General features: G+C 38.6%; 1 pseudogene; it reads left to right on the forward strand.

Moving 5' to 3' along the window:
- Positions 1-20,314: 20,314 nt before the first annotated feature.
- Positions 20,315-89,662, forward strand: LOC149217366 (uncharacterized; annotated as a pseudogene).
- The last annotated feature ends 54,517 nt before the right edge of the window (positions 89,663-144,179 follow it).

A 144,179-nucleotide genomic window follows, 5' to 3' on the forward strand; every position in this document is an offset into this window, starting at 1 on the left:
ATGAGGATGGACAAGTTATAAGGAACAATGCTAGATTAGTGTGCAAAGCATATGCCTAGGTTGAAGGTGTACACTTTGAATAAAAATTTTCTCCTATTGCATGAATGGAGGCGATAAGAATATTTTTATAATTTTCCTGACACATGAAGTTCAAACTTTATCAAATGGATGTGAAATCAACCTTTATAAATGGAGAACTTGAAGAGGAAGTCTATATAAAATAACTTTAAGGGTTCTAGCTATCAGACAATATAAATGATGTGTGCAGAGTTAAGAAATATTTGTGTGGGCTAAAGAAAGCACCAAGAGCATGGAATTGAAGATTAGACAAACATCTACAACAATAAGGTTTCATAATAGGGACTACTGAAAAATGCAACAAGAAATTCTTAATTTGATTTTTCCCTTAATATAATTGAGGAAATTCTAAATTCCAGATCTGTAGACAACATGGAGGTGTTAACTGAGGTGACATGGATCTTGTCACTCAGTTAAGAACACTCATTTCGAGTTAATGAGTTGAAGTTCAATTTGCATTTGTTGATTCCTATTTTATAGTATTCTAACTCAGTTAATTCGAGTTAAGGGCATGAAGTTTAGTTGTATGTAGTGATTCCTAAATTTTAGGATCCTAGGTTGAGTTAATTTCAGTTGTAATCAATGAAACTAGCTCTAACTATTAATAGAACTAGTTGGTGGTTAGTTAATAAATGGGACATCAGTATAACTTAGATATCATCTAGTTAAATGATCAATCAACTAATAATTATCTCATGCATGCAAAGAATATGAGTTTCCCTATTGTTCTGGAGTTTCCAAGGCAATTAACCAACAGTTGTAAACTAGTTGAGTGTACAAGTGTTGCATGAGGTTGGGTGGACTATCCTTGAGAATTACACAATGAAACAGAGTAATTTCCAAATTCCAATTTAATAAAAGGAAAAATTTGACTAATTCTAGGTCAGCACTTCTCAATGAGTAGAGAGATAGGTTATGCACTTGCAGGTTGTGTTCAGTTGAGAAAATCAATTGTAATACATATTCATTCATTATATTAATGCAAGCAGGCATTGAGGTTTTTAACAGTTTACTTTCCCAGAGAAAAATACTATTTTCATGTGTGTGATTTCTTATTGCATGTCTGATTTTTTTTTTTTCTAAATTGTGAATTAACTTCCACAGAGCGGTAGAAGAGGTTTGTGTCTTATGATTTTGATTAATAATTCATGAGAAATTTCAAATATACACCATAATTTATACATGGTATCAGAGCTGGATTCACATTAGAAACCTGTCATTGAATTCCTCATGTACAGTGATCATTGAAGAACTAAAGAGTTATTAGGAGGCAGAGTTATGGAGTCCTAGTTCATGGAAGATCCAGAAGACCCTATGTGCAAACTTCTTAACAGAGCTAGAAGGTTGCTAGTGGGAAGATCAATGAGCCAATGTTTAGTGGCAAAAGAATGAGTTGTGATCATTGATATTGGTATATTAAGAAGCGAAAATATTTCCCACAGGGAGATCGAAACTCAAAGGGAGTCTAGTTGCAGAGGGAGAAACCTTATGGAAGCTGGTACTTTAAGATCTGGGGAGATCAGACTCTTTATTGCAGAGCAGTAGTAGTGTGGAAGTAACAATAGAGCAATAGCAACAATAGTACAAGTAGATCATATTTCACCATGCATGTAGATATAAATCTAAGAGTGATTTGGGGCAATGTACAGCCCTAGTCCTAAGAGTTGCAGAAATTTCTGAAGGGTCCATTGAGGCATTCTCCTCATCTATCATTACCTTGCTATGGGGGCCCAAAATATTCAGTAGAAGGAGGATCAATGTCAGTCAGATACCAAGAAGTGCAAAGGAGTGTTGACAACATAGCAAGAGGCTTAGTAGCAAAGTTAGCAGCAACACATTTTTCCTAGTAGATAGTTGCAAACATAGTTGATTCATTTTTTCTGGATGCTTCTCAATTGCAGATGTTGCAGTAGCATCAACAATAGTGAGAGCTGTTGTATGCAGTACATTCCACAGGTTCAGGATAGGGTTGGTTGATAATCCCTTTCTTGCTGAGAGGGAGTGTTGAAAAATGCAGCAAGAAATTCTCAATTTCAATTTTACCTTAATCAAATTGAGGAAATTCTAAATTCCACATTAGTAGAAAACTTTGAGGTACAGTGAATTGAGGTGACATGGCTCTTGTCACTCAATTAAGAACACTCAATTTGAGTTAATGAGTTTAAGTTCAGTTTACATTTATGGATTCCTATTTTATAGGATTCTAGCTCAATTAATTTGAGTTAAGGGCATGAATTTCAGTTGTATGTAGTCATTCCTAAATTTTAGGAGCCCAGGTTGAGTTAATTTCAATTGTAATTAGTTAAACTAGTTCTAACTGTTAATAGAAATAGTTGGTGGTCGGTTAAGTAGTGGGACACCAGTCTAACTCAAAGATCATCTAATTCACTAATTAGTTAGCCAATAATTAGCTCATTCATGCAAAGAATACAATTTTCCCAGTTGTGGTGGAGTTTCCATGACAGTTAACCAACAATTGTAAACTAGCTGAGTGTACAGGTGTTGCATGAGGTAAGGTGGACCATCCTTGGGAATTATGCATGAAAATAGGGGCTCAAGCAGAGAAAAATTTTGACTACGTCTAGGTCAGAGCTTCTTAGTGAGAAGAGAGATAGGTTATGCACCTACAAGTTGTGCTCAATTGAGAAAAGCAATTGTAATACATCTCTATTCATCAGATTTATGCAAGCAGGCATTGGGTTTTTTAGCAGTTTTCTTTCCCTAGGAAAAATACTATTTGCATGTTTGTGATTTCTTATTGCATGTCTGATTTTTTTGCTCTAAATTGTGAATTAGATTCCACAGAGTAGTAGAGTAGGTTTGTGTCTTGTGACTTTGATTCAAACTTCATGAGCAGTTGCAAATCTACACCATAATTTCTATAGTGATAACTTATAGTAATTTATATATCATGTTTGAAAATGAGAATATTTTAGTTATTATTGCTATTGTTGATGACTACAGTCTTTGGAAGTGAGGCAGATATACTAAGTCAAAATTTTGTAGCTGAATTTAGGCTGAGTTTGAAATGTCAATGCTAGGAGAACTATCATTTTTCCTTGGTTTGAAGATTACATAATCAATAAGAGGAACTTTTATCTCCTAAAGTAAATCTATCAAGGAGATGTTGGAAATGTTTGGAATGGAAGAATTCTCACCTGTTAGTAATCCTATGGTCATTGGATGCAAGCTAAGGAGAGATAATGAATCACCTAAGGTAAATCAAGCCATGTTTAGATCAGTAGTTGGCATCTTGCCATATCTTACAACATCAAGGATAGACATAATGTAGGTCATGCTTCAATGGAAAGGAATCAATTAGATCCTATATAGAGCAATTTGTTAGCTACAAAAATTATTTTCATATATTTAAGAGCCATCATGGACATTGGTTTATGGTATCCCAAAGGTGAGATCTTTAATTGCATACATAGATGCTGACTAGACTAGCAGTGTAGATGATATGAAGAGCACAAGTGGTGGTGTCTTATTCCTAGGATATTGTTTGGTGGCTTGGTGAAGAAAAAAAAACATCAATCTCATTATCCATAGTTAAGGCAAAGTACATAGCAACTCCTTTGTGTTGCACTCAAAATTTGAGGATGAAATATACTTTGCAAGACATGAAGATAATGTATGATGTATTTATTCCTATTGTTTGTGATAATACAAGTGTTATAAGTATGTCCAAGAATATAATTCTTCATTAAAAAACCAATCATAAACCCATAAAGTACCATTTTCTTAAAGAACAGAGCATTGATCGTATTGTAAGGTTGGAGTATATATCAACAAAAGAACAAGTTATTGATATATTCACCAAACCTCTTGCCCGAGAGCCATTTAAGTATTTATGGCAGAAGTTGGGAGTGATGTCTGCCTCATCTATTTAATAGTTTCCTTCACAAGGAATCGAGGCTACTATCCATTTCATTTTGAGATAGAATTATGCTAAGAGGTCAAATACGCTCAAGGGGAGGTGCAAGATTAAGAGATGTAGCATGTGTTTAGGGGGAGTAATTTTCTCTTTATCTCACTTCAATTGGCTTGTCATATTGAAAAAGGGGGAGAATTTGACTCTTAGAAAAACCATTAGTGTCCATTCTTTTAGTTGTATTGTAGTATCATATCCAATTGGTATTATAGGGCAGAGTGAACAAATAGTGCAGTTTTAGTAGCAAGAACCCCTTGCCACTGATGTCAAAGGGGGAAAGTGAGCACACATTGGAGATGAAATGTGAGCAGAGAAATTGGACATTGAATATGTAGAGTGAGAAAACATGGAGATGGAGAATGAGAAGAATAATAGGGTGAGTCACACCTAAGGCCATCAATGACAAGCAATGTTGGTGGTGTTGTCATCAATGCTAAAAGGGGAAATTGTTGAGCATGTTGGCAGATTGTTGAGAATGTCTTATCATTAATGCCAGTTTTAGGGGGATAATGTTGAGTGTTCATGATTTCATTGATGTGATTATATCAATCATTCTCATCATTCTCATTACTTTCTCTCATGGATGAAGTCAGTTTGGGTAGTTTATATTTGTAAGAATTTTTCCTCTTGTTGCTTTGTTCAAAAGAACATGAAACATGTCCAGTCAAAGAACCCTTTTTGAAACCTTTCGAAAGGTATATGGAATTTTGTCTAACTCCCACATACTTAAGATAAAAATGGGTTTGAAGTGGACATACCAAAATGGGTGATAAAAGAAAAAGTTACACCATCGAATTAGGTTAAGTGGACAGATCGAGTATAGAAGGGGGTCCAACTTCATCCGAAATTTAACAAGGAGGTACCCCCATGGTGGCAACAATCATGGTTTACCAATAAATTAAGTGGCATCATGAGATTGGTTGTGGACCCCCTTGCTTCATACCAAAATAGGAATCCCCCTGTGATACCAGTGGCTTCTTAGATAAATTAAACACGCGGGTCCCTCATTAGATCTACACCAAAAACAAGATTAGGAGGAAGCACTAATGAGGTAAAGCCTTTGATCATCACTATCGATTAGAAAGGGACACAAGATAGTTTTCACAGGCTAAGAGACCATTGGGTCATTAGGTCATCAAGCCATCAACCTTGCTTCAAAAGGAAATGAAACCAATATGATCGCTTGAGATCTGAGATCTGAATCGCACCACAGAAGCACAAAAGATAAAGCTCAGGAGGAAAGCACAAATAAAATCCATGACCCTCAATATTCGAGACTCAGCACGCATGGTAGGATAGGTGCCACAAATGACATGGTACCAGGTGGCAATGTAGGTAATGTGACATCTTGGGGTGATGACACGTGGCATGAAGAATTTGAAATTTTGGGTGGAAAGTCATCCATGTGGAGGCATGATGACATGGTAGATGATGTGGAAAGTAGATGACATGATGACACATGGGGATGACATATGGAAGGTGATTTTGACACTTTTGAATAGCCAAATGGATAGTTTGTGAGTGACATGTTGCTAGCACATGTACACAGGTGGACACATGGAAAGTTCATAGTGGCAACGACAAATGATGTATCAAACACAATGACAAGCGATGTGGCGCTGGACCCCATCTTAGTACTTTGGTCTTATACTTTAGCATTTAAAATTTTTGGAGTATTCCCAACCTTTGGGATCTAAGCTAGACTCATTAAGCCTATGGTTATCAACACAGGTCAAAGAGTGTTGAGGGTTAAGCACCAGGGAAATAGTCCTAAGGAAAATATTTGAAGATGGAAATATATCTTAAAGTTTCAAAACCTTGGAAAATCTCAATATATTATGATATGCAATGTGTAAAATTTTGGAGATATTTTTATAAAAATATTCAAGTTTTTAATAATTTTATATATTCTCTATATAAAATTTTGGTGATTTTTAAGGTCAAATAATTTTATACTATAAAATTTGGATGAAATATTTTTAGAAAAAATGGAAATTAGTGAGTCTTTTTTTTCTTTCAAAAAGACATGGAAAATTATCCCACCTATGAATATTAGCCCCTAGAATTTTCCCTACTCTAGGTGCGTTGGGCCACAACAATCCACAAAGGGAAGTGGGATCATCAATGCTTGAGATTTGATAGACTTGTTAAGGTTTTGGTTCTTGCCATTGGCGACATGGGGCCAAGCGTAAGCACTCAATGAAGTTGTGGGGTGCTAAAAGTTTGGTGTTTCAGGTGCCAAATAAATTAAAGGGGGTCAAAATAGAGCTAGGTATGATTTGGACAAGTGATATGGAACTATGCATCTATAAATAGAAATCCAAAATGATGTGAAGTTAGAGTTCCTTGCAAAAACTGGCGAAAACTTCTATAGATGAGCATAACTGTGGGAGTTAACAATGTATGAAGAAATGGTGCTAGGAAGTTAAAGAAACTAATATAAGAACCAAGATTGAGTTTTTTTCTATAGTTAAAACTAGCATAGGTGTGTAGTGCAATGAGTATAAACGCAACTTGATGAAGTCTAAAGCTACTACGCATGACAGGAAAGATAGGTCTAAAGAAGAGATTGTTGGTTATTAAAGATCTAACACTGTGTATGCATAGGAGTGTTATGTAGAGGTTGAGAGAGTATATTAAATGAGGAATTAAGCTACAACCTTAACACACACTGACATCCCTCAGGGCTACAGGACACTCAAGGGACCAAATGACCACCCCAGGTGACCAAACCCCGAGTTGTTGTTTCTTCTCTAAAAACTTAACCCCCAATTGCATGGATGAAAAGGCTTGGGTGTGGTTAAAGGCCTATAACAACATGCACAACAAATCCTCCATGCGGTTGTGACCCACCTTTCCCAATTCAGAGGGTGTGATCCCGATATCTAAGCCACAATTCCATACTAGCCTCCATACCACTACCCAAAACCGCTTGTAAATTCTCAGAATAATAAATGACACAATGACATAGCTAAACATACAAACTTAAGTTATAAAATTGACCTATACTGACCATAACATATTATACATTTCATCAAACACATCGTAAACATGTAAGCTACAAGTCATTAATGCCTATCTAAGCATGAATCTTTGTACTTTAGTTGAGAATCACAGAGAAGGTCTAATTCCCTCTCAAGTAGCTGCAACAACACTTGTTAGCCCATGCATTCATCAACCATTCATCAAATTATCAAACATAACAAGATCCATAGCTAACATATATTATAGAACCATGCTTATAACCATCATATAATCAGAATATTAACCATGACAAAACAACCATCAAAGCCACATAGTAACAAGCATAAATGCTCAAAGAGTACAATAGATAAATAACTCTTATTAACTTATGCAAAATCCAACAAAATCAGGGCCTTCCATGTACCACCTAACCATAGATTGAGGTGAACCAAATACTTGTTTCATCCAATCACCCACATGCCATATTCCAAGCATGAATGTGGGATCTCATGGAATAAACCAAGGCAAATCTAGAGGTTAAACCACCTCCAACCTCATACTACCATCATCTCACCAAAATGATTCAAGAGATCACAAAACAAAAGCAAGCTTGGATGCCTCAGAATTCCTTCACCATACCTTGAGGAATTTTCTTGTCTCCACAAACTTGTTGAGGGATTCCTAGAGAAAACCATCTCCACCCCCAACCCTTGGGAATTTTCTTGATACCACCTCACTCGGTTCCAAAATCTTTCGGAAATCCAAATCTCAACCAAGAAATGAATCCCATCACACCATGTATATCCAAGAAATGCCAAGAAAAGGCTGAAACAACTGTCAAACCCAAAAAAACCCATGCCAATGGCAACAAATGAACCAAATGATTAATATACCATGCATTAACACCTCAGCTAGGAAATCACACTTGCAACATGTTATTTTCAAAATCTTCTAGCTAAAGTCAATGATCAAACCTTTTCCTTGCTTTCCATGCTTATCATTTTGCTTTTTTATCCAAATCCAATGTATGTGAAAGTGCCCCGAGAATGATTAAGTGTGCAAGAGTATGAGAGAATAAGCGAATAGAAGAGAACTCCAAAACTAAATTTAAAAAATGTTAACCAACAAATGTTATGAACTAATCCTCAGAAGCCTTTTTATCATTAAGGCCTCTATTTTCATCATTTTCCTTCATATTTCCTTCAATTGCCCTCTCATGCAAATCTATGTCTCTTCACCTTCCTTTTATCCTATTTTTCTTTATTTCATAAATAAAATGCCAATTATTTCCTCTTTTCCTTTGTCAATTCCTTTGCTAATCTCCTTAGCCATTAATAAACCAAAATTTATGCCCACTATAGTGCTTTTCCCAAAATTAAGCTTGGAATACGTGTCCCATGACCTTGTCTTATTTTTCCTTTATTAACCTTTATTACATGAAATTTTAACTTGAGGTTGTTACAAACCCATCCGCCTTAGGGGAATGTTATCCTCAATTTTTAATGACACCTATAAATAACAACCATCGAAAATAAAACACACTTCCCATGGGGATTTATAACATAGCTTGATGTAGTATTTACAATAAACAACCACTGCAAACCATGACCAACATAACAAACATGAAAATCATACCTCTTATTGGAGATTTATAACACAACTCATTACTGTATCTACAACCATGCATATATATACATACATATACCAAAAATCATTTTCTTGACCCAGTAAATAATGAAGGATACATGGACCACATCTGATCTGTCATCTCCCATGTGGCTTCATCAGGCCTAAAGTGCTTCCACTGCACTTTAAATTTCTCTATTTCTCGTTTCTAGAGCATGAGTTGTGTCCGCTGCAATACACATTGTAGTTATGGCTAGAATTCTCCCTCGGGTTCCACCTGCAATACATACCAATCAATCATATGATCAACATCATGGACATACTTTTTAAACAATGAAACATGGAAAACATTATGTAATTTCATTGTTAGAGGCAGTGAAAGTCTATAGGCACTAGTCTAATCCTATCAGGGATTTCGAAAGGTTTGCAATATCAAGTTTCCAACTTGGAACAAGTTCCGATCCTCAAGGAGATCCTCTTGGGCTTGATTCTCAAGTACATGTGCTCCCTAACGTGAAACTCCTTAAATACCCTGTTTTGATATGCATAACTCTTTTTCGTTTCCTGTGTTGCCTTTAAATTCCTCTTAATAACCTACATTTCCTATTCCATCTTTGCCAACATATTTGGTCCAATCAATACCATATTCATTGGATCTCTCTAACTAATAGGAGTATTGCAACTTCACCTATGAAGTGCCTTAAATGGACTCATCTTCAAGGACTCCTGATACTTGTTGTTATAAAGAAACTTTACTAGTGGAAGTTACTCTTCCCACTTCCATTGTTGATGGGTGGCATACATCCTCAACATGTCCTCAAGAATCCTATTAACCTCTTTGTATGTCAATCTGTCTATGGATGATAAGTTGTGTTGAAAGCAAACTTGGTCCCCAAAGCTGCAAATATCTCTTTCCAAAACCTGGAAGTGAACTTGTCATCTCTTTCAAACAAAATCTTCTTAGGAACAACATGCAATATTACTATCTACCTAATGAAAATTTGAGCTACCTCACTAGATAAATTCATAGAATTAATTGCAATGAAATGTGTTATGTTACCTAACCTTTCAACAACCATGATGGAATCATGCTTCTTTCATGTCCTCAGAAAGCATATAATGAAGTCCATGGAAATGACCTCCAATTTCCACTCTAGAATCTGGTTCGGCTGTAATAAACTACATGGATGCTCACACTTTTCCTTTACTTATTGATAGTCCAAACATCTCGCAACAAATCCAACCACCTCTTTCTTTAGATTCAGCCAATGATAGAATTTCTTAACTATTGTCATTGTCTTCTGATATCTTGGGTGACCTGAAGACAACTTAGCATGAAATTCCCTCAAGATAATCTTCTTGATCTCACTGTCATATGGTATATAAATCATGTTCTTGTATTTGACCCAGCCATCTACGGTAAGATTATACTCATCCCTATTACCTATACCCTGCTATTGTAACTTGTGCCTCAACTGGTGGTTCCTATCATCATGTTTTCCTACCTGTAATATCTGATCATGTAAATATATCCCATAAGAACTCACTATTATAATAAGATTCACATGCACTCTTCTACTGAGAGCATCTACAACCCTATTCTCCTTTCTCTTAATATACCTGATCTTGAAGTCCAACTCACTATGACTAGCTATCCATGTAGCTTGTTTGACATTTAGATTAGGTTGGTCAAAAAATTACCTTAATCCACTATGATCACTCATTATAATAAACCTCCTACCAAGAAGATATTGTCTCCACATATTCAAGGCATGGATGATAACTTCCAACTCAAGATAGTGCGCCACATAGTTCTTCTCCTGCTCATTCAACTTCCTTGATTCATAGCATACCGCTTGTCCCTCCTACATCGAGTTTCCACCAAGTACTCTCTTGTAATAATTTGTACAAACCACAAACTCTTTGTCAATATTTGCGATCTTCAAAACCAGAGCATTTGTAAGCAAATGCTTCAACTGCTTGAAACTGGCTACACACTCCTCAGTCCATTCAAAGCTCTTCCATTTTCACTGCAAACATGTAATAGGATAAAAAATCTATGAGTAGTTCTTGATGAACTTCCTGTAATAACCTTCCTGGGATCTACCCAATCCATGATAGCGTTCCTTGGAAAAAACATCTCCCAAGTAATGAAATGATATCTGAAAGAAACTACATTTACTAAGCTTCGCATACAATTGGTTCTACCTCAGTAATCTTAACATTGCTGCTAGGTGCTCTGCATGCTCTTCCTCATTCTTAGAATATATCAATATATCATCGATGAAATTATTAAAAACTTGTCCAGATAAAGATGCAACACACTATTCATCAAACACATGAAAGTAGCTGGAGCATTAGTAAGACCAAACAGAACTACTATAACCTCATACCTCCTTGTATATGTCCAATTTTCTGATGTGTGCCTAATGATATCTTGATATCAAGTCAATCTTCGAGAACATTGATTCTCCCTTCCACTGATCAAACAAGTCATAAATCCATGAAAAACAATACCTATTCTTGATAGTCACTTTGTTTAGCTTTCTGTAATCGATACATAACCTGAGAGAACCATCCTTCTTCTTCATGATCAATACTGGTGCACACCAAGGCAACACACTTGGCCTAATGTATCACTTATCAAGCATTTCCTTAAGAAACAACTTCAATTCCACTAACTCCAAAGTGCTCATCCTGTAAGGTGCCTTTGATGTCGGTGCTACTCTTGATACCAACCCAATAGAAAATTCCACTTCCTTATGAGGCGAAAGCTTTCACATGTCTTCCATAAATACATCCTGAAATTGCTACAAAATTGGATACCTCTTCAAGACTTAAGCATCCTCAATATCCTTCCCTTTGTCACTAGAAACATGCACTACAAATGGATCCAGGTGGATATTGGTGGCCACCTTCCTATTCCACTTAGAACCCCCAGTTAGTTTCATCTATTTCCTTGTCCATTTCAGCATTTACTATTTTTAGTAGTTTTTCAGTTCCTGAACTTCCGGAGCAGTTTTGACCCCCTAAACAATGTTTGTTTTGGGTCCATTATAGGCCTGAAGCCATAAGCAAGGGCCTATGGTGAAACCTGTAGTACTCAAAGAGACCTTTCCAACAAGGTATCGTACGTGCCAAACGGAGATAAGATGACCAAGTTATGACCCCAGGAAGTTGGCTGCCCAACTAATCCCAACGCGGCCCACAAACTCTTGGTGTTACATCTCCTAGGGTTAGGGTTCTGGTTGTTTAAGGTTTTATCATGTTTTCCAATAATAAATAGGCCCTTAAGCCTCATTGTAACACAATTCATAGGCATGTAGCCACCACATATCTTCTCAGAGATAAGCTACCATCACCCGAGGTATCTTATTTCCAATCCGTTTGTAAACACAGTTCAATATTTTTCTATTAATGAAATGAAGTGTTTTTCTATTGCATCCCTGTTATTATGATTATATCTGTAAGTTGTTGCGTTCCTATTTAAGTTTGGATTAGTGGTATCGAGCAGTCTGATCTTTCTCTATTTTTCTTTGCATGTCCCCAATGAGGTCAGGGTATAAGGAGTTAGGGCTTCATCTGGTTGAACCATTGCAAAATTAGCCTCGTAAAACCCAATGACCTCCCATGGCGGAAGAAAAGAAAGACAAGGGGGCAAGAGATCCTTTCAAAATGTTGCTCGAGGAATCGCTCAAGTGACAGAGGGACACGATGATGGGTAACTTTTCCCAAATCCTTCGATGGCTACTGTTGGGAGTGGGATCCCCCAAGGACATTTTTGGGCTAAAAGCCCATGTTTTGGTTAAATTTTGTAATAAAATTGTAAAGACTCCACATTTTGTGGTCACGGAGCGTGAAGGTGTCATAAGTCATAAAGGGTTGTCCACCCTTATTTTTGTAAAGTAAAGTCAGCTATAAGATATCTACCCATGGTCCGCAGACCATGGGATTGTATAAAAAAGACATCAATAAGATAAGTATTCTGCAATTTCTGTGTCTTGTTTTGATTAATGCATCTTATCATTTTGTGTATGAATTTCCTTTATAATGCTTATGTGATGCGTGAATGAATATAATTACATTAGATAACTCAACGCAATTAAGAATATATGTTTACGCGGTGCTAACTATGAGTATCTAAGAAGACTAGTAAGATTCTTAACACAACTTGACAATCTATGAAATACGCTGCCTTAGCAATGCCAAAGTGTCTAGATCGAGGGTTAGGGTTGTGCGAAGCTCAATCGTACCCTTTCGCGGAGGTATCGAAGGGAGGAATACGGGGCTAGGTAGACAGAGCCCTAGAACTAAGTGGCAGGCACGAAGGCAAGGATAGAAGGAATAAAATGATATCACAACCATCTTAGGGTGCGGATACTTGGTTCCAGCATCCCCCCATACTGCTTCAGGTGAGACTTCGGTTCAGGCTCTGTGAGTTGATGCCGAAAGGGCCAATAGTGTAGGGATTTGTTTGGCTAATTAACACTAAACCTAGGTTAGGCCTCCTCAAGCCAACAAATGGTTCCATTGCCAGGATCGGAATTTGCATAAGAGATGTGTGATGTCGTATCACTGGAATCCAACTAAGAAAGAGATCGGAGACTAGTTGGATAGGAAGATCCACGAATTCAGGGCACAGGAGAACAGAAACCCTCAACTAAAAAAGGAACACTGGCTGGATAGGTACCTGTATATAGAGATCCACGAGATGCTTTTCTGCTCTTTTCCAGTTGAGCTATATGAGTGGATCATGAAGCTAGCGGACAACCAAGGAAGGTGGAAACTTGACGGTCCTATCGTTTGGACCCCGGAGCTAGTATAGAAATTGGAAGCATATGAGGACAAGATCACCCGCGATGTCGATCATTGGCTCGATCGCATCATAGGAGGATTTGTGACTAAATTCACGGTTCACACCTCAATCAGCTATAGTGAGGCAGAGCAACGTTTTTTCAAAGGACCGTGAGGTAAGTACATTAAATATTTGAATACCATGATTAAAATGTTATTGTTGGAAAAATGGGTTATGTAGCTACCTTGATGTTTAGAACTACACGAAGCGGAAAAACTTATAGGAATGAAGGGAAGAAGGGTCATGAATATAGTCCATTGATTTTGCCTCCACAAGATGACGAAGAGGGAATAGCGTAGGTTTCTTCGTGAAGTGCTACTCAGCTGATAAGACAAGGATTCCCAAAAATACCACCTCCAGTCACACCACCTCCAACTTCACCACCATCACCTACGACTTCACCCGTACCACCTGCACCTCCACCGCGGTTCAGTATGGAAAATTCAATGAAGCTGCATTTGTTTAAAGGCTTGGGAAATGAGGACCTGGACCAATTCTGGTTCATTGTGAAAGATGTATGGGAAGCTCGGGGCGTTACATATGATCACATAAAGAAGGTGACATTGGTTAGTGCTCTACAAGATCATGTGCTAACCTAGTATATCAAGTACTCGAATAATGACCCGAACGCTGGAGTGGAAGACATCCAGACAACACTGAATAGATAATTCAGTAGGCCTAAATCTTAGGCACAGTCAATTGTGGGATTCAAGGAAATCACGATGCAACCAGGCGAGACATTGTGGGAATTAGATTAGAGGTTGAAATGTAAGATCCACGAAGCTAATATGAACTTAACAGACGGGAAGCATCGCGAGTGGTTTGTGGCTTCACTACTGCCACACTTAAGGGTTGCGTTATCACAACAGGAGATAACAACTCAAGCGGAGGCCTTGGATAATGAAATGAGACTACATGAAACCCCGATGCAAGATCCAAATTTGTGGGTTGAAAAGATCCATGCGCAGTTGAAAAATATTTGCCTTGAGAAGCAAAGTTTGAAGCAGGATAGAACTGTTCAACCAGAGGTGCACGAAGAAGTATGGTGCTTGAAGTGCAAGGGTTAGGGGCATGATAACGACCATTCCCCGATATTTTCAAACTTTATTGCAAGAGGAGGTCTAATTCCTCTGAGGCCAGAAGCTCAAGCAAGGCCAAGCGCAGGCCCTGCATGTTTGTATAGACACCGCAACAATTGTTCTGCAAATTTTGTAGGTTGGTAGGACATGATGAGCATAATTGCAAGAGTTATGAATTGATGATAGATAGAACTCCCACTTATAGGTTTCAGGCAGAAACATGGCCCCCTGACCAGAGCATGGGAATGGCCCGGACAGGATTTCAGGGGCGCGGACGAGGCCGAGGCGGACGAGGACCTGGCAAAGGTTAGGGACAATTGATCTACTACAATTATAGAGGGCTAGGACACTATGCCCGTGATTACACTAACCCAACATGTCTGTCATGCAAGTACTATACTTTGTTTGATCATGAAATGGAAGACTGCCCTACGTTGATAGCAAGGATATGTGACAAAGGGGTGCTACCACCTCCACTGACTCAGAACCTACAGATGATAAGGTCTGAGCCACGTGAAGAGGAACCAAACATGAATATAGTGCTTTGTAGTGGAATCACAATAGGAGATGATAAAGGGAAATAGCCTGAAGATAGTACATGGGTTCACAAGGCTCCAATGAAGGAGGTTGAGTTCAATTTAGAGTGCGCACGTGAAACATTCATGGAAGCTAAGAAGAGCTTTGTTGAGGCCTCCAACTCAGGATGCAAGGATAAGCCTGATCAGGAGATGGACCCTTCTATGCTCACAACCTTCTTGGAGAACTGCATGAAGTTACTATGTGATAGTAAGTTTGTGAAGGGGTTACAAGAACTTATACATATATGTGTCGGAAACGCTCCAGGTGAGCCATGCATAGTACGAAAGATTAGAAAGCATGAAACAAGAACGGGATGGGAGATGAGACTAACTGTGCAGATAGGAGAGTATGAAATGGATCAGGTTATTCTGGACCTGGGGTCAGATGCAAACATCCTACCGAAGCAGACTTAGGAATGGATGGGGAGACCCGCACTGCAATGGTCTCTGATTTAGCTAAGAATGGCGAATCAATAGAAGATCATCCCCATGGGGCAGCTGCGCGGGGTGACCGTGGATATTGAAGGTGCGAGCACGCTGGCTGACTTTGAAGTAATAGAAATTGTGGATGACAGCAACCCCTATCTTGTGCTCCTAGGAATTGATTGGGATACTAATATGAATGAGGTAATTAACCTGAAGAAGAGAAAGATGATATTTGAGAAGAAATCGCTACACGTAATAGTACCCCTAGATCTTGTTGAAGGATTGCGCTATACTGAACCAGTCTGCGATTATGAGAGTGATGACGATCTAGACTGTATCTATAAGATAACAATGCGAGACCAAGATTGGGTGAATCCCACCGCGGATGGATGAATTACATGGGATCACGAGAGTTCTTGCACCTCAGATTTCAATGAAGAGTTAGAGCGCTGGCAGAATTGGTTACATGAAGTGACTACGCTGAACTGCAACATGATGACCCGGTCGCTGCACTGTGTGTCCTCAGAGGTAAGAAATCTGCCTACTTATGATGGCCTGAATGATGTAAATATCTTTTTGGATGCATTTGAATGGGAGGTACCAGAAAAGCAGTGCTTCCAGGCATTGGACTGGGCACTACGCGCTACGCCTGCAAGATGGTGGGGTACACATAAGGGAAACTTTGATGATTAGGGAAAATGTAGGAGAATGATGAGAACACACTTTGGGAAGCCGAAGATGCGAATGATAGATAAGTGTAATGGGCAGGATGATCCGCACATGCATTTGGCCAAATGGGTCCAGGTTTATGGAGAGAATCCCCAACCTCAATGGGTGCACTTGTTTTGTCACACCCTGGATGTTGTCCCCACGAACTGGTATGTAGAAACAGAACTTCGCCATGGTACAGGTGAATGGGATATTATGTGTGAAGGATTTATAATGACATTCAGTTTTGAAGACGGGTTTGACTATATCGATGAGGCACTACAAGAGGTGAAAGTAGCAATCTTTAGGATACCGCAAGATCCTTTGGACCTAATTTAGCCTGAGTGGGCTACTCAACTAAGTCATGCACTGGAATGCTATAACATGACTACTGAACAAGAAGATGAGGATCTGCAGAAGATTAAAATTCCAGAAACAGAAGGTCACCATGAGGTTGAAGGACCGCAGATTGAGAATCCTAATATAATCGTGTCGTTGAAAACGAAGCAAGTAAACATTGGTATAGAGGTAGAACCCAAATTCGTGAAGATTGGAGACTACTGGGACGACGCGATGGTGGATAAGGTCATAGAATTGCTCCATGAATACCAGGATTTATTCCCTACCAATTTTACAGATCTGAAGGGGATAATCGAGGACCTAAGTTTTATGAAGATCACATTGAAGCCCGATGCGAAGTTGGTTAAGCAAAGACCTTATTGTCTCAATCTGAAATATAAGGAGAAGGTCCACTTAGAGCTAGACAAGATGCTTGCGGTAGGCATCATTGATCCTGTGGAAGAATCTGACTATGTAAGCCCAATGGTGGTATAGGAGAAGAAGCAAAAGGATGAAATAAGGATATGCGTGGATCTCAGAAAGCTGAATGACGGTTACGTACATGATCCTTTCCCAACTTCATTCACTGATGGTGGATAAGGTCATAGAATTGCTCCATGAATACCAGGATTTATTCCCTACCAATTTTACAGATCTGAAGGGGATAATCGAGGACCTAAGTTTTATGAAGATCACATTGAAGCCCGATGCGAAGTTGGTTAAGCAAAGACCTTATTGTCTCAATCCGAAATATAAGGAGAAGGTCCACTTAGAGCTAGACAAGATGCTTGCGGTAGGCATCATTGATCCTATGGAAGAATCTGACTATGTAAGCCCAATGGTGGTATAGGAGAAGAAGCAGAAGGATGAAATAAGGATATGCGTGGATCTCAGAAAGCTGAATGACGGTTACATACATGATCCTTTCCCAACTTCATTCACTGATGAAGTGTTGGACAATGTAGGTGGCCAGGAAGCATATTCCTTCAGTGATGGGTTCTCGGGGTACTACCAGATCAAAATTGCTTCGGAGGATAGGAGAAAAAAGACCTACTGAGTGGGGTTGTTTTCTGTACACTGTAATGCCGTTTGGATTGAAAAATTCACCTACAATCTTCTCATGCATAGTCGTTGTTGCGTTCAAGGAATTTATTCATAAGTTCCTAGAGGTATATTTTGATGACTGGACTGTGTTTGGGCTGGTAAAACGCCATGTAGCAAGCTTGCGCCTGATGCTGGATACCTGTCAAAGATAGCAAATCGCGCTCAATCTGAAGAAGTGCCTGTTTTGTGTTCCTTTTGGGACCCTGTTGGGTCATGTGGTTTGCAGACAAGGACTGATGGTAGATCCCGCAAATATCGCGGTGATACTGAACTTGGAAGCACCGAGGAGTGTGAAGCAGTTGCACACTACCTTAGGACACACGGGATATTACAGAAAGTTTATCAAAAGCTATAACCAAATCACCGCGCCTATGGAGAAATTGTTGAAAAAGGATGTCTCATTCTACTAGAATGAGGACTATAAGAAGAGCTTGGATATATTGAAAGAAAAAATGGTCACCACGCGGATTCTAGTCTTCCTAGATTGGAAGAAGGAGTTTCATTTAGATGTCAACGCATCATGTATAGCGCTAGGAGAAATGCTGACACAGGCTGGCGGAGGAGACTTGGACCATCCTATCACATTTGCAAGCCGAAGACTATCTAAAGCAGAGAAGAACTATTCCACCATCGAGCATGAAGGGTTAGCCATGGTGTATGCGCTCTAAAAGTTTAGGCACTACTTGTTGGGTAGGCATTTTAAGATGTATACGGATCACTCCATGTTGAAGTACCTGGTCAGTAAGCCTATGTAGGGGGGGAGAATCTGTAGGTGGCTCTTATTTTTCCAAGAGTATGATTTTGATGTTATTGTGAACCCTGGAAAACTGAACGTGGGACCAGACCATCTGTCGTGCATCAAAACAGGGGAAGAACCTACTAATTTGGAGGAAGGATTTCCTGACATGCAGCTATTTTTAGTACACATCACAGATGGTCATTTAGAAGATATAATACACTTCCTAACAGCAGGAACTATCCTGGAAGGATACACTGTCAAGCAGAAGAAGGAATTAGGGTGCACGTGATAGATTTCTCTGTCATTGTTGGGCATTTGTACAAAATGGGGTCTGATGAGATATTGTGATGGTATGTACCCGAGTTTGAAAGAAGTAGCATCATCGTGAATGCTCATGGGGGCATGGAAGGAGGACATTATGCAAGAGGAGTGACCGAACAAAAGATTCTACATGCAGGGTTGTGGTGGCCAACCCTCCATCAGGACTCAAAATCATATTGCAAGGCATGTGATGTGTGTCAAAGGACTGGCAGGCCATTGCGGAGGGATGAGATGCCTTTGAATCCATAGATGACGTTGTAACACTTTGAGAAATGGGCAATAGATTTTGTGGGACCCATTCAACCCCAAAGAAAGACTGGAGCAAGGTACATTATCACCGCGACGGAGTATTTGACTCGTTGGGCGGAGGCACAGCCTGTGAAGGATTGCACAGGCATGACTACTGCAAAGTTCCTCTTTGAGCATGTACTGATGTGATTTGGCTATCCAAAGATCTTGATGAGTGATCGTGGTACGCACTTTCTAAATGAGATGATTAATGTGCTGACGGAGGAAATTCAGGTATATCACCAAAAGAGCACGCCTTATCACCCGCAGGATAATGGGATGGTGGAAGCATTCAATAAAGTACTAGAAAACACATTGACCAAGGTTTGCAATGCTTAGTGAAGTGATTGGGACCTATGCATACCTGCAATACTATGGGCTTATTGAACGACATGCAAGAAGTTGACTGGACAAACCCCCTTTAGACATATCTATGGTGTTGAAGCAGTAATGCCTATGGAATATATTGTGCCTAATCTATGCATAACGGTGCTCACAGGTATGATGGATCATAGAGCCCTGGAGGAGAGGCTCGCACAGCTAGATGAGCTCGAGGAAGAGATATTTCTAGCTAGATTTCACCAACAGGTCCAAAAGCAGCGTGAAAAGGCATGGCATGATTGACATATTAAGCTGCACACCTTTAAGGTAAATGACTTGGTTTTGTTATATGACTGTACGTTTGATAAATTTCTAGGAAAATTCTAGTTAGGGCCCTATGTCATTAAGGAAATTACTGATGGAGGGGCAGTACAGCTAGTTAAACTAAATGGAGAACCCTTCCCTGGAAAGGTGAATGGCAGTCACTTGAAGCCATACACCTGTGGTTCGGCCATGTGACTGGATGAAGGTAGCATAGTCTTAGCACTCCAGGTAGCTAAAAGGAGGCGTGGGACTATAAACTACACTGCTTGGGTTGGGAAGCTGTGCGATTTGAGGACTATGCGAAGCAAGGAAGTGTCACGGGGTCTGCGGCAGCACGGAAGGAGCTGCGCTACCCAGGGAGAAATCGTGCAAGTCGGTCAAAAAGTGACCATTAAAGTCATTGTTCATGATTTGATGGTAGAAATGCAGCCAAATGGAGCGGGAAGGTGGCATTTAAGATGAAATTTATGGCTCAGATCCTTGAAAATATACCACCAATCTGGCATTAATGAACTAAATTTGGGGGGAATGGTCGGATTTGAATTTAAAATGCCCTATAAATTACAAGTGGTCGTCTAGCAAAAAATACTTGGAATTTTTAGAATTGAGTTGTTGAGCTTTCAAGCACTCATGAACCGAGAATTCTTCAGGACTTTGAAAGAAACTCTAGCATTTGCAAACATACTAGAGATCATGCGAGTACTGTTGGAGAGTGTTATGTCATCACCCACAGAAACTATAAATACCGAAGAAATAGTAGAGGAGCCAATGCTAGAAGTTGAGATGCAGGTAGAAGTAGTTGCTCCAGATGTCGCCGAGGTGCTTGCTGAAGTCCCCAAATCACCGAGAAAGCTGAGATCAAAGCCGACCCCAACTAAAGAGACTATGAATGATAAAAAGGGAAAGCGACCTGCTATACCGGTGCGCATGTCACCAAGGAGAAACCGACCAAAGCCCACCACACAGGAGAAGGGAAAAGCTATAAATTTGGAACCAAAGGAGGAAGACATTGAAGACATCCCGATGGACGATTAGGATGTGGGAGTTGAAGTAGAGGAGGTTGAAACCCAGGGTACAGACCCTATTACTCAATTGTCATAGTATGTTCCTCTGCACAAGCCCAAGACCAAGGTGCTGAAGGACGTCGATGAGAGCAACACCCCCTTGCAAACCGCTCGGCTGCCAAATTCGATTGCTATGGGGTAAAATGAACGGGATGAAAACTACCCTCGAAAGTCTTCTCGGGACTTCTGATAGACCGTAAGGTTATCTGTAAAAGGTCCTGTTACACACATGTTCATCTATCTGACATATATATTGACAGGATATGGAGAAAGGATCACCTTTGGTTCTTTCTAGATTCACTTGGGGATCTCCATGCGGTAAGAAGAACTCCTCCTGACCAACTCCAAGACGATTCCTGCACAAAAGAATGAAGCAAACCAATCGCAGCATATACTTCTGATAATTAATGAAAGAATCCATAACAAACATGTATAAATGTGTAACTTATCTACTCAACATAACAAGCATCAGAATGAACAAATGAATGCACAATATCACCGACACTTCGAATAGTGGAACACAACCGCAGTCCTATATTCAGAAGAGTGATTACAACAACCCTGTTGCATCAGCCTTCCTTATCACTTCTTCCTCTCTCTCTCTCCTTCTTTTAGCTAGCTCCTTCAAGAATATGACAATATCACAATAGCACCATGTACTATCCTTCTAAATGCTCTAACCCTTTGTGAAATGGCCCTCTCGTTGCTTAAATAGCAATCGATTTAGGGTTGCCCAACTCCACCTGTAGTTTATTTGGGTAAAAACCATGAACCTACCTCATTTACTAGCTTTTTCTCATTTGCCTCTGTTTCCATAATAGAATTTCTCCAAATATATTGATTTTTTGAGATTCCCTACTTTTCTTGCACAAATTTAGGGAAATAATATCTAGATATTTTATGGTAGATTCGTTGGCATAACCACTTGAGCATCACTAAAGTTCACTAACGCCCCCCCAGTCTAACAACATGAGTTAGCAGGTAGACTAATGCTCCTTTATGCTTGTAAACAAGCTTTATAAAGCAGGTTGTCAGTGTACAGAGAGCGTTAGTGTGGATTTTGGGCCTGCAACTGTGGTCATTCTTTCAGTCATCTTGTCTTTCTCCTCTGAGTTGATTAGGAGGTCAATTTGTCCTATAACAGATGCCCCCTAAAGTATGAGATCAGAGGTAGAGACGATGGCCGAAATACTTTATGAAAATACTGTAGTTTCCCATCAAAATCTTTGTAGAGAGAGAGAGAAGTTTCGGGCGATAAGGAAAACTTGATACAACAAAAGTACATATATATGAACTGCTAAAATCATGTCCTAAGTCAGGCATTCCCATGCTCAGTAGCTATGTCAGAGTAACTTTCTCCTTAGAGATATAACAATGCTGGCTGCCAATATGGCATAGGGCGGATCCAGTGTCATAATAGATTATCCTGAAATGGATGTGTTCAAAGAACAATATCACAGCTTGGGAGAGGAAACAAGGCTGAATGATGTAAGGCTCTACCCAAGGTCTTGATTCCTGCTTCACCGAACAACATAGATCGGCACATGTGAGAAAATGAGTTGACATCGAACATGCATGAAATTATCTGAATACCAGCCAATAATGGAGACTGTTAATAGATGCGAGGAAGGCCACTGATAATGGTGATGGTCTCCAAGATGTACAGTGCAAACTAGCGATTGTGAAATATTTTTTGTTGTCAAACACTCGTAGAATCACTTAACTAGGAGCCAAAGATGAAAACCCATGATCAAGCACAAGGTAACCTGCCACTAATGTCTGCAAGAAAAAATGCACTGAATGTGTTTCTGGGTTATCTTCCTAGACAGAGTGTTGAAGTCAATGGGAAGGAACCTGTCGAAAGGTAGCCAATGATGTGTCCTACATCAGTCGACATGAAACCGGAAAAGGATGATTTTGTTTTCTGAAGAATCTTTTGAGCTTTTGGGTGTAAACGATGGAGGGCATGGTGAAAGGATATGTAGGGTAAATTGATCGAGGAAACAAGTAGGGACCCTTGAACAATAGAAGGCACCCCAACGGTTTTAACCAGACAGCACGAGACTCATGATCACTACAGAGTGTTTAAGATACGGAGATGCAATGGCATCAGGGTATATAGGCTAAAAACTCATAGGTTGGTAGGCTTCATATTGAGAGGCTATCAAAATGATGGTTTATCTAAGGGAGTTCCATGTTCAAGGGAACTTTTGCTGCCAAACCACGCTTCAGGATATGGTTGTATTTCCACTTTTCCCCGTCTGATTTTTAATGAGTCTAGACGGGTAAACTCATCAATCTTTTCATGTTTAGAGAGTCTGAAAAGGAGCGCAAAAAGAACAACTCTTTTCCCTATCTGATTAGTTTAATGAGTCTAGATAGGCAAACTCGCCAATTTTTTCATCTTTTAAGAGTCTGAAAAGCATCGTAAAAATAACGAATCTATATCTTATCTGTGTATTTAAAGAGTCCAGACTAGATAACTCGGTGATATTTTCATCTTTAGAGAGTCTGAGAAGATCATAAAGAGAGACTCCATTGTGGTCCCTTTGTATAGTTTTTAAACGGGTGTGACAAAAGGTTAATAGTATACCCGTATCAATTACTTTTCCATATTTAATATACTGGACCCGGATAAAGAGAAACCTTTTTCCAATAGATGTCGACCTCATTTTGTTATGAGTACAAGGCGGCGGACTAAACTCGTGTTTTGTCATGAAACTTTAATGAGCTCAATAAAAAAAACTCGGGATTTTTATTTTTTAACAAGCTTGAAAAAAGTACCTGAAAGAATGCTCAGGTCATCTTTAGCATGTTTAACAAGCAGCAAGACATAGCTCAAGATTTTTTCAGTTTAAAGAGCGAGAAAAAAGTGCCTAAAAAGCATGCTCCATTGGTCTTTTTCAGTTTATGAGCTGGAACTAGATCAAAAAAGAGGTGCTCAGAGCATCGTTTTCATATATTTAACGAGTGCAAATGATGAAAAACTCGGGGAATTTTATATTTTTTAAAGAGCGATAAAATGTCTCCAAAAGTGCTCTATTTATTGTTGCATAGATGTAACGAGTGCAAGGACAAAATCTCGGGGATATTTATATTTTTTAAAGAGTAATAAAATATCCCTAACAGTGCTCTTCCATAGTTAGAAAGTGTTTAACGAGCTTAACGATGAAAACTTGGGGATGTTTGTATTTTTTAAAGAGCAATAAAATATCCCTAAAAGTGCTCTACCATAGTTAGAAAGTGTTTAACGAGCTTAACGATGAAAACTCGGGATGTTTGTATTTTTTAAAGAGCAATAAAATATCCCTAACATTGCTCTATTATCTTCGTTTGTAGTTTAACGAGCCCAAAGAAGAAGACTCGAGGTTTTTCGGATTAATGAGCAAGAAAAATACCATAAAAAGAATGCTTGATCTTTCTCAATCTCATGCTTGACATTAGAAGGGTCTATGCCCTGCATTTCCTCATAAGACCAAGGAAAAACATCGCGGAATTCCCTAAATGGGTAGGTGAAGCTCACAATTTCTTTAGGATTGTGATTGGATCCACTTTGTATGTTTTCCACGATGCCTATCATGACAAAAATATCGGGGAGCAATGTTTGTGAGATATTGCCCCTGTTTCCTTCCGAGTCCAAAAGTTGGATAGTCGTATACGATGAGGAAATGATTTCATGCATGTCAGGTGACAGGATTTGAAGAGGCATCATGTCCAAATCAGATATTGAAACATGATGGTGTGAATCCTCCCAAGGTCACTCTTCTAACCTCGTGATCTCTCTAACAGCTTCATCCAATGATAGGACTTGATTGAGTGGATCGAAGGAAGGAGCGGTTATGGGAGGGGTAGTGGTACCGTTGGCCAAAACCAAAGTAACCGGAGATTCAGGTGAAAATTGAATGGCTTCGCAAGCCAATTCAGCTGGTGACAGTAGCATTTGTTCTCCATAAGTGTCAATGTCTAAAGGAGCTAGTAGGATCCATGGATTGGTCTGTTCATGAGGAAAAGATGAAAGCATGTTGACCGATTGTGAAACCTTCAGTAGCTGAAGAGGGAAACAACCCATGAGGGAAGAAGCCTTCAGTAGATCAGTACCTAAACTGATGTAACTGTCAGTTCCACCTCCTACTAGGGGTACAGAGCCACTTGGTAATGGTGAATAATCAGGGGTGCAGAAAGACAACTGATCTACTGTAATAACCTTTCCATCCAATGGAAATTGGATGATGCGAAAGACAGTAGATACGATGGCTGTCATGGCATATGTCCAACTGCGACCCAGCAAGAGATTATAGTCGAGTTTTCTGTCTACGACTTCTACGTCCACCATTATGGTTTTCCCAGCCAAAGTGATGGGAAAACTGGCTAGGTATCCTTTTGGGATAAAGGTGTGGCCGTCAAAAGCTTTAAGGGAGTTCGATGGTGGGGATAGGGTTGGGGAACCCAAGGCGAGCCAACATGAAGCCGACATGACACAGGTTGAAGCACCTTCATCGATGACAGTTCAGTGTATACCTTTACCTTTCGAAGTGATATGCACCTGAAATGCAAGCTGGTGGGAAAGGGGAGGTTTACACTTTTCCATGTCGAAAATAGCAACCGTGGAATCTGTAGGGTCAATACCCTCGATAGCCAAAAGCAAAGCTTTCCTTTGGTTGGGGCATGTTTGTAATACTTCGAGCACCAACATGGCCAACGGCGCTTACACCAAATCCTCTATGATGTTGTAGTGTTGGGCGGCACATGCAGATGTGTTTTGCATTGTGCGTCGAAGTGCCCCCTTAGGGGGTCAAATTACAAAGTCCTCAACCAGACTTTCGATTTGCAAATCGTTGGGCGGCGATGGATTTTGACCTATGGATGGTTCTGCTGCCGGAGCGACAGGAGCTCCATAAGATTTTTCTCTTGTGGTGAGATCTACCATTCCAAATGTGTAAACGGCAAAATATCCTTCTCTAGTTGAAGGATGTTGTGAAACGTTGCTGCCCCCCTGACATGGGTTGCGGTTGGTTGGCAATGAGATTTTGCTGCTGTTGAGTAGGAAAAGGTTTTCTAAGGACAGCCAGTGCCTTAGCAGAATCTCTTTTGGCAAGGTAATCCGTGCATTCCTGAAGCCGCAGACAACACCAGGTTTCATGGTCTTCAAGACAAAGTTTGCATGAATAGTTAGTGCCTTTATGTTCTTCCGCATCAGTAGGCGCAATGGCCTTCTATTTAGGGTTGGGCTACTTAGATGACTGCTCCTCAGAAGGAGTAGTCTTTTTCTTATTCTTCTTTTTCTTGCCACCGAATTTCTGTGCAGACTGCATAGAGTTAATCGCAGTGGTAGGAAGAGCAGTCACTTTGGTAGAGGGGTCCACTACCAGCTTGGCAACGGAACCACTGAGTTGTTTTACAGTGACCCCGGAGGTTGCGTCGATGATCCCGTTGGCATGCGCTCCAGGGCGCTAAGTGGTGGGAGGATTGGGGTTACTGAGAGCATAGGGGATAATGTCGTAGAGAGTCCTAGACTGTGAATAAATTAAATCCAAGTGTTGGGCACGACGTATGGATTGGCCCTCCGTGACCACACCACCTAGAGCGACATCTCTAGCAATTTGTGGGAGCAATGACTTACAGAACCAGTCTGTTAAGAGGAAGTCAGGGATGGGAGATTTAACTAACCTCCTCCTATGTCTCCATTCATGGATATGATTGGAGATGTGGGTGGTGGTATCCTGACAAAACGAAGTAAGGAGCTCCATCCCTGTCTCATAATGGATAGGTAACTAAAAGTGCTTTAGGAACTCCATCGCTAAAGCGTCAAAGGTATTCACTGATGCACGTGGTAACTCAATATACCACTTTGTAGCATTGCTAGTGAGGGTGCAGGGAAATAGACGCAACCGGACACTGTCATCCACCATGGAGTTAGAAACACACCATAGATGGTAGGTGGTGACGTGAGTGCCTGGATCCTCCCCTTGTTTTCCGTCGAACTTAGGAATATCCGCCAGTATTTTATGCGGGATCAGCGGCCATTGTAGGTTATGGTAGATGGGGTCATTAGTCAACTTGTATAAGTTGGGGATATCCAATGTTGCCAAAAAAGGCAAATTATTGGGTGCCCCCAACTCGAACCATTGTGAAGACAGATGACCTGAGGAGCTCTACGCTCCTCCCATCGTTTGGTTCTCCATGGTGTACATGGGCTGTGTGGTGTAGCAGTTTCTTTGCGGTACGATGTTGTAAAGTGAATTATCATGAGGATTTTGACACTGGGGTATGAAGTTACCCCCAATATAAGCGGTGCCCCCTTGACTCATCTGAGTTTGTGAGTAGGGTGCCCCCATGGATTGGGTGGAGATCCCTTGTGGATTCCCAACCGACACTGAACTAACCATATGGCTTTGATTGATAGAGGGAAAACTCATATCAATCAGTGACTTTCTGTGCATGCCTGAGAAAGGCAGGGGAACTGTGACATTCCCCGCCACCATGTGCATATTGGGGGCCGCCCCAAATATCTGAATCTAGGGGTTATAACCATACACTGGCAGCTGACCTTGGTTTCGGTAAACTGGAACTGCACCCATAGTTCCACATTGAGTGTTATATGGAGCACTATATGTGGCACTAGTTGAAGATATGCTTTGGCGCACCATAGGAGTGGAACTTGGCATCTACTAGGTTCCACTGATAGAGGGTGTTGTGTGATTTACAGTACCTGGGACAAACGGGATTGCGGGGCTCCACATTGCCGGTGTTGTGATGATCATCAACTAGGGAAGTGGTAGAGGACTCACAGTGTCTCTATAATTCCACAACCCTTAAGGTGCCGACTAAATAGATGGACGAGTTCCTCCCAGTGATGACTGAAGTACTGGTATGACGGGATCAATAACAAGATCCAATAGATTTGTAAACGGAGTGTTAAAATGAGGAAGGAATCCTTCCATGAAGAAATCCTCCAGAAAATCAGAATCATCGGTCATCCAGAACGATCCCGTGTGCGATTTAGGAGACTGATTCCTCAAAGATGAGGAATCTGAGTCAGTGGATCTTGGCAGATCCTCCATAGTGAGTGGAGGAAGTCCTAACAACCGTCTAGATTGACGGTGAGGGCTGGATGTAGCCACAATGACTGGTAAATTTTATCAGATAAATTTTAAGGTGATATTTTTTAAGTCTCAAAAACGATAACACTCAGGTACCTAAAAAGAAAAAATACACTAAAAATGACAATTAGCAAACAAAGTGAAATTACCTTGTCTGATAAACATTGATTACTAGAGATGAAACCCAGTCTCTCAATGAGTAACAGAGAAGGATGGCCAAATGTACGGTTACAATTATTTTTGATTTTCGCCCGAACCTCAGATTAAGGGGCCAAGTACTCTCGTGAAGATGAGCACCCTCCCAAAAAATGAAGACAAAGTAGGTCCGTCCATTTGAGGTACCAGGATAGCCCATCCCAGTCACCTTAGGTAAGTACCTAGAAGTATTGGCCACTAGAGATACCTCAAATCACAGACATTACTGGGGGGGACATAGTCACAGATAGCACGCTATGTGGGCAGGATACCTGAATCCCCGACTCAGTTCCGAAATCCTCGAAGGGACCCCCATTACACAGAATGCCCAAAGGAGTTGTAAAAGAAGGTGGGCTACCTTCGATTACAATCCGATGTTGTCTCGTATTTAGCTCCGTTGTGAGTGGAGTGGTCCTGGTAATATGAGTGTAGAATGATTTTTCACTCTTTAACAACACTAGTTTGATTTTCAACCTTGGGTAGTTGACTCACTCTCTTATCCCAAGGTCCTAATCTATCTAATGTTGGTTTGCTCTAAAAAAGAGTATCTGATTGATTTTAGTGTAAATTTTAGTGTACTTTCTTATTTGTCTTCGGAGGGGGTGTTGACGTATGAATATTATGAGACTCTCGACTCGATAAACCATGCAGAACTATGCTTTAAAAAAAAATTCAATTTCTTATGCAAGCAAGTTTTATTCTACACATGTATTACTTCACATATTCATGTATTCATCAGTGCAGCTACAAATCATTCAACACTTTGCATAACCAAAAGTTCCTTTTCTCAATATTCCCTAACAACTATTGAACCAAAACAAAGCAGCCTACAACTAATTTGACAGAAGGAGATGTACAGTTTATTAGTGATTCTTTCAATAAAAATTTCTTTTATGAGAGAAAAACTAAAGCATTTTCTTAAAAAATAAATTTTAAGACACCAAATTTGTTAGCATGATACTGTTGCAGATCTTGATTCAGCCCTTGGGACAAGTTCCCACCCCCCTTTGGTCCACAAAATCTGTTGAAAAACTAGGAAATGGGAGACTAACTCTCTGTCTATGTGTAAACAGAGCTTTATTTTGGCCACTAACACACCCTGTGCACAGCCAAAGATCTTTATAAAGCTCTGTGTAGACCAGCAACCTGCGTTAGTGAGGGAAAGAGCTCAAAAAGTGGGCTTTTTGAATCAGTTCTTGAAGAGAAAAAAACTTTGCAGGATGCAACAAGTTAGATGGTGGATCAAAGAATGATGTGAAGAAGCAGGAAGCTCATAGAAGAGAGAAGAGATATGAGAGGATTCTGGATAACTGGGAACTAAAGTATAGTCCCCAGTGGAGTCACCAGTTCTGCTATGGGGTAAAATGCATGGGATTAAAACTACCCCCGAAAGTCTTCCAGGGACTTCCAACAGACCATAAGGTTATCTGCAAAAGGTACATGTTACACACATGTTCATCTATCTGACATATATATTGACAGGATATGGAGAAAGGATCACCTTTGGTTCTTTTTGGATTTTCTTGGGGATCTCTGTGTGGTAAGAAGAACTCCTCCTAATCGGATCCAAGACAATTCTTGCACAAAAGAACGAAGAAAACCAATCATAGCATATACTTCTGACAATTAATGAAAGAATTCGTAACAAACATGTATAAATGTGTAACTTATCTACTCAACATAACAAGCATCATAATGAACAAATGAATTCACAATATCACCGACACTTTGAGTAGTGGAACACAATCACAGTCCTATATTCAGAAGAGTAATTACAACAACCCTGTTGCATCGGCCTTCCTTATCCCTTCTTCCTCTCTCTCTCTCCTTCTTTCAGCTAGCTCCTTCAAGAATATGACAATATCACAACAGCACCATGTACTATCCTTCTAAATGCTCTGACCCTTTGTGCAATGGCCCTCTCGTTGCTTAAATAGAAATCGATTTATGGCTGCCTAACTCCACCTGTAGTTTATTTGGGTAAAAACCATGAACCTGCCTTGTTTACTAGCTTTTTCCCATTTGCCTCTGTTTCTAGAATAGAATTTCTCCAAATATCTTGATTTTTGGAGATTCCCTGCTTTTCTTGCACAAATTTAGGGAAATAATATCTAGATAGTTTATGGAAGATTTGTTGGCATAACCACTTGAGCATCACTAAAGTTCACTAACGCCCCCCTTGTCTAACAACATGAGTTAGAAGGTAGACTAACGCTCCTTTATGATTGTAAACAAGATTTATAAAGCAAGTTGTCAGTGTATAGAGAGCGTTAGTGTGGATTCTAGGCCTGCAAATGTGGTCATTCTTTCAGTCATCTTGTCTTTCTCCTCTGAGTTGATTAGGAGGTCAATTTGTCCTATAACAGAGATTGATTTCGATGGACCGCGCTTGCCGTGGATACCACTCCTGAAACTTGAAGACTGGGACTTGGCTGACCACGAGAAGTTCCCACACCTGGAAACCGAGTAGCTGATGTGCCGCATCATTGATACGAATACGGGAATGACCACATTGGAGCCGCGGAGGTGGCTCAAGGGAGTAGAAAAGGCAGGGTTTCTCAACCTGCTTTGGGTGCCACACTACAACCGCACCCCGGTAATAGTTTTGGTCATCAAGCAGCTGTTGTGCTTGGTGCATGATGGGTGTTTGTGGCTGGAGGAGCTGATACCCATCATGGATAGGTTGATTCACTGGATAACACGACTGCCATATACAGGAGAGAATTCGGCCATGATCTTTGGCGAAAAAGGTGGCTAGCAAGCTCTCACAAAATCAGTGAAAGAAAAATTTAAACTGGTGAAGAAGCCGCACGGATATGCTATATCTAGCATCTGTGACCCTGCTGTGAAGGTAGTCACACAATCTTAGCAGGGAAGCTGATGAGTAAATGTCGCGCTGATGAGGTGTCGGTGCCTATCGTCACGCTCACAACACAGTGCGCTGAAGGAGTCAAGTTAAATTGGTTGGACTACCTTTGCGGAGATTTCCTGGCAAACTATAGAGAAGAACAAGAGCTCAGCAAGATGTTCCACAACGCGTGGCTCTTGCTGTTGATTGTACTAGTAGCATGGGAGCTGCCAGAGGATAGTTAGTTCCCTTCGGTCGCACTAGACCTCACAAAAGCAGCGAAGTATGCTTCACTGTGGGCAACCAAGGACACGCATCAAGTCAGGGACAACAAGATCTTTTTGATCTTGATGGAGATTAACATCTGAATGGCCATCAATTGCAAACTGCAATTGTCACCTATAGTGTACGCCAACCTATAGGGCCACACCAAATTCAAAGCTGACTTCCATTGAGTATCCATCAGGGTGCAGAAGGACCCTGCACAGAAATGGTATGACTTGCCTTATCTGGCAACAAATGACGCCATTCATTCGGTGCTTGATCAATGGCTGGTAGAGTGGTGCACTACCATAGACTTGGCAGTGGGCGAGAGCAAGTCCGCCACACAGAAGAAGAAGGAGGAGGCCAAGCTTAAGATGGCACAACTAGCTGAGAAGAGGAAAAATGAGGTTGTTGATAAGGCCCAGGCAGAGCGTGAGGCCGCACAGTAGACAGGGAAGCAGATAGGTGGGACAGAGCGGGGCTCTGACAAAGGCGCGAGGTCACCTTCACTGGAGACAAAGGAGGAGAGATAACAACACAGAGTGAACCCTCAAGAGATGTTCACCTGCATCAAGAGCCCAAGGGAGTTAGAGAAGGGAGGGCCCAACAAGAAGTCAAAGGTGACCAAGACCTCATTGGACCTTATCACATTAATAGAGGGTGACTTGCATGATATCGGTGACACGTTGAGTGATGTCACTGTGGAGGCCCTACAACAATTTGAGTAGTAGCAACAGATCATCTTGGGGGCTATCCAGATAGGGTTTCAAAAGCTATAGGCCCACACATCACAGGCTAGCACAATATCTACCAGCCTCACTATCGGCACTTCAGAGGCTGCCAATACGCTACACACGAAGGCTTCCAATGTGATAGTGTTGCCTGATGGAGCATTGACCACAAAGAATGAGGCTGATAGGCCCACTGTGAGTGCCCTAAAGGGAGTAGGGTTAAACCTAGCACCACTCCCGCGTGAAGCACTCCACCTCTTGCAGGATGAAGTAATTGCATAACTGAGGGCCCGAGAGCACCGCACCATCTAGGTGATTAGTGAACATCAGATCAACAATGAGCAGATGGCCCTACAAAGAAATTTTTTCATCGCCGTTGAGATAGAGGTGACCAATCAGAGCAAGTAAATTATGCAGGTCATTAAGGAGGCATGCCAAATGGTCCCAGAGTTGGAATTTCTAGAGGAGGAGCCAGTCGAGGTACGCATCTGCAAGTTGGCCACAAGGGTGTGCAACATTTAGACTGAGATGGCGCGAGTTCAGTTGGAATTGAACTGCAAATTACAGAGTTACAGTTGAGGGCCCAGCCTTCAACTCCGTTAGAAGTGAAGGAACAACGGGTGACCGCTGTCATAGAAGTAGTAGCGGTGGTGGATAATGTAGTAGCAAACTGCACGCAGTTGTTTGAGAAGCCAATTGAGTTCTTGACAAGCTTGCAAGAGGACCCCAATGTACAGAGGCTAGAGATGAAAGCGCATGAGCTACAACAGTGCTACGATGAGGTTAAGGGCATAGCGTGAACTGTCATGCTGACACATAGATTAGCCAAGCTGCAGGAGGCCAAGCAGTTAAAGGAACAGGTGGATGCAGCACTGCATAAGGAAGTAGTGCTCAAGGCAAGACTAAGGCCTTGGCTGGATGAGGCTTACGCAGTGATAGGAAATATCGAAGGAAAGCTTCCGACTCTGCAGACAACACAATAAAAGCTTCAAGTTGACAGCACAGGAGCAGTGACCGAGTAGACAGTGGAAGACATGAATCAGGCGGCAACTCAATGCATGACTGAGTTTGTGGTCATACGGGTTGAGCTGGATGGGCTTTGTGCAAATATCTCCATGCCTACTGAGTGACTCGAGGTCGAGTCATGACGTTTGTGTTGGGGGCCTATTGGGAGCAGGATCCACCAAGGATAGTTTTGGGGCTAAAAGCCCATGTTTTGGTTAAATTTTGTAATAAACTTATAAAGACTCCGCATTTTGTGGTCATGGAGCGTGAAGGTGTCATAAGTCATAAAGGGTTGTCCTCCCCTAGTTTTGTAAAGTAAAGTCAGCTGTAAGAGATCTACCCATGTTTCGTGGACCATGGGATTGTATAAAAAGAGCTAAGCTCTAAGTAGTTAGAGTCATCAATCATGTAAGAGAGTCATAGCTCTAAAGTAGAAGTCTAAGTTTTGAGTCATAGCGTAGGTAGAGGCTTTGTAGCTGAGTGCGCAGAGGCCTAGGGTGGAAGTCGGTAGCTGACTGCGCGGACCCTTGTAGCTGTGTGAGCAGGGTGGGTAGAGTCTGTAATCACTTGGAAGAGATCAATAAAGAGAAGTATTCTGCAATTTCTGTGTCTTGTTTCGATTAATGCATATTGTCATTTTATGTATGAATTTCCTTTATAATGCTTATGTGATGCACGAATGAATATAATTATGTTGGATAACTAATCACAATTAAGAATATCTATTTACGTGGTGCTAACTGTGAGTATTTAAGAAGACCAGTAAGATTCTTAAGACAACTTGACAATCTAAGAAATACACTGCCTTAGCAGTGCGAAAGTGTCTAGATTGAGGGTTAGGGCTATGCGAAGGTTAGTTGTACCCTTTTACGAAGGTATCAAAGGGAGGAATAAGGGGATAGGTAGACAAAGCCCTAGAACTAAGTGACAGGCACGAAGGCAGGGATAGAAGGAATAAATCAACATCACAACCATCTCAGGGTGCGGAAACTTGGTTCTAGCATCCCCCCATACTGCTTCATGTGAGACTTCGGTCCGTGCTCTATGGGCTGATGCCGAAAGGGCCAGTAGTGTAGGGATTTGTTTGGCTAATTAACATTGAACCTAGGTCAGGCGCCCTCAAGCCAATAACTACCCATATGTGATGCATCTTCATCCAACAGCTACTCTGGAGGTGCCACTCCTTTTAAGGTACAATTCAACTTCGATATTCCCATGTTCGAAGGAATGATAGATGCAGTCTCCGTAGATAAATGGTTAAATCTATTGGAAGGATATTTTTCAGCTCATCACTTTTCCAATCGAGAAAATATTACTTTTTCACTTCTTAATGTTGCCCCACATGTCAAGGATTTGTGGGAAACCTACTGTGAAAAAAAGGACGAGAGTGAACCCTCACTGTTTTCAGCCGCACCCTCTTGGAATTCTTTTTGAGATGTCATCAAGGAACAATATTACCCTATTAGGAGCTATGAAGATAGATACATAAGGTGGACCACGCTACGGTAGGGAAGGGACCAAGATGTGCCAAAGTTCACAAACACTTTCCATACCCTTCGCATGAAGTTGGGTATCAAGGATACTAAGTGACATAAGTTGGGTATCAAGGATACTGAGTGACATTTGGTGCTCAAGTATTGTGACTGTCTACACAAGTAAATCCAGGAAGAGATGGAGTTCCCAGACATTTCCTTGCTCAGCATGGCGTTTCGGTACGCTGTCAAGATTGAGCAGAAGTTTAAACAGAAGAAGCAGGACTTTGGATCTATGAATCCATAGCAAGGAAAAGGTTCCCCCAAACCACATAACAAAGGACCAAGCCAAGGTAGCACTACCGAGGACAGCCCACTAAAGCCACAAGTAAATAACAACACCCTAAAGATGAAGGACACAATAAAATGGTGTGAGTTCCATAAGATCTCCACTCACAATACAAGTGAGTGTCAAGACAAGCAGTCACTAGTGGCCGAGCTGAAGGATTTTGAATCAGATGCAGGTTCTGACTCTGAATCAGAACCCAATAAGGGAATTGACAAAGGGAAGCAAATCATTGATGTGGATCCCAGTACCACTGTGGCCACCACCAACATCCTGAATATTGAGCTTGAAGATCTAGAGGTGGGGGAACACCTCTTCCACTCAAAGATGTGGGTGAATGATTCTCCGCTGTAGTTCATTGTCGACAACGAGAGCAAAAAGAACCTCATTTTAATAGAGGTCATGCAGTGGCTTGGCCTAAAGGCTATAGCACATCCATAGTCATACACCATCGGGTGAATTCACCAACGACGAGATCTTTGTGTCAGCCTGCAGTTCCACCTTCCCTACAACATCAATCCCTTCATGGATGAGGTATTATGTGATGTTGCTCCTCTTGAATTTTGTGATGTATTATTAGGAAAACCATACTTTTGGAAGCGACATGTTGTATATGAGCCTAGACCTCGCACTGTGATTATTAATTTGGCTAATAAGTTGTACATGATACCAGAGGTAGCCTCGCCTACCACCATCTCTTTAATCACTACAAAGAAATGCAGTAAGATCATTTCCCAGACCAAGAAATTTGTTTTCCTTATGATTCGCCCCCAGGGAAAGAATAAGTTTGTGGCCACGGCTTCTAGGCAAGGCTCCTCTGCACAACACCAGCAAATGGACAAGGTTGTGGAGGAGTATAGGGATATTTTTGCCTTACCCACAGGGATACCTATGTACTGTTAGGTCAATCACTCCATTGATCTGACCCCAGGCGCGCCACTTCCCAATGGACTGATCTATCGATGCTCTCTTTTGGAGAATGATGAGATCAAGAGGCAAATTTAGGAACTATTTCATAAAGGGCACATCAGGCCAAGCTCATCACCTTGTGGAGCCTGATTATATTGGTATAGAAGAAGGATGGGACCCGGAGGCTTTGTATTGACTATCGGGTGCTGAACAAGATCACTATCCAAAATAGGTGCCCAATCCCGCGGATTGATAACCTTTTGGACCAGATCAAGGGGGCCAAATATTTTAGCAAGATTGACTTGAAGTCAGGTTATCACCAATTTCCTATCAAAACCTCTAATGTGTGGAATACTTCCTTCAAATCCAAGGAGTGCCTTTTCGAATGGTTGTTCATGTCATTCATATTGACGAAGGCCCATGCAACCATCATGAGACTGATGGATGACATCTTGCAACCCTTCACCAATGCATTCATGGTGGTGTATTTAGATGACATCTTGATCTTCAGCCATATTTGGGAAGATCACCTCCACCATATTCAACAGGTCCTTAAAACCTTGTGCCAACACAAGCTATGTTCCAACTTGGAGAAATGCACCTTTGGATGACCCAGGTTCATTATCTGGGGTACCTCATTGATGAGTAGGGTGTACATGTGGACCCATCCAAGATACAAGTAATTCGGGATTGGCCAGCCCCAACCACTCGAATAGAGCTCTGAAGTTTTTTGGGTCTTGCCAATTTCTACCGTATGTTCGTGTTGGGGTTCTGTCATATCACTTGGAATTTAAGTCAAGTCACCAAGGGTGAAGCGAAAGGAATATTTTTTTGGTCGGAAACCCAACAATAATCATTCTCTAAGTTGAAGAATCACCTTTGTTCTGCACCAGTGCTCATATTACCAGACCTGTAATAACCATTTGAGATTGAGACAAATGCCTCTGACTATGCTATTGGTGGGGTTATTACTCAGCATGGACATCTAATGGCTTACCATAGTGAGACAGTTTCATACATAGTCTAAAAGTACCCCACTTACGACAAAGAAATGTATTCCATTATGCAGGCCTGCCATCAATGGAAGCATTACATTCCTAGGAAGGAAACGGTCATCCACACAAAGCACCGACCTCTACAATTCATACAGACACAAGGGATGTTGTAGAATGATCACCATCATAAATGGTCCACCTATTTGCAACAGTTCCATTTGAACATTAAGTATAAGAAGGGAAACATCAATAATGTTGTTGATTGCCTCAGCCAACCACTGATCATGGTGCCATTCACTGTGCTTGACTCCTATGGGCACGAGACATTAGGGTGGCTACATATTTACAAGAGAAATCCAGAATTCGGCCACATATACTAAACACTCCTAGAAGAGAAGCAAGTTCCAAATTTTCACGTTCAGGATGCACTATTATGCCACCTGGGACACATTTGTGTTCCTTCAAGTGAGCGTGCCAAGATGATTTGGGAGGAAAACTACAATTAGGTTGCTAGACATTTTGGAGTAGAGAAAATAGTGGCGATATTGTAGAAGTATTTTTATTGGCTGAAACTTCGTCAGGATGTTGGGAAGTACATTAGATCCTGCATCGCCTATGCCATTGCCAAACCAACCATCAAGAAGAAAGACATGTATACTCCTCTACCTACTCCTAGTGAGCCTCGAGTTGTCTCCATGGATTACATGTCGAGCCTTCCTTCTACTAAGAACGACAATGATTGTGTTTTCATGGTCATCAACAAATTCTCTAAGATGGCCATCATGGCGGCTTACAAGAAGAGTATCACAAAAGAGGCCACTACTAAGCTCTTCTTTGAGCGAGTGTGGGTGCACTTTGGGATCCCACAATCCATTATCTCAGATCAAGATATCATATTCCTAAGTGAATTTTGGTCAAGTCTCTAGTCGATTTTGGATACAAAACTTATGAAGTCCACGAATTTCCATTCCCAAACTGATGGCCAAAGAGAGGTTGTCAACAGGATTCTCGTACACATTCTGCGCATGTACAACTTGAAGCATCCATGCACGTGGGATGAAATTCTTCCCCATATACAACACAGCTACAAAAAATCTCTGCACAACTCAATAGGCCACAACCCCCTTCAGGTAGGGTTGGGATTTTAGCCATTATGCACCACTGATGTGGCTATACCATTTGCAGCCACTCACGTAAATTCGTCTCACATTTAGTTTGAAGTTGAAACAACTAGTAGCTTCATTGAGTGCATTCAACATAGCCACCAGTAGGTCCATGATATATTGGACAAAGCCAATGCTAAGTACAAGTAGCAACATGATCAGCATTGAGTGCACACAAGTTCCAGGTGGGTGACAAAGTTTGGCTACATTTGCAGAAGAAGCGCCTTGCTGGAACCCACCGCAAGCTTCATCCACTCCAATATGGGTCATACACCATCACCAAGGTTGTTAGTGACAATGCCTTCGAGCTTAGCATCCCACCGTTCCTTGGTCTATAGTTAGTGTTCAATGTAGATCGCCTTCGTCCATACTTTCCACCATTGTTGGACACATCTGACATTGTAGAACAACTCACACCAATAGATCTCAACCTAGACTACATGGAACAAGCCATAACTGAACATATCATGGACACACAAATCAAGAAAACTCACCAATAGAGGATACATATATATCGAGTTGTCAGAAAAGGCCAACTCCTTCACCAAGGTAAGTGGTTCACCAGGGACCAAGTTCAATAAAAATTTCCTCACCTCATGGAGGCTCTGCATGTAATGGGGACCATTGCTTCCTAAGGGGGAAGGAATGATCTAGGTGGATATTGCTGTCCACCTACCTATTCCACCTAGACCCCCCAATTAGTTTTATCTATTTCTTTTTTCATTTCATCATCTACTATTTTTAGCAGTTTTTCAGGTCCTAAACTTCTGGAGTAGTTTTGACCCCCTAAATGACGTTTTTTGGGGACTACAATAGGCCTTTGGTTGTTTATAGGGGCTTTTGGTAAAACCTATAGTACTCAGAGATACCTTTCCAACAAGGTATCGTACATGCCAAACAGAGATAAGATGACCAAGTTACGACCTTGGGAATTTGGCTGCCCAACTACTCCAAACGGGGTCCACAAACTCTTGGTGTTACATCTCTTGGGTTTGGGGTTTGCCATGTTTTCCAATAATAAATAGTCCTTTGGGCCTCATTGTAACACAATTCAGAGGCATGTAGCAGCCACATCTCTTCTTAAAGATAAGCTACCATCGCCCAAGTTATCTTATTTCCATTCTATTTGTAAGAATAGTTCAATATTTTTCTATTATTGAAATGAATTGTTTTTCTACTGCATCTCTGTGTTTATGATTATATCTATAATTTTTTTCATTCCTATTTAAGTTCGGATCACAAAAAATACACACCCTTTCTTGCAATTGTGCTTTGCCTGCATAGTTGTAACCATTCTCACCGATGTAGGCTTCTTCTTACCCTACAAGATTCTCTTCTCTTCATCATCATCCAAGCACTTAATATCCTTCTCGTAACAATATACCTTAGTCCTGTGAAGGTACAATTAATCCATACCTAGAGTCATATTCTACAAGCCCAAAGGAAGCCCATTTAGATGTGCTTATGTATGCATACCATTCAACTCAAATGCATTGGATCTCACCCAATGATGAATTCTTTTCTTAGTACCTATAGCCAACTACACCAACCAAGAATCTACATGCACTTATTTAGTCGAGCCACACTTATCCACCAGGTGAGGATTAACATAACTATAATTAGATCTAGGATCAATCAAAATGGAATGTTGCGTAAATTCGATGAATTCTCTTTGACCAACATCCCCAACTGTATGTGCCTCTTTAACATTGTAGATTTGAGGTCTACCACCTTGGTACAACGTACAATCCTTCTTATGATGATCCTTTACACATATCCAACACTGCAATGGTTCTCTACCACTACCCTTATTCTATTTCTCTCCAAGCTGAGATCCATGTACCTTCTCTGTTACGTTAAACTTCTTGTAAGGAGACACATTTTATTTCTCACCTACCTCATTGAGGTATTTCCCGCTTAGGATCTCATTTTCCTTTGGTTTTATCATTGCCTTCCAATCACTCTTAGGATTATTCTTTCACTTTGATTGCTCATAACTATGCTTCAACTTATCGATGACTTCCTCCAACGATTGAGGCTCATCGTACTCAATCCGATCCTTGAATGCTAATGGCATTCTACTGATGAATCTCTTAACCTTTTTCTTCTCATCCTTAAGATATGTCACATACCTCAACAAATCCAAGAACTTAGTCTTATACTCTTCATCTTTCATAGATACCATCTTCAATTCATAGAACTCCTTAGCCTTACTGTTATAGTATCTATCTTAAAAGTACTTATTCCTAAAGGGCCGCTTGAACTCATGCCAACTCAAATCCTCTGTCATGATGCCTATGACGTGCTTCACATATTCCCACAAAATTTCTACTCATTAGAGAAGTTTTGAGGTCTAAAATGGGCCTCCTAAGGAATATTATAAAATAATAGTGGAAATGATAAAATAAAATTAGGTTACATCATCAAATTTTAGAGGGAAAAAAGAAAAGACTACTTTTTCAACTTATCTCCCTACAGTTTTACTAAAATTTGAGCAGGAGCACTCGTTGGATGAAGAATTTGATTCCTCATCTAAGGAGTACTCATGTTGAATACTTTCGATGGACCCTGCTACATGAAAAATGAGAAATACATGAAAAATCACAATCATGATTTTTTTATGTATTTATCATTTTTCGTGTAGCAACGTCCCTTGAAAGTATGCAACATGGGTACTCCTTGGATTAAGAATTCAATTATTCATCCAATGAATTTTCCCACTCAAAATTTGAGTAAAACCATAGGGAGATAAGTTGAAAAAGTAGTTTTTTTTTTAGTCTTTTTACTTTTTTACTCCAAAAATGGTGAATCATCCCCCATGGTTGACATCATCATCTTGAATCCTATTGGTTCTTATAAAGTTTATTTTGGTTGTAAAATTTTATTTTGAGGCCCATTTTACACCTCAAAATTTATCTAATGCTTTCCTTTGAGACTGAAAATAGTTATCCTAGCTTTCATGTTCTCTGTATAGTCATGTAGCACAAAGCACTTCTTCATTCCAAGAAACCATGATTCTGCATATTCTGGTTTCTTCAACGCTCCATTGAATGTGGAAGGTTTGACTTTCTGGAACACATCTCAAAAGTACCCTCTCTCATTCCTCTTATAAGGATAATAGCAATGATGACCATGATATCTATCTAAACCAAAACTAGAATAGAACCCATAACCACTACCTCTTCTATGAGGTGTATCCATCCATATGCCACCTTTGAACATGTCATCCCTTACCAACATGTGCCCACCATGATACCTACTACAATATGTCCCATTAGTCCTGTCCTCCTTTCCATAACTGATCCTTGGTTTTCTCTGTCGCTGTAAATCTAACGAACTCTGAAGAATGAATGCATTGACCTCAGTTTTATTTTACTAATCCCTGACAAGTCTTTCTTATGACTAAATTATCATTCCATTATCTGCATTGCAACTCTTCATATCTAACTTCAAACTTATCAAAGTATTTGTTATGTCAAGAGAGTACTCATCTCTTTTCTTCTCATATGATCTATAAGGAAAGTTGCGTGAACGGTAATCCACAATTCTTACTTTTATCTCTGACCTTCTTCTTCCCATAAACATACCATGTGAGATAACCAAATATAATCATAATCAAACATACCTTAGTGAAGTTAAGGGGAGGCTATCTCATCTACACAAATCAATCTAGAGTAGAACGATATATATATATATATATATATATATATATATATATATATATATATATATATATATATATATATATATATATCTATATATATATATATATATATATATATATATATATATATCTAATGACACCAACATATCCACCTATCGACATCATCTCAATCATCATGCATGATAACTCAAATTGTAACAATGACTACATGCATGAAAACTATAACCTCTTCAATGCATGAATATGATTGAAATGCATGCATAATATTCACATCTTTCCCATCCAGTCCAAGTGTCTAAACATGGAAGCTCAAATACCAACATGTAATGCCTCCCTCCCACATTTACCCAATTTCATTGGCCTACCAGGGTAAACATGAGACAACGAGTTACTATGACATGACCCAACCTCCAAGCTCCAGTTGTGGAAGTGGGGATGACATATGAACACAAACTAACATCCCTTAGGGCTATAGGACACTCAGGGGACCAAAGGACCACCCTAGGTGACCAAACCCCGAGTAGGGGCTTCTTTTCTCACAACTTGATCCATAATTATCCAAGGGATCAAATTATGCTCAAAAATAAAAGTGCTCAAAATTGGTTCCAAATCATAGATCTCATCTTTTGGATTCCAACGATGCTTGAATCACCTTAATATGACATTGTATGCCAATTTTACCGCATTCTAAAGTTTTTACCCAACAATAAAAAAAGTCAACTTGCAAGGTTGATTGGGTTGCTAACTAGGAAGGTTGTACAACTGATGTTATCAACTAACTGTCCAAGGTAAGATGTCAGATGGGCTAATATTGTGTTGACATGTAGTGGGGTTATACAGGCTAAGTTGGGAGTTTGTGATTAGTTGTTTGTTGTTGAAGTGGCCCAATTACGAGGCGCCACCTGGCCCCTTGTTTTTGGCCAATTTTTTTTATAATGGGCCAAATAGCTTAGGCGGGGTTTGACCCCTCAAATTCCCACATAAAAATTCATCACTCTACCACCACATCACTCCATTGGTCCTTTGTATATAAATATTGTCGGTTCTATTTCAAGTCACCAATGACAAAGTTCGGGGGAGGTGGTTTTATTACACCATATGACTATGATGAAAATGGTGAGAGGTTACAGTGGAGGAGGCCCCCAATCCCATTTTTGACCACATGAACACACGTGGAGGAATAGTGGCGAGGGTACATGGATAGGCACAGGCCCTCATTTACATCACATTCATATGACCCTGGCATGAAGGCTATAGCGGAGGCGTGGGTGGATCAGCTCAACCCCTAGTCCCATTGTATCGCATACAAACCTAGGCGCGACAAAATTAAAATTTTAAATTTGGGCGGGAGGCCAAAGCCCATGCCTGCGATCACGTAGAAAAATCGATGACGTGTATGGCAGAGGAAAGCAAGCATGTGTCGCCTGGCCCCCGAACACATGGCCACCATGCGACCCTATCGGTGGCTAAAATGTCGAAGCTTAAGGGGTTACTGCCACATTTAAAGAGGCGATAATTTGCACCATTTTTGGTGGAATATGTGTTTTTCCTAAGTGAATTTTTCACCTGGCAGTCTTCCAAAAGGTGGAATTCGTTGCTCAGTTAGCTAGTTTTGCCAATTTGTAGGACAAATAGTGGGAAAATGGAGGAGGTCTAACTTGGTCCTTTTTCAGTTTGTTTGAGCCCAAGAAGAGCCTACACAGGGGTGTTTTGGTGTTCTAAACTCAATGGTTGTGTTATTTTTGTTATTTGAGCACTATAAGTTGGACATTTTGTAGATTCATGTCCTTTTGCGTTGAAGGCAGAGATTGTGTTTCTATTTTTGAAGCCAAATGGAGATATTGTTTAGCATGGAAAGATCCTAGACAGAGGTCCTCTAGCCTTTTGGATGCATCTGCAGCAATTGTTTCTTCATTAGAGCAGCTATTTTCAGTCTATTCTCAATATTTTTTTGTGAGAAAAGACCATTTCAACACTTCTTTATGAACTAGTTGAATTTTATTCTTTTCATTGTAGAATGAGTACAAGGACCTATTGCCACATTTCGTATCAGAGTTTTTTTTCTTTTTTTATATCATTTATTTGCTAAATAGAGTCAACTTGTGAGTGAGAGTTCTTTGAAGGAGAACGTTTATTTGTAGGGGAAACAAGTGCCACTCTAGAAGGAGGTTTACTCTATGAGTCAAATATTTGTAATGTACTCTTTTTTGTGCTGAGATCAATAAAGCATCCTAGCCATTAGAGCAGGGCTCAAAGATGTAGCCTAGGAGGGGTGAAATCTGTTATCACATGGTTGTTCACTTTTATCATGTTGGATTGCATATGATTTTGTTTCATCTTTAAGTTCATAAAAAATTTAACTATTCACAGTTGGAAAAGTTGCAAACTAATTTAATGTTTGAAAACCCAAATTTATCTTGCAAAGTGTCAGAGGGAAATTGATTTCCCAATTTCAAATCACTAGTATCATAGCAGGTTTTGAATAGATTACAAGCAAGGGTGAAATTTTGCAAATTGCAAGGCTCCTAGAATTAGAAGAAATCAATTCTTCTCTCCAAGTGGAGAACATGGAATTGAGAAGATTGCTTGAAGTAGAAGAGGATGAAAAGAAGAATTTGTGCCTAATGTTTCCAAATTTCATGGAAGAGAAAAATGGGGAATTTTCAACTACTGAAGCTTCCCCCAAGGCTTAAAAAGTTTGTGGTCATGGGATGACTAATGTTTGTACCCTTTGTCAAATGAAGAACATTTCTTATATGTTAAATCACAATATTGGTTTTCTTGAATATGTATCTACCACTTTGTTTACAAAAGAGAAGGAGGAGGAGATGGTTAAGCTCAAGGAAGAGGACCAAGAGTATCAAGCAGAAAAATGGTAAAATATAATCTTGTTCAATTCATTCTCTTAACAATGATCATGATTATTTTGCAACAATTGAGAAACGTATCAAGCATATTGGTATGAAATTATTGACCAAAATGGGGCACAATGGTAAGGGTCTTGGAATCGATAGTCATGGAATTATTAATCCTATTGAGGTGAGAGAAAATGGTAAGGGTATTGGAATCCATAGTCATGGAATTATTAATCCTTGGCATGAAGAATTAGGATATGTTCAAGAAAAAGTTGGAGAATGCTCCAAAACTACAAAGCAAAGGAATTACTCAAGTGTGAAATTCATGAAGAAAGAACCCTTGCAGGTTAAAGGAGAATCATGTCATGATGATGTTGATGGAAAAATATCTCAAAAGAGAGATGAGCACTTCAAAGGAAGAAATAATTCAATTTATCCTCGTTGTACTCATAATTAAAAGGACCATCATAAAAGGTATAAATGTCATGATTATTCAATGGCTTTCTATGGCTATAAACAACATGATGATTTGAATAAAATTTTGTGGAATGTGTTCCCTCGAAATTTTTTTCATGCACCTAACTATTGTGTATCTAAGTTAAAAAAAAGGAAATCATTAGTCAAGAAAATTAATATTTTGATTCGAAGTGCAATGAGGAAGGAAAATCCTCTTCCAAGTTTAAAGACATTTTTGCCAAGAAATGATCACAAAAACTTTTGCACTCATTGCAACATAAATGGGCATTGGATCGATAAATGTTGGAAGGTGCATACACATCTTCATCCAAAGAAGGACAAACAGGTCATGAAATCACTTGAAAAAGGGAAGGTAGAAGAACGTGCAAGGCACACCATAACCATTCCCGAAGTAGCTCCAGACAAAAGCGAAATGCAGAAAGAAAACTCCCTACCCTGGTTGGGTATGAAATGGTTGGACTATTTGCCTAGTTGAATAATGCATTTCTTTTGTATTTCATATATTGCATATGCTCATAGATGGGAATTTTGTAAAAGTGCTGATGTGAATAGATAACTTATATGAAACAGTGTTTTCTTAGGCATGTTATGCTATTTTGTCTTGTTATTAAGACAATTTGTATGGGAATTTGAGAGTCAAATTCATGACATATTGTAAAGGATGAATTTCCTTCATGGATATTATGATAATCATCCTAGACTTTGCAATGAGCATTTGCATTACATCTAGCATGCTACAATTGTGCCAAGCACTCATCTATGTGAGTATTTCCATTTGAAGCTTGTTTGTGTTATTTTCCAAAGTCCCTTTGTATTTTATCTTTGGTAAAGATTTTGCGGTAGATGGAAATAATGATGTGGATAAATCCAATCATCTTGTTGAAAAAATAAAACCAGTGCATTAAGGAGCACAATAGCATCTTGAGGAATACAAAGCCAAGTACAAAGCAAGGCATGGAAAGCATCGAGTTGATCATTATTTCCAAGTGGAAGATCAAGTTAGGTTGTATATCAACAAGGAAAGACTTCAAGGTGAATATTGTATGAGTCTCCAATGATTGATGAACATAGAGATAATGTTCAAATTCCATTCAAGATTTTGCTCTAGAATATTTAGATGAGTTACAAGAAGACTCAATTCTTGACAAGAGAATTAGGATTTCACGTAGAGGTAATGTAGAGTATTTTTAAGTGGGGCTTAAAGGAACCCATCCAAGTAAAACAAGATGGATTGAGATTGAGAAAGTGAGGAAGTTGTACTCTCACTTACTTGTTGAGTAAAAATAATATTATGGTGGTTCAAAATCTTCACAGTGGGGAGGAATGATCCAGAATGATCCAGGGATCAAAATATGCTCAAAAATTGTGCTCAAAATCACTTGAAATGAGTTCCAAGTCATATATCTCATCATTTTGATTCCAACTATGCTTGAATCACCTCAATATGACACAGTATGCGAAAGTTATTGCGTTTTGAAGTTTTTACCCCACATTAAAAAAAAAAAAAAAAAGTCAACTTGTAGGGTTGACTAGGTTGCTAACTGGGTAGGGCATACATCTGATGTTATTAGCTAACTTTCTAGGGTATGGTGTTAGACAATCCAATCCCATGCTGACACATGGATGGGTTGTACAAGATGGGTTGTCAGTTTGTGATTTTTTGTTGGTTGGTAAAGTGGACTAATTACAAGGCACCGAGTGGTCCAATGAGAGGGCACCATGTGGCCCTCTATTATTGGCCAATTTTTCTTATAGTAGGCCAACTGATCTCAGTAGGGTTTGTCTCCTCAACCCTTACACACAAGATTTCATCCCTCTACCACCACACCACTCTATTGATCCTTGGTATATATATGTTTTTGGTTCTATTTGGTCAACCAACGGTGGAGTTGGGGGGAGGGGTCAAGTAGGCAGGTGTTGGCTTAGCGGGTCTTGACCCAGGTTCAGAGTTAGTTGCGCCAACCAACAAAACCCTACATTACTAGCCCTTTTGGAAACAACCCGCATAGTGCAGGCTATAGTCTCACCCGAAGCAGTATGGGGGGATGCTAGAACCAAGTTTCTGCATCCATAGAGGAGTGTGATGTCTTTTAGTGCCCTAGATCTGCCTTCGTGTAGATCTATAAGCCCCTAGGACTCGGTACTGCAAATCTATTCAAATGACATTTAGATCTTCTCGAAGGTCTACGATAGGTCTTTACAGACCCTTAACAGTCAATTTATCCACTTACGTACACCAGAAAAGAACCCTAAATTAGTTTTCGCACAAATCTACTTAGGTTATTATCAAACATTAGATAATTCGTCAGAGTCTTCACGAAATTACATAACCATGCTTGTGTACATCATCTAACAGTTATTCAATAGAATCGTGCATCATTAGATAAATATTTCATAAACACATTATTCATCCACAACATATATCGTAAACAGAAGTAAACATAGATAAACAAATATACACAATATTTCTTCGTTAATCTTCTTTATTTATCTTCAATTCAACTTGACATACTCAAAACTACCTCGAGAACTCTGCTGCAGGGGTCCATGCACTCAAATTTGGATTCTACCTAGGCCTCTGCACACTCAACTGCAGAGCCTTTCTCCCCTACCTAACCCACTTCTCTTTGTTATCACTTCTAAGACTTCATTCATTATATACACCGATTATGCCTTAGACTCTCTAAGACACACCTATGTATAGCCTTTTACATACAATCCCATCGTTTGCGGACCATGGGTGAATCTCAAAACCAACTCGACGTTTCATAAACAAGTGGCTAAAACCCCTTTGACTCCTAATCCTCTACATGCTCCACATCCACATATTGTGGAGTCTTTACATTAGTTACAAAATATACATCAACACTTGGGTTATTTTAACCCCAAAACTGACCCAGGGGACCCCATCCCAATAGGCCCTCAACACAAAGATCATGACTCACCCTCGAGTCACTCGGCTGGTGCTGCAATCTTACTGTGAAGATCCCCCAGCTCCACTTGAACTGTTGCAATGTTGGTAGCGCTCTATGTGGCTGCCTGCTTGACCTCTTCGACTAATCTCTCTGTCGCTGGGCCTTCTGCAACTAGCTTCATTATCTGTTGTGTCTGTTGCAAACCCATTGCTTCTCCTGAATATTAGTCATGACCTAGTAAGCCTCCTCTAACCAAGGTTGTAGTCTGGCCCTAAGAAAGGCCTCCTTCTTCTATGTCGCCTCTACCTACACGAGAAGTTGCTTCCCCTCCTACAATTTGTCTAGGCTCTACATTGGTGAAATGGAGTGCACTGTCACCCTGACTCCATCATACTGCCTGTGCAACTCCTCGACCTCTATATTCAGTGTCTGCAAGTTTGGATCTTCCTGTAGAGTTGTCACCAACTCCATTTCTTTCTCAAATAATTTTGAACAGTCAGCGACTGTGGCATCTAGGGTGGCCATTCCTTCTCTGATGGTGGCTTCGCACTACTCCCAGACCTCAGGCGGAGTCGTTGGCTGCAACTTTAACTGCAGCTCTATGATTTTTATATCGAGTTCAAACTGAACTCGACCAACCTATGCCTTGGCTTCATGCACACCAACGGCTAATTTTCTGATCTTCGCCTCTGGCTGTGCATCTTCAGGGATGTGAAGCTCAAGCACTATTTTGCATGCCTCGGCGACTGTGGACTCTTGTCAGGAACTTTGTGCCTTCAGCGTCTCCTTTCCCTTTAAGGCCTACATCTTCTCAGCAAACATCTGCTCATTGTTCACTTTGTATTTGTTGATGAGATTGAGAGCACGCTGCTCCTGAGCTCTCAATTCCTCTTTCACCCCTACATGCAGTGCATGAAGAATCTCATTGGGGAGAGCTACTATGTTCAACCAGATGTTCTTGATTGTGCTTAGGATGATGCAATCATCAGATGTCTCCGCATGAAGGGACCCCTCCGGTAATGCAATTTTTCTAAGGTTGAGGGTCCTTACCAACTCATTTGCTTTTCTTGTCCCAGGTGCCAAGCTCACTTGTTCTACACTCGCTTGATTGAAGCCCACCCATATTCTACTGGCCTGGATCTGCATCTCATGTAGATCCTTTTGGACACTCCCTAGTGTCTGCATATATTGCTACTCAAACTGTTGTAGCACTTCAGTCATAGTGTCCCTTATTTTATCCCCGATCTCATCGAGATCACCCTCCGTCAAGACCATGGGATCACCCTATAACTTGTCCAGTCTTTTCTTTTTCCAGGGACCTTCCTGCTACCCCTTTCCGCACTTCTTCAAAATGAAGGAGGTGCTCTACCCCTCATCTTCTCTGCCACCTTTTTCGGACAATTCTTCCTCCTCTATCTTTGGTGAGGGTGATTTTCCACTTATTTTTGACTCGCGCTGCTCTTGTTCTACCTGCTCCTTAGTGACATGCTCTTTCTCCATTCAAGCCTTCTCTGTAGCTTCCTTCTTTTTTTGCACGACCAGGTTTTGTGCCTCCTTTCTCTTTTGCACTACCGAACTTCCCGCGCCCTTACTGGTTCCAGCATCTAAGTCTCAGGGGGTGCACCACTCTGCTGGCCATCGCGTGATCACCTCTTGTACATCTGTCTCTATCACCAAATATGGCAAGTCATGTCATTTCTATTGTGGATCCTTCTGTGCTTGAATGTACTCTCTGTGGAAGTTAGCCTTGAAGGTTTCATAGGTTTACAGTTGTTTATACAAGGTTGGGGACAACATTGGTCGTTGATTGATGGCCATGCAGAGACTCATTTCCATTAGGACCCAAAATATCTTTGTTTCGGTGATCTGCACGGGGTCCTTTGTAGCCCATAGAGATGCAAACTGTGCTGCTTCTGGTAATACTTCTTCAAGTGGAGGAAACTGGTTGTCCTCCAGTAGTTCCCACACAACCAACACAATAGACAACTGAAAACAAGCATAATGAAATGTCTTGGTTTCATCCTAGGCCTCGCAACAATTCTCAAGGAATTCCTAACACAGATACCTAGACCAATTGAACTGTACACTTTTCGCGAACTGAGAAGCCAAGGACACTACGGGCACTAGAACTTCATCTGCACGACACTTTCTCGTTACCTTCCCTGCTAAAATTTGGGTGACAATTTGAACTGCGGGGTTGTTTATAGAGGTGATGGAATATCCTTGTGCCTTCTTCACAAGGTCGAATTCTTTCTTCATTCCTTCTTCTAGATCCGTTTCTCCTATCTTTCCGCCAAACTCCTTGGCTGGATTTAGACCTTCATATGGCAGTTACATAATCATGTGAATGAGCATGTCAATGATGGGGATAGTCCCTCCTAGCCATAAACACCCATCGTGTACCAAAGTGAGCAGCTGATGCACACAAATGGTGTTGATAAGGGTGTGGTGATAATGGGGCACCCAAAATAGATTCAGTAACCCCGAATTCTCCACACCGCGGATCCATTCCACTGTCTCTAACGTGGTAACACCTAACTCCGCGTAGTAGACGTGCTTCATATATTTATCTGTTGCTAAGTGTGGAAACCTAACATGATCTAGGAGGTCCCAATATTCCATCTTCAATAATGGGATCTGCACAATCCATGGACCTTCAAATGGAACCTGCTCAAGCAGTAGGGGCATAGAAATGGAAAATTTGTCTGAATCAGGATCCTTTGTGACCTTCACCTTCCCTTTGTGTGGAGGGATATAGTCAGGTAGATTTGTGATGGGCTCCACTCCCTCAGCATCTATGTCTTCTATACCTTGGCCTTCCTCCGCCTCCAGGTCAACTACCTTCTCAGGTTGTTTGTCTTTATTTTGTTTCTGTGCTACATAATGCTTCCAGGGGGACTCGCACGCTTGTACTAGATGTTTCTACTTATCCTTGTTTTGTTTAGCTATCTGGGTTTCTCTTGCAGGGGTAAGATTCGCCCTAGGTGACCTCGTAGCCATAGGCACAGGAGAAGGAGCTTCCATACTCACCACCTTCGGGGCAGATCCCTTAGAGGCAACATCGACACTAGTACTCACGGTTTTTGTAGGGCTTGGTCCAAGCATTTTCTTGAGAATGAACTTCTTATTCAACTCTGATAGCTTAGCAAATCCAAGGCTCACAACTAAATCCTCCCAATACAATCGGTTCATAGGCGATAGATAGCAAAGTCAACAAAAAATCCTACGGCGCAAAGTGTTCTCTGTTGGACAGACACGCGTAATTTATTAGGGTTTTTGAATTTGAATCCAACCATTCCCCCAAATTTTGACAATTAATGTTGTTTTGGTAGCAGATCTTCAAATATTTTTTCCTTAAATGCCGCCAGCTCGCTCCTCTTAACCGTCTTTTGGCTGTCAATTCATCAACAGGGACTCCAATGATCACTTTTCTATTGTGTTGCGTAGCACCTTCCTCCATAGCGCAGCTTCCTGCACAAAGCTTCATAGATTGTATCTTCATCATCTTCCATGCAGCCTAACTACTACATAATCCTCCAACCCTGTTAGTGTAGTTTATAGTCTTGCACTCCCTTGAAACTGCCTAGAGCACTAAGACTGTCCTACCACCATATAGTCATTGCGCAGGATCCCATGTATACAACTTCAATTGGCTTCCATTCACTCTTCCCGGAAAAGGTTCTCCATTCAGCTTCGCAATCTGAACTACACCTCCATCTGTAATTTCTTTGATAATATATGGCCCTAGCCAATGCATCTAAAATTTCCTTGGAAATTTAGTGAACTTACTATCATATAACAAGACCAAATCATTTACCTTGAATGTGTGAAGCTTGATGTGTCGATCGTGCCATGCTTCTTCATGTTCCTTCTGTACTTGTTGATGGAATCCAGCCAATAATCGGTCCTCTTCAAGCTCCATCAACTACATGAGCCATTCCTCCAAGGTTTCACGATCTGCCATACCTAGCTGCTATGCACAGACTAGGCACAATATACTCCATTAGCATTATAGCTTCTACCCCATAAACCAATCTGAATGGTGTTTGTCCTGTCAGCTTATTGAAAGTAGTCCTATATGCCCATAGCACTGTAGGTATGCACACATCCTAGTCATTTCTTTGTGTGTTGCAGATCTTAGTCAACGCATGCTCCAAAATCATATTGAAGGCCTCAATAGTTCCATTAGCCTATGGGTGATATGGTGTACTCTTCTGGTGGTAGACTTGAAACTCTTCAGTCAATGTGTTGATTGTTTCGTTCAAAAAGTGCATACCTCTATCGCTCATCAACACTTTTAGGCAGCCAAATCTGGTTAAGACATATTCAAAAAAAAAAATTGTTGTTGTTGCCCCTGTACAGTCCTTAACTGGTTGTGCTTCTGCCCATCTGGTGAGATATTTCGTCGTAGTGATGATATAGCGCGCACTAGTTTTCTTCCCTAAGGGCTGCATTGGTCCAACAAAGTCAATCACCCATTTCTCAAATGGCTGCAAGGATACTTTAGGATTTAGTAGAAACTCGTCCCTTCGCGATGGTCTGCCAGTTCTTTGACATGCATCACATGATTTATAATACACTTTGGAATCCTTGTGCAGCATTGGCCACCATAGACCTACGTGCAAAATCTTATGCGCAGTCACCTTTCCTGCATAATGTCCTCCCGTAGCCTGAGCTTCAACGAGAATTCTATCCCTCCCAAAATCCAACACATATCTTCATAATATTTCATCTACACCCATCTTATATAGATGTCCCATAATAACTGAAAAGTCTTTCATGTGCACTACGAGCTCCTTCTTCTACTAACTTGTGTACCCATATAGTGCCATCCCCATAGTCAAAAAGTGAATAATATCTGCAAAATGATTATCTGCTATTCGCACTACGAAGAGTTGCACATCTGGCAACCATTCCTCCAAATTATTGGGCTCTTCTCTTATTTCGATCCACAACAGATGGTCAGGTCCTGCATTCAACCTCCCTGGCTTCATAATTACTTCAAAGTCATACTCCTAGAATAGTAGCAACCACCTGCAGATCTTCACCCCCAACACAGGCTTATTGACCAGGTATTTCAAGTCAGAATGATCTGTGTACATCTTAAAATTCCCTCCTAACAAATAGTGCCTGAATTTCTGCAGCGCGTATACCATGGCCAATCCTTCGCACTCAGTCATTGAATAATTCTTCTCAGCCTTCGATAATTTCCTACTCGTGAAGGCTATAGGATGTTCCATTTCTCCTTCACCAGCTTGTGTTAACACTGCACCCAACGCAATGTAAGAGGCATCCACATGTACGGTAAATTCCTTCTTCCAGTCTGGGAAAACCAATATTGGCTAGGTGACCATATTTTCTTTCAATACATCCAAGCTGCGCTAACATTCTTCATTCCAGCAGAATGTGCATCCTTCTTCAACAATTTCTCCTTGGGTGCGACTATCTGAGCATATGCTTTGATAAATTTTCTGTAATATCCCGTATGTCCTAGCGTCACACGCAACTGCTTAACACTTCTCGAGGGCTGCCAGATTCACTATCACCACAATCTTGGAAGGGTCCACCATTAGCACTTGCCTGCACACCACATGACCCAACAAAATTCCAAAGGGAACACATAATAAGCATTTCTTCAAATTCAATGTGATCTGATATCTACGACACATATCCAACATCAGGTGCAGACTTTCTACATGGCACTTCACTAAACCAAACACTATCTAATCATCAAAGTATACTTCCAAGAACTTATGGATGAACTCCTTAAATGTTGCTATAACTACGTGAGAGAATATTGCAGGCGCATTCTTGAGTCCAAATGACATCACAATATATTGGAAACAACCCCATTCCGTCGTGAAGGTTGTTTTGCTCCTATCCTCTAGCGCAATCTTGATCTGATGATACCCTGAAAACCCATCAGTGAATGAGTAGGCCTCCTTCCCTCCAACATTGTCTAATACTTCATCGGTAAATGACGTCGGGAATGGATCATGGACATAGGCATCATTAAGCTTCCTTAGATCTACGCAAATCCTTATTTCACCCTTCTATTTCTTCTCCTAAACCACCATCGGGCTCACCCAATCAGATTCCTCCACAGGTTCTATGATGCCCGCCTCCAACATCTTATCCAACTCCTGACAAACCTTTTCCTTGTATTTGGGATTAAGACGATACAACCTCTACTTAATAGGCTTCACGTCCAGCTTCAAAGTAATCTTCATGATGCCCAAGTCGCCTATTATGCCCTTCAGGTCCAAAAACTTGGTAGGAAAAAGATCCTGGTACTCGTGGAGTAGCTCAACAACTTTATCCATAGTGGCATCATCCCAATAATCCCCAATCTTTGCAAACTTCGGTTCTGCTTCAGTACCAATGTTTACTTTCTTTGTCTTCAATGACATGGTGATGTCTGAGTTCTCTATTTGTGGGCCCTCAACTTTGCGATGCCCTTCCGCCTCTGGAATATTAATATTTCTTGGATCATCATCCTCCTCTTCAGTGGTCACATTATAACATTCCAGTGCATGGCGCAACTAGGTGCTCCAATCTGGTTGGACCCATTCCAGAGGTTCTTGCAGTGTTCTGAAGATAACTACCTTAATCTCCAGCTGGGCTTCATCGATGCTCACAAAACCATCTTCAAAACTAAAGGTAAATAAGAACCCTTCCCACAATATATCCCACTCTGCGGTGACATGGCGAAGCTCTTTTTTCAGATACTAGTTCATGGGAATTGTATCCAAAGTATGGCAAAATAGGTGCACCCACTCCGACTGAAGTTCCATTCCATAAGCTTTAGCCCATTTCACAAGCTAATTACGTGGATCATCCTTCCCATTATATTTCTCATCAAATCTAGTGTTAGGCTACCCAAATCGTAACCTCATCATTCTTCTATAATCCCGCCATCCATCAAAGCTATCCTTGTGTGTACCCCATGATCATTCGAGCGTAGCACACAGTGCAAAATCTAATGCTTGTAAGTGGTGATCTTCGGGGACTTCATGCTCAAATTCATCCAAAAACGTATCCACATCAGTTAACCCATCATAATAAGGTAAGTTTCTTACCTCCGATGAAACACAGCGCAACGATTTTGTCATCATATTGCATCATAACATGGATACTTCATGCAGTTGATTCTACCAATGTTCCAACTCTTCATCTGAATCAGAGGTGCAGAAACTGTCCCAGTCCCATGCAATCCATCCATTAGCCATCGAATTGCTCTAGTCTTGGTCTTGCACTATTATTTTATAGATCTGGTCCAGTTCATCCTCACTTTCTAATCTGGATTTAAATAGGAATGCAACAAATTACATATATAACCATAAATACAAAGATGCAGTAGAAATAACACTTCATTTCATTAATATCAAATACTAAAATATGCTTACAAACAGAATGTAAATAAGACTAGCTCAGGAAATGGTAGTTTATCTCTGAGAATAGATGTGGTAGCTACATGCCTCTGAACTGTGTTACAATGAGGCTCCAAGGCCTATTTATTATTGAGAAACAATGGAAAACCCTAAACATCTAAAAACATAACCCTAGGAGATGAAGCACCAAACTATGGGCCCTGTTTGGGTAAATTGGTACATCAAATTCTTGGGGTCGTAACTTTGGCATACGATCTCCGTTTGACATGCACAATAACTCATTAGAAATATCTGTCCAAGGAATACAACTTTTGAGGGAGAAACATCAATCTATCACCCATGCTGCTCTTGGTTTCCCAAAAAAACGTCATTCCGGGCCTCAAAACGGCTTTGAAAGTTCAGGACCTGAAAAACTACCAAAAATAGTAAATTGTGCTACAATTAAGGAAACTGAAAAACTGAAAGAAACAATGGTGGTGGTCCAAGTGGAATAGGTGGGTGGCCACCAATATCCACTTGGATCACTTTCTTCATAATCACGGACCAGTATAGTGTAGTGCACCCCTTCTGTTGGGTCCAACGACACTACAACTCGAAGTGATTTCCTTTCAAAAGACATTGTCCTATTCTTCAAGTTGATGACCCCATTCATGTCAATGGCGCAGTCACTTCCCAGGAGTGCATGGTATGGATTACTGTCATCAACGATCTCTATCACTTTAAAATCATCCATCACGCTCACACCTTCTATATCAACTGTTACTCCATATAATCGTCCCATAGGGATGATCTTCTGTTGGTTCACCATTCTGAGCTCAATTGGAGACCACTGTAGCGCATGCCTCCCCATTCTTTCCCATGCTTTTTTTGGCAGAATGTTCACATCAGACCCCATATCCAAGATGATGTAGTCCATCTCATTATCTCCTATTTGTGCAATGAGCCTCATCTTGCGCCCTGTCCTTGCCTTATGTTTGCCAATTTTTCTAACTACACGGTGTCCATCAAGCGCATTCTCTTTGATGGTGCATTTGTGTATTAACTCCTGCAGGCCTTTCACAATTTTGTTGTCACGCAACAGTCTCATGTAGGTCTACAAGAATGTGCTAAGGAAAGAGGGATCAACCTCTGTAGGCGTGCTGGTTTCTTGCACGTTGTTTGGGCTTCCTGAGGTGGGGGCCATAGTGAAGCTCTTCTTGGATTCCATAAAAGTTTCCTTAGTACGCTCCAGATCAAAGCCAACTTCCTCTTCTAGGGCCTTGCAAACCCATCCATCCTCTTCAAGTTGTTTTCCCTTGTCATCGCCAACCGTTATTCCGCTCCTCCGCATTATGTTCATGCTCTGATCCTCTTCGCGGGGCTCAACTCACATCATTTGTAAGTTCTACGTAGGTTGTTAAGGCTATGCTTTCTTTTCCTGCATCTTAGCTATCAACACCATGAATTCTTCTATAGTATGGTTAGACTGGCTGCAGTATTGACAAGATATGCGTGTCTGATTCTGACACTCCCACGCGTAGTGCCCTAGTGTTCTGCATGTCTAGCAGATAACCTATCTGCGAGCTCTACTAGGTCCTCCTGCTCTGCGGCCTCGTCCACTTCCCTAATAACCTTTGCACAATCCTCCGGTGCCTTGATCTAGAGGTCGAGTTTCTACTTGAATTTGGTATGTAGGCATTCTTTCCATCATCATTTCATAGCTATGACAATGGCACTCATCATGGCCCACTGATTTGAAAAATTCATAGAACAATTGTTGGGGTGTCGGAATGAACTTTTGAAGCAAATGACAATTATCTGTGGTGTGTTTTCCAGCAACCTAACAAATAGCAAACCACAGCGCAACCCCCATGCTCAGCCCTGCTAGGGCTTCTGGCTTTAGGGGAATTCATCCCCCTCCTGTAATATAATTCGCGAATATGGGACAATGGTCTTTATGGTGCCCCCGTCTCTTACACTTCAGACACCAGACTTCTGCGCACACCTCTAGTTTAGCCTCCTTGTCTTTCTTCAAGCTTTGAAATTATATGTAGAGGCTCTGTAACTGAGAGTGAATCTGTTGTACCCCCAAGGTTGCATCCTGAATGGCTGTTGCATGCAACCTCATCACGATTTCCAGGGCTTCTACCTAAGTTCCTATCTTCTGTTGTGACAAAAAAATCCTTGGGTGGGGTAGAAGCGAATATATAAACCATTCGTGATGCTGACCATTTGTGAGTTGCATGTTTGCTTCTCGAATCACATATTTCAACCTTTGATCCAATTCCCAAGGTGTCTCATAAACCCTCATCGTGATTTCCTTAAATCCAACCACTAACTGCGAGTTAGACTTAGGCTTACTAAACTCTTTGTTTAAAGTAGCCTTAATATCTGCTAGCGATGCCAGAGGATTATCAAAACAATACTTAATGTACCAAGTCAGCGCACAATCCTGTAGAGTGGTAATCAATTGTGCCTTCTTTATATTGTCATCAGTAATCTGTTGTGATGTCCACACAACATTCACAGCAAACCAGAACTGCTCTGTGTCTTCACTCCATATGCATTTGAAAATTGGTAGCTTCATCATCTTCACAATGGCAGATGGTGGTGGTGGAGGTGGAGGTGTGGGAAAAGGTGTATGCGATGGAGGTGGAGGCAGAGGTGGAGTGGATGGATGATTTATTCGAGGGAACCCTTGATTGATTAGCTGAACAGTGCTTCGCAACGGAGTTTGTTATGCCCCTTCGTTGTCGCTTACAGGAGGTCTAATAAGAGAACTATACTATGGTCATGTTCTTTCTCGATCTCTAAAGAATCGTCCACTTCGCATAGATCTGAACATCAAGGTAATGGAATCGCTCGTTTTTCACACAACAACATTTTAATCCATGTATTCAAAGATCTTAGATACTTACCTCGCGGTCCCTTGAAAAAAAAATTCTACGCTTCACTGTGGCTGACCGAGGTATCAACCGTGAATTCTATTACAAATCCTCCTATAATTCGATCGAGTAAGTGATCAACAGCTCGCATGATCTGATTTTCAGAGGTTTCTAATCGTCGCACTAATTCAGGAGTCCACAGTATAGGATTATCAAGCTTCCACCCTCCTTGGCTGGCTGTCAATTTGGCTAACCACTCGTACAGTTTGATGGGAAAAGTGTAGAAGAAGATCTCATGTATCTTCGTGTACAGGTACCTGTTCAACCACTGCTCCTTTGAGAGGCATGGATTCCTATTTTCCTACGCTGCGAATTTGTGAATTTTTCTATCCAACCACTTTTCAATTTCTTTCTTTGTCGGGTTCCAATGATGTGACATCACATATCTCCTTCAAGTAGATCTCGGTCTTGGTAACATAACCATTTGTTGGCTTAGGGAGTCTTGACCCAGGTTCAGAGCTAGTTGGGCCAACCAAGAAAACCCTGCACTATTGGCCCTTTCGGCAACAACCCACTTAGCGCAGGCTGCAGTCTCACTCGAAGGAGCATGGGGTGGTGCTAGAACCAAGTTTCTGCATCGAAGGAGGAGTGTGGTGTCTTTTAGCACCCTAGATCTATCTTCCAGTAGATCTATAAGCCCCTAGGGCTCGGTACTGCAACTCTGTTCAAACGACCTTTAGATCTTTGCAAAGGTCTACGATAGGTCTTTGCGGACCCTTAACAGTCAGTTTATCCACTTATGCACACCAGAAAACAACCCTAAATTAGTGTTCGTCCAAATATACTTAGGTTACTATTAAAAATTAGATAATTCATTAGAGTCTTCGCAAAATTATATAACCATGCTTGCGTACATCATCCAACAGTTATTCAATAGAATCGCACATCACTAGATCAATATTTCATAAACACATTATTCATCCACAGCATATCATAAACAGAAGTAAACAGAGATAAATAGATATACACAATATTTCTTCTGTAATCTTCTTTATTTATCTTCAATTCAACTTTACAGACTCAAAACTACCCTGCACACTCAGTTGCAAGGGTCCAGGCACTCAGTTGCAGACTCTACCTAAACCTCTACGCACTTAGTTGCGGAGCCTTTCTCCCCTATCTGACCCACTTCTCTGCACTATCACTTCTAAGACTTCATTCATTATCCACACCAATTGTGCCTTAAACTCTCTAAGACACACCTATTTATAGCCTTTTACATACAATCCCATGGTCTGTGGACCATGGGTGAATCTCAAAATCGACTCAAGTTTTCATAAACAAGGGGACGAAACCCCTTTGAATCCTAATCATCTACGCGCTTCGCATCCACATATCATAGAGAATTTACATTAGTTACAAAATATACACTCCTCCAAATCACAAATTGGATTCGAAATTGACGGGTTAATGTGAGCTTATCCATGTGGTTATACATTGTTCGAATTTGAATAGGAATCAATTTAATGAAAGATCCTGGCTTTCGTGCTTTTGTTGGGGTTGTCCAAGATCATTTCGATGACCTATGTTGAGGGAGATATATATCCATATCTATCTGAGATATGATCTGATTGACTGCGTAAGTCCACACGAATAGCAACCGATACCAAGGAGAGTATACGGAAAAGAAAGTGATTTTTGATCTGATATGATGAACTGATGAATGGCATCAATCCTATATCTTGTTTCTATGGACCGGTGGAAAAGTGAGGGCTCAGTGGGAAGAGGATTGTATAAACACTTAGGTTATTTTAACCCCAAAAATGACCTAGGGGACCCCATCCCAACAACGGGCCCTCCTAACTGGCCCTAGCCCCTCATTTTATTACAGCATATGACTATGGCGAAAATAGCGGGAGGTTATAGTGGAGGAGACCCCCGGTCCCATTACCAAACACATGACCACACATAAAGGAATGGTGAAGGGGGTGGATGGATAAGCCTAGGCCCCTCGTTACATCGCATTCATATGACCCAAGCAGGTGGATAAGCCTAACCCCTAGTCCCATTGTATCACATACAACCATAGGTGCGGAAACATTCAAATTTTAAATTTAGGCAGAAGGCCCAAGTCCCTGTCCTCAGTCACATAATAATCATCACAACCAATGATGTATATGGTGGAGGGGGTCTGGCATGTGGCATTCGGCCCCAGGCCACATGGCCACCATGCGACCCTCTCGGGCACTAAAAAGATGAATCTTAAGGGGTTATTGTCGTATTTAAATAGGTGACAATTTGCACCACTTGTAGCGGAATTTTCACCATTCCTAAGCGAAGTGAATTTGTCGTCTAGTGATCTGCCAAAAGGTGGAATTCATTGCTCAATTAACCCGTTTTGCCAATTTACAGGATAAATATATGGGAAATGGAGGAGGCATAACTTGGTCATTTTTCAGTTCTTTTGAGCCCAATAAAAGCCTATATAGGGGTTTTTTGGTTTTTTGAACTCAGTGGCAATGTTATTTTTGTGATTTTAGCACTGTAATTTAGACATTTTGTAGATTCAATTCCTTTTGTGTTGTAGGGAGAGATTGTGTTTGTCTTTTTGAAGCCATATGGAGACCTTTTTGAGAATGGAAAGAGCTTATACAGAGGTTTCTTGGCCTTTCGAACACATATGCAACAACTGTTTCTTCATTAGAGCAACCATTTTCAATTTATTCTCAATTTATTTTGTGAGAAAAGACCATTTAAACACTTCTTAATGAAGCAATTGAATGTTATTCTTTTTTATATCAGAATGATTACAAGGACATGTTGCCACATTTAGTGTGAGAGTCCTTTTTCTTTTGTTGCTATCATTTCTTTACTAAAGGGAGTCAAGTTGTGAGTGAGAGTTCTATAAAGGATAACGTTTCTTTTTAGGGGAAACAAGTGCCACTCTAGAAGGAGGTTTACTCTATGAGTTAGATATTTATAATGTATTGTTTTTGTTGATGAGATCAATAAAATGGCCTAGTCATTGGAGCAGGGCTTGGATATGTAGCCCAGGAGGGGTGAACTTTGTTATCACATGGTTGTTCATTTTTATCATGTTGGATTGCATATGATTTTGTTTCATCTTTAAGTTCATAGAAAACTTAACTATTCACAGTTGGAAATGTTAGAGACTAAGTTAGTGTTTGAAGACCCAAATTTATCTTGCAAAGCATCAGAGGATGATCGATTTTCCATTTTCAGATCACAACTTAACCCCCAATCACATGCATGACAAGGCTTGGGTGTGGTTAAAGGCCTCCAACTGCATGCATAACACTACCTCCATGTGGTTGTATCCAAGTTTCCCATTCTAAAGGGTGCAGTCCCGAGATCGATTCACAATTCCATGACATACTCTAGAACATTACCCAAAAAATTCCTGTAACTTCTCAGAATGATAAATGACACAATGACAAAGATAAACATAAAAAATTGAGTTAGAAACTTGACCTAGATTGACCATAACATACTAGAAATTTCATCAAACACATGGTAAACATGTAAGCTACAGGTCATGAATGCATATCTGAGTGTAAATATTTGTATTTTAGCTAAGAATCACTAAGAAGCTCTAATTCCCTCTCAAGTATTTGCAACAACACTTGTTATCCCATGAATTCATCTACTTATTAAACACAACAAGATCCATAGATAGAAAATATTATAGAACCATGCTTATAACCAATGTATAATCATAATATTAACCATAACAAAATAGCCATCAAAGGCACATAGTAACACACATAAATTCTCAAAGAGTACAATAGATAAATATCTATTATTAACTTACGCAAAATCCAACCGAGTCGCAGACTTCGGTGTACCACCCAACCATAGATTGAGTTAAACCAAATATTTATTTTAGCTAATCACTCCCATTCCATATTCCAAGCATGAATGTGGGATATCATGGGATAAACCAAGACATAAATAACCAAGGAATCCCTAGGTTAAACCACCTCCACTCTCAAATTACCACGATCTTGCCAAAACTAGTCAAGAGATCACAAATCCAAAACAAGCTTGTATGCCTCAGAATTCCTTCCTGATACCTTGAGGAACTTTCTTGTCTCCACCCACCTATTGACAACTTCCTAGAGAAAACCATCTCCACCCCCAACCCTTTGGAATTTTCCTGAGACCACTTCCCTGGTTCCAAAATCTTCCAACAATACAAATCTTAACCAAGAAATGAATTCCATCACACCATGCCTATCAAGGAAATGGAAATGGAAAGTTTAAACCACTATAAAATGCGATAAAACCTATTCCAATGATAAAAAATGAACCAAATGAAAAAATGTGTATACCATGCATTCAAACCTTAGCTAGAAAATCATACATGCAACCTGTTACCTGCAAAATATTCTTTCTAAAGTCATTGATCCAACCTTTTCCTTGATTTCCTTGCTTTTCTTGTTCCTTCTTTCTCTAAATCCAATGTATGCCAAAGTGCTCCAAGAATGCTTTAACTATGTAAGAGTATGAGAGAATGAGAGAATAGAAGAGAGCTTGGAATCTAAATTCAAAAAAGGTTAACCAAAAAAAAAAAATGAATTGATCTTCAGAAGCCTTTTTATCATTGAGGCCTTTGGTTACTTCATTTTCCATCTCATGCAAATTTGTGTCTCTTCACCTTCCTTTTCTCTTATTTTCCTTTATTTCATAAATAAAATATCGATTATTGTCTTTTTTCCATTGCCAATGCCTTTCACAATTTCCTTAGCCATTAATAAACCAAAATTGATGCCCTTTATAGTGCTTTGCCCAACATTCATCTTGGAATACATGTCCCATGACCTTGGTCTTATTTTTCATTTATTAACCTTTATTACATGAAATTTTAACCTGGGGTTGTTACAACCAAGTCAAAGAAATGTTGTAAATCTAAATTGCTAAGAAATTAAAGGAGAAAACATCATAGAAAGGAAGCATATCTAAGAATTAACATCAGTGTCAATGTGATACTTTAATTAAAGAGCCTTATATATAAGTTTGAAAATGAAAGAAAGTGGAATTTCAGTGGTTGAAGCAAGTTGGTGCTTGTAGACCAAAGGAATGGAGTCTCCTTTAGGTTGGTGTTGGCAAATATCAGGGTGTTGGTGCTTCCAGCAGGGTACTTCTTGCAAACAAATGGGAGTTAGTTCTTCCAGCAAGTAGGTGTTTGCAAAGAAGAGGGGGGTTAGCACCTCTTGTATGTCGATGCCTACAAAATTTGATGTAAATTGAAGTTGGTGCATGCATTCACATTATAATTAAAAGAATATTTGTGGTTTTTTCCCATATGGGTTTCCATAAAAATATCATGTGTTCAAGATTTTTGTGACTTGTGCACTGTTCTATTATTGAATGTGTTTTATTGCATAAATAATTGTTAAAATTTATAAAACACTGATTCATCCCCCTATCACCATTTTCATTGTTTCCAACACACTTGACATGTTTGAGCTAATAATGAGTATATCATTGTAATATATTCAAGTCATATTGTGTAAGAGTGATGGAAACATGTATATTCCTTATATGGAGTATAAAGATATTTCTTATAATTTGGTTTGACATTGAGATAAATAAGCTATAGTTTTATAAACCACATGTTCTAAAGGTGACTTAGGAGGTTAGATGTGTTATAGTTATTACTAAATAATAAGTTATGATATTGCTAGGATACAATTTCCATACTATTAGAGACCATTATTGGTTAGATATAGCAAGGATGAAAACTTGGAAGAGATTTTTGTTATTGGCATAATTTTGCATTGAGTTCTTAGTCAACTTTAGATGTTATTTTTTTAAAATGCAAAAGATATGGAGTTAAAATTTTTCAATCATAGCATTATCTAAGCAATGTGTCATATTATTGGAAACTACTAGAGGTTTGATCTAGTGAGCATTGGAGGTTGAGAGGGATTGCAATAACTAACATAACCTTTCTTTTAGCTAGTTACCACTTTATGTTGAGATTGAGATTTAGTTGAGCCTTTACCGCTCACCTCTCTCCTCTCTAGCCTACATTATAATTAAGTCTTCCGAGCCTTTTAAAGGCTCCATCACATGAATTCTACTAAAAAAATACCATGGTTCCAAAACCCCCACTAATGACCTAGTCAACTTCAACTCTTTCCCCGAGTCAAGCTTACCTAACATTCCCCCCCTGAAAACTTGACTTGGGTTTCCTTGACTAAATTAAGCCAAATATGCCAAGTGAGTAAGCCCTGCTCACTCTGGCCCTTACCCCCCTCAAAGTTTATACCAAGGGTATATATTAACTTTGACATGCCCCCTTTCACCTAGGTCTAAAACTAGAATTTACTGGAAATTTTCTAGGGGTATGGATGCCTTACTAGGTATTATATCAGTATTCACATTTACATGTAATGATTTTTGAACTCTATTATAATAATTTATTTTTGTTCATTGTTTTTTTCCTCTTCCATCTTCTGGCATGATGTTCCCCTCTCCAATCGAACCCCCCTACAACTAGTTCTACCTCCTCATTCTCATTTGTATACTATAACATACTTTCACAACCATAGACCTTCCTCACTCCTCTCACTTATAGAAGCTCTGACAACAAGGAATTTGCCACATATTACATAGATCGTGTCTTATATCGACACTGCATGCCCACAAGAAGAACACTTCCTCATACTAGATTCACTTCTACCACAAATTTCTTATGACCTACACATGCTCTCATGGGAACCCCATGAATGATGAAATAAAGATGTCAAGTTATCTATAATTTTTTGTCTCACACTCTTCGACAAACTATAAGGAAAATACCTTCTAGCAGAGGTTTTTATAGAATCCCATATAAAAATAGCCCAAACTCCATTTCTATCAGAGGTCACTAGCAGAGGTGGGCGGGGTGATGTTTTAGTGGATTTTTTTTGGATGGTGCATCTACAATCTACAAACGCACTGGTGTGTTACTATCCATACAAGCATCGGTGCCACATAGAACAAGGTGCACTGTGGAAGACTTATTTTTATAAAATAAAAAAACACAGTGTGCTAAATAACACAACGCAATAGTTCTTGAATAATCAATAGAACTAATGTTCATCATGTAGTAAAACACCCCGACACATACTACTAAGGAGAATTGGTATAGTTTTTAAATTTCATAAAAAATGTGGTGCTATTTTCCAAGGATGCACCGTTGTGGTAAATGTATTAAAACTCACCGAGGTGGCTTCTAAAGAGCATAGCTAGGCAGTTTTTAATTTTTAAAAATAAAGTGGTGTTATAGTCAAACAAAGCACTGGTGTGGTACTTGTTTTAGAACACCACTGGGCGTCTTAAGAAAAGCACGATGATATATTTTTTAATTTAAAAAATATGGTGCTCTTGGATCTATTCCATGCCAGTGCAGTTAGAGTAACGCATTGGAGGAGGGTTAAACAAAAAAAAACCTCTCGGTCGTAAATTTCATTTTTACCATCTACATTGCTGGAGAGATCTAAAGCACCAATGTTACTCTTGCCTCATGCAAGCACCCTGACGTCGGTGCTTCTCTTTCTCACCATCCTTCTGTACCGTGCTCACTTCCTGACTTTCCATTTTTTTCAAACCGTGGTAAAATTTGTTTATCTCCATTATGTGTCAGCAATGCCTCCCTAGTGATGAAATGTCCAGGTAATGTCTATGTTTCTCTCTAATTTAATTTCTTAGAAGATTAGAATTGCAAATTAGCTTTAAGTTTCTATTTTTTTTTTAAATAAAAGATTCCCTGTGCAGTGCACTCGATATGTTTGGCTCGCACCAATAGCAATGCACCCTGTAAATTTATAGGGTGCACCGCATTTTAGTGCGTGAACATAACGTACCATGATTGTTACGGTGTGTTTCATAAATTAAAATGCATTGGGAAAGAAATAAATTATACATCGGTATGTTACGCCTGGTGCACTTATATTTACCAAATGCACCACAAAAATAATATTTAAAAATATAGCTATAGCTCGATGCATTCAATAACTTGAACATTCCATACCGGTGCGAAAAGGTTATACATGTGCACTGGTGCATAAGTATAATGCACTATAATGAAAATTTAAATTTTTGAACCAACAACAGTGCATCATACTTATGTGTGCACCAATATTGGTGTGATTATGTTTGATAGCACATCGAAGCACATTAGTTTCCCTCTTTTATATTATGTTGATTCTTTAATTCAGGCGCCATGTTGTATTAGATGGTCTGCCATTTTTTAAAGGAAATTTTGTATGGCTTTAGATAGATGTCATGCTTTGAGTCATGGGAGGGTGACCTTCCCTTTTTATTTAGATATTTTTTGTTTAGTTTTTGAGAGGTTTCTAGAGATGAGGCCTACGTTTGACCATTGCCCTCCTAGGCCAATCACTGAGGTCTAGATGCACGTGTAGGGGTAGAAGATGCCCAAGAGGGCCCTGTCGGAGTATCCAGCCAGGATATCTAGTGAGGCACTAATGCTACTAGCCAGTGAGGATGACCATGCGTATGTCGCATTAGAGTTTCCATGTGAGAGGATTGATTGGAGATAGTGTCCCAACATACTCTTCACAATGGTTGAGAATCCAAATGATAAAGGTAATATTAGTGTTTTCTTTAAATTAATCCAGTTTCATTTTATTGTTTTAATTAATTAGAATAAAATTTAATCTAACATGTTCTTTAACTTGTTTTATTAAATTTTCTAATTATTGTTGTCTACTATATATTTTGTAGACATTGGCACATTCGATGAGGCATGCCTCCTCCCCCACCAGATGGAGGAGATGAGGAGATAGGTGAGGCCCAAGAGGTTGAGGCACATCCTCTATGGGGCATGGGCATTCAGGGTCGTAGGACTATTCTATGATTTTGGATGGAATAATGTGACAAATTAGCCAGAGTATTGATTGACGAGGGAGTCTACTCCATGAGGGCTTGAGATATTAGCATAGATATTAGGTGTATGGATCTCTACAGGGACTATCCACAAGAGATGGTGTCTCTTATATGTCATATCATCAAATCTAGTAGGGTATTGGCAGCAATGAGGGATGCAGGGTATGCGGTGGCATATACATCAAATGAGGGTGGTGATCATGATCAGGATGATGAGAGTGGTGATCATGATCATGATTATGAGGGTAGTGATCATGATGCTTCTGGTAGTACCACCCCATTGGATCATGGTCGTCAAGGTGTTAATGATCATTTTGGTAGTACACCTCCTCATCAGTTGCTTGATCATGAGATTACAGAGCTAGAGGATGTGCCTTATGTTTCTCCTGACATAGTATACAAACCACCTCCTCCTCCACCTCAGCTGAGTTTCACAGATGTTGAGGCAGTAGTTGACCATCCATCATCTTCTACTATAGACTAGGTTGGCACTACTATGTTTGTTGTATCATATATTTGATTGCAGTTATTTGACTTGATGTAATTATTTGATTTTTTTGTATATATATATATATGGTACATTTTTTTTTCATTTTTATGTACTTAATTTATATGTTAGTGTTGATGTGTATATTGTTAGGTCATATTTGATATGTTCATTTAATGTGCTTGGAGATATATGTGTATGTGATAACGTCTCTTTGACATGAGATTTATATTAATTTGAGGATGTATGTGGTGATGATGTTAGATTAAAATGTTTTTGTTATGTTAGATGTGATCACGATGATGATGCCCTCTTAGATTATTAGATTTGTGTGCTAGCTAATGAAATTTATATGTGTTAGAGGTGTATATAATTAGATGGCGGTAGTGAATTTGTATGTGCTTTAGATGATGTTTATGTTTGTTAGATGGTTATCATCATGATGCTTATTTTTATGAAATAATATTTATTATAGATTATGTATTAGTGAATTTATGTCAATGTTTTATATATGAAATTGCATGCAAAACGACTTACTTTAAAAAAAATTGCAAAGATATTTTTATTAATTAAAAATTTTAGTATGGTTGAAACTATGATTGTAAAACTATGATAAATATTTTTCTATTGCTTAGATAGTTCATTGATATTCAATCTAACTTAATTAGTAAAATATTTCAATACTCACAAGGAAAAAATAATTAAATATAAAATAATTTAGTTAGTTCTTAATAAGATGAAAATGTGTAACTCATTCAATTTTAATATAAAATATTAATAATAATAAATATTTCAAAAATACAATTTAATTAATTCAATATTGGTTTATAAAATTCAATCTATTGTTAATTTTTAAAAACTTAAGTAATATTTTTTTATAATTAATTTTGAATTAATATAAGTTAAAAATTACTATTTTTATGAAATTTAATTTATTACTAAAGTTATGAGATTTTCAAGCAATTCAAATTTAATATTTATAGCAACTCCTACCAGTGTAAATTAGAAATTTTTCTCTCTAAATATGAGGATCAAGAAATGTAAAATAAGGCTTGTGAAGTTACTTATAGTTGGAGATTTGATCTATTGGAAGTTCTCCCATAAAGAGGCAAGTGAAATTTTTTCTAGTAATAAAGATATAACATTTTGGTGTTATTTTGGTTCTTTATTTTCTATTGTAATGGTTTAAATTTGACTCTTTTTAATAACAAATATGAGTTAAATAATACAAAAATGTTATTATATTATATTTAAACTTTTGACAAATAATATATTTGATTATCTCTTAATGAACAACTCAAAAAATATTATTTTTTACACAAACTTATCATGACTGAGTCACTAAAATTCATGTTTTCACATTTCTCCTAGCTAATATTACACCATGTTCACAATGATAAAGAGTCAAGACATGTCTATTTTAAATAATTTACTTATAAATACATAAAAATAGATATTTATTTTACATATTCTAAATAGAAAACAAAAATGCATCTCCAAGCTATTTGAAAGTCAAACAAATGCCTCTTAATCACCATCACAAATTTGTGCACATGATATGTTACGCCCAGTGACTTTATATTTACCAAATGCACCGCAAAAAATAATATTTAAAAATGTAGTTATAGCTCGGTGTGTTCGATAAACTAAATGTTGCATACCATGCAAAAAGGTTATACGTGCACACAGGTGCATAAGTGTGACGCACCGTGATGAAATTTTAAATGTGTGAACCAACAGTGATGCATGATACGTATGTGTGCACCGTTTTCGATACAGTTGTGTTTTAGAGTGCACAAAATCTAGTGCATGACTGTGTTTTAAGCACACTGATGATTTTGTTTCTTTTTTAATTGAATTTATGTTTCCATAATAAATACACTTTTCATTCAATAAAAAAAATTGTATTTTATGATGGATGAGCCTGATGTATTTTATATGTCAATAATGTAGCAAAGACGTCAATAGAGGGAGCAAGAGCATGAGCAAATCGTTGACCCGTACTATATGGTCTGATCATGGGAGGCCAGAGAGAGGGAGAACACCTAATTTTTTTCCTGCAATACACACTCCAAGTTTCTTACCTAGGTCTCAAAGGTCCCTAGTACAAACTTCCATGACACCATGGGTTTCAGAAATGGAACCATGAAAACTTTATAGTTTGTTAAACGTTGTCAGTTCAAATGGTAAAGTAAGAGTGAAATGAGAAGGAAGTAGTATGCAGAAAATATATCAGATTAGGGTTTCATGGGTCTTATTAGTCACACACCAAACATCGTGAAAATTTGTAGGAATGCCTTTCATGCCACTGTTAGATCATACAATTGATGTCCTTCAAACCAATGACGTTATGTGTATGGCTTAGGCTCGTGACTTTCAATGACATGATGTATATGGATTGGGTTCGTGACCTTTAATGATCATTATTGGTAGGATATATTTTAATAATATATCACACACAACACCTTATTATTTAGCCTTATCACTTATTATTAGAGAACTTATAAAGACATGTCTACTTTAAATAATTTACTTATAAATACATTAAAATGGATATTTATTTTACATAATAAAAATAGGAAAGAAAAATGCATCGCCAAGTCTATTTGAAAGTAAAACAAATGCCTCTTAATTACCATCACATTATTTAGCATTTAATTCTTAGCCATAAAATATTTATTAATTCAACTTTTATTTATAATTACCATTGAAAAGAAAATTCAGAATTGTTCTGGAATTATCCATGAATAAAAAATTAAAACCTCTCATGCATCTATGTAAGCCCATTTGTTTATCTTATGGTCCATAAAAAGATGTAATGAAAATTTTATACATGCAGAAGACCTCCTTTTAGTTTACATAATGTTGCAAGAACTGTAATTTGAATATAGTAAACATGATTTACCTCTCATGTCAAGAATTCCATCTTACATATTAATACACAATTTTTTCATTGTTAAAGTCTTCGTAGAGTTGTCACTACATGATGATTTATATTGATTTTGAACTAAATACGAAGAAAAACATGTGAACTGATTAGTAAACCAAAATAAGTATATAAATTAAGACTAAATCTTCTATGTTATTTCTAAATTCACTATTTTATTCTATTTTTCCTATTTGATAAGGGTTGTGACCTTGAACCCTTATTATCATAGATATTGTACACAATTGAAAATAATTAATTTTAAGTGTAAAAATGTTTCCACTCCAAAAAAAGGTCTAAAACCTTTTGTGAATATTACCAATTATATTATAAAATTCCAACAAGATGAATAAAAAAAAATATAATTAGTGAAATAAAGAAAACAAAATCATACAACAATAATATAAATGATGAAATAACACAAGTACATATAACTCTCAATTGACATCACCCTAATTATCTTCCTCACTTGTCATGATAACACTATTGTTCTCAAAAATTTGTTTTGATCTAGGTTCATATCTTAATACGAACCACCAATCCCTATCCAACACATCTGGGTTAAAAATTTCTTGATTGCAGTGTTTTGGGAAAACATAAGGCTCCCTAGCTTCATGCCACATCTTTCTAAAGTTGATAGATATCATTCCACTATCATGATCTTCCTTTACATTATTCCAGTCAAAAGTGTCCCACCACATGCACCTAAAAATAACACATTGGAATGAAGAGAAGTCCACTTGAATGATCTCTTGTATCTTTCCAATGTAACCTAATATCCCATGCATTAGGTTTTGATCATGGTGGTTAGCACGACTAGATTGGTTGAACTCAACTTCCACTCCATAGTCTTTTGTCATGGATCCATCATCGACATCCTCCATATGAAAATGTTGTTTGTATGCCCACGTAGATGGGAACAAATGCACCTATAAAAAAGTGAAAAAATCATAATGTCATGTGTCTAATAACCCTAACATAGTTAAAAATATAAAATATATATAGATGTTACAATTCAAAGGTGTAGTATGAAGTTAAAACTATACAGAAAGAGATTATAATTACTGAGTTTCTACACCCAATCCCTATGTTTAGTTTATCCTCTTCAGTACACGAGTAACGACCAGATGCAGCGTATTTATCTCTGACTTGATCAGCAACCCAACTGTTAGGGTATGTCATTGGCATATTTTATTTTAAATGAATAGGATAAGACATGCTTCTGCCATTCAACCATTTTAATTATTTCCTATCACTGCCCCATTTACTCCTCTTTTGTTCATACAATGCAACCCATGGTTGTGTCGCTTCCATTTTGTAAAGAATGAATTTGTCAATGGCTTCAATTTTTGAATTCATTGATGAAATTAAACCAACATATATATAGTATGTATGAGATCAAAATATGCATTAATATGAATTTCAGTGTGAATAGTTACTGTGTAGTAATTTGACAAATGATAAGCTTGCACTTACTCTTTATCATGCACCTCTTTCCATTTGTTTCGAGAAGCTCTCCTTCTCTTTTGTCTTCATCCCTTTCATCATCCCAAATCACTGCACCTGGTGTGTTTTTTATCTGTGTGATGTACTCACTGACATAATAGAAAGACTCGTATTATATATACCCCTCTGCAATAGACCCCTAAGGTTTTTCCTTTGGTTGAATAAAACATTTCAATTTATTCATGTACCTCTCTAAGAAGAACATCCAATAATAAGAAACCACTCCAACTAATTCAACTTCATCTACTAGGTGAATTAGAAGATGAACCTGCAAGTCCATGAAACTTGTTGGTCGTTCCATATCAAACATACAAACAATCTAGGCTATCTCTTGATGCCATTGTGGAATGCCAGCGATATGAATCTCTTTTGATGTGATCCAACATACAAATGCAGATAATTTAGATATGGAATGTCATAGGTCTCGGGGGAAGTTATGGTTCACATACCCACGCATGAGCGGAGGATAAGGACATTGAACAGTAAATAGTACATTATATAAAAATTAATTACAAAATATCCCATTATATAAAAATAATAATAATAGTAAAATCATTTTTTTCACATATGTACTCTTAGAAGGTTCAAATGGCCATGTGACTTCAACCCCGAGAAATGGTCTTCCACAGTGAAGCAACACCATAGTGAAGTCCCATATAAAGAAGGAACCCTCACACTCATTATAAATTCCTTTTCCAAAGAAGGATCATATTTCTTTAAAATCACGACACATCACCTTCTTTGAAATACTAAGAGGGACCAACCTCTCCTCTAGTTTCTTGTCTTGGCCAATGTTTCTTTTTATTTTTTGAATAAATAAGATCTCTACTTACAACCAATGTGTCACTTTATTTTGATGTTATGTGACTCCATAAAGAAGATGAAACATTTTTATACATATGCATGGGATCTAGTAAGTGGGAAATATTAAGATGCTCCTAATATAAGAGCTCATAAAAGACATATTTCTTTTTCATCCCAATGGGAAATTTCTCAACATAGGTGTTGAATAATTATGGATCATCAAACATAGGCTCTCCATTTGAATCAAACATTTCTACAAACTCCTTCTCCTTCGCCCTCTTTCATCTTCTCTAAGCCATTCAGTCGGTGTCATTATTGTAGGCCTTTGGGTTCTCTATGGTTTACCATTGAAAGCAAATGTTTCTCTTCTGTAAGGGTGTTCTTCTAGGAGGAATACCTTAGAGCAATCATACACTGGATTTCTAAGGGGTTAGACCACCTATCCTTCAGACAAGTTCCACAATATTTACATCCATGATACCCTTTCGTTACAAGACCTACAAAATTATTGTATACAATTCGACATGTTAGCGACCATGAAAATTTGAACAATGGCAATGAATAAAATAAATATGTGAAATAATATTATTATGCATATAAACAAATCAATAAAAATATAATTTACGAGAGAAAACTCCTAAGCCTAGATAATCATTTATGGTGTAAGCACATATGCCATACAACGTAAAAATCCTCTCTATTGTGATGGGTCTTGACACATCGTACACATGTATAACTTCCCATAATTACATCAATTCATCTACCAATGATTGTAAGTAGACTTCCATATTCTTCACTTGTATTCTGCCGGGGACTATAAGAGCCAACAAAAGATGTTAATTCTTCATGGAAAACCATGGGGGGATATTTTTATTGATCACTACTACAGGCCAAACAGAATATTTGGTGTTTCGGAGGGAATATAGGTTGACACCATCCATGGCTATGTTGAGTCATAAACTTCATAATTCATCCTTGAATTCTTCAAGTCGTGCATCCTCTATATGCTTCATCACTATTGAATCTGTTGGGATTCACATGACTCCTGACTCACTTCTGTGTGAGGAATGCCATCCTTGCAACATAGCTAATTCTTTGCAACGAAATATTATTTGAATCCTTGGGATTATAGGCATGTTCCTCAATATCTTATGAGGAGGACCATGTGATTTACCCTTTTTGTTAACTACGGTACCTATCATAACCACATTTCAAACATATCTCTCTGTCTGCATACTCTCCTCTATATATAATACAATCTTTCAGACATGCAGGATATGATAGGTACTCAACACCCAATATTTTCAACAATTGTTGTGTTTGTTCGTACCTACCCAACAAGACATTATCACTCAGAAGAACCTTATCTTTGAATAACATGTGATTGGTGGGGAATATAATTGTATAATGTCAATTTTTAATGTTCATAAAATCAACCATTTTTAATGTTGATTGTGTGACAAGGTTTCTCAAAATAAAAAGGACTTGACTGCTCATGCAGGTGAATTACCTCAATATTTCTGATAAACATGCATTTGACATGCCAAAATTTTCTTTTGAGTTTTACAGCAACATCATTGTCCCCAGTTGAGTAGAATTTGAATGGTTTCCAAGTCCAAAGAGAGGGGTGGTGGAAGTATATTTTAGGCTTTCAAATAAGGTATTATTGATATGAATGTCATCCCCTAGCTCATCATTTCGTAATGCATATAAAAACATTGCCTCCATAGCAGTCGTATCTTGTAAGTAATCAACCTTACCAACCTGATCTATTTGATTTCCTCCATTGCCAACTTATGACGAAGAACTACTATTGTTGTAGTCATTCCTAATTGGTGAATCTTGACATAGTGGGAGTTGAATAGGTGGATGATTCAACCATTCTTTGTATGCTTCCTCTCTGAGTCTTGATCTTAATGCAACCTTCTCTCAAGTTGACATTGTAGTGGGGCGCAGTGTAAGATTGTAGGTGGGTCGCTCATCATCGCTAGAATAATAATTTTAAAAAATATTAATGTCATTAGTACAATATCAAATATATTAGTAAGCACGTCAATTTAATTGGTTTGTTGAAATTACATTATGTCAAACAATTATTACCATCATTGATCCATGATTGCGACTAGAGGATGCCATGTTCCAATTGGCAGGGTGAAGAGGTTGTCCATTTTCATCTATCGATTTCTTGTGATATGCTTCCTCTGATAAGAGCTTCTGACATTTTTGAAATGGAGTAATATTTTTGGCATCTAAACTCGATTCTTAATTAGGATCCTACAAATTTTGTTACATTCTTATTCAAATTGACATGGATTAAAAATAAAATAAAATTAGATAATCAAAATATAAGTAACTGGAGATGGAAAGGGAGAACTCAATGAATTCCTTTGATCAACAATATGGAACGAGTTGGAATTTGAAAAATTGGTCATTTGATATTATTGATATTTTTTCTGTGCATTTGAGAAAAATCAGAAATAAAATTTTCAAACCATCTAAATTTCAATATAGTTTTCGAACCATTTTTCAAGAATAAGGCAACTTTAAGTGAAAAATTTATGTTATGAATTACTATAATTCATGTGGATGCATCCTAAAGGATAATTTGAGATTAATATTCCATTAAATGTGAAAATAAAATTTTAAATAACTTTTAAACTCTATCGGTACGCTTATTAGAACAAAGCGCACTGATGTATTTAAAATATACCAGCACTGGGGTGTTTAAATAATAACCACTAGTTTCCAGCATTCCAAAAAATATGTTATCATATTGGTGCTCATGTACAAAATCACATCAATGCATTTAAAAGAAAAATAGCACCGCTACGCCCCTGTTTCTGGATTTTAAAAAATAAAAACAAATTCAACCAATTCGTTGCTCTTATAACAACTAGAGCACTGGTACTTTCAAATAAATACTACACTATTGCATAAAAAAAATAATCACACCATTTCTAGATTTTGACAAAAAAAAGTTTTATCATGTCAATGCTTTGAAAAAAATTGACGCCTCGACAATGTCAATGCATTTTTCTTATAAATGCACCCATGCACTTGACTATCGAATGCATCGATGTTTGGCTAAATTGAAAATAAAAAATGATTTTTTTTTCCTTTTTTAAAAATTAAAAAACGAACGACAATGATTTTTCGAAATCTAATTTCATAAAGTATTTTAAATAGTAAAAAATTATTCACTATTTCATTATTTTACCCAAAATTTCAAGGAAGTGATTTGCAAGAGAGACATACTAGGGGCACTGTGCAACAACATAATACTTTGGAGCAGTAGAATTATTCAAAATATTAGAAGATGAAAGGTGTGGTGATTCACTCAAAACCCTGCATAGTAGAAATTTTAAATTCTATTGTTTATTTTACTAATATTTTTTTTTTACAATTTCTGTTAGGGTTTAAATAAAAGAGAGATCCTTTTCAAGTTAAACATATTGGGAACAATGTGGAGCAGTAAAATATTTTGGAACCACAAAAGATCAGAATTTGAAAGGTATGGTGATTCACTCAAAACCTAGATAACAAAAAATTTAAATTTTACTATTAATGTTTTTACAATTTTTGTTAGATTTAGTCACAATTCAGAAAAAGAAATTAACAACCCTATATAATAAAAAAAATATTATAGATTTTACTAGTAAAAATTTTGCATGATTTCTATTCCTATTTAAATTTAATTAAAATTCAGAAGCAAAAAAAAAAAATCAATACTTACCTTAAACCCTTGCTTCTTCTTGCAAAATTTCACTTTAGGGTTTAACTTCCTCTACCACTTCACAATTAGGATTTTTTGTTTTAGGCATTTCAGATTTAATGGGTTTGTGTTCTTACTATATATAGGGAATTTGATATGTAAAGTACAGGAATCACTTATTTAATTAGATCCAAACCATGTTAGCCCGGTCTGTTTTTAAAAAAAATGGATATATGTTTCATGGTGCGCCCTGTGTGATATAGCGCACCCTGTGTAATACAACACACCAGTATATTGTAACACTATGAGCTTTGTCCATTTTGTTCATCATTACTCCCAATGTAATATAATGCACCAGCACGCCTCTTCCAAATAACAGCATTAAAACATTGCAATGTGTCTAACAATACAGATCACATTGAAATAATTTAAAATTATTTAAAAAAAAAAAAATCCCTAAAAATGTCAAAGAATTAATTGGCCTACGCGTTTAATGGGTTAAACACACTAGTGCATTTATTCAGAAAAACACACTAGTTACGAGAGTTCTTATATATGAAAATCAATTTATTTATTTATAAAATATATTTAATGCCCTATGTATTGAATGGTACAAGTTTTATAATGATAATAAAAAAATTGAGAAGGTGTCAAGTAGGAAAAGTATTGATCGACATAATGATAACACATCGAAAAAAACAGAGAAGGCAAGTTCTTTGTAAATTCTTTAGAAAATTAATATGTTTGAACTATATGTAAGTTTAACTAATATGTATTGGTTAGTGTGTGTCATGTGGATCCACATATAAAGAAGGTCGATAATATGATTTCCAATTTAAGTGCAGAAGAGCGTAAAATCCTGATAGAAAAATCTTAAAATGATGATTCAGGTGAGTGAAAAAATACTATTCAATGTGATTTTTTTTTTAATTTTCATCAATAATATGCTTTAGAATATTAGATAACATGTTTCAAGCAACATATTAATTCATATATATTTAATGTTGTATAAGAAGCAACAACGAAGAAAAAGATCAATATCATTCTAAGAAAAGAAATATTATAGAACATGTAAATGGCGATGAATTGGTCCTTAGCTAATCTAGAGTGGTGTTGGAGGTTAATGAAAGTATGGGGAGGACTTTTACAAAACTATGAGGGATCTAGTGGAACAAACGTATAAAATTACTTTCCACTTACAATATAAAAATCAATCCAATGATTCTAAAAACAAAATTATATCTAAACTATAGGAAGCATTTCCAGAGAAATGGTCAATGAGACATGTCAGAATTGCAATAGCAAACACATACAACAACAAAAAAGAATTGTTCGAAAGGTAAAATTCCTAATTAAAATTAATTTATAGAATTATGTGTATATATTACTATAAACCATTCATTTATTAATATCAATTTTGTGTTTTTTAGTTTTCATATATCAATATAAAAATACTTTATTACTTTTTTCAATAAAATTATGAAAATACCAAATGATCAACGAGCTGATATGCGAAACATTGTAGTAGGAATATCCAAAAAAATGTGCAAGGATATGGTCAAATAAATGGACATAATTGCATCACAGGAAGAGTCATCTCAACAACAATGTGCTTCAAATGTATGTAATCATGATTTACTTTATAGACATAAAAATTTAATTTAGCATTAAATATTAATTTTCAAGTATTTTGTTGCCGAAAAGAAAACAAAATGGAACTCATACAACACATAAAATAGGATGACAAGGAAGAAAGGGGTTTATTTCAATCTTTATGAGTCATTGGAGTAATTGCTAATATTTCCTTATAACAACTCAAGGTTTCATTTTTGTATATTTTAAGGTATTTTATAGCAACCATAATTGAATGTATTCAAATATATGCTAACATACAAAGAAGAGCCATCAAATGAATTGATGACATTGGATTAAATAAGGGTTGTGAGTATATGTTGGCATATCAAAAATTAATTGTGGAATTTGTAATTATTTATGTTGTTTTACTCCTCTAAGTTTATAATTAATAGAGAAAAAAATCATTTATATTAAACTTATGATTTATAATGGGGTTTAAAACATGTCGGAAACAAAATATGGAACTATGCCAGTAGAAGACTTGTTGCAATAAAGCATGAGACTTAGTTTTGAAGCCATGTGCACAATTTATGAGTCACTTCTTGCTATGTTACATTGCTATTCGATTTACATTGATGTATATTATTTATTTTAATTTTCATTATTCTCACCAATGTAGATATACTCATTACACTTTATTTTTGTGTTTGTAGATGGAACATGAAGAAGACAAAAACAATCGATGAAATCAATAAAACATTTCCCCAAATAACCCAAGCCATGGAAGTAGTTTGAGCATTGACAACAGTTCCAGCGAAGAATGATGATTTATTTGGATATCAATGCAACTTGTTTTATTTTTTGAAATAATTGTCTGTGAAAATCAAACATTTTGTTTAATGTAATCAACATAATGTCCCAATTGAAGGACAAGGCATTACCAATAATAATCTCATTTTGTATGACAAAGATCCTCTTATTGATATATAACAAAATACATTTTAATTTATCCTATTGTGTTATCCAATGTCACGGTGAAGTATTACACCACTAATTAAATATATGGGTGATTAAATATTATAATGAAGAGACGCGAAATATGATAATTTAATAAATTAATCCAAACGTCATATACAAATTCACTAATCAAATTTTTATTTACATGAACACTGTTATAAGATAAATGTCGATTTTTCTATGAATAACGAATTTAAAAAATTACAATAATTTCACTGTCACAAGACGATGTTTCCAAAAAAAGAGAAAATCTCATACAAAAGAATGGTGTGTCCATAACATAAAAACGTATTGGTGCATTATGTTATATAAAATCACTATGACAACATATTTTTGCATGACCGGTGCCTTTTCGAAAAAAAACAGCACTGAGGCGTTTATTTCTTCAAGAACCAGTATTTCTTGAAATTAATGTTCCAGTGCATTGTAATACTTAACGCACCATTGCTTAAGAATTAACAACATCGATCCTTTTATATCCATAATGCATTGGTCTGTTTATACAAATAATACACATCAATGTTGCGAGTTTAAGCAAAAGCACAGGTACTGCAATTACATTTTGTATACCCCAGTGTCATTCCTTAAAAGAATGACCCAAGGCATATTTGATAGATCAACACTGGGGCAGTCTACATTTCAGGCATCGGTGCTCTTTTCATTCAATGCCTCGGTACTTTTAGTTATGTATGAAGCCCGGTGATTTTATATATGTAGCGCACTAGTGCTACTTGTTCCATGAAGCAAACCACAAAAATAACATTCGTTAAAACCTTCAGCCGCCCATATTTTTTCAATTGTGATGAGGTTCCCTTATAATATCCACTAAAACTTCAACTATCACAAACAAAGATTTTAGCAAATGTTTTTTTGACAATTTTTTCTAGTTTTATAACACTAAAAACCTCTGTTATAACCTCCACTAGAAGGTATTTTCCTTGTAGTGAGATCAACTTCTCTTCGCACCAACGATCAAACTGTGTATACTTATACTCACTCAAATATCATGCTGACCATAGATCTCACACCCTCATATTTGCAATGTCAGTTGCAGAGCTATTCTTGAGAAATGTTAAATCTTAATATCTTGTTCATAGACCCAACCTCTATTGTATCATTATGCATGATCAATAAAATCTCATGAAAGGCATTATCAATATACTAGAGCCTCACTTCAGTAACTGCAATAGTCCTTGCAACATTTTTTTGCCTCAAACTCGACTAGCCTTACATCCAAATCCTCTATTAACTAAATCGATGCCTAGCAGATCTCGAGCTCAAAACTTGAAGACCACTCCATCATAGGCCCTAGTGACGAGCTACCATATTCTATGCAAAATTTCATAAACTATGAACTTGTACTCAATTTCCCTATGTAGGTCACCATAAACTTTGAACTCGTACTCTAGTTCCCCGCGTAGAATGCCATAAACTTTGAACTCATCCTCTAATTCTCAATCACTCACCTGGGGATTAAACTTCCCCACATACACCTGCAACATTTCCTATTGTTGTGTTCTCCAGCTTGTACACATGACAAGTCTAAACCTTGGACCACCATCTCTGACATGTTAGGCATGTCTTAGTGGCCTCGTCGAACGAATCCTACATATTCTCATACTTTGGTTTACATTGATTTATTTCCAATAGCTAGGACTCTCACGCTAGAACATTTAAGCCAACCTATGAATATTAAATTTTGTGAACCCTACCAGCTTCATATCATCCCTCACAGTCGCATCTTGCTTACAAATTTGTAATTGTCCTCCATCATATGGTACAAGCCATTTTACTAAGGACTCATTATAGTCATTGGGATAGTTGTGTTATTGTCTTCTACGACCGACTACATCCCATTGTGTTGCATCAATTACAACACCATGTTCCCTACACCCATATCTACTAACAATGTTAATCTCCTTCACGATGCTTTATTGATCGGGCCTTGTAAACCCTTGGTAATAGAGGCATCCTTTTGAAGCCAATATGTGGCTTTGATACTAAATGTAGAAATTTACGGAACAGAAAATAAAATTTTCAGAGAGGAGAATTTATAATAATACACAAACATGAAACATCACACCAAGTTTACCTTGATAAAACCAAACTAATGAAATTTCACTAGCCCTTGGCCAAAACCATAGGCAAGTCTTCCAAGTGAGCCTTCACTGCTCACCTCCCTAGCCTGCATTACAATTAAGTCTTCCCATCTTTTTAAAGGTTGTATCACATGTTGTCCATGGACAAATTACAATGGCAAACCAAAATCCATGGGCCCAAAACCCCACTTGATCTGTAAATGAAAAAAGGAAGATTTGAACCAATTGCAAGTGAAATTTTATATGTGTTTTGGGTAATGGATCAAGTTACTAAACACATTAACAAGTGATTTTTAACCAAATTTTACAGCCAAATAGAGACAAATAACCATATCTGAAACACATAACACAAAACATGATAAAGGAGTTCACCCCTCTCCTAGGCTACATCTCTTGATCCAGCTTCCAATGTAGGCCCTCTTTCATTAAGTTCTCAAATGTATGTTTACATGGCTTTACAATGCTCAAACAGAAAAACTAGTGTCTCCAATGGATCTAGAACTGTCAAAAACCCTCATCTGGGTTGTTTTTGGACCTCATTTGGCAAAAAATTAAGTAAGTTATTCTTATTACACATTTTTCCCAAATTCCATGGCTTGTCATCCTACAATTCGACCCAAATTTGGCTTAAGGGATCCAAACCCAAAACCAGTGTGCAAATCTAGCCTATAATCCCGCCCGATGGACGAAATTGTAGGACCGTTAATCTGTCCATTAAGCCCAAAGTTCCGAAAGTTTTGGTCACATTGGTGCATACAACCACATAGGGGGGCGATATTCTAGGGCCTAACTCTACTCCCTTCGATTTTTCTACACCCCAGATTCTATGGGCTTCCATGTGGTCTTGGGGCTAGCCCCCTTGGACCGACCCCCTCCAACCTTCCTCCTTCGGTCTTAACGCAGGCTTCATCGGTGTTTGGTGTTGCAGGTTATGTGTGTGGGTTGAGATAAGGCCTAGCCCCTTAGCCCCTCTACCTATGGTCCCATGAGCACTGGGGTGGCCAGGGGCTAGGGCTTAGCCCAACACCCTCCCCTAACTTCATGATTTGTAAAGCTTAAATAGTGGTTCTAAACACTATGGTTAAGAACCAATGTGTGGCGCAGTGACGTGAGCCTACTATTGTTCAGTGGAGGTCACAAGTTTAAATCCCATGGAGGCCCGATTTGGCCATAAATCATTTTTTTCCAAATAAGAGGAAGCCACGTGGCAGCCACCAAGTGGCCCCTGTGGCTTTCCCTCATTGGTCCAACACTCAACCAATGAAATCACACCCAAAAAAACCAATAAGAATGAGAAAAGTGTCATCCAACCTTAGGTCCTCATAAACACAGTCACCTACCCAGTCAAATGCCTAGTCAACGTACGAACTGCAGACTGGGTATACCTGTAACCAAAAACTTAAAAATTTTAGTTATTTGCCAAATCAATCAGAATGTGATATCGGGAGCATACAATCTCGGTTTTGAGTGAAACGAGCTGCGTTGGATTCATATCACCGAGATCTATACAATCCTAGAGGTTTTGAGAATTTTTGAGCAATTTGAATTTTGAGCACTAAACTGATCCCTTGGATCACTCCTCCCCATTGGATGTTTTTGGACCTCCAAAAGCTCATTTTCAGTCAACAATTAGATGAGGTTACAGTTCCCTCACCCTTCCAACCTAAACCCATTTGGTTTTTTTTTTGGCTTTGAGTTCTTCGTAAATGTACTTCACTTTTGAAGTCTTTGTCTTTTTGTCAAAGATAGGGCCTTGCTGCAATTCTTCAAGATGTTTAGATGAGAAAACTTTGGCTAAAGAAATCTGAACATTCTCTCCTCGGCCTTCAATCAAAGGAAAATGATTCGATTTCAAATTCACTTCACCTTGAACATAGTCACCATAACGATGCTTAACATGTCTAGCCTTGCGCTTGGCTCAACTCTTTACCAAATGTGATTGCCATCACCATGCACCATACTTCTTAAAAGGAAAAACATTATGAAACCCACAAGAATATAATTTAGAACCAATGTCCTCTTTGACAAATAGCCTTTGCATTTTCTTTTTGACCTCTGCATGCTTTAACACTGGCAACTTGTTCACACCAATGTTCAAGAATGAAGCATCCTATTGCAATTACACTTAGTTTCATTGACCTCTTTTAGGAGGAAACTTATTAGACTCCTGAAACATCTTATCACATGAATTAGAAACCTCAATGAAATAAGATTTCAAACTTGATTCATATCCTTGAAAGGCTTTAGGTTCCTCAACATATTTATGCTTGAACATTAACAATGCAAAATTCCGACTAGCATTAACAATCCCCTTCATTTGTCCCGCATTCACAAGAGATAAACTCAATTTCTTGTTATGTGCTCTAACAATGTACTCAATCCCATTCTTTAACAAATGATATTTTTTCTCATGGCGATGAAAAATAGCTCTCTTATCATAAAGATATGGACTTCCCAAAACAATACCACATATATCAAGCGGAACTACATCAAATTCAACCTCATCAAGAAGTTTGTACTGATTGCATTCTCACATACCCAACCTAAAGGATAAGATTTAGGATGAGGAACGATTTCCAAAATCAACTTCTTGACACTGTCTTATGAGACAAGATTTGCTTGTGAACCACTATCAAACAATGTATCTATCTTGCTATGTTTTGAAATGACTCTAATGTGGAAAATCTCTATTCTTGTTTTTTCATATTGAGTATCATTGAGACAATTTGAAGAAATAGTACTTTCAATGTCCTTACCTTTCAAACCCATGGTTGTGATCTATGTTTCATCCCTAAAATCAGAACCTAAATCTTGTTGTGTAGTTGCAACAATCTTTTTTTTCTCCTTGTTATTAAACTTTTTGGGTCTCATCTCAGGAAGAATTTTCCAACACTGGTCTTCATCGTGGACTTCTTTAAAATAACGTTTACATGTGATATTTTCTCCTTCTTTCTTGACTGCAAATTTTTTTTAATCTTTTCCTTTAAATTTCCCTTTTCCTTTTTCTCCATACTTGAATGACTTCTCACTAGTTTTTTCAGGAACATTTTTCCCTCTTTCCTGTAAATGAGTTGCCTGTACAAAGCCTTCATCTAGTTTTGTAAGGTTAAACATGAGAATTGTGTGTCTCAAATAATATACAATCCTTTAATGTATTTGAGCAAAGTATCTTGAGAAGACAAATCTATGCCCAAAATCAAAGTCCTTTTTCTAAATTCTTGAGTATAGCTTTGAACATTTTGCCCCTTAACTTGCCTAAATTTTTGCCAATCCATGATAGATTTTTGCATGTATGCTAATGAATAAAATTACCTTCTTACTGAAACAAAAAAATCATTCCAAGAGGATAAAACCTTACCATGTTTCTTCATGTCCTCTTGAGTATTGGCTTCCAACCAAATAATGTTGCACCTTCCAATCTAAGAAAAGCAAGTTGAATTTTCATCTCATCATCCTTGATTCTTTGTATTCTACAATACACTTCAATCTGACGAATCCAATTATCTAATTTCTCAACATCTACCTCTCCATCATACATAGCCAATTCAAACTTAATATCAAGCTTTAGAAAAGGATATTTACCATGTCCCTTTGGAGAATTTGGAGGTGTTTGTGAAAGGGTAGAAGAAGTAGAAGATGAGGATGATGGAGGTGAAGGTGGTAGTTTTTCACCATTCCCTCCATTCCCTTTTTAGAGGCTTGTCTCCTTTTACTCCACCTCCTTTTGGAGCTTTTGATCTCTCTCCATACAACCTTGTATTTCTCTCTTCATAAATAACCTTTACCATTTCAGACATCTCAAAGACTAATTTTATGAAAGTTCTTTAATTTTCAAACATCCTTTTAGGACCTTCGTCATGTGCCATGACTAGTGAAGCTTGAGGTGTGTTTGTTCTCCTTGAAACAATTTGAGATCTTAGCTCCACAAGTTCTCCTTATCCTCTTTTAGTATTCAACGTTGTAAGTATTATAAAAACACTTGTAAACAAATCAAACCTTCACAAGAACCTGATGCTTTGATACCAAAATGATCTGTAAATGAAAACTTGAATATTTGAAAAAATTGCAAGTGAATTTTTATATGTGTTTTGGGTAATGGATCAAGTTACTAAACACATTAACAAGTGATTTTTAACCAAATTTTACAGCCAAATAGACACAAATAACCACATCTGAAACACATAACATAAAACATGATAAAGGAGTTCACCCCTCTCCTAGGCTACATCTCTTGGTCTAGCTTCCAGTGCAGGGCCTCTTTCATTAAGTGATCAAAAATGTGTTTACATGGCTTTACAATGTTCAAACAACAGAACTGATGTCTCCAATGGATCAAGAACTATCAAAAACCCCCATCTAGGTTCTTTCTACACCTCATTTGGCCAAAAATTGAGTAAGTTATGCATGTTACACGTTTTTCCCAAATTCCATAGCTAATCATCCTACAATTCGATCCAAATCTGGCTTGAGCACCTCAAACTTGGAACCGACACACAACTCTAGCCTACAATCCCACCCATCTGTCCATTAAGCCCAAAGTTCTAAAAATTTTGGTCATGTTGGCGCATATAACCACATAGGGGGGCGAGATTCTAGGACCTAACTCCGCTCCCTTTGGTTTTTCCACACCTCTGGTTCTATGGCTTACCATGTGGTCTTGGGGCTGGCCCCCTTGGACTAACCCCCTCCAACCTTCCACCTTCGGTCTTAACGATGGATACATCGGTGTTTCGTGTTGCATGTTGTGGTCATGGGTCAGGCTAATACCTAGCCCCTTAACCCCTCCACCTACAGTCCCGTGGGCATTGGGGTGGCTAAGGGCTAGGTATTAGCCTGACCCCCTCCCCCAACTATGCGTTTTGTAAAGTCTAAATAGTGGTTCTAACCACTATGGTTAAGAACCATTGTGTGGCGTAATGGTGCGGGCCTATTGTTGTTCGGTGGAGGTCACAAGTTTGAATCCCATGGAGGCTTGATCTGGCCATAAACCAAATTTTCCAAATAAGAGGAGACCATGTGGCAGCCACTGATTGGCCCATGTGGCTCTCCCTCATTGGTCCAACACTCAACCAATGAAATCACACCAAACACAACCAATAAGAACGAGACAAGTGTCAACTATCCATAGGTCCTCATAAACATAGTCACATGCCTAGTCAACATATGGACTGCTGATTGGGTGTACCTGCAACCTAAAACTTAAAATTTTTAGTTGTTTACCAAATTGATCAGAATGTGATATCTAGAGCATACGATATCGGTTTTGAGTGAAACGAGTTGCATTGGATTCAGATCACCGAGATCTATCCAATCATATAGGTTTCAAGCATTTTCTAGCACTTTGTATTTTGAGTACTAAACTGGTCCATTGGATCACCACCAATGATCCAATCAACTTTGACCCTTTCCCTAAGTCAATTTTACCTTAAAAATCATACCTTGACTATGAAGGATTCATAATACAATGGGAGTTTTGATGTTGGAATGATCAAACTAGTGTGAATGATGGCATGGAGAGAGTCATGTGCATCGAGTGAATGTCAATAGTAAAGGAGTTATTTGAATTTTTATTAGTTTATTAGAAAAATGGCTATTGTCAAACCTTGCAATAATGTAGTACAATATTTCAAGATTTTTGGCTAAGCCTATTCAAAAATGGATTGGCTTATTCAAGTGTTTTCACTACAACACTGACAAGTATATTTCCTTACAAGCTAATTCAAAAGAAAAAAAATGTGAAAATGCATGCTTGAAAATTTCAATAGAAAACTTAAAAAGTAATACATGAGGTCCTTATTCTACCTATTCTGACATTGTCACCCAAACTTCTTCTTCTTTTTTGCACTATATATGTGACTATCATAGAAGGGAGACCTCTTTTCCAATCTTGTCTTGGACCTTAATACAAATACCTTAATAGAAGTAGGGGACATGTTGATTCAACTTGAAGGAGGGAGACCCATAGTCCTCTTTGAAGAAATGACCAAATATTCCGCCATTGTGTCAACTTAAGCTCCTAGGTATCTCATCATTTATTCTATCTTGTACTTCTTTTGTCACTAAGAATGTGTAAAAACCTTCTTATCCACCATACTTCTCTCTCTCTCCCTATTCTTGATTTGTGATTGTTCTTGCTAATCATCTTCCCATATGCTCTGTTTCCTAGCTATCTTTGTTTATGTTTTTTTCTAGCTATATTTACAATGAAAAATTGCATCTCAAACCTATCTATGCCTAAAATATGAATGTCTATTTTAAATAGTCTAACTCACATAGGACATAACAACTATTGTCATAATGGAAACAGTCCATAACTTCCATAAAATTTAGATAAAATTCCATTGGAAAGATGAAAATGCTTACAACTAGAACATATAATCTTTGACTAAAACCACAACACTTGGTCCAACCCACATAAACCACAACACCCAAACTTACCATAGATGACACAAAACCTCAATGCCAGAAATGGACCTCTCTGTAAGAGGAAAACCTTTCCATGGAGATTTTTTGCTCTGAACATTAAACACCAACCTAGTAATAAGCATTACTAGGAACTTAGGAAAATCTCTGCCCATATTACTTCTAATTACCATTTCCAACGTGATATTACTTTCAAGTGATGTGGTGTTTAATGTCCGTGCCCCTCCCACACATAATAACCCTTTTTTGGGCACTTTTTTTTGGTCAAATTTTCCCAAAATTCTGATAGATATTTTTAAGAACCATAAGTTTACGTTGTTTCATATGAAAAGTTTGAATGCCTATGAGGTTATTTTAGGGTGTTGAATCTATTTATACATTCAAAAGTATTTTTTAAATAACAAGAAATCACAATCTTATTAGAAATAGTTTTGTTAGATTCCACCCAAAAAAGGCTATTTCATTTATTAATTAGATTAAGTTTTTCCAATATTACTTCGAAGTGGTGTGGCATTTATTGTGCCCCTGCCGGCTTACAACTAGATCTTTGAAATGTTAAATCTTTAGATAATGGTTTTTTTCTCACAAAAGCACATACATTTTTATTAATAAAAAGTATACGGTGTAGTATTTTCCGGATTATCCATAGTATCATATTCATCATGTCAATGTTTCGAACCCCAAAGGAGATCCATCATTAGGACCACAAAAAATGGTTTTGAGAGAAGAACCTACTCAAAAACCATTTTTTGTGGTCCTCATGATGGATCCCCTTTAGGGTTCGAAACGTCAACATGATGTATATGATACTGTGGATAATCCGGAAAATACTACACCGAATAACAACCAAAGAAACTTAAATTCTAACAATAAAAAATATAATCTCTTACGAAAACACAAACTAGATAGTCCATCTGAGAGGAAATAGAAGAAACATATACTACTAATAACCATACAAATACACAAACTAGATAGTCCATCCGAAACTGAGAGGAAATAGAACAAACATATACTACTAATAACCATACAGATAGCCTACAATGGCAAGAGGACTTCCATAGCAAGGAAGCAAGAAACTAGAGATTAGACATCCACATAAAGTTGGAGTGAAAAAAGGAAATAGGCCCAAAAGAGAGCTGGCAAACAGAAAGAACCCAAACTACATAATCAAAGAAACTAAAAAGTAAAACAGAGAAAAGACCACCCGACCCCGACCCGGATTCAGTCATAGTACACAAGCTCACTTCCAATAACAAGGCCTATTTAGATAATAAATCAACAACAGAGTTAAATTCCCATGCTAAACCTGAATGTCATATACTGAAGGGCCCTGATCTTGAGCTGCCAAGGTTCCAGCCACATAACTCATTACGGGATTGCTTCGATTATAGTGTCACTTTCCCAAATGACTAAACTGTATTCGTGTGTGGACACCAACGGTGGCTTGGTGGTCCTTGTGATCATCATAGCACAGTAAATATGCGTTATGTTCTTTCTTCTTCAATGGAATTAATAATTGCTTATGATTGAAGAGATCATACATAGATGCAGGGATGTTGAGATGTGAAAAGAGTTGCAGTTTACTATGGATAAACTACTTTGCATTTTGATCTGAAGCATGGAAACTTCTCTGAAGAATAAGACAGACCCATCATCAAACTCCACTCCCTTAATTTCATCGTTTCTATCGCTTAAATCGATTCGCTTGCTAATCAAAATCGATATTTATAGCAAACCCAAATCCGTCTTAGGCTGAGAGGTTTCTTGAAGTATCATTCTCAAATTTGAGAGGAATTTTCATGTGTAGACTCAACTGAAACGACAAGGAGATAAAGAACTACTGGAACACCCATATCAAGAGAAAATTGCTAAGCAAGGGATTCGACCCTCAGACCCATCGTCCCCTTGGCAAGCCCTACAAAGGCTGCAACAATGCTAACAGTTACCAGCCTTACGAAATTCCAGCATTCGAAAACCCTAGAACACTGGATATAGTAGACTTCTTTCAATATGACCGCTTTTCGCCTATTGAGTTGGAAGCTTCCAAAAAGGAAGCTCATTCCCACCTCAATCGCAATTTGTGCATCAGCTTGCCCTCTCAATCGAGTGTCAATAGAACCGTGGATACAAATCCTAATTCAATCGACTGTAACAAAGGGCTGAAAGTAAACTATGGTGGGTGCCACGAGAGCAGATATTGTGAACAAAATGCTAGCAATTTCTATAATTTCTATGATTTCCGGGTCGTTTAGAAAGGCAAGAAGATGGATGGATTACTTCTTAATTGATTTGGAAGTTCACTGCTAAAGATTCATGTAACCACCACAACCAAATTACAGCCTTACTGTAGCTATGGCAGCCCGTAGTTTTTTTTTAGGGAAAGGAAAAACGTTGGAAAACATATTATTATGAAAAGTCCTCTCCATATATAACAAGGATAGCCATAACAAGGATAGCCATCAAATCCAACTATGCCTCCAGTCCTAAAAAAATATCATCATAAAAACTAACATCGTTGGAGATATATTTGTAAACAATGAAACCATTGGGGTTCTTAACAATGCTAACCTATAACACAACAAAATGTTCAGATAATAGTTCATATATAACAAAAAAATATAGAATTGTCCATCCTCGATATCAAAAACTCACGAATGAATAAACTAAAACAACCCATCATAGCAAAAAGATAGAATCAACATATAGGCATCGATCCTTCGTCCTGAACCTTCCCATTATATCTAATGTTGAAGTGAAGTGCCCCTGAAGCAACATCCAAACCTTTCTTTGACCTCACATCTGCCATGACATTTAACTCCCTGTACACATGTTGAAAATAAATGCTTATAAAAGATTGTTTTATATTCTCAATGCATAGCATCCAGTTTGCCAAATTAGGGCAATATAGCTTTGCTTTGCAAGAAGGCCATTCAATAATGACCCTCAAATCCTCATAAATAGAAATCCGCTCCAGATTGATTGAGTTTCGTAGCAGTACCCAAAGAGCAAGAATCTCTGCTCTAGTATTTGTGCCACCTCCACTGCAACAGAATACCTGAAGCTGTGAATTTGAGTTGATCAAAATCACAGCCCCACAACCACATCGCCCATGTTGAGCAACACCGTCAAAATATCCTACTAGATATACTACCTAATGTAAATTTTTAAGAATCTTGGGCACCTTAACAATTTTTTTCATTAGTTCTCCATCAATGAAACGAGCCCGTATGTTATTGCATATTCGAGCAATGTATATAGGGCATCTTTCAAAAATATTTGTGTTCCTCGCTGCCGTAATTTCCAGCTGATGAACAAAGGTATTGTTTTCAGTTTTCCATGCCTAGTAAACCACCATTTATAACATTCTTCTAACGAGGAGAAGACCCAACTTGAAGGCAGCAGAAAACATTCCAGAACCTGTAACCACACAGCAACCACAACGAGGCATTGTAGAAATAAATGTAGGACATTCTCTTGTGAGTCCCTATGGAAAATACACCATCCTAGACCATTGATTCTTCTTTCGCAAATATTTTCCCAATTGAGGATGTGATTCTTCCACGCGAGCCAACCAAACATAATAACCTTTAAGGGAATTTTCCATCACCACACCTCTATACTAGCATTGATTTACAGAACCATGAATAGTACAAGAGATGTATTTATATACTTCCAAGGCCACAACATTCCCATCATGTAAGGAACCATTCCAACACAAAACATCTTCGCTACCACCCGTAAAAATTCCCGCCATATTTAAGTCGAAAATATATTGATTCCAACTGACAACTTTAACACCTTCAAGACCAACTTCCGCCACCTCTTTCTATGACGGGAAAGTGTGCATAATATCAAAGCCGTCATAAGCTTGTGCCAGGAAGAAAATACCATTTGCATGCAATGCTTCTAAAACCCGCATAGGAAGGATATGTTTATCCAACATACTTTTGATACAGTCAATCTTGACTAATATCTTACCTCCATTACCAAAAGACCAATGCATGTTGTCAAAAAGAAAACTCTTTATTTTTAATAAGCCATTCCAAATGTATGATCATTTCCTTACAACGGCATCCCCATGTCTCAACAAATCCAAAAACAACATGGCATTCAAATATTTCTCTTTTATGATGTCCTGCCATATACCCTTACCATTTAGTGCTCTCCATAAACTCTTGGTTAGTAGAGCCCAACCAAAAACCTTTAGATCCAATAAACCCCAACCACCAAACTCCTTCCTCCATGTAATTGCATCCAAATTTACTAGACTGAATTTATGACCACCCTAGCCCCGACCATAGGAAATTTGGAAATATGACCTTAATCCTCTTAATGATCTTCCTCGGTAACATGCAAAGGTGCATCCAATACATTGAAATGTGTTGGACAACCGATTGTAAGAGAATGTATCTGCCCCCATAGGTAACCAATGATGAGATCAGAGTAACAAATGCTTCTGAAATTTGTTCAGGAGCCATTGCCAATCCATGATCCCATACTTATTTGGCTTCATCTTGAAACCGAGGTATGAGAAGTCCTCTTCAAGACTGGAAATAGCCACCCCAAAAAATTTAGCATTCACAACAACCTCCTCGTTGTTATAAGAGGATTGAATCAAAATATATTTTTGGCTATTATGATATAATCTTGATTCATCTCCGAATCTTGAAAAAATAGAATGTAAAATACTCCATTGGGACAACGAGACCTGTCCAAAAATAAGCACATCATGCACAAACATTAAATGAGACACATAAACCATTTTTGTTACCTGTAGACCGTGGAAAGAGCCTCCAAACTGAGCATCACTAATCTTCCTACCAAGGCCATCTATAACCAAGATAAATAACAACGGAGATAATAAGAACCCTTGTCAGAGACCCCTAAAAGCCCGAAAGAAATTCGATGGAACTCCATTAATTTGAACTGTGAAATTAACCGACGTGACACACGCCATAATCTAGTTGACGTTTTCCAAGGATAAACGAATCTTAGTAAGAATCATCTGCAGGAAAGACCAGTCTACGCAGTTGTAAGCTTTGTGTAGATCTAGATTTAGAACTAGTGCATCTTTCTTCTTCATCCTAATGGAGTGTATGCATTGTTGTGTTATCGCAACAACATCCTAGATCTTTCGATTTCGGAGGAAGCCGAACTACTCCATGGAAATATAAACGGATAATGTCTCCTAGATCTTTCGATTTCGGAGGAAGCCGAACTACTCCATGGAAATATAAACGGATAATGTCTCTTAACCTAAAATAAATGATCTTAGAAATCAACTTATATGTGATATTGCATATAGAGATCGGTTAGAAATCAATGAAATATGTAGGGTGGGAGAGCTTTGAGATGAGAGCAATAATAGTGGAATTAATCACCCCAGCCACCCGCCTAGTACGTCTAGACTCCTCCACCATGTTCAAAATATCCTTGCTCGTAGTTTATGTGACTATAAACACAGAGAGACATAAGGACACAGATAGCTGGACTTATGTGAATTATAAATTCAAAGAATGTCTTAGAATTCTATATACAATAGCTTAAAATATTTTCAAAATCTATAATGAAAAAAAATAGTGATAATATGATCTTCATAGTTTAAATTTTTATTATAAAAGTTTATTCTAAACTCCCTAGTCTAACTATTATGCTTTATTTTTTATTTTTAGGAACTTTATTCTAGTAAATATATTTTAAAATTATAAATTCTATGTAATTTGTAAAATGGAAATATTAAAAAAATAATTCAAAATATTAAATTCATTTATATATTTAAAAATACATTTTAAATCCCCTGATCGAGATGCGGGTTGATGTCAGAAAGGCCAGGCTGGGACTCGATATGTGTAGTACGACGGGCATAATAACCGCCGTCCCCCACATGCTTAAGACAAAGGGTGCAGTGTCCTTCGGAATGAATGCATGGATGGTAAGTGGGCAAGGTGGCGAGGAAGGGAATAAGGTAGGGTGGTGGAGAAGGCAAGGCCATTCAACGTGCAAGGTAGGTGAGAGCAAATGTGGAGAAGGGTGGTGATACAGAGCCGGGGAAGGTTGACGACAAGAGGGGAACCTTGGTCGCAGACAGAAGCCTGAATCCTGGTATGTAATTTGGTCCTATCTCTATGTTGATTATATGATCTGGTTGGGGTTTTGCTGGGGGGAAGGGAGGGGCAAACGCCCAATGCAATGGGTATTAGAATTTTATGGGCGGAAATGGTGGTAGTAAGGGCATGCCATGGTCTAGTTTTTCATTTTTATTCTCTCACAATTGGGCCAGAACCAGGGATGCAGAGTAGGAAAAAGCAGGCTATGAAGTTATTCGATCTATGCTGAGTTTTTAAGGCCGGGGGGACAAGGGATAGCGCCATTGCAATTCCAAGGGGGTTGGGAGCTATAGAGAGAGGCAAGAAAGAGTTGAGGGCAAGGGGATGGGGCTACAACCATGGCAGTAGGATGCAGAGAAACCATTGGGAGCACTGGAACCCATATGGCACTAAAGGAAATGCCATATGGAACCCTATGTGGCAACCCGTCTAGAACCCTATGTGGCAAACTTAACAGAGGGGCATGTAAAGCCAAGACATTCATATGCTAGCTGAGGGTGTAAGAATGTGGAATCACTGCAAGCGTCCTACTAGGCTCTAGAAGGGCTTGCGGGCTTGGCTTGAGACACAGTGGGACGACCGGCATATAATCCAGAACAAGGGGGAGGGTTACTATGATGGGCCTTGGGAGAAGAGTCTGAAACCCACCCCCCTCTGGCATTTGTGGGCTTTGGGTTACCCTTACACTCACGCGGAGAAGTATGGAGGAGAGGAAATTCATGAATGGAAAAGGTGGGGTGTTGAGAAAAGTTTGACGAATCTAACTTTGTTTGGGTGTCAGCAGGGCTCTGCCGAACCCATCATGGCCCAAGCAGCGAGAGGATGCCGACGCGGTAGGAGAGGCCCGACCCCCCAGACAGACAAGGGATCGATCATGTCAGAAGCTCGCAGGGGTCGTAAACCTTTAGAGCACCTCATCGCAGAGGCAGCAACAACATACCGAGATGGGACGGATGTTGGAATTCGGAAGTTGATGGAAGATTGGGAAGAGGAGATTAAGCAAGAAAGTGAGACTGAGGATGAGCTGGACAATTGGAGGACACTGGTCCCAGATCCAAGGAATACTTGAGGGAGAATTACACAGTTTAAACAAACACTCTACCTGTATTATTTAATGAAGAGCCTACTTGGTAAGGCGATGGAACAAATCTCTATGGGGATGGCGGTTACAGTCCAGGGACTACCAAATTACAAAAAATATATGGAGAAAATTATTTTCCAACTGCAAAAACAGGATGTCTCAATGGACAGGATTGACTGCCACATTCCTTGCATTCTGGAGCTATATGGAATGCCAGGGGCTACTGCTGAAGATCCTTCTCCCGTCACATCTGCCTCTAAGGAGCAGAAAGACTAGATTCCCCCATGCATAATTTTGGTTTATGCGGCTAGCTTTTAATTTTCTTGTTGCATATGTTAGTTTTTACAATTATGTAGTATCTGGACATGAGATCGAGACTTATCTAGCCTGACTAGAAAGACTAAAACAATTTTGTTTTTGGATGTCTTGTAATGTTGACCGGTGGCCAACAAACTTGGTTTCCCCTCAGGGCAAGTTAACGCCACCTAGTTAATCTGTGTGGTGTAAATTTACCTATTATATAATAGAAAATAGAATGAACCTGCCAAGCTTAACAACCAAAAAAATACATTTTAAATAATTAAAATTTATTATTCTATCAAAAATTATATTATTAATTTCTTTAAAAAAAAACAATTTAATAGTTAAATTCACTATTTTAAGTCCTTAATACACATGCCTTTTTATTTCATACATATCAATTTTATCTTGGGTTTCCTATCTTGAAGACCTGAATCGTTGGATTGGGATTTATGATTAGTTCTGCTATGAAATTGATATAGAATGTCCATTTATCCGGGAATGAAAAGAATTTAATATTTTAATTTTAAATAATTAATCAAATTAAAACAATTTATTTTTCATCTTCGCCATCTCACCATAGATTTCTTCAACTAATCCATTGTGATGAACTAAAAATCTATTGTCATGTCATATATCTCTCCACTTAAGAATCCATTTTGTACATGTCAAAGTGTTGGACCTTTCCCTCCAAATTGAGCAACAAACGACATCTTAGTTAATAATTCTAAGAGTAAGAGTGAGTTGCAACGACCTTCTATGTAATTAATTTTCAAGTTAAAGCCATAAACGATATCTTAGTTAAGAATTCTAATAGTAAGAATAAGTGTTGAAACGACCACCTATATAAATCTGGTTAAAGTTTGATTTTTTTTTTTAAATCTGGTTTAAGATTAATTTTAAAGTTAAAGTTATATATAAATCTGGTTAAAGTTTGATTTTTTTTTTTAATTTTAAAGTTAAAGTTATATATAAATCTGGTTAAATTTTGATTTTTTTTTCCTAAGTAAAAGTTAATGTTATGTATAAATCTAGTTAAAGGATGAATTTTTTTTCAAGAGTGAGAAAAGCTATAACACAAGCTTTTGTATTTCAAAAGCAATTTTCTAATATAAAATAATATTTTTATAATATAAATTATTAAATTAATATTCAATTTTAACGGGACAAAAAATAAAATTTCGCTAAATTATTCTGATGTGAAAGTTTTGGGAAATATTTAAGAAAACATCCACATAACTTGACTTTCTTGGACACTTTCAAATAAAATATCAAATCCATAAGAAGGTTAAAAATGTGTTGCATTCTCATTGTATACTCACCAACATTGTATACTCACCTACTCACCAACATTGTATACTCATTCTCATAATGTTAATTTTGTCCTCTCCTAAAGATTTGCTCAAATGGTTTTTTTTTTTCTTTTTTTTTTAATATGATTTTTGGCTTATGTGAAGAACGAACCATATAAATATAAAAGAAGTTAGGTTAAGAAATGTAAAACAGTTACTAACACATTTAAATTATTATATTGGTGGTTGGTATGGTATTATGTATTTAGTTTTGTTTTGATTGTATATTAGTTTGTTTTTGACAAAAAAATTTGCAGTTTATGCATAGTTTAAATTTAGGAATTCAGTTTTTGTTAATTTTTATTATTATTTAAATTTATTTATTTGTAAGTTGATTGGTTGAGGTCTTATTATGGATCGTTTAGTAACTTTCATTTCTATTAGTTACTAATTTTTTGTTTTTAGTTTTATTTCCTTTTTCTATTATTTCCATTTTCATGAATTATAGTTTTTTGTCTATATCTTCAATTTACGCTGACTTATTATTATATTAAAAACGTATTTTAATAAATTTAATTATAAAAATTATATATATATATATATATATATATATATATATATATATATTAATGAAAAAATAATATATACAGAAACATATATTAAAGTGTATATATGTTACTATAAAAAATATTATTTAATCATATTTCTTAATTTTTAGTGATGGCATTCAACAATACAATGCTTTAATACTTGTTTTATATTTTCCATGAAATTTTTGTCTTTATTATTTTTTAGTTTACTATGTAGCCCTTGTTTTACAAATGAAATTAAAATGGATATTCGAAATCTTGAAAGTGATACTCATAAAATACCTAGCAATTTGTTTTATTTCTATATCAATGTGGGTATTTCTTTTAATATCTGCATGGGTGTAACTATGTTTTCAAAGATCATTAATGTGAATACATCGATACCATATTTCGATGAATAAATTAAAATTAATTTTTTGGAAGATTTATTTATTATTTTATATTAAAAAAATACATATATAGGTATGAGTTTTCGAGTCGTCTTTAAGTGTGATTTTTTAGAAAGTTTTCTTGTTTATTTTTAGATCTAATTTGTCTAGAATCCGACAACAATTCATTGAAATCACAAGTTTGACAAGTGAAATCTTCACAATCGAAGTGCCTCGAGTGTTTTTGATGGTATTGAATACAAATATGTAGTCAAAAAAACAGTTTATACCATACAAATCAAGATTTGGCCACAAATTTTTCGTTGGATTCCTGCCAAAATTCAGCTGGAAACTCCAAAAAGTCTCACTTAAAGACTACTCCATGAATTTTTTTTAGGAGAATCCAAATTAGTAACATAGTATTCAAGTTTTAGTCCAAATAAAATGTCATAAAAAAATACACATAAAGATATGTAGTCTAAGTACGAGGGATCCCAGAACAACAACATAGCATCCAAGCGTTGGTCCAAATAAAATGTTTAAAAGGTATCTCAAAGCCTATCAAATATGGAAAATTAAAGTATTTATTATCTATACTAAAGGTTTCAAAACCTTTTTAATCTAAATTTTCAAAGAGAATATGTCTATATGGTATAACAACAAAGACTAAAACCATCATTTAAGCAGTGAGTGAATCCACCTTGATTGTATTTGGTGGTTTTTTCTTCTCCTCAAAGTATGTGAATTCCAAATTAACATAGCTTGGACCTTGCTAGCATCAATACCTTGCTATCTAGCCACCTTAACTAAGCTTACTCCTCATCAACACTTAGAATAATATCTTATTAAGCTTATGAACGCTCTACCAAAGCTTTCCCCATTATCATTTTTAGTTGTCAATTGATATCCATAGTTTGCATGTATCGTATTTGATGAGTTTTGGTGCTCCCTGTATCACACACCCAACTTCCCATTTGTTCTTCCATCTTTGTGTCTGAAATGAACCTACGGTCAATTTTGGTCTCCCTCTTAGCATCCTATATTTCTCTTCTGATGGTTGGAGGGGTATTTCAAATGTATGTGGATGCAAAGTGCTCAACTTCTTGTTGATCCATTGAAGTAGTGGGGATCTTGGACCTCCTATGCACATGCTTGCCATTGGACCCACCTCCTCTCTGCATGACTACCCAACTAAAGGGGAATTTAAATAAGAAATCCAAACAAGGAGAGTAGAAAATTAAGGAAGAAAATTCTACCCAAGGAGGGCATGTAGCTAGCTAAGAAAGAAAAGAAACTAACTCGCTAAAACCCAAGTAAAGGACACTTGAAGCTAGACAAAAGAATATAAAAAAGGAAGAGATTAAACCAGACTTAACAAATAAATACCACAATAGAAAACCACGTAGAAAAATCCAACTTGAGAAAAGAGAGACCCCTAACTTACCACCCAAAAAAATATACATAAAAAACCTGTAAAAAGTAGTGATCACCAAAGAAACCACTGAAAGGGAACTAAGAAGAGGGCACTCAACAATGAAACTAGAGTGAGTAAGGTTTGAATTCAACATTTTAATAGTTTGAACAAGCCCCAACATGAAAAATTGGAGTCGACTCAAGCCCTAAGGATTTATTCAAGAGTGTAGGAAGGATCTATTTTTCTTCTTGATGGAAACATGTACTCCCTCCACAATTTAGCTTCCCTTAGCTAGCCCCATAAACAACTTTAGAATGAAAACATAGCCATAAACCTAAACATTGAGCTAGTGACTCCTCCCACCAGGAAAAGGTTGAGATACTAGTAATATAAAATCTAGAAAAAATAGATAAACCAAGTGCAGTAATCGCAATTCAAGGTTGAATTCCTTACTTGTCATCCTTGAAGAATTCTTATGATCCAAACAAACTCCCCTTTTCTCACCATGATAACATTTCCATCAAATCCCCTCGAGCATAATGGTGATAATTGGAGTGAACGGACACTGTATACAACCACCATACAAATGTTTGTGACATTAAACCATCACTCATGTCTACATGAATATGAGTTGTGTATGAATTTTAAGTGGGAGGATCCTTGATCCCCCACCTCCATGGAGGTTCATCCTTTCAATGATCATGCACGTCACTATTAAATAACACCATATATGGTTTTCTTTTAAATATTTACTACATATACAAAAATTATGAAAAATTATATACATTCATAATTAGAGAGAAACAAGGTAAAGGAAAGGCATATAAAAATAATTCATAGCCTCTTATTGTAGTTAACTAAAATAGCTATAAAATCTGAATAATAATTTGGATTTAACATTTTGGCTTTCCTGATCAATAATGTTGTGCTTCTTAACAGTTCCACACATGCCTCTTCACACCATAATTAACAAAAAACACTCAAATATCTAACCTCATTATCAAAAATGCATTTCCAGTGGAGTTTCCAAAGATTATATAAAGCATATATTCTTAAACAATGCCAAATACTAGGTAATGAGTCCCTAATCACTAATCTAGAATCTCCCAATAAAAATATACCTAGAGAATATGAGCCAATTGAGATTGATCCTAAGTGAAACAAGATCTTATGAAGAAATACTCCCATAAATATGTTTCACTATTTCTAGTCTCAAGAAAAAATGGTACGATCCATCGAAAAATTCACTTTTGGACAATCAAGTTTTAGAGGGAATACCTTGATAAATCACCAACTAAGCAAAGAAACTGATTTTTATAAGATATTTTCATCACTAGACACCATGTAGTCAATGAATCCATTGACTTTATTCATTTGTATAAACCCATACGGAATTGAGAATTGGTCCTAATTCAAGACATTGATGAAAATAGAATAGAGCTTATAAGAATCATACCAAGTCAAAGGGTGTCTAAACTCCACTCCAAATATCTCCAAAAGGGACCATCCATATCAATACTCATCTTGAAAAGGTCTTCTTGAGGAATGATCCTAATGATCTATATAAAGGTAACCTAATCCACAGAGGAAAAGGAAACATCTCAAGCCACCAAACACTAGTTCTTCTAAGAATGAGAACTGAAATCCAAAAGATCCCTCAAAATAAAAATTTCCTTTTTACTAAACTTCTTTGCTTGAAAACTAGGAATATCAAAAATAGAAACTACCTACTATTTCCATCTCCAAATTGGTCTCTTAGCTAAATCCAAACCTGATCTACTTCTTGATCATTGCATGTATAAATTAGGTTGTATATTTGCAACTGATCATGGAATTTTAATCAAAACCATGACATGGATCTACACTACTGCTCTACATACATTAATTCACAATTTAGAACAAAAATCTCAGACATTTAAGAAGGAATAACACACATGCAACAAGTATTTTTATCTGGGGAAAGCAATCAACTAAAAACCCCAATGCCTCTTTCATTAATTAAATGAAATATAGATGTATTTACAATTTCTTTGCTCAACTAAGCTCACCTTGCAAGTGCATAACCTATCTCTCTGCTCACTGAAGGCCTTTGACCCAGACTTAGTCAAATTTTTCCTTGGATTGAGCTCCTATTTCCTTATGTTGTTCGTTGATGAATTAGCCTGTATTATTCAAGGAATTCCCTCAATTGAATTGTGAAATTCCTTTAGGCTAATCATTTGATTGTATGCAACACTTGTACAGTCAAGACTACTCTACAACTAATGTTACACTGCCTTAAAATATCCACCTCAACTGGTTAACTCGAATTCTCTGCATGCACATATGTTTTTAGTTGATTGATTAGTTAATTGGATGATCATTTAGGTTGATTGAAGTCCCACTACTTAACTATCCTTCCATTAGTTCCTCCAAAAGTTGGAACTAGTTCAACTGAAAACAACTTGAGATAATTGACCTTGATCACTACAAATTAGCAGTCACACATGCAGAACTGAACTCTAACTCCTCCATCTTGAATTTACTGAGTAAACTGGGTGACACAAGCCATGTCACACAAGTTAACATCACCCAAGTTTTTTATTGATGTGGAAAACGAATTTTCTCAATTTAATCAAGGTAAAATCAAATTGAGAATTTATTGTTGAATTTTTCAACGCTCCCTCTTAGCAAGAAAGGGATTATCAACCACCCCTATCCTGCACCTGTGGAACTCAAATTTCCCTCTTGACAAGGCCTTTTTCAAAATATCATCATCTTGTTCCACTGTTAGAATGTACTACAACAACATAATCTGCCTCTACACACAATCCTGTAAATGGTGATACTGGATATCTATATGCTTGGATCAATTGTGAAAAATAGGATTTTCAGAGAGCTTGATGCAACTCTTATTATCACAGTAGATCACAGTTGGATCGATCATCTAATCAAACAATCCAACAAGTATCTTTCTCATCTATATCACCTCACATGCTACTTGAATGATAGCCATGTATTCTGCTTCTTCCGAGCTGAGTGTCGTAGATCTTTGATTCCTATTGTACCAAGAAACTGGTACGGACCCAACACTAAAAATTCCACCTGATGTACTCTTTTAGTCTGATGGAATCCTCGCCCAATCTGCATCTATGAAGCCACACAGATTCACACCCTATGTCCATCTGTACCATAGTCCAAACTGGGTAATGCCTCTAAGGTATCGTCGAACATGCTTAGTTTCCCTCCAAAATAATTTGGTTGGCCTAACCATAGCTTGGCTCAAATGGTTTATTGCATAGCTAATCCAGGTCCGGGTGTGACGAAGGACCCTTCTAAGACCTTTTACTTTCATGATGTGTTAAATTTTATTTTTAAAAGAACATAAATGAATACATCTGCATGTTGTAAAGAAGAGGAACATGACAATCATCAACAATATAAAAACATAAGACATTGATAACAGAGTTCGTCCAGGAGGGACTACGTCTCTGGGCCCCGGTGTCAAGATGGTGTAGGCCGCTGCATTAAGTGTTGTCAATAGTGATGATGTACATAAGAGGTGATGTCACTATCATACAAGGAAAAATGCCCTCATGCAGGAGTGGCTCCAAAAGATGTTCCACTATAGGAACTCTCAGTCAAAAGACTCCTATCAGTATGACACAAAACTCATGCATGATGAGCATCCTGCCAACATGGCATAAAAGGGATCTCAAAGCAAACATGCATGATGACAACATGAGTATCCCATCAACATACAACAAAGGGATCTCAAAACACAACATGACGAATCATGACAACAAGTACATCACATAGACGATTTCGCGTCACATCAAGCAGGAATCATGAAAATGAGTAAGAAACAAGATCCCACATCAAACATCAATCAAGGACGTCTGCAGCACAATGCATAGCAAAAGAATTACATAAACACTGCATATACCTCACAACCAAGGGCCATTTGAAGAAGCGTATGTCAAACTGCTGAAGTTTCTCAGACCATTGATCTCATGGCATCAATCGCACGAAAATGGCTACTCGCTCATGAATGCTGACACCTGCATTCCACTTAGAAAAGTGACTGAAGAATAGAATGAGAAAATGAGGAATTTGAATGCACCATCAAATTTGTGACATTGAAAAGTGTAAAATCGACTGTCCAATTTCTGAATTTTGAGAAATTGAGAATCCGGGGCTCAAGGAATCTTTTAGATTCGCCGTAGATTCCTCAAAGATTCTGCTCCATGGGTGGACTAGAAATCTGCAACTCCAATGGCGAATCTAACCTTGCCACTGCGATCCCTACATAAAACCATGAAAAATGAATGTAAACTTGACTATATTCCGACATGGAGAAAAATTACCTCCTCGGGAAAATTGCAAGGATCATGGTTATGCTCCCTGTTTTTGCAGCAATCATGGTTCCACCCTCATACTGAAAATGGCCGAAAATTGTAAAACTTTGATGGAGGCATGGACAATGCCATTTCGTTTGTGGCATCGAGAAGTGCTGAAACCATATAAAATTTGTGAATTTCTGACAAGGTGAAATTTCACCCCTCCTGCAAAATGTTGCCTCGAACTGCGTGCCAAGATTCTGCCTCCTCTGTCTCAAAATTCATGCCTGCTCCTGGTTCCTCCATCTGCCCCCTGGGTGCACTGAAAATACTAGGTTTATATAATGTTTCTCGGTAGATTAACCAATAAGGCAGTTAGGTGGATTGGTTAAGTACCCCGAATAGTAGGGAGGAGGTTGGGTAGTCAAACCCCGCCCCCTCCATTGCAATGCATTATTTTTTTTTTTTTAACAAAATGTATTTTAAATGGGGGTCGGGTCCGCATTAGGTGGCCCATCCCATGATCCTCTTCATCGGCGTATGTATGGTGGTACATTCTTTATAGCTGTACTACCACATTTAAAAGGGTTGCATAGTATTATGGGCCCGCCCGCTTGGGGGCCGGTCATGTGGGTCAGGCGGGTTCGACCCCCGCCGGCACCCTTAACCATCATCATCCCATTTTGTGTGAGGATTGTTGGGGTGTGTGCCAGGTCCACCGGAGGTGTCCCACCCACCCCCTTAATACATTGTTTTAATGTTTATGGCGTGGGTGGATGGCTTGGCGGGGTGATGGCCGCTGAGCCAAAATTTTAATTAACATTTTATGTGAGGTTTTGGGGTTAGGCCGACAGGGGTCATTGTCCATCAGCCCCCTTATAAAAATTTTGTAATGTAGTGTTTGGGGTGGTGGGGGTGGTGGCCCGCCACCTTATTTATATATTTTTTTAACTTTTATAAAGAGGGGGGAAATTTTCAAAGTTTTAGAAAATAAGGGATATTCGGCAAATTAATGATGCCTCAATTTCGACTGATTTCGGGAGCTAGGCTTCATGCCTCGGGGTTGGTCAAATTGTAGGACACTTAAACCTAGCCCACAACCCAACTTTGAAAAAAACTTTGACTAGCTCGTTCTCCCTCATACGAGCTCAGATTGACGAACCATTCACACCTCTGTGCTTAAGACAACAAGATCTATGCTCTGGTCCTAGGTCGAAGTCATTCTGAGCACTTTTATTTTCGAGCGTTCATAAGCCCTCTTTGTCCTGTGTGTCTCTGGAGCCAGCTGGATCAATCCTCCCCACTGTGGAGCTTTGGTCCTCCAAAAGCATGAAAAATAATCTATAACTTCTCTGTACCTTGTCTGCATCACAAGCATCTTGAAAGGTCTCGCTTCCATCTCCTTCACCTTTGTTCTTCAGAGCCTTAAGCAATGAACCGACACCTGCAACCTCGCAACCTGTAGTACATTTTTTTTCAAATTACATGCTTGACCTTCATGACCAACTAATGACCCAAGCATCCCACAGCTGCCACGAGTTTATAACACATACTCGGTGGTTAAGTTTACAATAAGTTGGACGCAATACCCCAGCTATGAAAACAAGGCCAACATATCATTGTTGCTTCAACAAGTGATGGAAAAGACATCATCACTTTTACATTTCAAAATGCAACAAATGATTTACAAAATCACGAACATGAAACGCTAACACATCTAGAAACTATTTTTCACTTATCAATGTGAAAGGGTCTCCTCCTTATGGTGGTTTTGCTTGTCGAACAACTGCTTCACCTAGTTCACACACAGACACTTTGTCTTTAAGGCACTGCTCTGGATGGAGCCTCCAACAAGTGGCTCTTTGATGGCCACTTCTATTGCAATGATTGCAGTAGGTTTTCTTCCTCCATATCTGCTTAACCTATTTCTTTTCATGCTGTTGAGAGGGTCTTTCACGCCTCATCCTTTTGTGTGCTACCATTCGTTTCCAACACTTAGAAAATTTATGGTTATGTAATCCACAAAAGGTGCATGTTTTTCGATGTCATGTTTTATGTTCATCTTTAACAACATGATCATAATCGAAATGAACATTCGCATGTCGAAAGTGGTTATACCTTTCCTTGCTGTTTCTAGTGTAAGTATGGCGATGAGAGCTTGCCTCAGCTCTTTCCCTGCAATGGGTGCTGCTATGGGATTATGGAGATGTGTTCCCATCATTCTCTTTCCTCGACAATTTTGATGATGCCTCGGATGAATTTGACACCTTCGAGCATTCTCCTTTAGTGTATCTTGAGCTTGCAAATCGATGTTCGTGCACAACCTCCAAAGGTTGAGTTATGCCTTGGTTATTAACACCAAGTTCTTCTTCCTCCTCGTGCCTTGTCCTTGTAAGGTGCCTCATGTTTGTCCTTGTAATTGGGATCTCCAAATATCCAACAGAACTCATACTATGTGAAGATGAAACCGAAAGGAAATCAACATATTTTACCTCCTCTGTCGATTTAAAAAGAACTGATGAGGGTTGCTCATCATCTGTTGTTGGTGGCTCACTAGCTGTCTCGGCGCATTCCCCAATTTCCTTTCTGACATACCCAAGTCCTATTCAACACGGTAATTCCTCTACTTTGATGGGGTTGATAATGCCTTGGCCATTGATAACCAAGCCTTTCCCTTCATACCCCATTTTCTTCAACAGTTTGGAGCCAATTCCTGTGGTGTGATTTGCAAAAAAATCGAAATCATCATTAGGAAATATACATGAAGATGGAGAACTATTTTTTACCTCATATGGGTCACGCTGCAGCTTTTCCAAGGCCTTGTCCTTTTCTTGCAGTTGTCATACCAAACTACGTTTCTCCTCTTTCTCTTCATGTAGATGCATCTTTAATTCAACATTCTCTGTTTGAAGATTCTAGCTGTTGTGCTTCAATTCTTCCAGGGCCTCCTCCGTGGCTCGCAGATGAAGCTGCAATCGCTCCTTTTCCTCTATCTCTTTCTGTAGAGTTTCATACATGATTTCCACCCTTTTGGAAATTTTAAGCATGGTATCGTACATCACTTTTTCATCCTCTCTCGTTGCACGTTCCATTGTTCATGCTGCAATTCACATCAACGCAAAGACCGGCTCTGATACCACTTGATACAGGTCCGGGTGTGATGAAGGACCCTTCCAAGGCCTTTTAATTTCGTGATGTGTTAAATTGCATTTTTAAAAGAACATAAATGAATACATCTGCATGCTGTAAAGAAGAGGAACATGAAAATAATCAGCAACATAAAAACATAAGAGTTGATAATGGAGTTTGTCCAGGAGGACTACGTCTCCGAGCTCTGGTGTCAAGATGGTGTAGGCCGCTGCATTAAGTGATGTCAATAGTGATGATGTACATAAGAGGTGATTTTGTTATCATACAATGAAAAATGCCCTCACGCAGGAGTGGCTCCAAAAGATGTTCCACTTCAAGAACTCTCAGTCAAAAGACTCCTATCAGTATGACACAAAACTCATGCACGATGAGCATCTCGCCAACATGGCATAAAAGGGATCTCAAAGCAAACATGCATGATGACAACATGAGTATCCCATCAACATACAACAAAGGGATCTCAAATCACAGCATGACGAATCATGACAACAAGCACATCACATGGAAGATTCTGCGTCACATCAAGCAAGAATCATTAAAATGAGTAAGAAATAGGATCCCACATCAAACATCAATCAAGGACTTGTGCAGCATAATGCATAGCAAAAGAAGTACATAAACACTGCATATACCTCACAACCAAGGGCCATCTAAAGACGCGGATGTCAAACCGCTAAAGCTTCTTGGACCATCGATCTCACGGCATTAATCGCACGAAAATGGCTGCTCGCACATGAATGCTGACACCTGTATTCCACTTAGAAATGTGGCTGAAGAATAGAATGAGAAAATGAGAAATATGAACATCTGAACACACCATCAGATTTTTGACGTCGAATAGTGCAAAATCGACTGTCCAATTTCTGAATTCTGAGAAATTAAGAATCCAGGGCACAAGGAATCTTTTAGATTCCCCCTAGATTCCTTAAAGATTCTGCTCCATGGGTGGACTGGAAATCTGCAACTCCAAAGGCGAATCTGACCTCGCCATTGTGATCCCTATGGAAAACCATGAAAAATGATTGTAAACTTGACTATATTCCGACATGGAGAAAAATTACCTCAGGAAAATTGCAAGGATCATGGTTTTGCTCCTTGTTTTTGTAGTGATCATGGTTCCACCCTCATACTGAAAACGGACAAAAAATGCAGAACTATGATGGAGACATGGACAATGCCATTGCGTTCGTGGCATAGATAAGTGCTGAAACCATATAAAATTTGTCAAAACCTGACAAAGTGAAATTTCACCCCTCCTGCAAAACGCTGCCTCGAACTGTGTGCCAAGATTCTACCTCCTCTATCTCGAAATTCATGCTCACTCCTGGTTCCTCCATCTGCCCCTCGGGTGCACTGAAAATACTGGGTTTATATAATGTTTCCCGATAGATTAACCAATAAGGCAGTTAGGTGGATTGGTTAAGTACCCCGAATAGTAGGGAGGAGGTCTAGTGGTCAAACCCCGCCCCCTCCATTTCAATGCATTATTTGTTTTTTTAATGAAATGTCTTTTAAATGGGGTTGGGTCCGCATTGGGTGGCCCGCCCCCTGATCCTCCTCATCGGCGCATGTATGGTGGTACGTTCTTTATGGCTGTACTACCACATTTAAAGGGGTTGCGTACTATTATGGGGTCGCCCGCTGGGGGGTCGACCACGTGGGCCGGGCGGGTTCGACCCCCACCAGCACCCTTAACCATCGCCGTCGCATTTTGTGTGAGGTTTGTTGGGGTGTGGGCCGGGTCCACCAGAGGTGGCCCGCCCACCCCCTTAATACATTGTTTTAATGTTTATGGCATGGGTGGAGGGCTCGGTGGGGTGATGGCCGCCAAGCCAAAATTTTAATTAACATTTTATGTGAGATTTTGGGGTTAGGCCGGTGGGGGTCATGGCCTATCAACCCCCCTTATAAAAATTTTGTAATGTAGTGTTTGGGGTGGCAAGGGTGGTGGCCCGCCACCTTATTTATAATTTTTTTTAACTTTTATAAAGAGTGGGGAAATTTTCAAAGTTTTAGAAAATAAGGGATATTGGGCAAATTAACGAGGCTACAATTTCGATCGATTTCAGGAGCTAGGCTTCATGCCTCGTGGTTGATCAAATTGTAGGACACTTAAACTTGGCCCACAGCCCAACTTTGACCAAAAATTTGACTAGCTCGTTCTCCCTCATACGAGCTCGGATTGACGAACCGTTCACACCTCCGTGATCAAGACGATGAGATCTATGCTCTGGTCCTAGGTTGAAGTCATTTTGAGCATTTTGATTTTCGAGAATTCATAAGCCCTCTTTGTCATGTGTGTCTCTGGAGCCACATGGATCAATAACACATATCTAGTCATGTTTTCACAAGATACATTAGTGAACCTAACAACTATCAGAAAACAATAGCATCCACTTCCTCACCTAAAGTGGCATCCTCTTTCATCCAATTTGTCGCTAGAGGTGTCTCCATGGGTTTGTAATTGTCCATGTGGAACCCCTGAGGTATCTCATTTGCATACTTTCCTTGAGATACAAATAGTTCCCCATCGCCTTTCCATACTTCCAATCCAAGGAAGTAGTGCATGAGACCCATGTCCTTCATTTCAAACTCTCTTGTAAGCTCCTCTTTGGAAGATCTGATCAACTTCTCATCACAAGTTAAAATCAAGTCATCAACATATAAGATAAGAATCAACAATTTACCTCCTACTAAGATATGATAGAGGTTTGCATCCACTTCACTTTTGGTGAAGCCCAAACATGTGAGATAACTATCGATCATGGTGTACCAAGCATGCGGTGCTTGCTTGAGACCATACAATGCTAGCTTGAGTTTGCACACATTAGACTCTCGATCAAAAGTGTCAACGCATTCTGGTTACTAGATAAACACCTCCTCCTCAATAACTCCATTGAGGAATGATGTTTTCACATCCATCTAGTGGATCTTCCACCCCATCCATGCAGCGAGAGCAAGAATTTATCTGATGGATGAGTACCTTGCTACAAGAGAAAAGGTCTCCTCATAGTCAATCCACTCAACTTGAGAGTGCCCCTTGGCCACAAATCTAGCCTTATAATTTTCTATGCTTCCATCTGCTACATGCTTTACCTTGAAGATCCATCTCAAACCCACAACTGATTTGTTTGTTGATCTTGGGACCACTTCCCAGACATTTTTATTTACAATGGATTCATATTCCTCCACCATTGCATCAACCCACACAAGTTTATCTACTTCTTCCTCGAAAGAGGATGGCTCAGTCTCCACAAGTTCATTCATTAGAGCCATGTAGCCAGTGTACCAATCTGGTGATCTTCTTTTCCTGCGTTGATTTGAAGGAGAACTCACATTCTCCCTCGCATCTTGCACAAGTTTCTCAGCTTCCCTGGTCATTTTCCTGCCTTCTCTAGATGGTTCTTCTTGAGTGTTGTCTCCCCTCAATTTGTGGTTGCTCCACAACTTCTTGAGGTTCCTCCTCTGGAGCTAAAATCTCCTCTTTTGGTGGGTTCTAAAGCTCCCTCTCAAGTGAGCATTGCATGGCTTTGTATTCATCAAATTTTACACCCCTTCACATGACTGTCATTCTGAGTGATGGCAAGTACACATGGTAGTTTTGGGTAGTTTATTTGTAACCCAAAAATACCCCCAATTCTTCTATTGGCTCTAGATTCTTCCTTGATTATTTGGAGACATGGCAATAAATAGAGGCTCCAAAAATACTGAAGTGTGACACATCTGAATTTCTCCCCAAGAAAGCCTCCTTCAGTGTAATCATGCAAGAATTTGATGAGGACTCTAGTTCTACAAATAGACTGTTTTGTTTCATGCCTCCACCCACAGATGTAGATGTAGGCCTTAATCATGAAACATCACCCTCACTGCTCCCACAATGCTACGGTTCTTTCTCTCAACTACCCAATTCTGATGTGGGTTGTGGGGTGCCATCAACTCTTGTCGAATTACTTCTTTTGCACATAAATATTTAAGTTCATTTGATATGTACTCACCTCCATTATCTCTCCTGAGATCCTTCACCTTATTGCATTTTTCTTTCTCAATCAGTGCCTTGAATTCTACGAACTTGGAGAATGTCTCATCCTTCTTCTACATGAAGAAGATACAACACTTCCGTGAGAAGTCATCAATAAAAATGACAAAATATTTGTGCCTGGAAGTGGAGGCTGTCGAGAAAGGTCCATGGACATCAGAGTGGATACTTTCAAGGATTGCATGTTATTTGTTGTCCTAATCATGGAATGCAGATTTTGTGTACTTCCCCAAGGTACATCCTTTTCATACATCATGTTGTTCAATTTCTCCTTTGGGGAGGCTTGTGGTTATCTATTGCATGATCTTCAAAGTGCCATGATGCAAACAGCTAAGTCTTTTATGCCAAAGTTCATTGACATCACGAATTGTCACCTTCTTCACCTTTATGCTCAATGAAGCACAATCCTCCACATCTAGCCTATACAGGTTCTTCACAAAAACCTTTGTTTGATTCACCTGTCTCGTGGCTATGTGTCTCAGGAATGCCTTTCCTTTTCTGAATATCACATCATAAACATGGTGTTCCAAAATTGCAACAGAGAGGAGGTTTTCTTTAGGCCCGGAAAGAACATGACATCCTTGAGCTTGAGGGGGGAGCCTGACTCCCTCTTAAAGGTGACTGTACCAATCTTGATCATGCTATACCTTCTATCGTCCCCCATATCAATGTGCATCTACAAATATTTCTCCTCTGTGTCACTAAAATAATATCTATCACCCATCATATGGAATGATGCACCTCAGTCCAAGTACCATGTGCTCCCCATCGTTGTTTTGGCCATGCATGTAATGAGGGTAAATTCAAGCTCAAACTTTGAAGCCAAGGCTTCACCTACTTCTCCTCCTAAGGTCTTCTTGCTTGGCTTTTTGTGTGGAGACTTCGTGTCATAATGCCCAAATTCATGATAATGGAAGCATTTATTTTTTGACAAAAAAATACTTCTTACCCCCTTGACTAGATTTTGGTTTGGATTGGGATTTCTTCCCTTTTCCCTTCTTTGCCTTTCTAGCCAATGCAATTTTTTCTTTGTCCTTGCCCTTGGATGAAGTCCCATCTATGGTATTCCACCTTATTTCATCCTGTACCATGTCCAACCATAACCACTCCCAACTTGGTAGTTTCCCCCTCCCATTCATCGAATCTTGATAGTTGTGCTAGCTCTTGGGAAGACCCAAAAGGGCTAAGGTTACCAAGTCTTCTTCAAGGAAATTAACATTGACCCCACCAAGTTCATCATGTCGTTGTGTAAACTTTCTCAGATACTATGGAATTGTGTCATTCTTTTGCATCTTGATACTTCAAAGTCTATCATTGAGCACCAGCTTCCTGTGGTCACTACTATTCTCGGACAATTCTATCATTTATTTCCACATCTCAAAAAAAAAAATATTTTCTATGGATATTTGAGACAATATCATCTCATACTCCCTCCAAGATGATTTTGCTCACCTTGGCTATAACTTTCTTCCACTGAATAAGGTTTTGGGCATCAAATGCTTGAGTTTTCGCAACATCTTTCTTGATGTATTATAGCAACGCATTTTCATCCAATATTGCCTCCATGCAGTCCTTCCATGCAATAAAATTAGAGGTGTCATTTAAGGCATACTTTAGGCTTAGTCCATTGAAGGTCATCTTGTCAACTCTGAAGTAATCTGGCTACATTGATCTTCAAATTTGAACCTTTGAGAAATAACTTCGAATTTGCTGCTCTAATGTGAATCAAACTCTGGTACCATGTAGAAATTAGGTTGTATATTTTCAATTTCTCATGAAGTTTTAATAAAAAACACAAGACACATATCTACACTACTACTCTGCAGACATTAATTCACAATTTAGAATAAAAATATTAGCCATGCAAGAAGTAATAACACACATGCAACAAGTATTTTTATCGCAGGAAAGAAATCTGCTAAAAACTGTAATGCCTCTTGCATTAATAAAATGAAATAGAGATGTATTACAACTTCTTTTCTCAACTAATCTCACCCTGCAAGTGCACAACCTATCTCTCTTCTCACTGAAGGCCTCTGACCCAAAGCTAGTCAAATTTTTCTCCAGCTTGAGCTCTTATTTCCTTGCATTGTTCCTTGAGGAATTAGCCCCTATTATTTATGAAATTACCTTAATTGAATTGTGAAATTCCTTTAGGTTGATCATCTGACTACATGCAACACCTATACACTCAAGCTTAGTCTACAACTGATGTTACACAGCCTTGGAATCTCCACCTCAACTGGGTAACTCATACTATTTTCATGTGCTAGATATTTTGGGTTCATTGCTCAGTTAACTGGATGATCACTAAGTTTGACTAAAGCCCCACTGCTTAACTGACCTTCCACCAGTTCCTCCAAAAGTTGGAACTAGTTTAACTGAAAACAACTTGAGATAACTGACCTTGATTGCTGCAAATTAGCAATCACACATGCAAAACTGGACTCTAACTTCTCCAACTCGAATTTACTGAGTAAACTAGGTGACACAAGCCATGTCACACAAGTTAACATCATCCAAGTTATCTGTTGATGTGGAAATTTGAATTTTCTCAATTTAATCAAGTTAAAATTAAATTGAGAATTTTTTGCTAGATTTTTCAATATTGCCAACACACCAAACTTTCCACCTTCCTGCAAGCTTCCCAAAGAATCTTAAAAATGATGAACCCAAAAATATAAAATTATTACCAGCATAAACGATGTCACATATTCCAAGATACCCTTTAATTTTTCAAACATGTTTGTCTAGTAACAAACAATGTCACATCAACAGTTTTAGGGGGTATGAACCAACTATTTGGTAGGAAAAATGCAGTTAAACCAAGACTTCTCTCATCCTTATGCATGATGAAATCATCCTAGGGAACTAATGGAAGACCCTAATATCTAACGTATTTGTCTCATATATAAGAACATAGTATCTTCTCTAATTCATGGGAGTAATTCTTGTTGAGGAACCAACATGACACATATTAAATATGATAGGCTTGAAGAATTCTACTCACCCATATTAGCTTACCAATAATCTATCCAAGCACCAATCCCACATAGAAACAAGGGAAAAGTCAAACCCAAAGTGAATGATTAGATATATCACAATAACCCTTGTTTGAACAAATCTCCAAGTAGTTGGAATCTGTGTTTGAATATTTTAATACCAACAAGAAAAAATTCCATCTTACAACTACTCATGATAGCCCTTGAAGCCTCACAAATATTGAAATGAAATCCTTGGTAGCTAAAACTAACGCTTGGTCAATAGAAATTGATAGGAGGGAGTCATTGGAAAAGTGGTTATAACCATCTTCTCCCACTCAAGTAGGGAGATACCTCGAATATTACTCTGAGAAAAGGAAAATTCCAACAACTACCAAAGAGCATTCATTGTTAAGACATAGAGGTAAGGGGCCAATGTGAATCCTTACCTAATGAACCTATGAATGTGGATGCAGGGTATTGTAATCTAAGTATTAGTGAGAATTTGCCATTATCATACTAACATAGCAACATACGTTATTGTACATATCAATACACATACATAGATGAGAGAAGAGGGAGATAACATAAGTACTTGGAAACCAACAAATAAGCTTCTTTATTAATATACCACAACTCTCACAACAATTCCTCCATAATCTTTCTAACCCTATTACGCAACAAGCTCTTTATTTATATTATTCAATTACCAAATCGTTATAATTGTTTAACTACCTTGTTTTGCTGACAAGAATGTGTGGTTGGCCAACTTTCATCTTGACTTAGATGGTCAATTGACCTGTGTCACATCTTGTCATTTGACAAGGTTCAATTGCTAGCTCTAGTTGACTAGATCAAATATCCCTTCCAACATATCCTCCCACCATAATTTCTTTCTCATCTGAAACAAGTGAGAGATGTGGACTACAATAAGAAAATTTTCAAAGAGGTTAGCTGATCTAAAATGGGGACCTAAAGGCTTCTTGTCCGCTTACAAGAACCTCTCCCACGCTAAAGCTTATATATTCCAAAAATCTATGCTTATGATTAACCAATTGCAGAATTAAAAGTACTTGAAAGAGGTGTATGTCTTTGTTTGCCTTTAACTGTTAAGTGCTTATGTTCATTGACTTAAACTGATATGAAATGCATATAACAGTAAATAAAGCAACAAATAGAATGCAACAATAATCAATCACACATAATAACAATATAATATCGAGTTCACCCTGATATCTTAGGATACGTCTCCTTGAGCTCTAATCAACTTGATTAGGCTCTTTGGGATTATGGCTAAATTTTTTTACAAGCTCCACACTCAACTCCATTGGTTTACAACTGAACCTATGGGTTTAGAATACCATCTTACCCCTGGCTGTCCTCACTTTGCAGATAGATCTAGGCTTCTCTGGACTTGACTCCTTTAGTTAGTGCTTTGAGCTTCTTGAGCTTTTGGCTTCTTTGACTCCCTCGGAATTCTCTTTCTGTCTCTAGAACTCCTTCTTCTGTCTTCAGCACACTCTGGACACCAACAACAGCTTGATCATTTCGATCTCTTTACTGTACTACCTCCCACTTCTGGTGGCTTCTGCCTCTACTCTCGGCTCCATCTCTTGGCTCTGGCTCTCGGCTCTGGCTCTTGGCTCTGGCTCTCAAGCTGTGGTTCTCGCTCTGGCTCTGAAGCAAAGACTAGCTTCTTCGCTTGGCTCTCTGGCCTTTAAGGAATCCTCCAACTCTGCGGCTTCCATCGATTCCTTTGTCCCAAATCATGAGGAATCATTCCCTTTTCGGCTTTGTCTCTTCATGCTTCATATGCATTCCTGTTACAAAAACGCCCGCTCATAGGGTGGCACAGGTGCGATGGACTACTTCCAATGGAAATGAACCGGCAGGCACAGGAAACCTGGTCGTTTGGCCTTCTTGTGTAGAAATCCCAAAAATAGCCACATAATGGAATACACAGGCAAACTGACGAAAAACACATCATGGAGTGTTTAATCAGATTTCAAATATATGCAATCACATCTATAAATCCATCAGGTCCATGTTATAGACAATTTTGTGCCTTACAGCAACAAGCATGAATTGTCAATAATCCAAGGGATCCAAAGTTCCCTAAACATGATGTTCCTACCCCTAGAGGAACAAGGTCAGCAAACCAACAACTCTCAGATCAGTTCTCCACCTGAAAACACTCAAAAACAAGCAATCCTGAAATCAAAGCAGGTGCTCCACTAGGTTTTTGCGCTGAAACTCAGTTGCTCCATGGTGTACCTGCGTTGCAAAGCAAGTGGAACAAAGGCCACCTGCGCTGAGCGAGATGGGACAAGTGGCACACTGAGTCATTGCTCTGGAATCTTCCAAAAATGACACTTGGATCAGGTATTTCGCCTTGTGATGAGTCAGAGGCTCTGTTTCTCCAAGTGGAAGCAAGGTTCTCCAAGTGGACTCAAGAACTGAAGATCAACTGAAGATTAACTGAAGAGAGAGAGGACACAAGGCAGCTACACATCAGTTGCAAGCTGACTCATCCTTTCTCAATTCATCTATATATTGAGCTCTCTCCTATGAGCTCAGGAGGCTGGAATTTTGTGCAAAGTAATGATATGCTGTTGGTTTCACTATTGAGCTATTGGGTGATTGTTTGAGAGAGGTGAAGAGGAGAAATTCTTTCTGCTGGGAGGTGTTGCTGGGTTGGAGCCTTCAATGGTTGTAATACTCTCAGAACCTTTACTTCTTCATTAATAAAAGCTATTGAGGTTCTTCTATGTGCTCTTGTTTCAATAATATATTGTGATGATTGCATGTTTGGTTTACACTAATCCATGAACCAGTTATGATTGCATGCCTCTTGTAGTTTCCTTCTTTGTTATTTTGCAGGATCTCATTGTAGCTGGGCAAGCAAAAGAACAAGGAGCTAGGAGCAAGCGGCCAAAGAGAAGAGTTTGGATTCGACATTAAGCGCAAGGCAACGGTTAGTGCATTTCTCCATTCTCTTTTGCTTTCATAAAGAAGTAAACCTTAAGTAGTTTGTTTTACAGTTGTTGCTAAGGTACTATCACCCTTAGAGTGGGATAGGGTCATCCGAGTCAGATACTTTTCCCTACAACAAACTGGCGACTCCGCTGGGGAGCGTATCCGTTTGATTGTGTTGTAGTATTTTGCTATTCATTTCCTGAACAAAAGAGTACCAAATCGAAAAGCTTTTGACTATATCAAAAGCGAAGTAGAGGGCAGCTACTCTAGCTCATTTCTGAGCAAGTTCATGATTTGAAGAGCTGATCTACAAAGATCCTTGTAAGCTCTTAGTGATAGCTTTTCACCTTCCTAATCATGCCTTTGAGTGTGTTTGACTGATTGCTTCTGATTTGAGCAAAAACTGTGCATTATTGAGAAAATTATGACCCGGAAACTGTGAAAACGCAAGTTTCGTTTTCCAAAGCAGGTAGTACACAGGCTACCTGCTTTGCAACGCAGGTCCCGAAGGGGCTACCTGCGCTGAGAGCCAGATTGGCTGTGCAGCACCTGCGTTGACCCAATTTTGCCTAGTGCTGTTGGGGTTTCCTCTTTTTCACTTGCCTGTTTTCACTATTGATTTGGCTGCCAGTTACCAGTCTTGCACCTGTTCTGAAACCAATATTACTTGCCATCATTCTGCCTCTATTATATAACGCAATTGTACTTGTTCTTTTGTATTTCTTATTCATTTACAATTTCCCATAACGAAGAGTAAACTAGTCTTGCTTTTGGCCTCTTAGATCTGAACCTGTGTTAGGAATTTTGCTGGTCTAAAGAGTTAGCTTGTTTGTTGTCCATAGCTGATTAGTCATTTTACTTTCGTCATTATGGTTTGATTTCATGTATTTCCAGTGATTAAGCAAGTGAATCTTAAGGTGTCTTTTGATTTTGGACAAGCTTGTTTACTTTCGCTTTAGATCGAAATCAAAGTTATATAACAACTTTTTTTTTTGTAACCCATCCACATTAAGAAAGGGAAAAGAAAATACATGCATTGTGCATTTTGCATTTGACTGTTTGCTTGACGATTTAGGAAAAATTTGCATTTAGTGTGTTCTCTATGATCTGTGAGAAAAGATTTGCCTTTCTCTTCCCTCAGTAGTTAAGGTTTTCAAAGTTGAAAGATTGAAAAGTTTGCTTCTCATCTTAGACTGCATTCAGGAATTTGTTATATACATCTCGTGGTGATCCTTAAAGGCAAACTGCTAAGCAAGATCAACATTAAAATAAATCCAATTTACATAACAACGCTTTGTAACATAACGCAAACACATAGAGGTCTAGGTAGAGACGTGTTCCGGCGTCGTTAAGCATAGTGACTGTCGATCTCTACGAAGGTGGGTGATTCCTCCTGAGAGTCGGTGGCACTAATACGGACTTGTGCTCCCACGTACCGTCGAGTATATATTGGGAGACCCCTATAGGCAATTATCCTTTATCCATAGGAAGCCGTGTCGGCTGCCCTACTGATCACGATGCAGTGAACACAGCATTCACGAAGATCGACCACCCGTACCGTAAAACGTATTCTGTGGTTTCGCGAAAAGTTTGGCACACCCTCTGCCTAGAACTCCAGAGAAGTTTCTTTTGGCCTTTTTCAAACTCTATAACTGAAAAAGTCCATCCGAGCATTTGTCACTTCGGGCTCGTTAAAACATCGAAGGCGACTAGAGTCATCTTTAGCTTTTTCTCGACTCTTAAAACATGAAAAAGCAAGTTTGTGTCTAAAAGCGTCGTTAATAAAATTTATTTTAAACGGAACATAATCACCTGTTATTCCCACGTTGATCTTTCAGTTGAAAAGTATGGAGCCCACCAACCAAGGAAGTAACCTTGGCGGAAGTCCAAATCCCTTCTCCTCTTGGGGAGATGTTGGTGCGCCTCATATGGCGACATTGTCACTTCCAGGATTGACAATCGGCCTACCTATATGGCTCTTTTCAACTAATGTAGTTCAGATCGCCACTAATCCTGAGCAGTCGAATCAACAGTCAGACCAGTCTAAAACTACCCACCAGCCTTCCACTTCTCACAATTCTTCCTCTGATCCTTCATCTTCACAAGGTAGAGCCGGCAAAAGTCAGCCTCCCATGGAGAAGAAGGAAAAGAAGAAAAGAGAAAAGAAGCAGAAGGGGCCTATGGCGAAGGCGACTGGGGGCAAGCAAAAGACAGCTGACAAAAACCCACACACTGCACCGACCGGGCCAAAATCACCATGCGTCATTTGCAAAGGGACCCACTTCCATCGTGATTGTCCTTGTATTCCCAAGATAGTAAGGGACTGGTCCCCAAGGTTGCACAATCCGGTAGCATCAACCTCTGGTAGTCATGTTGATTGCAATCCGTCAACTAGCGAGAGTGAAGGACGAAGAGGGAGACCAAGATCACCCTGTATGTTGTGTGAAGGCGATCATGCCATCCACCGATGTCCATTCTTAGATGAGGCAAAGAGAGTTTTGGAAGATCGTCCGGTTTCACCGTTACGACTTCCTCCTGGATACCAAAAACTCGCGCCTAATCCCTCAATAGTTGAAAATCCAGCTGACCCGCTCAAGTGGTCGGCTGAAGTGTCGGTCATTGAAAATGAACCTACTAAATCCAGACCAGACGAAAGTCTAAAGGTCGAAACGGCAGTCGACCCGGTTCTTCCTTCAGAGGTTTCATCCTCCAATGACTCCGTCATTGAAGACCCATCTTCGAATGACACCCTCACTGAAGAGGATAAGGATGACACCGTCCATATTCTTTTCATCAACACAGACTCTGATGAGCATCAGGGCAATGCGCCCATTCCTTTATCGCAGGAAGGAACATCGTCAGGGTCGTATCCGGCCGTATATTCGGTCCCACCACCAAGCAACCTAGTTGTATCCTTTGATTGGAATCAACTAGGCAGACCCCGGTTACCAGCCAGTATCCCATTCAGAATCATAGTCCAAATCTACAGAATGGTGATGGCTGGAACTATCATTGATGAAGGGGCATCTGTGAGTATCCTTTCCTCTATTGCTTGGAAAGCACTGGGTTGCCCGGCGCTTTTACCTGAGATGAGAAATCTATCAGGTTTTGATAAAGGAACCAGTCACCCGTTAGGGATTCTCCCCAATGTTCCAGTTACATTGAAAGGGAAGACAGTTCATATGAACATCATGGTCGTCCAGGGACCCTTAGTTTATAACTTACTCCTTGGACGAGACTATATATATTGCATGGAGGCGATAGTGTCCTCCCTCTTCAGAGTTATGTGTTTTCCGCACGAAGGAAGAATGGTCAAGCTCGTAGACCAACTTTCATTTCCGGGATCATGCATCGCAAATAGTCAAATACCATCCCTTAACGGTTATTCACTCAAGGAATGCCACCACCCCCGGTTCTACTTCCCGATGAATGCGAGTAATTCGGAAAGAAAGAACTAGGACCCAGGGGGCATGCACCCTGGCCTGCCTTGGGCAGAGAAAACCTTGGGTATAAAGTTAATTTCCGCAGAAGAATGGACTAGTCCATACCCCGTCCGAAAAAGGAAGAGAGGGTTGTTCTAGGATAAAATTCTTTTGTCAAAGTTATGTGAAGCGGAAGGATCGCTCCCTTTGTCTAAAAAAGTAGGCTCTCCTAAGGAGGAGATCCACTTGTAGCAGCAAGTAGGCACCATCTTTGAATGTCAAGCCTCACCCATTAAAACAATATGTTTTGAAAGAGAGTAGGGGCAGTCTTCAAAGAAAGAGAGGAAATTGCTGCAATAAGTAGTCACCATCCTTAGCAACCTAATGATAGACATCGCCGAAAAGAGAGTTTAGTTTGCGGCAGCGAACAAAACCATTTTTCGGATAATAAGTCAGAGGACAGAATCTCGAAATTATACTTTATACCTGGGGGCATGCAAACCTTTTGGAGTGCAAGCACGGGACGACTATTTATTTTTTAAATTTTTAGGTCCTCCCTTTAAACCTGTAGGTCTAACCCGTTAAACTCGTAGGATTAGCCGTTTCCAGCTTGCATAAAGAAAGGATGAAAGGCAAAAGTTAAAACCTGCCAAATTGGAGTAATTAGTGAGGTATCGCTCCTTAAATAAGATTACCTCACCTAAGGCATTCCTTGTATTAAGACTGGTATAAATTGAGCAGTTTTAGCAATGTTCATGCTCGTTAAAAAAAAAATAAACGCAAGAATTGAGCAGTTTTAGCAATGTTCATGCTCGTTAAAAAATAAATGCAAGAATTGAGCAGTTTTAGCAGAGTTCATGCTCGTTAAAAAATAAACATAAATTGTGAGCAATCTTTCCCTAGCAGTTCAAGCTCACTCAGAAAAAATGAACCGGTAAATAACCATTGAGAAAAGTAACCTTTGAAAGCCATATTAAAAGCCCTTGGTCGTGTTTATATGCCATCACCTCCATCCGTTCATTTTGGCCAATCGTTCATCTCCATATGTGTGTTTACCCATTTTGAGGAACAGCTGCGAAGAGTGATTTCACTTAGCCATCCTTGTGACACTGCCGTGATTGGAAAATTCCAACCTGTACCTGGAATCTGCTGCTATCCCTGTTTATCACTCGTTCCTCAAAAGACGAGTCTTCTTTGAGCTCTTTTCACTAACTCGTAAAATATGAAAAGTTTGCCGAGTTTTGGCCTTCCAGCTCGTTAAAAGGACCGGAAGAGCTATCCCTCCTCTAGATTTTAATCTTTTTGGACCTGAGGGATTATTGCACAAAAAGATCGAGTGCTTGTTTTGTTCGGCTCGTTAAAGAAATCGAAAATTCATCCCTTCTGTATGGTTTTATACTTTTTCGGACTTAAGGGATTAGAAGACGAAAAAGGAATTTTGGAGTTAACTTTCCGTACCTTTTCAGACTCTCTAAAAATGAAAAGGACCGAGTTTTCCTTGTCGTTAGACTCGTTAAAATGATTAAACAGCGACAAACTTGTCTTTAGACGAGAACGAGTTTCCCTATCGCTAGGCTCGTTAAAACATAGCGATGGGCTTTCCCGAAGGGCAGGTTATAGAACAAGCATATGTTATCCTCCTCAAGCTTGACAAAAATAAAGAGGTACTGGTCAGCAATGACTGGGGAAAAATTGGGAGAACCTCACAGCATTAATGGTAGCAAGTCGCTCTTGAACATGACACTTTGTCCTCCGTATCACATCGGGTTGGGTTGTTTCATTCACCGGTCTCATAACCATGGTCCTCGCCACACCATCCACAATTGGGGTAATGCTACCAATCCATCACATCAGTGTCGTTATATGTTCAAGAGATGTGGTTCTGCAAAGAGTCAACCGTGTCCCATCCACTGCCATACATTATCCTTCATCCACTTCATGACCGCCACCCTGAATCATACATCACAGTTTGTTTTCACCTCATCACAATCACTAGCTCCGTTCCGTGTCACTGATGTGGGATTCATTAAGGCCCTCCTTTGACGGATCGCTCCTTGTCGACATCAGCTCATTATCCAAGGAGTTGGTCTAGGAACACCCCCTTCAGTACTTTGAAGCTTGCATGCCTCAATGGCAAGTTTCTCACTTCCGGCGACAGGTATACATCAATGACCTTCGACCAGAAGATTTTGCATGGTGGTCGACGCCAAGTCCTTTATTCCCGCCATGTGAATTGTACTGCCGTACCTTGAGGGTCATCATCCTTATCGGTGATTCCTCTCGCGCTTGTTAACGGTTTACATCATTGACCGGTAATCAAGCGATGTCTTTCCATGTTCGACTTCAAAAAATTCTCACATGGATCGACTTGTACATCGAGTGAAGATCGGAAGAGATTGAAGACCCCGGATCTAGTTTCATCCATCCGGGCTGCGATATATATTCAGGACATAAAGACATTTGATATGTACATCATTACAGCAGATGATCATCCTTCTCAAAGGATGATAATTTCAGCAGAGAATTATCAGTCTACAATCAGACGATCGTCTGTTCTATGTACCAAAATGTATTTATAAAGCTGAGCATGGGAATGCCCGCCTCAGCTAGATCATGAAAATGTATGAAAAATAATGTATCGTATTGTATCTTATTACAGGACACTTCTCAGCAGATTGAATGAACTTCGGATCCTCTCAATAAAGCATTTCACCCGATAAACAACCTCATACTTTAGGGGGCATCTGTTATAGACAATTTTGTGCCTTACAGCAACAAGCATGAATTGTCAATAATCCAAGGGATCCAAAGTTCCCTAAACATGATGTTCCTACCCCTAGAGGAACAAGGTCAGCAAACCAACAGCTCTCAGATCAGTTCTCCACCTGAAAACACTCAAAAACAAGCAATCCTGAAATCAAAGCAGGTGCTCCACTAGGTTTCTGCGCTGAAACTCAGTTGCTCCATGGTGTACCTGCGTTGCAAAGCAAGTGGAACAAAGGCCACCTGCGCTGAGCGAGATGGGACAAGTGGCACACTGAGTCATTGCTCTGGAATCTTCCAAAAATGACACTTGGATCAGGTATTTCGCCTTGTGATGAGTCAGAGGCTCTGTTTCTCCAAGTGGAAGCAAGGTTCTCCAAGTGGACTCAAGAACTGAAGATCAACTGAAGATTAACTAAAGAGAGAGAGGACACAAGGCAGCTACACATCAGTTGCAAGCTGACTCATCCTTTCTCAATTCATCTATATATTGAGCTCTCTCCTATGAGCTCAGGAGGCTGGAATTTTGTGCAAAGTAATGATATGCTGTTGGTTTCACTATTGAGCTATTGGGTGATTGTTTGAGAGAGGTGAAGAGGAGAAATTCTTTCTGCTGGGAGGTGTTGCTGGGTTGGAGCCTTCAATGGTTGTAATACTCTCAGAACCTTTACTTCTTCATTAATAAAAGCTATTGAGGTTCTTCTATGTGCTCTTGTTTCAATAATATATTGTGATGATTGCATGTTTGGTTTACACTAATCCATGAACTAGTTATGATTGCATGCCTCTTGTAGTTTCCTTCTTTGTTATTTTGCAGGATCTCATTGTAGCTGGGCAAGCAAAAGAACAAGGAGCTAGGAGCAAGCGGCCAAAGAGAAGAGTTTGGATTCGACATTAAGCGCAAGGCAACGGTTAGTGCATTTCTCCATTCTCTTTTGCTTTCATAAAGAAGTAAACCTTAAGTAGTTTGTTTTACAGTTGTTGCTAAGGTACTATCACCCTTAGAGTGGGATAGGGTCATCCGAGTCGGATACTTTTCCCTACAACAGTCCACCATTCTATTGCAAATCGCAATCGCATAGGTGTATGGCCAAAAAGCCCAATACACGGGAAAAACACAAAAATCTCGTAAATCTGGATTTCAAAAGTTATGAAATCGTGCTTATAAACTCTATCGGGTTTGCCTTTTATCGGCATATCGCAATCGCATAGGCGGGAGGTCAAAACCTCAATATACAGGAAATACAAAGAAATACATTGAAAATCCGAAAATCCAGATTTCAGATATTATAAAATCGCATCCATAACCTTACGGGTCTGTGCCCTAATTGAAAATCACATGTCGCATAGGCCCTACTCCTTTGTATTGTGGAACCCCAATTCACCAATCGCCGATCGCCGATCAGCGCTATCGGCGCATCACACATCGGCGCTATCGCAAATTGGCGAGTCACATGGTCACGGGTCTTGGTCCTTCAACCTTCCTGATTAGCGATCGCCAATTCAATCACAACCATTGATCTACATTTTAATCTGATGGTTCACACTGAACCCGAAACTACAAACAGTCCGCTTAATCTCCATCGTTGATCCTGCGATCTCCAATCCGACGACTGACAGTCATTTCGGGTGCACAACTTGCACATGGATTAACCACCTAAAAAAGTGGTTTCCTCTCTCCTCCTCACTGCTACGTTTCCGCCGCTGAATGGAATCGAGTTCAACCCTTCCAATACCATTTACCACTTGGAGCCTGCCCGAAATACCGTTTGTCGCCTTCCCTTTCGGAACTCAAAAGGTTTTAGTTTATTTTCTATAAACTCTTCAGATCCACCTGGCCGAGACTGCCCACGTGTTTTTCAATTGAAAACATGCTTTATAAAGGTTTAGCACTTAACAAAGGTTTTTAGTGCATAAGGCTAATATTAACCCTTAGGCCAAATTTAATAAGAAATGCCTCCTTTTCTAAGGACATTGGGCAAATCTTCCTTTTACAATAACTCCTTCATCCGAAGTCCATTTTGGCCAATTCAAATTGCATTAGATTCAGTATGAAACAATCTACGAGATGAGACTATTTTCAAAATCATTCAATGACCTTCATTTTTCCTCTGTGAGGAAAATTCATAGACTAAGAAGTCTATGTTAGATCCATTTTGGATCACGCCTTCCCACTAAAAAGCTTTTAGACTCCAAAATTCTGATATATTGATATGAACAGTAGATGAGAGTACAACACCCTCTTCTTTCAACCATCATACACTTGCCTTGCATAGTGCCTCTAAACCAAAGTTTTTGAACACTCCCTTCTTAGATGTGCTTGTCCTCCTAGGAAGAATTGTCTTCCTCTTTGACTTCCTGTAGAACTCCTGTTGAGAAGGTCACAGAAGGTAGTTTGATACAGAAGGTAGTTTGAACTTCTCTGCCTTGATCATTGATCCAAGGTGGCTCAAACCAATGTGAAGTTACATCTGCTTCACAAAATTTTCATTTGTACTTGTTTGACATATTGTCAACAACAACTGTTAACAACAATGGGATTACAGACAACAACTGGATGGCCTAAACTCCTGCTTCAACAAAAGAAACAAATTTTCACATCTTGTGAATTACCTCCATGTCTTTACATCTACATACAAATGATTGACTAGATAACAAGTCAATAAAACATGCCTTTAAACAATTGACCCTTCAAGTCAAGCATGTCTTTACATATTTTTCTACATACTTTTCCAAAGATGAAACACTTCATCATTATCTCCATCTTGGAGACCAAATCAAATTTTTCCAAGTTAATATTGACATCACATGCATGTTTACAGCAAAGTAATCAACCCTTCAAGTTAATTACACATACATGTTCAAATACAAGGAAATCATCAACATCCCTGTGTTCATGCTTATGCATGCATTTCATCCTTCAACTTTCGCTTAAGTACACTGCACTTTCGAAGCTGAAATGAAAATAATGTTGTAGCAATAAAGTGAGTCTCCTACTCAACTTTTCCTTTCACCTTCTTGGTAAAATCCTACAACTTGCATCTCATTAACAAATAAATGAAAATAGATGTGACTTGATATAATGCATCTTCAAAAGACATGCAATCTTAATTGGATAAGAATTCTAACCATTTCTTACCAATCCATTCCAAAGGTCCTTCCTTTGTCTGCACATCAGCATCAACATGTGGATCATCTTGAAACACATCACTCATGGAAACTTCCTTTCCATTTCTGCCATTTTCTCTTTCCACCTTCTTCAAGTTTCGTGGAAGCATTGTTGGATTTAGAGTCCAATATTTTGCAACAATATGTCCTTGCTTATGGCAGTAAGTGCAATGCATGTGCATCCTCTTGACAACATGATTTGCCTTGTCCAATGGACCTTTGGCTTCTTGCTTCCTTTCCTTCAAAAGTTTCCTGTATGTGGTCATTCTCTTCCAACATCTAGAAACATTATGGTTATTCGAACCACAAAAGGAACATGTAATTCTTTTCCCATACTTATATGGAAATTTACCATGCTGAACATAATCAAAAGGAATATGGTTAGAACCAGATTTATGCCTTTCTCTTTCACCTTTATTGCCTTCATGAGGAGGTGAATCAAATGAAGAAGTAGCTCCCTTTGGAACACCATCAGTTACGTCTTCATTGGTTTCAGAGTTTCCACAACTCTTTGGTTCAAGTGTATGCTTATGAACACCTTTGTCCTACAAATGATGTTTCAAGCAATTGCATTCTCCATGAATGCAATCTTTTCACTCTTGAGGTAGAAGACTTGCAATGAAACTCCTTCCTGGAGCTATTTCAATGGTCTTCATGGCAGCTTTGGAACTTTCTCCATAATACTGTCCATAGCCAAGACCCAAATACTTAGGCCTTTCCTCAACTATTATTGGCTCAACAATACCCTGTGCATGTTTTCCTAAGCCTTTTCCTTCATAGCCATCTTGGACATTAACTTGGAACTTATGCCTTTCGTATGTTTTTCAAAAGAACCAATATAAACATTCTCAGAGGAAATTGAAGACAGGCTAGAATTATTTACCTCTTCTTCAAGTTGATACTTGACTGAGGCTTCTTTTGCAACAAAGAGTTGTGTCTCCAACTCATGCATCCTTTCCAGGTTCATATTTGCAATATGAAGTTGCCTCTCCATTTCCTGCAATTTGGCAGAAAGAAACTGCTTCTCTTCCTTCATGGAATTCAACTGCTCTCTAAGTATGATGCTCTTCCTTTCATCCTCATACATTTCTCTCACCATATCCATCATGATGAACAAGTCTTGCTTCATGTCTTCATTAAAGACTCTTGTGAAGAAAGAAGAATTTGAGGACTCACTTCTAGAAGTTGTCAATATCATAATGAACAAAAGAACTTCAAACAAGATTAACAAAGAGCTTATTCAAGCAACCTTTTGCAACAAACCTCTTGTGCTTCAAGGATTTCTTTGAGGTCCTTTCGAATAAGAAGAATGCCTTCAACCCTTCTTCCTTCTTGTCCTCTCCTGGACTTAGCTATCAATAGCTTTCCCTTCACCTCTGCAAACTCAAACAACAGTCAGTTTACAAACAATCAAACAACAAAATCCTTTCTACTGTTTGAACACCTTTCAAGTCAAACAAGCATATACTGGTACCACCTACATCATGACACAATCTGCTTCATGACCACCTGCTCTGGTATAACCAGCTTTGATATCACCTTCTTTGAAGGTGGGATTAATCAACAACCAGCTCCAATATAACTATCTTAGATATAACCAGCTCTGATACTACCTGATCTGAAATGGGGACCTAAAGGCTTCTTGTCAGCTTACAAGAACCTCTCCCACTCCAAAGCATATATATTCCCAAAATCTATGCTTATGATTAACCAATTGCGGAATTAAAAGTGCTTGAAAGAGGTGTATGTCTTTGTTTTCCTTTAATTGTTAAGTGCTTATGTTCATTTGGTTAAACTGATATGAAATCCATATAACAATAAATAAAGCAGTAAATACAATGCAGCAATAAGAAATCACACATAAAAGCAATATAATATGGAGTTCACCCTGATATCTTGGGCTACGTCTCCTTGAGCTCTAATCAACTCGATTAGGCTCTTTGGGATTATGGCTGAATTCTTTTACAAGCTATACACTCAACTCCATTGGTCTACAACTGAACCTATGGGTTTAGAATAACATCTTATCCCTAGTTGTCCTCACTCTGGAGACAGATCTAGGCTTCTTTGGACTTGACTCCTTCAGTCAGCGCTCTGAGCTTCTTGAGCTTCTGGATTCTCTAACTCCCTCAGAATTCTCTTAGTGTCTCTGGAACTCCTTCTTCTTTCTTCAGCACACTCTAGACACCAGCAACAGCTTGATAATTTTGATCTCTTTATTGTTCTGCCTCCCACCTTTGGTGGCTTCTGCCTCTACTCTCAGCTCTGGCTCTTGGCTCTGGCTCTCAGCTCTAGGTCTTGGCTCTGGCTCTCAGGCTCTGGCTCTGGTTCTAGTTCTGAAGCAAAGACTAGCTTCCTCGCTTGGCTCTCTGGCCTTTAAGGAATCCTCCAACTCTGCGGCTTCCATCCATTCCTTTGTCCCAAATCATGAGGAATCATTCCCTTTCCGGCTTTGTCTCTTCATGCTTCATATGCATTCCTGTTACAGAAACACCCGCTCATAGGGTGGCATAGGTGCAATGGACTACTTCCAATGGAAATGAACTGGCAGGCATAGGAAACCTGGTCGTTTGGCTTTCCTGTGTAGAAATCTTGAAAATAGCCACATAACGAAATACACAGGCAAACTGACGAAAAACACATCATGGAGCATTTAATTAGACTTCAAATATATTCAATTGCATCTATAAACCCATCAGGTCTGCTGAATGGAATCGGGTTCAACCCTTCCAATACCATTTATCACCTGGAGCCTGTCCGAAATACCATTTACCGCCTTCCTTTCGGAACTCAAAAAGTTTTAGTTTATTTTCTATAAATTCTTCAGATCCACCTGGCTAAGACTACCCACATGTTTTTCAATGTAAAACATGCTTTATAAAGGTTTAGTGCTTAACAAAGGTTTTTAGCGCATAAGGCTAATATTAACCCTTAGGCCAAATTTAATAAGAAATGCCTCCTTTTCTAAGGACATTGGGCAAATCTTCATTTTACAATAACTCCTTCATCCGGAGTCTGTTTTGGCCCATTCAAATTGTGTTGGATTCAGAATGAAACAATCTATCAGATGAGACTATTTTCAAAATCATCAAATGACTTTCATTTTTTCTCTGTGAGGAAAATTCATAGACTTAGAAGTCTATGTTAGATCCATTTTGGATCATTAGCATACACAATTTTAAAAAGTTTATTCGTGTGGTTGTTTTTCTTCTTCGATACTTGGTTCAATTGCAATTGTTGATTCCAATGATGTTGAAGTCAATGTTGGAATTTATAATTCTTACAAAGATGTTGTCTACGCTTCTTCAAAATTGTTTGTGGCCGTGTATATAGGGGTACATATTTGCTCAATGGTTTGACCCCTTTCTACTATTGTGTTTTCCACTGCAACCCTTCTACTCTTATTTTCACTAACTCTGGCTTCCATCTTGGAGTTACAAAATTAGGTTCTAACATAATAGGAACAAAAAATTGGAACCACGGTGAAACTGGGGAAGCTGGAATGCAATGTCATTATGGAGTCAAATCTTGAGGTTGTTTGACCATTTTTTTGTGAATATATGGTCCAAATATTTGTAGTTATAGTTGAAGGTTAACCATTCATCAATAATGTATTGTTCCTACACCCTTGTGGAAGTCATCTTTTCCAAGGATTCAAGTTTTTTTAAAAGTAACCTCCTATATTTTCTATATATTTGGGTTACATTGATATTTTACTCTCTATGTTTGATCCAATTCTTTATTCAGGTTTTCGAGGGCATTTTTGGCTTCCACTTGTGATCATTTACCCTCTTGAAAGAATTATTTTTAGTCTTGGATCAATGTCATTTCCACTCCCTTTCTATTGCTTTTTAGGATGACGGGGATTTTTTTCTCTAAATTATAATGTCATGTTCTCCCTGTTAATTAGATATTTAATTAAACTCTATTGCACTTTTATTCCAATTCAGTTTGTAGCAAAATAACTTGGCTAGTTGTTCAAAATCACTGTCATTATTGTTTCCTGATTTATTTAGTTTTTTTGTGACTAGTGGAATTGGAAATTGGGGCAATCTTGTAATCATATGACATGGGGTTGATTTTGTCCACTAACACTATAACCACTAGGTGCACCATGCCTATCCCAAACATGGACATGGTTTAGTTAGGGGATCAAACCAAGGACATCATAATATTTTACACCACACTTTTACATGCTTTTTCAAGTGAGCTACCCTTGGGGGCTTTGTTTCTTAGTTTGTTATTGCCTCAAAGTTGTTCCTTATTTTCTTGAATTTAATAAACTAATCTCTCAAATTGGGATATGTCTATTTGGCCTATTCATGTTGGATTTTTTACTATACATGTTATTGTTATTCTTTTAATTTTACATTCATCTTGACTAATTGATGGACTAGACATTGAAGGGAGTCTAGTGGACCTATTTGTAGAAAGTCCTTGTAGATTCAAATTGTGAATGTAATTTACTAAAACAAAAGACTTGAATCTACTCTACTCATCAATGGAAAGCAATTTAATCGATTGAGAAACCACAAGATAAACACGAGACACGATTTAGCGCACATACTCAGAGATATATCTAAGGGAAAGCAACTGCTCAAAATCCATTACTATTTATATTGCATTAATCAAATAATATGGATGAATACAATATGTTCTGCTCAACCTTGATATCTACCTGCACAAGTATTTTCTATCGTTTGCTTGACTGGCTGCCTTTGGCCAATGCTTATCCAAATTTCCAAGCCTCCAAGATCCTATTTCCTTGCGTTTTTCAATAAGGAATTAGCCCCCAATTAAATAGGAATTTCCTCAATGAGAATTGTGCAATACCTTAAGGCCTTCCTTTGACTGCATGCATGACCTATACAATTTCGAATATTCTACAACTGATAGTACATTGCCCTTGAACTCCAGTCTCAACTAGGTAAATTGAATGCTGTGCATCAATGAGTTAATTTAGGATGACTGATCAATTAACTGGTTACACATTGAAGCTCCACCTCACTGCTAGAACTCCAACTAGTCCCTCCAATAGTTGGAACTAGTTTAACTGACCATAACTCAATTTAACTGAATTAAATTGCTACAACTGAAATTAACTCAACCTAGGCTCCTAAAATTTAGGAATCATTGTACACAACTCAAGTTCTCCCTCTAACTTGAATTAACTAAGCTAACTAAGTGATAATAACTCAATTAATGAATTCAAGTTGTTTGCTGATGTGGAATTTCGATTATCTCCTAATTTAATTAAGGACAAAATTAAATTAGGAATTTCTTGTTGCATTTTCAACACTCCCTCTTAGCAAGAAAATGATTCATATCTACCCCGATTTAGCACCTTTGAAATGTATTGCATGCATCACTTCTCATTGTTGCTATTTCTACTACAACATTTGCAACTGAAAAAGCATCCAAAAAAATAATAATCCCTGAATCAATCTGCAACTGCATACTGGGAAAACTATGTTGATGTTCACTATTCTACTGAGCTTCCTACTCTGTTGTCAACACTGATCTGTACTCCTTACTATTTTCCTGACATTGATCCTCCTGCAACTGAATACTGTGGGCCCTTGTAGCAAGGTAATGATCCATGAGACAAAAACATGTCAATGGTCCCTACCCAAATTTCTGCAACTCTTGGACTAAGGGTCTACATCACTCCACCTCGCTCCTGGAGGTATAGCAACATGTGCTCCCTCTACCCACTTGTCTCAAACTCTCCTCCTACTGCAGGTCTCTAATTTTTCATCATCATCCTCCTAGTCATCCCAACCACCAACTAGCTCGGGCTTCCTTTTGAGAGCTAAATCATGCTCCATCTCAATGACAACATCTCTAATCCCTACCTTGCTTCTCAAGATTGCGCATGCATCTTCATCTAATGTGTAGGGGCTCTCGATCCTGACACCAAATTTCTTGATTTGACATGAAGAAAGATGCATGAGGTAGGCCTTCCCATCTATAAAGACTACCTCATACTCTTTGTCTTTAATCCTCAATTTCTTCATCAGTTCAATTTTCTTGGCTTCATTCTTATTTCTGAATAGCTCATTAAGAGTATTCCACATACTAAAGGGAGTCTCTTTTCCATGTATTTTAAAGACTATGTGGTCTCTCACACTCTCCAAGATGATCCTCCTGCATCTAGCTACACACTTCTTCCAATATGCTAGGTTTTGAGCATCAGTTTTTGCTGGTTTAGGAATATCATTATCAATGAATTCCTTCAACCCATTATTTTCCAACATTGCCTCCATGTGGTCCTTCCATGCGACATAATTCAAGCTTCCCTCAAGGGAATAATCGATTCTTAGTCCATACAAATCCATTCTACTAGCTCTGAAGAAATGATCCTGCAAGTTTGATCCTCTTGCAATAACAAGTTAGAAATATCTACTTTATTGTGAAACCTACTCTATAGTGATTACAACTCTGATACCATGTATAAATTCCTTATAGATTCAAATTTCTCATGTAATTTACTAAAAATAAATACTTGAATCTACTCTACTCATCAGCGGAAAGCAATTTAATTGATCGAGAAATCACAACATAAACATGAGACAAGATTCAACACACATACTTAGAGATATATCTAAGGGAAAGCAACTGCTCAAAACCCATTACTATTTCTATTGCATTAATCAAAGAATCTGAATGAATACAATATGATATGCTCAACCTTGATCTCAACCTACATAAGTATTTTCTATCCTCTGCCTGACTGACTACCTTTGGCCAATACTTAGCCAAATTTCTAAGCCCCCAAGCTCCTATTTTCTTGTGTTGTTCAATAAGGAATTATCCCCCTATAAAATAGGAATTTTCTTAATGAGAATTGTGCAATACCTTTAAGCTTTCCTCTGACTGCATGCATGACCTGTATAATTTGGAATATTCTACAATTGATAGTAAAATGCCCTTAAACTCCAATCTCAACTGGGTAACTCAAATTTTTTGCATACATGACTAGTTTAGGTTGATTGATTAGTTAACTAGTTAAACAATGAAGTTTCACCCCACTACTAGACCTCCAACTAGTTCCTCCAACAATTGGAACTAGTTTAACTGACCATAATTCAATTTAACCAAATTAAATTGCTACAACTGAAATTAACTCAACCTAGGCTCCTAAAATTTAGAAATCATTGTACAAAACTCAAGTTCTCCTTCCAACTCGAATTAACTAAGCTAACTGAGTGATAATAACTTAGTTAACTTGACATTCAAGTTGTTTGCTGATGTGGAATTTCGTTTTTCTCCTAATTTAATTAAGGACAAAATTAAATTAGGAATTTCTTGTTGTATTTCTAACACAATTTCCATGCTTTCATGTCCAAGTTGTAGCCTTCCCTCAGTGAAATATATACATTCCTTCCATATGTTCTTGTCCTTGGCCTTCCCTAGATCTACCTTGTCAAAAAATTTCATTGCATTCCTCCACTACAACATTTCTTTATTGATTTCATTATATAAATCAAAAATTTGATTATCCAAAGTTGCACCAGGGTCAAATGAGATCTTCACAATCTCTATTGGTTCTCTTGTAGGTCGAAATGTTTAATGAATTGTAGGTGGCACTTGTTTCTTCTTTTTCTTTTTCTTTAATGTGCCCCTCATTCCTTACTATAGCTTCTCTATGATCCAAATTTATCCAGGAACGAAATGAAATAAAAATTTAAACAAAAACATAGAGCTATAGCAAAAAATGAACTTCAATTAATTAATATCAAACACTGAATTTTTTTTACATGCAAAATGGAAAAAAAATAACTCGGGCAATGGTAGCTTATCTATGAGAAGAGATGTGTTGCATCCTTCTGAACTGTGTTATAATGAGGCTCAATGGTCATTTTATCATAAATAAGAAGTGTGAAACCATAACCATAGTAGATGAAGCACCAAATGTTTTGGGCCCTGTTGGGGTAAGTTGGATCGCCAGCTTCCCGGGGTCGTAAATTTGGCATACCATCTCCATTAGGCTATCATAATACCTCGTTTCGAAGATATCCACGATGAGAAAAAAAAAGTCTCTATTAAAAACATTTAGGCACTTTTTTGGTTTCTTCGTGTAACCACCCTCCTCCCACATTTACCTAAGCTAACTGGTTCGCTTGGGTAAACATGTGATGAAGAGTTACTATGATATGATTCAACACCCCAAGTACAGTTAAGGAACTGGAATGGACTAAAAAAACCAAACCGACCTTCCTCAGGAGCTATAGAACCTTCAAGAACCAACCAACCCCTTCAAGTCCGCAACCCCTAAGACAACTTGCTGTTTTGCTGAGCTATACCCTTAGTCAATCCCATGACAAGCCTTCCATGTGACTAAGATCCTCCAGTTTCTCTCTCAACAAGGCCCCCATTCGACTATGGCCTTTTTAGGAATTTTTGTGCCAGTGACCCCAAATTCTGAGGCACTTTTTTAGGGCTAGCACTTAGGTTTCTGCCCATAACTTCATGAAACTTCCAGAATTGATAAATAACAACGTAAAAAGGCTACTAATGCAAATATTTGAACAAGTACTTTTCCTGACCCCTACCAGCCATGATAGGAATTTCATTAAACATATCATAGACATGTAATCCATAGGTCATAACAATAGATCTGAACATAGGGACCTCATACTTATCTGAGAACCATCAAGGAGGATAGATGTCTCCTTCCAATAACTGCATTTTTATCTATTAGGTCATTCATTCATTCATTCATACATTATCTACTAACCAAAACATGATGAGAGCCCTTCATCAAGATTTTCATAGAACATGCTTATAACCAGCAAATAACCAAAGATATATCAATGATGAAACACCATTAAATCCACATAATGGAAATCACATTTACTCATGAAATACCAAAGGAAAAGGAGCATATATTAGCATATGCAAGTCCAACCAAGTCAGGGACTTCCACGTACCACCTGACCATAGATTGGGTTGAACCAAATCTCTCTTTCATCCAATCACCCCTACGCCATATTCCAAGCATGAATGTTGGATCTCATGGAATAAACCCAGAAAACCAAACCAAGGCTTCTAGAGGCCAAACCACCTCAACCCTCAATCATTGATTCCAACTCATGGTCGAAATACATCACTAACCATCACCAGATTAGTCTCTACCCAAGCTATCCAGAGCTCCAGAGTGTTTATTCCAACCAAGGCTTCCAGGACTAGTAGCTCAACCCACAATTGTTGTCGAGATCCAGATCGTTTTTCCAACCAGGTATTCGAGGGCTAGTAACTCAACCCACTAAGGGCTCTAGAGAATTTTTACAATAAAGGATTCTAGGACTAGTAACTCAACCCAAGTTGTTACAGGGCTTCAAGAGAATTTTTCCAACCAAGTCTCCAGGAACTAGAAACTCAACCCATAGCCAAAGGAACATGAGTGTTGGCATTATGATTCAAGTGTTGTCCTTGATGGCAACTCACTCAGTGGATGGTACAGGTGCTCAGAGGTTAGTACAGGTGATGGCAACTTAATCAGAAGACAGATCTCAGTACAGCATGCCAAGGAAGCTCATACACGCTGTTTCGTTAAGCCCAAGTCGCGTGTACACGCTAGTTAGATTCAGAAAAAGCGCGTGTATGTGGAAAGGTTCCTTTGGTTCATGGTGGTTAGTCCTTGGAAGTTGTGCCTATGATTTCGGACCATTATGTCTCGACGGGCGTGTCGATCCCTAGTTTTAAAGTTGATGGTATTGTGTTACTATGGTTTTGGCTCTTGGTATTGAGAAAGGCCTAAGGCTATATAAGGAGAAGAAGATCATTAGGCAAAATCATCTTTCGACAAGGCATGAATATCTAAGAGAGAAAGAGATCTGATATGCAGGTTCTGAGTTGCATGATCTAAGCCAAGGAGAGATCACATCGGTTAATGGAAGACTAGATCTAAGGATAGATCGGGATCTAATGGTTTGAAATGCACTATCATGATATGGTTGATTATGCGTATTTCTAGATCTGCATATTGTCGCAATGTTACGTTCTGAGTCTAACTAATGTCTGGTACAGCTGCAAATTGAGAAAGTTTATTTTTAGATCTGTACGCAGGTTGGCTTCGGTAAAAGAGCGTGTATACGCGGGTTCTGCTCATTAAAGTAGCGTATATGTTTCTGGGCATTTGAAAAGTTTGATTAATCTGATAATACTGATTCACCCCCCCTCTCAGTATTATTTCCAACAATTGGTATCAGAGCAGGTCCTTCAGAGAAGCTTGATCGCTTGAAGGAAGATCATTCATCATGAGCAACTACGAGAAAGAAGCATCAATCAGGCCACCGGTTTTTGATGGAACAAATTTCAATTATTGGAAGGTAAGAGTTACTGCATATCTTCAATCTCTTGGTACAGAAGTTTGGGACATTGTAGAAACAGGCTATGCTTTTCCTTCAGCTACTCCTACAAATCCAGCTGAGAAAAAGGCATATGAAACAAATGCAAAAGCAGTCAGTACTCTATTAGGAAGTATATCTCAAACAGAATTCATGAAGGTCATGCACTTCAAATCAGCAAAAGAAATATGGGACAAAATGATCACTAGCTATGAAGGAGATGAACAGGTAAAGCAAGCTAAACTTCAAACACTCAGGATTCAATATGAGACTCTCAAGATGTATAATGATGAAAGTGTGGCTAATTATTTTCTTCGGGTAGATGAGATTGTTAATTGTATGAAAAATTTGGGTGAAGAAATAAGAGAAACTATAGTAGTTCAAAAGATTCTAAGATCTTTATCCCCCAAGTTTGAATCTAAAGTATCTGCAATAGAAGAAAAAGAAAATCTCCGTGTTCTCACTATGTCTCAGCTACATGGAATTCTAACCGCTTATGAAATGAGAAAGGGAGGTCCATCTGACAGAAGGGAAGCTGCTTTTAAGGCATCAGGAAAAGAAGATTACTATGAAGCAAGCCATGTTCCAGAAGAAGAGGAAGAAGAATCAAATTTTGTCAGAAATCTTCAAAGGGGTTCTGGAAGGTTCAGAGGTAAGCTACCTTTCAAATGTTTTGCTTATGGAAAGTAGGTCATTATGCTGCAAAATGTCCTTATAAGGATAAAGGAAAAGAACCTGCTAGATGGAACAAGAAACAAAGTGCAAATAGGAAAAGCTACTACACCCATGAAGATAGTGATGGCTTATCAAACAGTGATGAAGATGAACAAGGTAATAAATATAAGCTGTTAATGGCATTTGAAGATGATGATTATGAGGATGCTATAGATGTGGATAATCTCTATAATGAAATCACTAGACTCAAGAGAGGCATAGAAGAAAAGAATGTGATCATTGATACTTTGCAATTTCAGATTGATGAAAAGGAAAAACATCTTGAAAAACTAGAAGGTGAAATTGTTGGTCTCAGAAAAGAAATTGAGAAAACAAAAGCTATTAATCTTAAATTTGTCAAAGGATCTGAAACTTTGGATGAGATTATCAGTGTGCAGCGGTCTCCTCTAAACAAGACAGGTTTGGGCTATAATGGAGAAACCTCTCAAGCATCCACCTCAAAAAGTTATCTTGATGCAGCAAGAGGAAATGAGCGAAAGAACAATGAAGATAATCAGGTAAAGCAGGGACGAGTTACAAACAGAAACTATCAGGGACAATCCTCCTTAAGGATGAACAAAAGCTACAACCAACCACAGGTAAAATCTTCTCAGTTTGGCTCAAGAATAGATGAAAATAGAAATTACAATCAGTTGGCTGGTAGATTCAATAACCGCAGAAGCTTCTTCAATGGACAATGCTTTTCTTGCCACAACTTTGGTCACAGAGCAGCTCAATGTGTTGCATATAAAACAATCATGACTAGGGAAGCTCAAAAACAAAGAAGTATGACAGGGATTACAAAAAGGACCTATAACAACTTTTCGGTGCTTGAAAATGAAGTTGAATGTTCTATTTGCAATAATTTTGGTCATAAAGACTCTGAATGCAGGAGCAGGTTTCAGGAGAAAAAGGAACAAGCCACAAGCACCAAAACATGGAGAATAAAGGAACCTCAAACAGAAAGATGTGGGATAGCATTTTATGCAGAAGGACAGGAAAATCTATGGTACATTGACAGTGGATGTTCGAAACATATGACAGGTGATAAAGAAAAACTTGAATCTTATTCTACTTTAGAAAAGGGAAAGAAAGTTTCTTTTGGAAATGATACTCCTGCAACTATAAAAGGAAAAGGTATTGCTCCTTTGAAAGAAAAGGTCAAGGCTGGAAATGTTTTGTATGTTGATGGATTGAAGCATAATCTTCTAAGTGTCAGCCAGATGTGTGATCAAAAAACAGAGGTTATTTTCAGATCGAATGGATGTCTTGTTCGTGATCTTGATACAGGTAAAACAGTTCTCAAAGGCAAAAGAACTCCAAATAATCTGTACATATTTGAAGAAGGACAACAACAATGCTATCTTAGCAAGGATGAAGAGCACTGGTTATGGCATCGAAGGTTGGGACATCTAAGCTTCTCACAAATAAGGAAAGCATGCAAATATCAGGCAGTTCGCGATCTTCCAGATATCAAAATTCCAGACAACACCATATGCAAATCTTGTCAGTTTGGAAAGCAGACCAGAACTAACTTTCCAGAGAAGGAAGGATCAGCTAGCTTGCCTCTTGAGCTAGTCCATACAGATGTATGTGGTCCATTTAGGAAAAGGACACCTCGAGGAGAAGAATATCTGATATTATTCATTGATGATTTCTCAAGGTTTGTTTGGTTAGGGCTTATGAAGCACAAAGATGAAGCATTCGAAAAATTCAAATCCTTCAAAGCATTGGCTGAAAATGAATCAGGACACAAAATCAAGTGCCTCAGATCTGACAGAGGTGGGGAGTTCACATCAAATGAATTTTTTGATTTCTGCGATGAACATGGGATAAGAAGAGAATTCTCTACAGCTAGAACTCCTCAGCAAAATGGGGTTGTGGAAAGAATGAACAGAACTATCCAACAAATGGCTCGTGCTATGCTCGATGAATCAGGTACTCCTGCAACCTTCTGGGGAGAAGCCGCACATGCTGCTGTTATCATTCTTAACAAAACAAATGTCCGAGTAAACAGCACTCAAACACCTCATGAGCTTTGGAGTGGTAAAACTCCTTCCGTGAAGCATTTCAAAATCTTTGGGAGCAAATGTTATATTAAGAATACTGATGAGCAACTTGGCAAACTTGAACCTAGAGCAGATGAGGGCATTCTTCTTGGTTATTCTCCACATAGCAAAGCATACAAGTGCTACAATAAAAGACTTGGCAGAATTGTTGACAGTATTGATATAGTGGTTGATGAGAAGGGATATATTCCTAGGCAAGTTCATCATGAAGAAGATGAAGGTTACTCTCAAAGGCGAAATGATGAAGAAGAAGAACCTCAAGAAGAAGAAGAATCTCAAGAAGAACCAGAGGAGCAGACAAGAATAGAAGAGAAGACTCCATCCAGATATGTCCAAAAGAATCATCCAGAAACTCAGATTGTGGGGCAGAAAGAAGCAGGAGTACAAACAAGAAGGACACTTGCAGAAGCTTCAAGCTACTTGGCTCTACTCTCCTCCATTGAACCACAAAATGTGAAAGAAGCATGCAAAGATGAATGTTGGGTCAAAGCAATGGATGAAGAACTTGAGCAAATCGAAAGGAACAACACTTGGGAATTAGTTCCTAGACCAAAAGATAAGAATGTAATAGGAACAAAATGGGTCTTCAAGAATAAGTTAAATGAAAATGGAGAAGTAATTAGAAACAAGGCCAGACTTGTTTGTAAAGGGTATGCACAGCAAGAAGGAATAGATTTTGAAGAGACCTTTGCTCCTGTGGCAAGACTAGAGGCCATCCGAATGTTCCTTGCTCTCTCAAGCTTTCAAAACTTCAAGGTATTTCAAATGGACGTGAAATCAGCCTTCCTGAATGGAGACTTAGAAGAAGAAGTATATATTGAGCAGCCAGATGGGTTCATTCTTGGGAATGATCCAAACCTTGTATGCAGATTGAAAAAGGCTCTCTATGGGCTCAAACAAGCTCCAAGGGCTTGGTACTATCGGTTGGACAAATATCTTCACCAACAAGGCTTTTCAAAAGGATCAGCAGATAGCAATCTCTATATAAAAGTTGAAAATAACAAATTGCTAATTCTTGTTGTTTATGTAGATGATATTATTTTTGGCAGCAATGAAGAGACTATGAGTCAAAACTTTGCCTTGGTTATGCAGAAAGAATTCGAAATGTCACTTCTTGGAGAATTGACATATTTTCTTGGATTGCAAATCCAACAAAATGAAGGAGGTATCTTCTTGTCTCAAACCAAATACCTCAAGCAGATCTTGAAGAAGTATGGCATGGAAGAGTCAAAACCAGTATGTACACCCATGGTTACAGGATGCAGCCTCAGTGCAAATGATGAATCAGCAGCAGTCCACCAACCCACTTATAGATCCATGATTGGGAGTTTGCTTTATTTGACAGGTACTCGACCAGATATTACACATGCAGTAGGAATGGTTGGAAGATTTCAAGCCAACCCAAAGGAAACTCATCTTCAGGCAGTCAAAAGAATCTTCAAATATCTTCAAGGGACCCAAAACTATGGCTTATGGTATCCTAGAAATACAGATCTCACTCTTCATGCTTACACAGATGCAGATTGGGCTGGAAGTGTGGATGATAGGAAAAGCACAAGTGGAGGTGCTTTCTTCATGGGTTCCAGATTAGTATCTTGGTTCAGCAAGAAACAAAGTTCGATTGCCTTATCTACAGCTGAAGCAGAATATGTGGCTGCAGCATCTTGTTGCACACAACTTCTTTGGATGATGCAGACCTTGCAGGACTTTCAAATCACTTGCACTCCACCTGTCTCTATCTTATGTGATAATACAAGTGCAATCAGCATTTCAAAGAATCCAGTCATGCACTCAAAGACCAAGCACATACCAATCAAGTACCATTTTCTTCGGGAACAAGTGCTTGAGCAGAAGGTCAAGTTGGAGTATGTTCCTTCTAAGGAGCAAGTTGCTGATATTCTCACAAAACCACTGCCCAGGGAAACTTTTGAATATCTCAGACAAAAGCTGGGAGTAGTTAATGCTTCATCCTGTTGTTGAAATTTGTTTGTTCTACAGAAAAGTTGGTATACGCAGGTTACGGAAGGGATATGAGCGTATACACGCGGATTCATGCTGGGTAAGTCGCGTGTATGCTGGACGCTTGTTGCAGAAAGAATATCCGCGTACATACGCTGTTTTATACAGGATAAAACGCGTATATGAAGTTCTGAACAGCAAGGGAAAACTCTGAAGTTCTGAACAGCAATAGGAATGTCAGAATTATTCAGGCACAGTTTCAGGGAGTGCAACAGGCACAGGTTCAGGGGGAGCAGCTCAAAAGTCTCATAAAGCATTGTTGGCATTCAGATGTTTTTTGTTGTTGGTTTCAGGAGAAGGAGCTCAGAAAGAAATTCTAGTTGCTGATCTAACAAGATGTTTATCAGATGCTGTTGATGTCTTTCCTAAGTCTTGGTCTAGATCTATTGTCTCTATGTCATGTATCTCTCTTGTCTCTTTTATGGTGTCAAGGTCATGTAACGGCCTTTGTTGGTTTCCCCACTATGCCTGGGATGAATGCTGTAATATAATTGGTTGTTTCTGATATGTTATGGTTGTATGTATTGAGTCCTTTGGTGATAGAAAGGTCCCATATGGTGTATAAGTCTTGGTTCTTGTTGAAGAACATCTTTTGCAGATTTGGCCTACTGTCAGGGGGAGCACGAGTCAGCACAGCCAAGCAGAGGTATCAGCATGTCCTCAGGGGGAGCATAGCCCTTTGCCCTTGATGTCAAAGGGGGAGAGTGACTTGGTGTGGTGGTTGCCATCAAGTTCAAAGGGGGAGATTGTTGGCATTATGATTCAAGTGTTGTCCTTGATGGCAACTCACTCAGTGGATGGTACAGGTGCTCAGAGGTTAGTACAGGTGATGGCAACTTAATCAGAAGACAGATCTCAGTACAGCATGCCAAGGAAGCTCATACACGCTGTTTCGTTAAGCCCAAGTCGCGTGTACACGCTAGTTAGATTCAGAAAAAGCGCGTGTATGTGGAAAGGTTCCTTTGGTTCATGTTGGTTAGTCCTTGGAAGTTGTGCCTATGATTTCGGACCATTATGTCTCGACGGGCGTGTCGATCCCTAGTTTTAAAGTTGATGGTATTGTGTTACTATGGTTTTGGCTCTTGGTATTGAGAAAGGCCTAAGGCTATATAAGGAGAAGAAGATCATTAGGCAAAATCATCTTTCGACAAGGCATGAATATCTAAGAGAGAAAGAGATCTGATATGCAGGTTCTGAGTTGCATGATCTAAGCCAAGGAGAGATCACATCGGTTAATGGAAGACTAGATCTAAGGATAGATCGGGATCTAATGGTTTGAAATGCACTATCATGATATGGTTGATTATGCGTATTTCTAGATCTGCATATTGTCGCAATGTTACGTTCTGAGTCTAACTAATGTCTGGTACAGCTGCAAATTGAGAAAGTTTATTTTTAGATCTGTACGCAGGTTGGCTTCGGTAAAAGAGCGTGTATACGCGGGTTCTGCTCATTAAAGTAGCGTATATGTTTCTGGGCATTTGAAAAGTTTGATTAATCTGATAATACTGATTCACCCCCCCTCTCAGTATTATTTCCAACAATGAGAACCAACGCAAAAACAAAGATAAAACCCACAACACCATGGCTATCCAAGAAATGGAAAGGCTAGGATAAACCACTATCAATCTAGTCAACCCTCCATGCAAATGAAATATCATAACCAAGAAACCACATGCATGTGTCATGCATGTCAAAAATTGAAAGGAAATCATACTGGGAACTCGGTACCTACAAGCAAAACCTATTGTAGTTGTTGATCCCATTGTCCTCTTGCACTTTCCTACTCTTTCGTTTCCTCCTTTCTCCAAATCATAAGCATGCCACACTCCTCCAAGAGTGCTCCAAGAAAACTCTAAGTGTCGAAGAGTATGAGAGAAAGAATAGAAGAGAAAACTCCAAGCTAAAACTAACAAAAGGTTGAATAGAAAAAAGCCGTGAACTGGTCCTCAGAAGTCTTTCTATCATTAAGGCCTCTATTTTCTTCATTTTCCATTATTTTCTTTCAATTTCCTCCTCACATGCAACTTGTGACCTTTCACCTTCCTTTTCTCCTATTTTCCATTATTTTCATAAATAAAATGCCAATTAATGCCTCATGCTTTTCCAAAGCCTTTTCTATTTCCTTTTACAATTTCCATAGCCATTAATTAATCACAAGTGATCCCCATCACTATGTGTTTGCCCAACATTCAGGTTTAAAATATATGTCCCATGACCTTGGTTGTTATTTTCCCTTTATTAACTTTATTACATGGATTTTTCACCCAGGGTTGTTACAGACCACTCCCCCTTAGGGGAACAATTAGGAAGACTACTAAAAAGAAAAACATACTTCCCATGCAGGTTTATAACTTATATCATTGTAGTATTTACAATGAACAACCTACTGAAAAGAAACCAACATGACAAATGTAACAACATGACACCCATATTGCTTATTGGAGCTTTATAACACAACTCATTTCGATATTTACAATGACAACCATATATAAATATGTACATATACCAAAACTATTTTTCCTCAACCGGTAAAAAAGGAAGGATACATCGCCCGCATCTGAACAACCATCTCCCATGTATCTTCATTGAGCTCAAATTTCTTCCACTACACTTTAACTTGCTCGATTGCTCAGTTTTGGAGCATGAGCATATTTCTTTGCAAAATGCACTGAGGTTTCAGCTGGAATTCTTCTTCTAGGTCCACCTACAATACAAACCAATCAATAACATGACCAACATCTTTCACATTTCTTTTAATCAATGAAACATGGAAAACATCATGGAATTTCACTGTCGGAGGTAGTGCAAGTTGATAGGCCACTGGTTCAATCCTTTCAATGATATCAAAAGGCCCACAATACAGAGTTGTCATCTTTGCACGTGACCCAATTCTCAAGGAGATCTTCTTGGTCTTGATGCACAAGTACACATGTTCCCCAAGTTGAAACTCCTTAAACAACATATGATAATCTGCATAAATTTTCCACCTATCCTGTGTTACCTTTAGATTCTTTTTTACTACCTGCATTTCTTGTTCCATCTCTACCAACATGCCTGGTCCAATCAACACCCTTTTCACTGGATCACACCAACTGATGGGAGTATTACAACTCTGCCCATAGAGTGCCTCAAATGGACTCATCCTGAGTGACTCGAGATACCCATTGTTGTAAGAAAACTCAACCGAAGATACTCTTCCCACTTCCCTTACTAATGCATCACATAAATCCTCAACATGCGCTCCAAATTTTTGTTGACCCTCTTTGTTTGTCCATATTTTTACGGAAATGTTGTGCTGAAGACCAAATTTGTACCAAACCTGCAAATAACTCCTTCCAAAACTTGGAAGTGAACTTAGCATCCTTGTCTAACACAATCTTCTTCGGAACACCATGCAGTATTACTACATCTTTGATGAAGACCTATGCTACATCATTAGTTGAATAAGTAGACATCATTGGAATGAAGTGCACTACCTTTGTCAATTTTCCACCACAACCATGATAGAATCATGTTTTCTAGATGTCCTTGGCAAACCTATTATGAAATCCATGGAAATGACCTCCCATTTTGACTTTGGAATTGAAATCGGCTTTAGTAATCCACCTAGATGCTTACACTCTGCCTTTACCTGTTGATAGTCTA

The sequence above is a fragment of the Pinus tabuliformis genome, chromosome 1_1 (genome assembly GCF_031772625.1).
Source record: "Pinus tabuliformis cultivar Carrire ecotype Pingquan chromosome 1_1, CPIR1, whole genome shotgun sequence".
Lineage (NCBI taxonomy): Eukaryota > Viridiplantae > Streptophyta > Pinopsida > Pinales > Pinaceae > Pinus > Pinus tabuliformis.